The sequence below is a fragment of the Spermophilus citellus genome (genome assembly GCF_964194105.1).
Source record: "Spermophilus citellus genome assembly, chromosome: 12".
NCBI classification, from domain to species: Eukaryota; Metazoa; Chordata; class Mammalia; order Rodentia; family Sciuridae; genus Spermophilus; species Spermophilus citellus.
Window position 1 is genome coordinate 44,640,734 of NC_138198.1, and position 144,179 is coordinate 44,784,912.

Below are 144,179 nucleotides of genomic sequence, written 5' to 3' on the forward strand. Positions count from 1 at the left end.
TTCCCTGTTCCCTGGATTTAGACTGACTCAGAGGGCAAGGGCCAAATATTGGTTCTTGGTTCTTTTAATTAAACTTTAATTTTTATGTCTTGATCTTAAATATCTAGCAAGTCAGTCTCACCAGTCTTAAATTAAGAATACTGGGCTTTAAATTTAATGTCTATAACCTTATAGTCATTTACCCCTTTTTATTAATTGGGGTCTGCACTATCTTATCTGTCCTGTAGGTGATAGCTTATTATCTTAAATTAACTAAGGTTGTGTGTTCTTGAAACAATACCTCTGCAAAACATTAACAGGCAACATTTATACAGTTTATAAGGAAAATACAAAATAAAATAAACAAGAGTAAAAACATATTTAGTTTGTGTAAAACCTATCTTGAATTTTGGCTGAATTATATATTATATTCACTGTTTGAGATTCTACTAATTTTAACAACAAAAATCAATTCTTTGAACACAACTTTAAATGAACTGAAGTCTGGCCTGATTTGGAATCATTCTGACAGGTGTTGCTACCTGCAACAAGAGTACATGGGAGACAGGCAGGACCAGCCTGTCATCTCCGAGGGGCTGAGTGAGAGGGTAAGGGTCATGGCCCAGTCCCCAACCCAAGATTGGAAATAAACCACATTGAGCCGGGAGTTGTGTCAGCCATGAAGCTGCAGCAGATCTCAGCTTTATTGTGTCAGGGACAAGGTTATATAGTGATAGAAGGAGGGAGAAAGGAGAGAAAGTATCGAGAACTAAGAGGGGGCAATTACGTCACTATCACTAAGAGCCTAGGCAGATTTCAGGTTAAACCATTAGGCGGGGCTAAGGTCAAAAGCCCATGCATGCCAATCCAGCCAGCTCACGTATATGGAAATCCTCTGGAAGAACCCATGAGGCCACCTCAGCCAACACCCAATGATGGCCATGGTCCCAAAAGAGGTAAAATGTTCCAACAGTAAGGTGGGAGGCAGAGCCTTATCTCAGGTAAGGCAGAGCTCCTACAGATCTTAGGTGAAGTGTTATATCTGAAGTCGATCTTTTTTCTTAAATATCATTTTACAAAGTTTGTATATATTGTTGCTTGAGTTTACATGAATATCACATTTAAAACATGAATTAAAGAAAGGCTGAAAGCTTTTAATCTTTTGTGGAAAAGTAGCAAAATACTTTCATGTTTCACAGTATGAAACTTTATATAATTTAGGCTCTCATTAACTTAAAAAATATTTAAATCATACTCCAGTGTAAAAAGTAACATAAAACTTTATATCTTATTGATAACAAGTTCAGTTATAGAACATTAAATGATATAAAAAAATCTCCAATAAAATTTGTCATCCTTATAAGCCCAAAATTACCATACAACTTTAGTTTGGAGAACCCCAGCTTGATATAATGTTTTTTTTAAAGCGTCTACCTTAAAGACTTGTATACCTAGAAGATATGAACATATTTAATATACAAAAAAAGAGTAATAGCACCATAATTACATTGATGTTTTATATTAATTAAATTTCACTCTTAAGAAAATAGCATATTATAATATTTCAAAATAACTGTTGTTGTTTAACCATAGTTACATAATACTTAATTTCTTTAAAATTACTTGCTCAAAAAAAACCAAGAATTAATAAACATAATGTTATGGGTAAATTAATGTTTTAAGAAATCCTTGTCTTTTTAACGTATAGATTAAACTTTGGTTTATATCAGTGTATTAATATTTGACCTTAAGAAAAAACTTCAATTAGCCTTGACTGATCTTTTTACATATTCAGGTGGGGGTGGGTGTATATGTGTGTTTGTGTGTGTGTGTGTATTTGTGTGTGTGTATGTGTATATTCTTAAATTATATATATATATATATATATATATATATAATTATATATATATATATTCTTAAATTATATATATATATATAATTTTTAATTCCTCTTTCCAATCTGTTACCCCCTTTTTTGTTTACAATTTGAAACAATTCTTGTATGTTTCTAAATTTAGACAAGACAAATTATTTAATTTTACTAAAAAAATACTTTATGTTACTTACATTACTCTTATTTGGAATAGCTGAAACTTTTGGGCCTTTGTATATAGCAATCTTTAATAAACCTTTGTACATAGAATCACATCTGTTTACCATTTTATGAGAACACAATGTTTAAGTATATAGAATTATACCTGTTTGGACTTTAAATTTTTAGTAAAACATTTTTTTTTTTTAGTAAAGACAAAATAACTTTAACTCCTTTCCCCTTTTTTATTTACCAATTTATGAAAACATCAATAATGTTACCCAGTGGAATCCAAAGAGTTAAGAGTACTTGATGATATATTTAACAGTTGGCATTTTAACCTTGTAAATTAATCAGATGTTTAACAAACATATTTAGGAGTAATTTCATATCAAATCAACTTTACTTATTTTTATCAAGATATTAGACAAGTATATTAAACAGTACTAACCATTTCTTCCTTGTTGAAGAAAAGTTCTAGAACCATGGGATATTAGATATTTTGTAAATATTAACATTTTATTAGTTCTTTGACCACCTAGAGAGACTTTTGAGTTAAGTTCAATTTTAAATACAACTTTACTTTTATCTGTTTACACAATATAAATTGAACCATTTTAAATGATACAAATTAAAGGTATTTGGATCCATTTTTTTAATGTTGTAAATGTTCCTTATATATCTGCCAATTTTTGTATCATGTACATGATATATGGACATACACACATATAGACATTCAACATATAACACAAGTATGCACACATAACACAATAGTAAAGGCCTGGTAGCTTTCTGCAGGTGAAATCTCCATTGCAATGTTTAAAAAGTTCGCAATTGAATAAAAAATAGGACTGATATGTCAAGAGCTTTGTAATGTTCTGAACAACCAATAATAATAAAAAAAATAGGACTGATCATAAAAACATTAACCTAGGTCTGTAGGATTAAAATCATGAGCTCAAAAATACAGAATCTGAGAAAAAGCAAGAGGCCTAGAAAAAATAACCAGCCAGTAATTAGAAAAGTACCATAAAATTTACTTTTTGGTTTAGTCTAATGTAAATTCAGGTAAAAGACACTTTCACTTTTTTTGTGAGGGGGGTGCTCAGATTAGTCTCTTACTGAGCTTTCAGGCTTCTTCCATTTGCATTTCAATGAAAGTCCTGGCTGAGGTCTAGGGAAACTGTTATTCTGAGCAGAAACCTCATGCCTAAGGTGTTTTTAACCATTTTTTTTTCTAGTTGGTAATTGGACAGGTTTGGGTGTCTAAAATTATGATACTTTACTTTCTATTACTTTTGAGAACAAAGCTCTGATATTAAGCTCCTTACTGAGATAAGCCATTTGCTGTTGACTAGGTTCACTTCCTTGTGTGACCATTTCTAGGTTTACTCTTCTTCTCTCAGGGACAAATAGGTTAAATCTTGCTCCAAACTCTGTTCATAACTCAGTGAGAGTACACACCTTTTGGTAATAGGCTGTACAAGTATTCTTATTTTGTCCTTGTATAAAAGGGAAATTGATTCTGGCTCTTTATAGAGAAACAGGAGAAGCATATGTGGGGCATTGAAGGCTAAAGTTTAGCTAAGTAATAGCATAACATCTTCCCAGGTGAGGTCAAACATTTGGCATAAGTTCTGAAATATCTAAATATAAAAATACATTGAGTATATCTGAGTACAAAAATAGTAATGGGAGATTTTAAACTGGCCTGTGAAGGCTATCTATGTGAACAGAGGAAACCTGGATGTTTCCTTACTAATTATTCCATGTCATTCTTTTAGTCCCACAATCTGAATTTCTAGTGTTTCTGATAATTATTTTATCTATGACCCATTCAGACAAGACTGTTCCCAAGAAACAATCTATAAGATCAACACATTACTGCTCATGTGTTAAAGGGCCACAAACAAAGACACAATGAAGAACAAAGAGGATCTGTAAACTATGACCAACAGACAGGAACCTTTAAAACAGACAGACCAAATTAGGAAAAAAACCTCACCAATTTTCAACTCCCATTTAATTATGACTCCTACATCACAAGTGGACCAGACTCCCACAAAGGGAAAACAGAAGTGTAAAATCAAGGGTCTTGGTGTGGTGACTTTACTGCATTCAGTTTCTTTCTTTCTTTTTTTTTTTTTTTTTAGGTAGACAAAGATAGAGCAATCCTTACAGTGCAGGGAAGAAAGGCAGATGTTCCCCAAAGCAAAAGGGGAACTTACTTGTTAATTACCCATTTTGTTGGCTTCAGCAGATGCTGGGAGTCCCTCAGTCTCTCCCTTTAATTACAGGAACAGTTCCTCTGGTTCCATCTGACTCTAGGCATACCCACCTGCCTCCTAACTTTCTAGTAGTTAGCTATCAAAAAGTTCATCTTACATCCTCAGCATGGAAGTACAGTTGCTTGGAGTGCTAGGCTAACCCAAGAAAGCAGACCAGGGGCTGCTCTGGAGTCCCACCTGGGATGTCAAAATTTGTAACCAGAAGCTCAGTCCCTGTCCCCAAAGCCAATTATTATTCCATTTTAATAATGAGTACATGATTTTGAGAAAATGGAAAAAGAAGGTTTATTGCTTTGTTAACAAAGGAGCAACACAGGAGACTCCTGTCCCAAAGGCTGTGACTTTCTAATCAGGAGGGAGAAGAGGTTTTAAAGGAATTTTTCAAGAGTTATATTTCTGTAGGGGTTTCCAGGGTACAGCAGTTCTCTCCAGCAATATTATGAACTGAAGGCACATCACATGGGCTTGAAATGTCTCAAGTTATGCACCTCCTGGGACAGCACTCCAGCCTCACAATCCCAGAGCAAAGGTCCAGCTTCAAAATGTTTGTCAGTCTGGATCTCACTGGGGCCCATAAATGTTGAACCCTAATGCAAATAAAAGACCACCAATTCCAATTTTAAATCAAATTAAAGCAAGCTTGTATTTTTGTACACAGAGAGGTGATCATCAGCTTCCTCTACTAACTCAGGCTAGAGACCAGCTCCCAGCTCTCCAGGAACAAGGTTTTATAGGACAAAAAGTTGCAAAGAGGTGTGTATTGTGAACTTACAGCTAACAGGATTTTGACAAGCATAATACAAATGCAGATAGTAGGTTAATTACTTACATGGAATGATATTGCAAGGTAGGGAGTAAATTCAGATCCCAACATCAGAATTTCTGAGGCAAAAAACTGCTGAGGTTTCAGAGAGGGTTGTTATCTGGTAAGGAGGAACCAGGCATTGGTGAGTTCAGAGCATAGGCAGGAATTCCAAACAAGTTTTAAAATCACAGTAGTTTGTACTAAAAGAGAAATTAAATTGTTGTGACTTGGTGATGAGATGGCTCCCAATCTTAAAATAAAATTAGGCTGGGTTCATCATTGTACACAAAGGAATGCCAAGGAATGGTGGCACCACCAGAGGTTGGAAAGGGAATAGAAAAAAAAAATTCCCTAAAGATTTCACAGGGAGAATGGCCCTGTCAAAATCTGGATTTTAAGGCATCTAACCTTCAGATGTATGAGACAATAAACTACTGTTGTTCTTTTTTTTTTTTTTTTTGAAGGGGGTGCGGGGAGAAATTATTTTTATTTATATATGACAGTGGAATGCATTATAATTTTTATTACACATATAGAGCACAATTTTCCATATCTCTGGTTGTATACAAAGTATATTTACACCAATTCATGTCTTCATACATGTACTTTGGATAATAATGATCATCACATTCCACCATAATTTCTAACCCCAGGTCCCTTCCCTTCCCCTCTAACCCCTCTGCCCTATCTAGAGTTGGTCTATATCTCCCATGCTCTTTCTCCCTATCCCACTATGAATCAGCCTCCTTATATAAAAAAAAATCTTTCATTTGGTTATTTGGGATTGGCTAACTTGACTTAGCATTATCTTCTGTAACTCCATCCAATTACCTGCAAATGCTATGATTTTATTTCTTTTCTTGCTAAGTAATATTCCATTATGTATATATGCCACATTTTTTATCCATTCCTCTATTGAATGGCAACTAGTTTGGTTCCATAGTTTAGCTATTGTGAGTTGTGCTGCTATAAACACTGATGTGACTGTGTCCCTGTAGTATGATGATTTTAAGTCTTTTGGGTATAGACCAAGTAGAGGGATAGGTGGGTCAAATGGTGGTTCCATTCCCAATTTTTCAAGAAATCTCCATACTGCTTTCCATATTGGCTGCATCAGTTTGCAGCCCCACCAGCAGTGTATAAGTGTACCTTTATCCCCAGATCCTCACCAACATTTATTGTTGTTTGTCTTCATAATAGCTGCCATTCTGACTAGAGTGAGATAAAATCTTAGAAGGTTTAGATTTACATTTCTCTAATTATTAGCAATGATGTATATTTTTTCATATATTGGCTGATTGATTGTATATCATCTAAGAAGTGTCTGTTCAGGACTTTGTCCCATTTATTGATTTTTTTTTTTATGTTTACTTCTTGTCTTCTTCATATACCCTATAGACTTGTGTTCTATCTGATGTGTGAGGGGTAAAATTTTGCTCCTAAGATGTAGGCCCTCTATTCACCTCACAGATTGTTTCTTTTGCTGAGAAGAAACCTTTTAGTTTGAGTTCATCCTATTTATTACTTCTTGATTTTAATTCTTGCGCCAAAGATGTCTTATTAAGAAATTTGGAGCCTAATCCCACATGAGGAAGATTAGGGCCTACTTTTTTTCCATTAGACACAGAGTCTCTGGTTTTATTTCTAAGTCCTTGATGCATTTGAGTTGAGTTTTGTGCATGGTGAGAGATAGGGGTTTAATTTCATCTTGCTGCATAAGGATTTCCATTTTCCCATCACCATTTGTTGAAGAGGCTATATTTTCTTCAGTGCATATTTTTGACAATCATTGTCTAATATAAGATAATTGTAATTTTGTGGGTTAGTCTTTGTGTCTTCTGTTTTATACCATTGGTCTACTGGCCTGTTTTGGTGCCAATACCATGCTGTTTTTGTTACTATTGCTCTGTAGTATAGTTAATGGTCTGGTATAGGGATGCCACCTGCTTCACTCTTTCTGCTAAGTATTGCTTTAGCTATTTTGTGTCTCTTATTTATCCAGATAAATTTCAAGACTACTTTTTCTATTTCTATGAGAAATATCATTGGAATTTTGATTGAAATTGCATTAAATCTGTATAGTGCTTTTGGAAGTATGGTCATTTTGATAACATTAATTATGCCTATCCAAAAGCAAGGTAGTTCTTTCCATGTTCTAAGGTCTTCTTTGACTTTTTTCTTTAGGGTTCTTGAATTTTCATTATATAGATTTTTCACCTCTTTCATTAAGTTGATTTCCAAGTTTTATTTTTTTAGTCTATTTTCAGTGGGATAGTTTTCCTCATTTCCTTCTCAGAGGATTTGTCATTGATATACAAAAATGCCTTTGATTTATGGGTGTTGATTTTATATCCTGCTACTTTGCTGAATTTATTTACTAGTTCCAGAAGTTTTCCATAGAAATTTTATGGTCTTCTAGGTATAGAATCATATCATCAGCAAATAGTGCCAATTTAAGTTCTTCTTTTTCTATACATATCCCTTTAATTTCTTGGGTCTAATTGCTCTGGCCAGTGTTTCAAGAACTATTTTAAATAGAAGTGGTTAAAGAGGGCAACTCTATCTTGTTCTAATTTTTAGAGGGAATGCCTTCATTTTTTCCCCATTTAGAATGTGGGTGTTGGCCTGGGGCTTAGCATAAATAGCCTTTATCATGTTGAGATATGTTCCTGTTATCCTTAGTTTTTATAGTGTTTTGAACATAAATGGGTTCTGTATTTTGTCAAATGCTTTTTCTGTGTCTAAGTGATCATATGATTCTTATCTTTAAGTCTATTGATGTAATGAATTACACTTATTGATTTTCATGTGTTGAAGCAACCTTGCATCCCTGAATGATTCCCACTTGATCATGTTGCACAATCTTTTTGATGTGCTTTTGCATTCAATTTGCCAGCATATTATTGAGAATTTTTGTATCCATGTTCATTGGCGTGAAATTTTCTTTTTTTTTTTTTCATGTGTCTTTGCCTGATTTTAGAATCAGGGTGATATTGGCCTCATAGAATGAGTTTGGTGGGCTGGGGATGTGGCTCAAGCCGTAGCGCGCTCGCCTGGCATGCATGCGGCCCGGGTTCGATCCTCAGCACCACATACCAACAAAGATGTTGTGTCCGCCGAGAACTAAAAAATAAATATTAAAAATTCTCTTCTCTCTCTCTCTCCTCTCTCACTCTCTCTTTAAAAAAAAAAATAGAATGAGTTTGGAAGTGTTGCCTCTTTTTCTATTTCCTGAAATAAATTGAAAATTACTTGTATTAGTTCTTCCTTAAAGGTCTTGTAGAACTTGGCTGCATATCTACATGGTCCTGAAATTTTCTTGGTTGGTAGACTTTTTTTTTTTTTTTTTTTTTTTTTTTTAAAGAGAGAGAGAGAGAGAGAGAGAGAGAGAGAGAGAGAGAATTTTTAATATTTATTTTTTAGTTCTCGGCGGACACAACATCTTTGTTGGTATGTGGTGCTGAGGATCAAACCCGGGCCGCACGCATGCGAGGCGAGCGCGCTACCGCTTGAGCCACATCCCCAGCCCAACTTTTGATAATGTCTTCTATTTTGTCCTTGAAATTGATCTGTTTAATGCTAAGAGCCATAGCCAAGTAGTATGATGCATTGCATTTTTGGTTGAAAGGTGATGCCAGCAAGCAGTTTTTTCCCGGGAGCGTAAGGGGCATTGGCGGCAGTTTCAAAAATAATGTTTGTTCCTGCTTGAGTGGCTCATGATTTTGTGCCCAGCCAGACTGCATCATACTACTTGGCTATGGCTCTTAGCAGTTTAAATTATTTATATATCCTGATTCAATTTGGACAAATTATATGACTATGGAAATTTGTTGATGCCTTCAATGTTTTCTATTTTTATTGGATTAAAGTTCTCAAAATAATTTATAATTATCTTCTGTTTTTCTGTAGTGTCTGTTGTGATATTTTCTTTTTCATCATGTATGTTAGTGATTTGAATTTTCTCTCTCCTTTTCATTAGCATGGCTAGAAAGCCTGCACTACAGAATATCCTCAGCAAAATATTCCAAGAAGAAGAAATTAAAAAATGAGGAAAATCATCAAAGACCCAACTTTTTGTTCTGTCAATTTTTGTAATTGTTTCTTTGGTTCAATTTTATTGATTTCAGCTGTGACTCTAATTATTTCCTGTCTTCTACTGCTTTTGGTCTTGATTTGTTCTTCTTTTTCTAGGGCTTTGAGATGTAATGTTAAGTCATAGTTTTTAATTTTTTCTTCTTTTAAGGAATAAACTTAGTGCAATAAACTTTCTTCTTAGAACTGCTTTCATAGTGTCCAAGAGATTTTGATATGTTGTATGTGTGTTTCCATTCACCTCTAAAACTTTTAATAACCTTCTTGATGTCTTCTGCAACCCATTGTTCATTCGATAGCATATTATTTAGTCTCAGGAGTTAGAATGAATTTTATTTCTTATTTTATTATTGATTTCTAATTTCATTCCATTATTATCTGATAGAATGCAGGTAGTATCTCTATATTTTATATTTGCTAAGGGTTGCTTTGTGGCATAGTATATGTTCTATTTTAAAGATGAATCCATGTGCTGCTGAGAAGAAAGTATATTCTCTCTTTGAAGGATGAATATATATATATATATATATATATATATATATATATATATATATATATATAAGTTAATGCTAAATTATTGATTTTATTATTGAATTTTATAGTTTCTTTGATCAGATTTTTTTGGAAGACCTATCTAGTGATGAAAGAGGTGTGTTAAAGTCACTCAAAATTATTGTGACTCTTGAATTGAGAAGAGTTTGTTTGATGAACATAGATGCTCCATTGTTTGGGGCATATATATTTATGATTGTTAAGTCTTGTTGATGTATGGTTCTCTTGAGCAGAGAGACTTTGGTTGACTTTAGTTTGAAATCTGCTTTTTTTATATGAGGATGGAAACTTCTGCTTGTTTCTGTAGTTCATGTGAGTGGTATGATTTTTCCCAACCTTTCACCATCAGTCTGTGGATGTCTTTTCCTATGAGATGATTCTCTTGGAGGTAGCATATTTCTTTTTGTTGTTGTTGTTGTTGTTTTGTTTGTTTGTTTTTTAATTCACTCTGATAGTCTATGTCTTTTGATTGGTTAGTTTAGGCCATTAACATTCAGTGTTATTATTGAGGCATAATTTGTGTTCTCAGCCACTTTTGTTTATTTTTAGTATTTAATGTGACTTGGTTTCTCCTTTGATTAGATTTTCCTTTAGTGTAATACCTCTCTCTGCTGATTTTCCTCATTTTTTAATATTTTCTTCTTGGAATATTTTGCTGAGGATGTTCTGTAGTGCAGGCTTTCTAGTTGTAAATTATTTTAACTTTTGTTTATCATGAAAGGTTTTTATTTCATCATCAAATCTAAAGCTTAATTTTGTTGGATATAAAAGTCTTGGTTGGCATCCATTTTTTTCAGAGCTCGGTATATGTTGTTGTACAATCTCCTGGCTTTGAAGGTCTGGGTTAAAAAATCTGCTGAGATATGAATTGGTCTCCCCCTATATGTGATCTTATTCCTCTCAAAGCTTTTAAGATTCTATCCTTATTCTATATGCTAGGCATTTTCATTATAATGTGATTTGGTGTTTACATTTGGTGTCCTGTAAGCCTCTTGTATTTGGTTTTCCAATTCGTTCTTCATGCTTGGGAAATTTGCTGATATTATCTCATTGAAGAGATTGTGAATTCCTTTGTTTTGAAACTCTATGCCTTATTCTATCCCAATAACTCTTAGATTTGGTCTTTTGATGCTGTCCCATAATTCTTGGATGTTTTGTTCATTATTTCTTACTATGTTCACTGTGTGACAAATTTATTTTCCAGATTGTATACTTTGTCTTCATTATCTGATGTTCTTTTTTCCAAGTGATCTTGTGTGTTGGTTATGCTTTTTATTGAGGTTTTTATTTGATATATTATATATGCTTCATTTCAAGGATTTCTGGATGTTTGTGTGTGTGTGTGTGTGTGTGTGTGTGTGTGTGTGTTTTAAAGTGTCTATCACTCTCTTGTAATCTTTTGCTACCAATATTTACTCTCTTATCTTTTTGTTGGAGTGATCAATTTTTGTCTGTGTTTGTTCATTTAGGACATTTTAAAATTCACAGATCATTGTAATCTTGAACCTTATGAACTTTTTCTCTGACATTTCATCTACTTCACTCTCCAGGGGTTCTGTTATTATAGTATCCTTGTTTGTTTGGGGCACTTTCCTCCCTTGTTTTTTCATACTGTCTATGTGTCTTCCTTTCTTGTGATGTATAATATCTGAGATATTATAGTTTCTTCCCTATATTCTTGTAGTACCTGTGCAGACTGTCTGTACCTCACTTTGATGTTGGGCTATTAGATTCTGCCGTGTCCCTCAGTGAATGCTACTGCACCTAAGGTTGGCGGTGGCAATAGCAGAGGTAAATCAAGATAATAGTTAAAGTACCCCATGATGGAAGCAATGTCTTACAGAGATGGGGCTGCAAGAGTGGGCTTCACACTCCCTTTGGGATGCCTCCTCTGAGATGCAGCTACTTATAGGCCCTGTCTGTTGTCAAAAAGTTAGGGGCTACTGTATGGGGAAGGCCATGATGATGACTGCTGTGTCCCAATATGAAAGTGGGTTAGATATAGGATCCCAGGTGGTGGGGGGTGAACTCAAACCTCCCCTGGACCTGGGTACTGTGCAAGTTGGAGTGGACAGATCTGGGCTGGGCCTGAATCCTGCATTAGTCTGCTGGTTGGAAGAGGCAGTCCTGTTCTGGAAGCTGGGATCTGGTGGGAGCCTGTCAGTGACTACTTTGTGAGCCTGGGCCCTGCACAGGCCAATGTGGGTGTATCTGGGCCACTGGGCTTGACCTCCTGTGGTAGTCTACTGGTTGGAAGGGGTGGTCCTGCATCAGAGGCTAGGATCTGGTGAGTGTCTGACCCACCAGTAGAGACATGAACCTGGTGGAGGGGTGGACCCGGGTCTACTGTGAGCCTGGGTCCCACTAGGGCTAGTATGGACAGTCTGGGCTGGGTCTCCCTACCATTGTCTTAAGTTACCTGCTCTGTGGCAGTGGGTTGTGGCTCCCATAGGAGATTAATGCAGTGATTTCTCATTCTTTCTAAAGCTGCATAGTATTCCATTAGGTAAAATTACCATTGGTTATTTTATCAGCTTCCTATGAAATGACAATTTCACATCTGTTAAGGAAGTAGTATGGGATGAAATTGTAGAAGTTGGAACTTGATCTGAGTTACATGTATTTCTTAGCTTCTCAAGTGTTGTTCAGTTGTTCTTATAGTGGTTGTAGCATTTTTCATTCCTATGATACTGTTTTGCTTATTGTTCATTTATTGAGCACCTATGCTATGTGCTAGCCTCTGTTGTTGACACAAAAAAAGCTGTGAACACCATAGACAAAAGTATTTTTTTTCATGTAGCATATGTTTGGATAAGGATAGATAAAGAATAAAAGACTTTATATTATATATTGAAATTTGATAATTAACATGGAAAAGTAAATAAGGATATTAGCACTAAAAATGTTGGGAGGGGCTGATTTTGAATTTTATTATTTTATTATTTTTTAATTTTTATTGTTGGTTGTTCAAAACATTACATAGTTCTTGGGCAGGACTGGCACTCCAAGCAACCTCACTTCAATCATGAGGATGTAAGGCAAACTTGTTGAGAGCTAATTGCTGGACAATCAGGAGATGTGTGAGTTTGCCTCAGGTCAAACAAGAAGAGTTATTCCTGTGAGTAAAAGGAGGAACTGAATGACCATCCCAGCAGCTTCTGAAATTTTTTTTACTTCAGGGAACTCCTGCCTTCTCTCCCTGAACATTACAGGTTTCTCCATCTTGGTCCACTTTGAGGAAAAGGAAACTAAACTCAGTAAAGTCACAAAAACATGGCCATCTGGTAATTTCCCCTTGTGTGCACACTGGAGATCCTTGATTCTACACATCTTGTTTCCCTTTGGGGAAACACATGGATGTTTCCCCTCTTTGTGGAGACATCTGTGGTGCCACTTGAGTAGAAGTTATGGTTAAATAATAGTTGTGCATTTGGGGAAATATTCCCCACCTGGTCTGTCTTAATGTTCCTGTCTGTTGGCCATGGTGTTGAGGATCCTCTATGGTAGCTTGTCTCTGTGTTTTTCTTTGTTTGTTTGTTTCTGTTACTGGCCCTTTAAGACATGGACAATACTATATTGATCCTATAAATATTCTTTTGGGAAGGAAGAATTTGGGTGGATGGGCCACCTCAAAGGTATAAGCCTACCTAAGAAAAAATGTTTGATTGCAATATTCTGGCCTTTGAATGATTTTCTAAATTATTGTACAATCTTGCAGTTGAAGTTGCTTTGTCAGAAATAAAAATAAGTGAATGAAAGAAATTCTGTATGTATAGCATTTATGAAGTTGCATAATAGGAAATCTGAACAGCCAAAAACAAAATTGAGAATGCAAAAAGGCACTGCCTCTGGCATTCAAGAACAGCAAAACACCAGAAGAATGATTCAAAAATGTAAACCCTTTGAATCCAGTGCTGGAAGGCCCAAAACTGCATCTCAGCCTAGTCCCAGACAGTTACAAAATTATCCTGCTGTGGTTAAGGGAGACCCATCCTGGACTGAGGAAAACGAACCCCAGAAAAGTAGCCTGAATGTAGAGAAATGGGCATAAAAGACCTGGTCTTGACTCTGCCTTCCAAACCCTTTTTCCAGGAAAATGAGAAGAGAATTTGAGAACAAGGTTCATTGAACCATTTCTGCTGGTGGGTGACAATTCTGTGGGCTGCAGGTCTCATGGATTTCTTTCTGGTTTTTTGTCTCAAGGATTCAAATAATAAAATCCATCAATTTATTTGAATGAAAAGAGAAAAGATAAAATTCCTGTGATGTGAGAAGGAAACTGGCTTTTCAACTAGACTATATTAGTTCAGGGACTTACAGCTTCTGGATAAAGGCATTGATCAGAGTCCATGATAAACAGACATTAAAAAGTGTTGGGGCTAACTGTTGGAATGTATATTCTAATTGGCTGATCACTTGTAGTCCTTGAGTCTGATTTTTTTGTAACCTCCACTTCCTTTTTTCTGTCTGACAATTAACCTCCTATTCAAGGGATAAAAATTGCCAGTCACAAAAGACATGGTAATAGGTTCCAGCACTATTAGATTAAAACCTGGGGATAAAAATGATCTTCCCTTTTAAGATATGACAGGATGCAACATTTGGCCAGGGGACACTTCTGGGTGCAGCCCTGCCTGATGTACACAGGGCTAAAATACAGGGGCCTTCTAGAGTTCCTATGTATGCAGGCATCTATGTCATGGCCTGCTGATTTCTGAAGATAGAGGTCCCTAACAGTCCTTATATAATCAGTGTGACCTTCATTGGACAGAGTGCTCTGGATATTAAAAAAAAAAGTCTCTTAATTCAATTAAGATTAAGGAACTGTTTAAAGTTGATGGTATTGTGACAAGGGAAATAGGTCAGTTTCATACTATCCTGTGCTCCAACCTCTTAAATCTAAACTGAGAGAAAAAAGATTAAGACACAGTTGTTTTGTATGTTCCAGACTGTCCAATTTGTTGTGTAAACTAAATGTACAAATACATTTCACCTAAAATGCAACAAATTTACCTGCAAGTGTCTTTTTAGAAAATGAAACAGAGCCTGCTCTGCTGGTGTTCTACAAAAAGTGAATAGGAACTTTTAGGCCAAAGGTACCCTAAAAAAAAGGTAATCAGTATAATCTTAGCCAAGATTTTGTTTAAAGAGAAAATAATTTACACCAGGGGGAGAAATAACCCTTTTAAAGAGAGGCATTAATAAGGATCCATTCTCTTCTGGACAAATGTTTAAAATATGAACTGAGTCAGATTTGCCAAATACCCTACAATATGCCTATTTCACTTGTTAAAAACATCTCACACAGAGCTGAGTGCAGTGGTCATGCATTTAATCCCATAACCTAGGAAGGTTGAAGCAGAAGGATTACAATTTCAAAGCCAGCATCAGCAACTTATCAAGATCCTATTTCAAAATTTAAAAAAAATAAAAAGGGATGGGGATATGGTTCAGTGCTTAAGAGCCCCCTGGATTTAATCTGTGGTACCAAACAAACAAAATAACTAACACAAAACAAAACAAAAGCTCACACTAATGAGTACCAATTTGTATAAGACTTGAGAGCTATAAAATGTTTAAAGTGTATGCTGTTGCTTCTAAAATTTTTCTTTGGGAGGAAAAAAAATGACAAAATGTTGATCAGGCTTAGTGTTCATGAATAACCTATGTAACTAAAATATGTAATCATATGAAACTATGTTTTTTCTGAGCCTGTTTAAATGTTTTGTAAAAGTTTGCAAAATAAACATTTGTGTAGGTACAGGCAAGGTAACCAGTAAGTCCTCTCTTTCATACATTGCATCTAGAATAAAAAGGCCACACTGCCATTTGAAAAACTAAATTATATCTGTCTGCTTTGACTAAGTCTATTTATAATTATGAACACTGTTTCCTAAATATATAAGATATTTAAGGATATTCTTTGGTTTTTGCTAGTACTGCTAGACTATACACATCTGTATTTATCATTATCATACACTTCAGATTCTGAATTTTACTTTAAAAGTTAAACTTAATTAATATAAAGACATCTGTGCAATTGACATGCTAACAATTACTGTCTTATTTTTATATTAGATATATTCATGTTCTTCTAGTCTACAAGTTTTTAAAATGTCAAGCTTAGGAGAGTACTTTACCAAGCTGGTATTCTCAAAACCAAAGTTGTCTGTAGTGATAATCTCTTTTAGACTTATATAAAAATTGCACATTTAATTGGAAATTTATATATGCCAATGAATGTGCTTTTATTGGATAAAGGTTGCCTGTTTACAATAAGACATTTATATAAATTTATGCTACTTTATACACTGGGATAAGAAGTTAAATATATTTTTTAAAGATAATAAGAAAATCCTGGTGTGTTTAAACGTTGATGATGTGTTCCCAAGCAGATTCAAACTTAATTCACAAAGGAGTATTATTGAGTAGACTTTTTCCTGCAGCAAAGTCTTTTTGCCACATTTTTCACACACACAAAAAAAAGAGATTTTGGAGCTCTCTTTGCTTTTGTTTGAGTGATTTTCAGAAATAATGTTGTATTGTGTTAATTCTCAAGAGCCCCATTTTACCTGAGATAAGACACTGTCTCCCACCTTACTTCAAAACAGGCTTGACTTAAACTCATTTAAAGTTCAAAGGACAGATTTTTGTTGTAAATATTACTGTGATCTCAAAGTAAACAGGAGACATCATACATAACTAATTAAAGGTTTAAAATTGTAAAATGTATGTTTCTTGTTTCATAGCTATTTTTCAAACTGAATATAACTTTGATCTTGTTAATTTTATTTTGTATTTTCCTTGTATACTTTATAACTGTTGCCTGTTGGTGTTTTGCAGAGATATACCTTCTAATAGAATGGCCTGAGTTAACTTGAGATAATAAGACAACAACTATAGGACAGAAAGGATAAAAGGCTTACTTCCAGGAATAATACTGACCACAATTAAATGGAAGGGGTAACTATAAATCATATACATGGAAATTAAAATGCACTACTCCTACTTCAAGACTGGTCAAACTGGACCACAGAATTTTTAAAATCAAGAACTTGGAGTCTAAGTTTAAGGAAGTAAAATGGCAAAGAAAAAAATTACTTTGCCTTGCCATGCAGAATTCAGGATCCAGGGAACAATGGTAACCCTCTAAAAGAACCCTAAAGAACATGAAGAAAATCAGTGCACATTCTGCAAAATGGAGGATAATTGGAAAGATATGTCCCTTATGCTTCTAAGAGAAGCCAATTGTGGTCAGCAAAACCCTGACCTATGCTGGCAGATGGCACAACTTGTGAAAGAAGACAAAAGGAGCCAAGAGGCTTCACATGCATTCCCAAGAGTGACCCTGAAAGATATAAGCTGACTTTTAACAATACTTATAAACAAAGACAATTTTGACAAACTTCATTTTAAACACCTGCAAGAGGGTATAACAAAAGCATAATCATACCCAAACATTTAAAAAGAAAGACAAATTATTATTATTATTATTATTATTATTATTATTATTATTATTTGACATCAGAATGCATTACAATTCTTATTACATATATAGAGAACAATTTTTCATATCTCTGGTTGTATACATATTATACTCACACCAATTCGTGTCTTCACACCTGTACTTTGAATAATAATGATCATCACATTCTACCATCATTAATTACCTCATACCCCCCTCCCTTTCCCTTCAATCTCTCTGCCCTATCTAGAGTTTGTTTATTCCTCCCATGCTCCCTCTCCCTATCCCACTATGAATCAGCCTGCTCATAACAGAGAAAACATTCAGCTTTTGTTTTGGGATGAATTGGATAAATTCACTTAGCATTATCTTTTCTAACTCCACCCATTTACCTTCAAATGCCATGATTTTATTCTCTTTTATTGCTGAGTAATATTCCATTGTATATATATGCCACATTTTTTATCCATTCATTTATTTAAGAGCATCTAGTTTGGTTCCATGGGTTATCTATTGTTAATTGTGCTGTTATAAACATTGATGTGGCTGTGTGTCTATGTAGTATGCTGTTTTTAAGACCAATGGGTATAGACCTAGGAGAGGGATAGCTGGGTCATATGGTGGTTCCATTTCCAATTTTCCAAGAAATCTCCATACTGCTTTCCATATTGGCTGTACAAATTTGCAGTCCCATCAGCAATGTGTGAGTGAATCTTATTTCCCACATCCTTGGCTAGTGATGATGAAACCCACCTCTGATCATACACAAAATACAACTCAAAATGGATGAAGGACATAAGAATACAACCAGAGACCCTGCATTTAATAGAAGAAAAAGTAGGCCCTAATTGCCATCATGTGGGATTAGGCCCCAACTTCCTTAATGACTCCTCTGGCACAAGAATTAAAATCAATAATCAATAAATGGATGGGCTCAAAATAAAAAGTTTTTCTCAGCAAAATAAACAATCTGTGAGGTGAATAGATAGCCTACAGCTTGCAAGCAAATCTTTACTCTTCACAGATCAGTTATATAAAGAACTTAAAAAGCTAAACACCAAAAAAAAAAAAAAATAACCCAATCAATAAATGGACCAAGGACCTGAAGGAACACTTCTGAGAAGATGATGTACAATCAATCAACAAATACATGAGAAAGACAATAGTTTTTGATGTAACTTAAGATAAACATTTGCATCAGCCCTACCAAGAGTAAGTAAAGCTGGAAGATATTAGGAAATTATTCTTATGTCGTAGTGCCTAACAATAACTATCACAAAGACTTCACATTCTTCCTAGGGACTCACTAGTTACAGTGTGCAATATGGCCAAATACCTACAATTGGAAATCAGCTCTGAAAGAAAATGAGTGCCAACCAAGAATCCTGTATCCAGCAAAATTAAGCTTTAGATGAAGATGAAATAAAAACCTTCCACAATAAACAAATTTAAAAGAATTTATAGTTAGAAAGCCAGCACTGCAAAACATCCTTGTCAAAATATTCCATAAAGAGGAATTTTTAAAAAAAGAATAAAAATCAGCAGAAGAAAGTAGCACCCTGAAGGAAAAACTAATAAAAGAAGAAAATCAAGTCAAGTTAAATAACAAAAATAAACAAATATGGCTGGGAATACATACCATGTCTCAATAGTAACCCTGAATGTTAATGGTTTAAACTCACCAATCAAAAGACATAAGTTAGAAGATTGGATTTAAAAAAAATACCCAACAATATATTGCCTCCAGGAGACTCATTTGATAAAAAAAGACATACACAGACTGAAGGTGAAATGTTAAGAAAAATCATACCACTCATATGGACTGCAGAAGCAAGCAGGGGTTTTCATCTTCATATCTAATAAAGTAGACTTCAATCCAAAGTTAATTAAAAGGGATAAATGCCACAGTCCAGCTGCAGCAAACTAACGGGGGGGGGGTGGCGAACAACTTGTGTACATTGATGCAGCAGGAGTGGGAACCGTTTATTGTAGGACAGGAGGGATTAATTAACATAAACTAGATACAGAAGTCAACCAATAAGGAATCTCCACACTTAATGGCTCACTGGCGATACTTCACAAACCACTCCCTCTGGCAACATGCCAGGCGCCATCCTGACTTGTTTACAGACCCTAACAGATAAAGATGTACATTACATACTGCTCAAAGGAAGCATATACCAACAAGACATAATAATCATAAATAATATATATGCCTCAAACAATAGTGCAGCCATGTTCATCAAACAAATTCTTCTCAAGTTCAAGAGTCCAACTGACTACAACACAATAATCTTGGATGACTTTAACACCTCTCTTTCACCACTGGATAGATATTTCAAACAAAGATTTAATAAAGAAACTGTATATTTCAATAATATAATCAATAACTTAGATATAACTGACATATATAGAATATTTCAACCTGCATCAAGTGGATATACTTTCTTCTCAGCAGCACGTGGATTCTTTTCTAAAATAGACCATATAATATGCCACAAAGCAACTCTTAGCAAATACAAAAAAGTAGAGATACTATCATGCATTTTATCAGATCATAATAGAATGAAATTGGAATACAATGACAAAATTAAAAAATGAAAATTTCTCCATCACCTGGAGACTGAACAATATGCTACTGCATGAATAACTGGTTCCAGAAGACATCAAGGAGGAGATTAAAAACTTCTTAGAGGTAAATGAGGACATAGACACTACATTTCAAAATCTCTGGGACACTATGAAAGTAGTACAAAGAGGAAAATTTATTGCATGAAGTTCATTCCTTAAGAGCAGAAAAAGTCAACAAATAAATGACCTCACATTACTTCTCAAAGCCCTAGAAAAAGAAGAACAAATCAGCAGCAAAAGTAATAAAAGGCAAGAAACAATTAAAATTAGAGCTACAATCAAAAAGAAAAAAAGAAACAATTGAAAAAATTGACAAAACAAAAAGTTGATTCTTTGAAAAAATAAAATTGACAGACCCTTAGCTATGCTAACAAAGAGAAAGAAAACTCAAATTACAATCACACATGATGAAAAAGGTTAATATCACAACAGACACTTTAGAAATATAAAAGATAATTAGAAATTATTCTGAAAACTTATACTCCAATAAAAAGAAGACACTGAAGGCATTGACAAATTTCTTAAGTCATACGATTTTCCCAGATTGAATCATGAAGATATACACAATTTAAAGAGACCAATATCAAGTGATAAAATAGAAGATATCATCAGAAGCTTACCAACCAAGAAAAGCCCAGAACCAAATGGATACAAAGCTGAGATCTGTAAGACTTTTAAAGAAGAATTAATACCAATACTCTTTAATTTATTTCAGGAAATAGAAAAAGAGGCAACAATTCCAAACTCATTCTATGAAGCCAATATCATCCTGATCCCCAAATGAGGCAAAGACACATTAAAGACAGAAAACTTTAGACCAATATATCTAATTAGCATAGTTGTAAAAATTCTCAATACAATTCTGACAAATCAAATACTACCAAAAGCACTACACAGATTTAATGCAATTCCAATCAAAATCCTAATGACATTCCTCATAGAAATAGAAAAAAGCAATTATGAAAACTATCTGGAAAAATAAGAGACCCAGAATAGCTAAAGAAATCCTTAGCAGGAAGAGTGAAGCAGGTGGCATAGCTATACCAGACCTTAAACTATACTACAGAGTAAAATAACAAAAACAGCATGGTATTGGCTCCAAAATACACTGGTAGACCAATGGTACAGAATAGAGGACACAGAGACTAACCCACAAAATTGCAATTATCTTATAATAGACAAAGTCTCCAAAAACATGCATTGGAGAAAAGATAGCCTCTTTTGCTGGGAAAACTGGAAATCCATATGCAACAAGATGAAATTAAATCCCTATTTCTCACCATTTACAAAACTCAACTCAAAGTGGATTAAGGACCTAGGAATTAAACCAGAGACTCTGTGTCTAATAGAATAAAAATTAGGCCCTAATCTTCATCATGTGGGATTCAGCCCTAACTTTTTTATAAGACTCCTATAGCACAAGAATTAAAATCAAGAATCAATAAATGAAATGTATTCAAACTAAAAAGTTTATTCTCAGCAAAAGAAACACTCTGTGAGGTGAACAGAGAGCGTACATCCTGGGAGAAAATTTTTACTCCTCACACATCAGATAGAGCACTAATATCTAGGGTATGTAAAGAACTCAAAAAGCTAAGCACCAGAAAAAACAAATAACCCAATCAACAAATGGGCCAAGGACCTGAACAGATACTTATTGGGAATAGAATATACAATAAATCAACAAATATATGAAAAAATGCATTTTTTTCATCATCTCTAGCAATTATAGAAATGCAAATCAAAACTATTCTTAAGATATCATCAAACTCCAGTCAGAATGGCAGCTATTATGCATACAAACAATAAGTGTTGGCAAGGATGCGTGGGAAAAGGCACATTCATACATTTCTGGTGGGACTGCAAATTGGTGCAGCCAATATGGAAAGCAGTATGAAGATTCCTTGGAACCACCATTTGACCCAGCTTTTCCGCCCCTCAGTCTATACCCAAAGGACTTACTACAGCATACTCCAGCATACTACATACTGTATACTATATACACCATACTATGTACTATATACAGCATACTAGCATACTGTAGTATACTTCAGGGACACAGCCACATCAGTGTTTATAGCAGCACAATTCACAATAGTGGAGACAATCTAGATGTCCTTCAGTGACTGAATGGATAACAAAATGTGGCATATATATATATATATATATATATATATATATATATATATATATATATACAATGGAATTTACTCAGCAATAAAAGAGAATAAAATCAAAGCATTTGCAGGTAAATGGATGGCATTGGAGAAGATAATGAATGCTAAGTGAATTAGCCAATCCCCAAAAACAAATATCAAGTGTTTTCTCTGATATAAGGAGGTTAACTCATAGTGGGGTAGGGAAGGGAAGCATGGAAGGAATAGATGAATTCTAGATAAGGAATAGGAGTGGAAGGGAAAGGAAGGGGGCAGGGGACTAGCAAGGATGGTGGAATGTCATAGACATCATTATCCAAAGTACATATATGAAGACACGAATTGGTGTCAACATACTTTCTGTACAACCAGAGATATGAAAAATTGTGCTGTATCTGTGTAGTAAGAATTGTAATGCATTCCTCTTAATATGTTTTTTTAAAAATCAATAAAAATATTAATACCAAAGTAGAATTTATGATGTAAATGATATTAAAATCATTAATTTTAATTAAAAATCATGAGAGTTACAGTCTACAATGAAGATACAAAGCTTGAACTCTATATTTCCAATCAAAATAGTAAGAAATGCAAAAATGAACAAATAGTAGTGGAGGACTTCTAAAATTAAACAAGTCTTGTAAAACTTTTAAAAAGGAAAAGGCTTAAAAATGATACTGAATATTTAAGTCAGTGATTATCAATCAGGGACAGTTATACTTGCCTGACAATGTTTGAAAATAGGGTATTCAGAGTATCGAGGTATTCGGGTGGCCAAAATGTCGGATAGTCATAATGTCTGTTTAGTGTCTAAGGATAATTTCTGGCATTTAAAAGTAAGAGTCATGAATACCAAGTATATTAGAATACAAGGGAAAGTGCCTCAAAAAAGGAATTATCCCAAGCACAATGTAAAGAATACCTAGTTGAGCTATATTCATTTATCTGAATAATTAATAAATTTAAATTTGGTTTAATAGATAAAAATGCTGATACCTAAAGATAACAATGTACTTTTAAATTATACTAACGATCATAATATACTCTTGATAATTCATAAAAAATTATCATCTATTAAAGCAGTTGTTTTCTAACTATGGTTTCTTGTGATTTATGGAATAAAGAATAAATTTCTAAGAGGTGGGCAATTCTAAATAACTGCAAAACATGACATTCAACTGCTGATATTTATTTGCCTGGAGTGATAACCACATAAGAGATTTTCTTTTCTTCATTCTAAAAAAGCCCTAGCTAGAAACTTACCATAAGGCCCCCCTTAGGATAGCAAACCAAAAAGTGATAAACAACCTGTTTACCAATTAAACATACATAATAAATAACACCGAATCTCATTAAAAGACAATTCAAACAGAATTTTATTTTGTGATATTTTTTATTAGAATGTTCTTGTTTTTTGAACCAGGCATGTACTGATTATAATTGCATTTAAAACTCAAAACAGGTCATTTGTTTATCTTAATACCTTGTCCTACAGGATATTTTTAAAATTTAAATTTGTAGACTATTTTTGTGTTTAAAATTTATATACATACATGTATGTACCTATATAAGGTTCTGCTATTTGTCGTAATAAAGATTTCTGGGAATAATGGCATATTGCATTAAAATGTTCTAGAAGATAGACTGTGGAACCAACCCAGGTGCCCTTCAATAGATGAATGGATAAAAAAATGTGGCATTTATACACCATGGAGTATTACGCAGCACTAAAAAATGACAAAATCATGGAATTTGCAGGGAAATGGATGGCACTAGAGCAGATTATGCTAAGTGAAGCTAGCCAATCCCTAAAAAACAAATGCCAAACATCTTCTTTGATATAGTGAGAGCAACTAAGAACAGAGCAGGGAGGGAGGAAGAGCAGGAGTAAAAGATTAACATTAAACAGAGACATGAGGTGGGAGGGAAAGGGAGAGAAAAGGGAAATTGCATGGAAATGGAAGGGTCTCCTTCCATTGTTATACAAAATTACATATAAGAGGTTGTGAGGGGAATGGGAAAAAAACAAGGAGAGAAATGAATTACAGTAGATGTGGTAGAGAGAGAAGATGGGAGGGGAGGGGAGGGGGGATAGTAGAGGATAGGAAAGGTAGCACAATACAACAGTTACTAGTATGGCATTATGTAAAAATGTGGATGTGTGACCGATGTGATTCTGCAATCTTTATTTGGGGTAAAAATGGGAGTTCATTGCTGAGGGCCATTGCCAAGTAGAAATGACGCATCGAAATTTCCTTCCCATGTTAAATGGATTTCGCTGTTGACATTGCATGTAAGGTGACCTTGCTCAAGGAAGGTGGATCCGGGTTTAGAGCTGATCAGGTTTGAGGAAGTATCCCGGTCCTTGGGTTTAGGGCGTTCCCAGTTTAAGACAATAGGGGTTTTAGGGAAGTTGGAGGTTGAAGATTATTGCTGCCGGGATTAGGGTGTTCCTGCTGCTTGTTCCCATTGAGTTCTCATGAGATTCAAAGGAGATTGGAAAAAAGCCTCGTGGAGTAGGTGAATTGGGCGGAGGAGAACGGGATTTCCCCAGAACGTGTGTGTAGAGGCCGGTGTGAGTTCGGGAATAAAGAATTGCTGTTTGAATCTACAAGGTGTGTGGTGGCTCATGATTCTGTGCCCAGCCAAGACATTGGCAGTTCATAACCCACTTGAATCTAATGTATGAAATATGATATGTCAAGAGCTTTGTAATGTTTTGAACAACCAATAAAAAAAATTAAAAAAAGAAAAAAAATGTTCTAGAAAAAGTAGAATAAAAATAAAAAATTAACAGAAAGCAGTAATTAATTTAAAATTTTAAAAAGTTAAAATAATGAGGTAAGGCAGAGGATAATGCAAATTTGGTAATCCAGGGATATTGCTTGCCAAAATAAAGAGGAAAACTTTCCAAGAATAAGGAGAACAGGTTCTCCTCAGCAATGGAAGTGGCCTCATATTGGTAGCAGGATGTGAAGCAGGCAGTTCTAGATCTCTGAAACTAGGATGTGGCCCCAGAAAGCCACACTCCTCAGGGTGCTTTTGTCCCAAACTTTGTTCCATGGAACAATTCTCTTCTAACCATATTTAGGACGAGATTAATTAATCACAGCTGGGAATCCAGATGCTGAAAAGGAGACTTGCTCTGTATGAATGTTTATGAGAAGCAGAGTAAACAAAAGTAAAGTCCCCCCCCCACAGAAATGGGGTACACCAATCCTATAAGGATGCCGGTTTCAGGAATTCTGAAGTGACTCCTGGCAGAATAGTGAGGAAGTAATTCCTGGGCAGAGGACAGCTGTTTCTCTCAGGAGATGGCCTTGCCTTGGCTCCAAATTGTATGTGGGCTATGAAGTGCTCATACATGTAAACCTGCAGCCAGTCTGATATCCCAGAAATCCACATTTGTGAGACTTCTTCAGACACATTCTTGAGGCTTGTAAATTACCTTCCCACTGCCAGTTTTATGAGGGAGTCTAGTATTTATATCTGGGTATTCAAGGACTAAATGAAGAATCTTTCCCCACCCCAACCATTAGGAAAAGCTGGAAAAGCTGAAGTAAAGTTTTTTGTTTGTTTGTTTTGTTTTGTTTTGTTTTTTTACCTCAGAAGTAAGTGTCAAACGGGATCCAAATAAGCCAACTACAGGTAACCTGAGGAAATTTCTAGAATGAAGAGGGATAAAGAAATTCCTGGAAAGAGAAGAAATATTTCTCCAGGGGAATGTCATGGTTAGGCCATAGGTTTATTTTGGGATGTGAAGTTTGCATTCAGTGAGCACTGACCCCAAGACTGGAACCAAACAGACACACATTTCTGAGGGTTCTTATGTCTTAAATCTGAACATTAGAATTACCATTTTCTGGCAAGACTTAGGAGGAGATTGGTTCCATGTGGGAACCAGGGCCCACATTCAAAAGCCTTGATCTGTAGTAACTCCAGATCAGCTTTCTAAAGCTGAGGTAACGTTTTCAATTAAATTAGGTGAAGTGTGGTGCAAAGTTGCACTTTACAGGGAACTGAAGGAGATTTATGGTAGGAAGAAAGTCCTGAAAGAAGTATATATTTTCCTGATAAGTGTGGCTTGGTCACAAGTTAAGATTGGAATGTGAGGTGGACATGAGTGGATTTCTATAGTCAGGATGGGGCCCCAGAAAGCCTCTTTATTTTTCTGGTCCAATATTAGCACATTGAAGCAATCTCGCCTGGCCAGACTTTAGTGATGGGGTCACAGATGGGGAGCCAGGCTGGAATCACAAATTTGCCCTGCATTAATCACCAATAGAAGGATGGTAAGATGAAATAAAGAGTTTCCCACAGAAATAGAGTGCAGCAAGGATTTAAGGACGCTGGTTTTAGGTATTCTGAGACTATTCCTGGCAGATCATGGAGAAGGAAATCCTGGGGTGTCGGGGTTTTTAGCCGTTCATTTCCTTTTGACCTGGGAGAGAGATTGGCAAGAATACGCCCCGACCAGGATGAGCCAAGAAAGGCAAAGGTCGACTGGCCGCCGGCACCCAGCCCTCCCTCACTGGAGGACAATCAGACACACCAGGGAGACCAGTCAAAGCAGGGTCTCAGTTTATTGAGAAAACACACACAGCTAATATAATGTACAGGAGCCAATCAGGATAAAGGTCAGCAAGGTGGGGAGAGTTCATGCGCACACCCATCCTACAGGCCATAATGGGTGACAGAGCTGTCCACGAGGGCGGAAGGGTTCTGAGCCTATCCTAGAGGTCGTCTGATTTTTTGTCACCACCCACAGCACTGCCTCCTGGCTGATTGCCAGGCACCATCTTAGCCACACATGGCCCCAGAACCAGGAAGCCGGTAGGTTTCCTCTTTTCTGATGCAACATGCCCCACATGTTACATCATGCCCTATACGGGGGGGGGGGGGGTCGTCCTGTTTCTCCAAAGCAATGTCCTTGACAGGCAGATGGTTGGTTGTATGGGAAGTGTGCATAAATGGAAACTGGCATTCAGTCTAGAGTCCCATTAAGTCACATTCCTGAGGATTCTCCCAGCCCAATATTGGCACATTGGACTATTAATAAATAGTCTTCTGAACAAACATAAGAGGAATTTGATTGTTCACAGCTAGAGAATCAGATTTTGAGTGAAGAGACTTGTTTTAAGCAAATTACTATGAGAAACAACATAAGCTGAAGTATATTTTTTCCATAGGAATTGGTCACAACTAGAATGTAATGATGCCAGTGTCAGGAAGTCTTAGACTATTGCTGACAGAACAAGGAGAGAGAAATTCATAGGAGGAGCAGAATGGCTTCCCTGAAGTGGTAGAATTGGCTACTTGGCCCTAGGTTGTTGGCTGACTATGTTGTATCCTTGTGTGAAAACCTGCATGCAGTCTGTTGTCCCAGAGGCACATTTATTAGGGTCCTTCTGGCCCTAACTTGAGACATTAAATTAACCTCCTATGACCAGTCTGGGTGAGATCAACAATTACTAGCTGGCAACACAGGGGTTAGATGAAGAGCTTTGTGCCTCTTGGTCACTAGTCTGAAGACAGCATAACAAAAGGGATAAGGCCTAGACTAACCCCTGGATGCAGAATTTCCAAGGTGACAATGAGTCAACCTTGGTCCCATCCTCTGCAAAAGACCTGAGTTGAGATACAATCCAAAGTGTAGATTTGGCCAGCACCCTTATTAGCTTTGCTGGTCTCTGTCTTAGCCAAGGACACCAGAAGGAGCAGGAAGTGCCTAAATATGCCCTTGGATGCTGAATAGTTGCTATGAATTGGAGCAGCTATGGTCCAGACCCTCATCTGTGGGTGCTCTGTCTCCAAGATAAGGTCATGCAATATCATAGGCACCATACACATCACGGACTAGGAGGCCTAAAAATTTCCACTGCTCTGCCTTCCCTTCCCTTCACCCTGTACTTGAGAAGAGAGTTCAGATCCTAGAATTCTGACAAGGCCCTGGTTCCTATCCCATTCCTGGGAGTTGCCTTCTTAGTTCCCCAATGAAAATTTCCTCTAAGCAGTGTGGCAATGTGCATGAATACTCCATGTCCTGAATATATCATGAGGTGCTTAGGACTTCTTGACTGCCCTTAGGCTGTGCCATGCTGGCAACTTGCTTTTACCTGTCAGCTGGTAGACCTACATCTCAGGCCAGGGGAGGTATTATTTCCCCATATGCCTCTTCCATTCTAATCTCTTGGAGCTCTCTCTAGCTGGATGCATTGTGCATTTACCAAAGTGAAGCTAATACAGATATAATAAAGTGCTTCTACCCACCAATCAGATATTTCATTCTAATTCTCAGGATCCACTCTTGATAATACCCATAGCTTCCTCAATGTGCTTCCGTGGAAAATATGGATCTTTTCTTTAAAGTTTCAAACTCATCTAGACTCAGCAGCACATACATTTAATTCCAGTGACAACTGACTTATGTAGGAAGATACCAAATTTGAGGCAAGTCTCAGCAACTTAGTGAGACTGTCTCAAAACTAAAAATGATTAAGACCTGGGGATATAACTCTATTGTAGAGTAACCCTGGGATCCATCTCCAGAACCACAAGATGAATAAATAAACTAATTAATTTAAAATTTAAAAGGTGAAAATATTTGGAAACATAAGACAAGTTTAAGTGTTCTATTAATTGATGAGACTACAAAACCCTGAAGCTACCTACTATTGATTCCTTTTCTACTCTTCCCCAGAGTGTTTAATGGAGACTATGGGAACAAATATATGGAGACCTACAAGCCATTTTTGAATTACACATATGTGGCCTTAATGAGCACTGGCCCTCGTGCTTTGAAATAAATAATGTAAAACTGATGCTGCTATAGGCAACAATTCCCCAAACCGTACCTATAAATTTAATAAGAACCTGCCTTTGGATCCTCCCTGCCTCTTATAATTTAATGCTTCTCCTACAAACTGTTTTCAAACTGGATATATTCAGTCAAAATGTGTGGCAAACCTACTAAAGTCAACATGAAGAATGTGAAACTGTTGCTAAGACAGGAAAAAAATCCCAATGACATCTCTGAATGAAGACAGTACCTGACTTTGGGATCTCCCAGAAAGAACCTTTGGATCCTTTCACTGCTGCCCTTATAACCTGTTCTAAACTGCAAGATATTTTGCCATGTGGAGCAGTCAACCTTCAAAGTAGGCATGAACAATATGAACCTAGTGCTACAGGGGAACAAATTCCATTGAATATTCTGTGATTACATTGTGAAACTGTTTTGGGGACAGCCCAGCCAATATTCTTTTCCTGATGCTCATGAAAGCAGGTTTCCAATTGCACACATCTAGTCTTAAATAGCTCTGCTCTTCATGGGCACATGAAGGAATGTGAGCAAAGTGTTGTAATAGAGGTCAATTCCCAATTTTTTTTCATGAAATGAATGAGAACATGCCTTTGGAAAATTACTGCTACTCGTGTTTACTGAAACTACAAGCCATTTTCAAACTGAAAAATATGTCCAATAGGAGAACAGGCTCTAATGGGAAGTAGCAAAAAACATAAAACTGGTAGAGCCACAGGTACAATTCATAAAGCCCTATTTGTGCATTAACTGCGAATCTGCCTCTGAAGTTCCCAGTCACTTGCATTTCACTACTACTCCAACTAGTCTTTGTTTTTTTGTTCTTTGTTGTTTGTTTGTGTGTGTGTGTTTTTTTTTTGTTTTGTTTTATTCCAGGAATTAAACCAAAGGCACTTAACCACTAAAGTCACATTCTCAGCCCTTTTTATATTTTTATTTTGAGACAGGGTCTTGCTAAGTTACTGAGGTTGTCCTTAAACTTGTGATCCTCCTGCCTCAGCCTCCCAAGCTTCTGGGATTATAGTCATGGACCACCACGCTCACACAGCAAGTCATTTTCAAACTGCACATACTCATTTATAATGAGCATTAGACCTGAATGGCCCACATGAAGAATATAAACCTGATTCTAAGAATGGGGGTGATAACCAATACACTCTATGTGAATTAAGTATAAACTTTCCTTTGGAATCTCCCTGCCACCTGTGTTCCCCTGCTATTCTTACAAACCACTTTCAAACTGCACATAGTCAGGGATAATGAGCACTGATTTAATGGGTCTGAATGAAGAATGTGAACCTGTTTCTGCAAGTAGGGACAATCTCTAATGCTCTCTCCAAAATAAGTGAGAACCAGTCTTTGGATCTTCCCTGCAAGTTGAATTTCACTGCTGCTTTTATAAGACATTGTATAGTTTTTTCTTTTCATATTTAAAAAGTTTCATTTATTCATATTTATTTCATATTGAAAGAAATGATTCCAAAACTAGATCCTTTTAGACCAAAAAGTAATTTGCCAATCAAAAAAAAAAGTATTTAAGTCTTCTCCACTATTCAGATTTTAAATTTGCAAATAAGTTATTGGCAACCTGTAAATGTTTACAGTTTATTTCTTCACTTTGTCTCTGGCACCCCAGAAGCCATTAGTATGTCAACTAGATGAGTTAGATTTTTTCTCAGATGCAACTCTAACTTGAGTTTAGAACTGTCCCTATGGGAGTGAGTGCTGCACACATAGAACAAGAATCAATCTATAAATGCAGAGGGCAGAAAAAAACATCTCAGAGTGCTGACATCACTTACCCAGGTTCATGGACTTAAACCCAAGTCTGCATTTCTCAGGTTGGTCTAATATTTGTTCAACCATTTATTTCACTTATTCAAGTAATATTTATTAAGATCTGCTTTGCAATATTTATGGTGTTCTTCCTGAGTTCCAAGCAAGGGCAGAAGAAAAAGGGTTAAAGCCAAGATTCCACCCTATGCCCTGAAGGCAGAGTCTCCAAGATGAACAATCATTGGCCTCATCCTCCAGAGAAGACCTGGATTGATGCACATGCCAAATGTGGGACCTGCCAACACCTTTAGTATTTCTGCACTTCTTTACCATAGCCAAGGCCACCACAAGGGAGAATGTCTAAGAATGAACTTGGGTGCTGAGTTTTGCTGTGAACTACAGTGTCTCTCCAGCTAACCCCCACATTTGAGGGCTCTGCCTCCCATGTAATTTCAAGCTGACTTCACAGAAGCCATAATACAGCTGGGACTAGAGAACCTGAAAATTCTTACAGCTCTGATTTATCTTTCCCTCACTCCTGTATTTCAGTAGCCAGGCAGGCTTCTGTGTTTCTGTGACAAGATCCTGGATCCTCCACAGGCATTTGGACACACTACCTTAAGTTCTTGGTGAATACTTCCACGGGATCACAAATTCTGTGCATGCTTAAGTGACCCTGAGTGCTTAAGTGACCCTGAATATACTTTTGAAGGTCCTGGTGATTTCCTGACTGCCCCTAGTCTGTGCCTTCATGGAATCTCCCTTTCCAGGATGGTATCTTTGGCAGGCTATTCCTATATCTTGGGCCAATGGAGAGTTTATTCCTTCATCTCTCTCTCCTTTTCTAATCTCTTTTAAAATCTCCTTGGTTGAATTATGCATGTTAAAAAGTGAATCTAGTGGAGAAAAATTACAGCATGTCTCTCCACCAATTAGATATTACATTCTTTTTGAATTATTTTTATTGGTTCTTTTTATTTATACATGAGAGTAGAATCAAGCATAACTTATTCTGATTAGGATCCATTCTTATGGATGTACATGGTGGTGGAATTCACTTAGGTATTTTATTATAGGAAAATTATGTTAGATTTTTTCTTTTGTCTTTACTCTTCCTATTCCCCTTCCCCTCTCTTCATTCCCTTTTGTCTAATCTGAACTTCTTTTCTCTACCCACTCCCACTTTATTATGCTTTAATTTTCACATACCAGAGAAAACATTCAACCTTTGTTTTGTGGGGATTGGCTTCTTTAATTTAGCATAATAGATACATCCAGTGTTCTGCATGGACTAGCAGTATATTATAATCTGGGGACTCATAAGAGATGCTGAGTGTCAGGCCCAATCCTCAGACCTACTGAATCAGGATCAGCTTTTTCTCATGATGTCCTTATATGCACATTAAACTCCAAAGAATGCTGGTGTAGAATATTAGTTTTGTAGACAGACTGCCTGGGTTTCATTCTCAGTTCTTTTCCTTACTAACTGTGTGACACTGGGCAGGGAAATAAACCTCTCAGTGCTTGTTTTCTCATCTGTTAAATGAAAATAATAATATTAATTAGGACATATGGATGTTTTATGAATCAAGTGAGTAAATGCCCTAATGGGGCCAGTATGTTGCCAAGTACCTGGTAAGCACTTAGTGAATGCTTTTTATATGTATTTATTTTTTCTCTACTACTCTGAGAAGCTACAAGTAATGTTCAAATATAGCATTTTGACATTAACATTATTATGCAGTAATTTTTTTTTGAGAGAGAGAGAGAGAGGAGAGAGAGAGAGAATTTTTAATATTTATTTTTTAGTTCTCGGCGGACACAACATCTTTTTTTTTTTTTTTTTAAAGCATATATATACTTAATTTATTTAATGCAAGTAATTGTGGTATAAACCTGAATTGTTAACACAGGAGATCATTAAGCTACTGCTGCTAATTATAGAAAAACATGATTAGTAATGAAATAAATAAGGAAGAAAATGATTATGAACATTTTTTACTTTTGTACTTTGTTTTGGTGTCTTCCATATTTTGCTGCATCTTGTCAAAACAAACATTTCAATGATAGCTGTCCAACTCTTTTAAAACTAAAATTCTTTTGTCAGCAAATCCTTATTTTTATTATTGTTAATATTGCAAGTGATAAACTAATATTTGAAACTTTATTTTTACTCTGGTTACTTTATCTTAGCTACCAGTGCCCTTTAGCATTCAAACCATAACAACTGACAGAGAAAACTAGTTTTGTTTTTATAATTAATGTTATTTGTAAGTACTTCTAACACTGAAATTATTTAAATTCTCATGGACATTTCATTATTAATGTTCATGAATGGGAAAGTTTAAATCTATAGAAAACACAATAAAATTTCTAATTTCCAAAAGTTCTGGGAATGCAGTATATTTTTTTTTTAATTTTTTATTGATTATTTAAAGCATTACATAGCTCATGATATATCATCTTTCATACATTAGACTCAAATTGTGTTTTGAACTCCCATTTTCACCCCAAATATAGATTGCAGAATCACATCTGTTACATATTCACATTTTTACATAATGCCATATTAGTGTCTGTTGTATTCTGCTACCTTTCCTAACCCCTACTATCCCTTCTCCCCTCCCCTCCCCTCCCATCTTCCCTCTCTATCTCCCCTGCTGTTGTTCAATTCTCTCCCTTTTTTTTCCCTCCCCCTTGCCCCTCATAGCCTCTTATAATTTTATGTATCCTTGAAGGTCTCCTACCATTTCCATATGCTTTCCCTTCTCTCTCCGTTTCTCTCCCCCCATTCGTCTTTGTTTACTGTAGTCTTTTCCACATGCTCTTCCTTCCTGTTCTGTTCTTAGTTGTTCTCTTTATATCAAAGCAGACATTTGGCATTTGTTTTTTAGGGCTTGGCTAGCTTCACTTAGCATAATCTGCTCTAATGCCATCCATTTCCCTGCAAATTCTATGATTTTGTCATTTCTTAGTGCTGCATAATATTCCATTGTGTATAGATGCCACATTTTCTTTATCCATTCATCTATTGAAGGGCATCTAGGTTGGTTCCACAGTCTAGCTATTGTGAATTGTGCCGCTATAATCATTGATGCAGCCGTATCCCTATAGTGCGCTCTTTTAAGGTCCTCAGGGAATAGTCCGAGAAGTGCAATAGCTGGGTCAAATGGTGGTTCCATTCCCAGCTTTCCCAGGAATCTCCATACTGCTTTCCAAATTGGCCTCACCATTTTGCAGCCCCACCAGCAGTGTACAAGTGTACCTTTTTCCCCACATCCCCGCCAACACTTGTTGTTGTTTGACTTCATAATGGCTGCCAATCTTACTGGAGTGAGATGGTATCTTAGGGTGGTTTTGATTTGCATTTCTCTGATTGCTAGAGATGGTGAGCATTTTTTCATGAACTTGTTGATTGATTGTATGTCCTCCTCTGAGAAGTGTCTGTTGAGGTCCTTGGCCCATTTGTTAATTGGGTTATTTGTTATCTTATTATTTAATTTTTTGAGTTCTTTGTACATTCTGGATATTAGGGCTCTATCAGAGGTGTGGGGGGTAAAGATTTGTTCCCAGGATGTAGGCTCTCTATTTACCTCTTTTATTGTTTCTCTTGCTGAGAAAAAACTTTTTAGTTTAAGTAAGTCCCATTTGTTTATTCTGGTTGTTAACTCTTGGGCTATGGGTGTCCTATTAAGGAATTTGGAGCCCGACCCCACAATTTGTAGATCGTAGCCAACTTTTTCTTCTATCAGACGCAGTGTCTCTGATTTGATATCTAGCTCCCTGATCCATTTTGAGTTAATTTTTGTGGATGGCGAGAGAAAGGGATTCAATTTCATTTTGTTGCATATGGATTTCCAATTTTCCCAGCACCATTTGTTGAAGATGCTATCCTTCCTCCATTGCATGCTTTTAGCCCCTTTATCAAATATAAGATAGTTGTAACTTTGTGGATTAGTCTCTGTGTCTTCTATTCTGTACCATTGGTCCACCCGCCTGTTTTGGTACCAGTACCATGCTGTTTTTGTTACTATTGCTTTGTAGTACAGTTTGAACTCTGGTATCGCTATACCTCCAGATTCACACTTCCTGCTTAGAATTGCTTTTGCTATTCTGGGTCTTTTGTTTTTCCATATGAATTTCATAATTGCTTTGTCTATTTCTACAAGAAATGCCATTGGTATTTTGATTGGCATCGCATTAAACCTATAGAGAACTTTGGGTAATATCGCCATTTTGATGATGTTAGTTCTGCCTATCCATGAACACGGTACATTTTTCCATCTTCTGAGATCTTCTTCTATCTCTCTCTTTAGGGTTCTGTAGTTTTCATTGTATAAATCTTTCACCTCTTTTGTTAGGTTGATACCCAAGTATCTTATTTTCTTTGAGGATATTGTGAATGGAGTGGTTTTCCTTATTTCCATTTCAGAAGTTTTGTTGCTGATATATAGGAATGCCTTTGATTTATGCGTGTTGATTTTATAACCTGCCACTTTGCTGAATTCATTTATTAACTCTAGCAGCTTCTTTGTAGACTCTTTTGGGTCTGTTAAGTATATTATCATGTCATCCGCAAATAGCGATAGTTTAATTTCTTCTTTTCCTATTTTTATGCCTTTAATTTCTTTTGTCTGTCTAATTGCTCTGGCTAGTACTTCGAGAACTAAATTGAATAGAAGTGGTGATAGAGGGCATCCCTGTCTTGTTCCAGATTTTAGAGGGAATGCCTTCAATTTTTCTCCATTCAGAATGATGCTAGCCTGAGGCTTAGCATAGATAGCTTTTACAATGTTGAGGTAAGTTCCTGTTATCCCTAGTTTTTCTAGTGTTTTGAACATAAAGGGATGCTGTACTTTGTCAAATGCTTTTTCTGCATCCATCGAGATGATCATGTGGTTCTTGTCTTTAAGTCTATTGATGTGGTGGATAGCATTTATTGATTTCCGTATATTGAACCATCCTTGCATCCCAGGAATGGATCCTACTTGATCATGGTGCACAAGTTTTCTGATATGTTTTTGTATTCGATTCGCCAGAATTTTATTGAGAATTTTTGCATCCAAGTTCATTAGAGATATTGGTCTGTAGTTTTCTTTCTTTGAAGTATCTTTGTCTGGTTTTGGGATCAAAGTGATGTTGGCCTCATAGAATGAATTTGGAAGAGATCCTTCTTTTTCTATTTCTTGAAATAGCTTGAAAAGTATTGGTATTAATTCTTCTTTGAAGGTTTTGTAGAACTCCGCTGTGTACCCATCTGGTCCAGGGCTTTTCTTAGTTGGTAGTCTTTTGATGGCTTCTTCTACTTCTTCTTTTGTTATTGGTCTGTTTAAATTGTGTGTGTCTTCCTGTCTCAATCTGGGCAATTCATATGCCTTAAGAAATTTATCGATATCTTCGTTATCTTCTATTTTATTAGAATATAGGGTTTCAAAATACTTTCTAATTATCTTCTGTATTTCTGTAGTGTCTGTTGTGATATTGCCTTTTTCATCCCGTATGTTAGTAATTTGAGCTCTCTCTCTTCTTCTTTTCGTTAGCGTGGCTAAGGGCTTGTCTATCTTATTTATTTTTTCAAAGAAACAACTTTTAGTTTTATCTATTTTTTCAATGGTTTCTTTTGTTTCAATTTCATTGATTTCTGCTCTAATTTTAATTATTTCTTGTCTTCTACTACATTTGCTGTTGTTTTGCTCTTCCTTTTCTAGATTTTTGAGGTGTTGTGTGAGTTCATTTATTTGTTGTTTTTTTCTTTTTTTGAGGTAAGAACTCCAAGAAATGAATTTCCCTCTTAAAACTGCTTTCATTGTGTCCCATAAATTCCGGTATGTTGTGTCTGTGTTATCATTTGACTCTAAGAATTTTTTCATCTCCTCCTTTATGTCTTCTATAACCCATTGATCATTCAATAACATATTGTTCATTTTCCATGTGATGTAGGATTTTTCCTTCCTTCTCTTATCATTGATTTCCAATTTCATTCCATTATGGTCAGATATGGTGCATGGTATTATCTCCACGCCTTTATATTTACTAAGAGTTGTCTTATGGCATAATATATGGTCTATCTTTGAGTAGGATCCATGTGCTGCTGAGAAGAACGTGTATCCACTTGATGATGGTTGATATATTCTATATATGTCGGTTAAGTCTAGATTATTGATTGTGCTGTTGAGTTTTATAGTTTCTTTATTCAGTTTTTGTCTAGAGGATCTGTCTAATGGCGAGAGCGGTGTGTTGAAGTCACCCATAATTATTGTGTTGTGGTCTATTTGACTCTTGAACTTGAGGAGAGTTTGTTTTATGAACGTTGCAGCTCCATTGTTGGGTGCATACAAATTGATGATTGTTATGTCTTGTTGGTGGATGGTTCCTTTTAACAGTATATAGTGACCTTCTTTGTCCTTCTTGATTAACTTAGGTTTGAAGTTGATTTTATTCGATATGAGTATGGCCACTCCTGCTTGCTTCCGAGGGCCATGTGAGTGGTATGATTTTTCCCAACCTTTTACCTTCAGCCTGTGTATGTCTTTTCCTATCATATGAGTCTCTTGAAGGCAGCATATTGTTGGATTTGTTTTTTTGATCCAGTTTACTAGCCTATGTCTCTTGATTGGTGAGTTTAGGCCATTAACATTTAAGGTTACAATTGAGATATGATTTGTATTTCCAGTCATGCTTCTTTATTTATTTATTTTAGTTTGGTTAGTTTTGCTTTTTGGTTATTTTCCTCCCCCTTTACTGAGATACTTCGTGCTGTTAGTTTTGGGCACTATTTTTCACATCCTCTTCTTGTAGTGTTTTGTTCAAAATGCTTTGCAGAGCTGGTTTTCTTGCTGCAAATTCTTTTAGCTTTTGTTTATCGTGGAAGATTTTAATTTCATTGTCAAATTTGAAGCTCAATTTTGCTGGATATAGTATTCTTGGTTGGAATCCATTATTTTTCAGCGTTTGAAATACGTTATTCCAGGATCTTCTCGCTTTCAAAGTTTGTGATGAGAAATCTGTCGTTAACCTTATTGGTTTACCCCTGAAAGTAATCTGCCTCTTTTCTCTCGTAGCTTTTAATATTCTCTCCTTGTTCTGTACGTTGGCTATCTTCATAATTATATGTCTTGGGGTTGGTCTATTATGGTTTTGAATGTTTGGGGTCCTGTAGGCTTCCAGGATTTGGCAATCCATTCCATCTTTCATCTCTGGGAAGTTTTCTAGAATTATTTCATTTAATATGCTGTCCATTCCTTTGGTTTGAATCTCTGTGCCTTCTTCTATCCCTATGACTCTCAGATTTGGTTTTTTTATGACATCCCATATCTCTTGAATAGATTGCTCGTGGGAATTAAGCATCTTTTCTGTGTTGACTATATTCTTTTCAAGTTGATAAACCTTGTCTTCATTATCTGATGTTCTGACTTCTACTTGATCAAGTCTATTTGTAATATTCTCGTTTGAGTTTTTAATTTGGTTTATAGATTCCTGGAATTCTAGGATTATTGTTTGATTTTTTTTTAATATCTCTATCTCCTGGTAGAGCTCGTTCTTTGCCATTTGAATTTGTTTGTTTAATTCATTTTCAAAATATATTTTTATTTCTTGGACTTGCTGTCTCATGTCTTCTCTAATATTCCTTTCCATTCGAGTTAGGTATGCCTTGAGTTCTTTCCCTATACCTGTTTCTGAAGTTTCTATGTCCTCCTGTAGAATTGAGTAGTCTTGCATTGTTTGTAATCCTTTTTTCCCTTGTTTTCTCATGTTGTCCACGTTACTTTCCAGCTCTTTTTGATTGTCGTGTTTCTGCTCTCCTCTATAGATTTGTTTTGTTTCTGTATTACTCTGATGTCTCTCCTTTGTGTTGTTGAAGTATGACTGCTAACGTGGATTCCGCTGGGAAGGAATTCCGACGTTCGAGCTCCAGTGACGACACTACTCTGCTATGACGGGCCCCAGTCTCCTTGCTGGGGTGCCCTAATGGGGGGGTGTGACTGGACTGTCTCTGTGTGGTTTCAGCTCCCGGTCGTGGCAGGCGGGTAGACTCCAGCCGCCCAGTATCACAGGCCGCAGGCAGGTGATCCGTCACCAACGGGAGGGCGTTCTCCTACCGCCAAGTTACGCGGGCAGTGGGTGAACTGTCGCCGGTGGGCCTGCAGTTTACAGCTGCCCAGTCGCGAGGGCCTTGCCTCTAGGCTCCTGGTTTCTCCTGCTAGCCTTGGTTTCTCCTGCTAGACCAGATTTCCCCTCAGTGATGATTCTCGGCAGTTCAAACTGTACTCTGTGCCTGTTTTGTTGTTGCAATCTGTCGGACAGTGGCGGTGGATACTTCAGCTGTCCAAGATGGTGGCCGCTGGTTACCTTAGTGGAGTGTCCCTTGTGGGGGGTGGGGCTGTACCGCTTCCGTCCCCGCCAACAATCCCGAACTCAGCCCGGGGGTCAGTGCGGGCTTGGGCTTAGCTGGTGGGATACCACCGTGTCGCAGCCACTTAATTCCCTGCTGACTATTTAACCCCTTCTCTGGGGCGCCACGCCTTCTGTAGCCTCGGGGCAGGCCGCGCGAATCAGACAGCCTGGATCTCCGGGGTCACACCGTTGGCTTTTGGGATCCCCAGCACTCTATGGTTTTGATTTTTTCTGCTTGCCCCTCCCCAGCGCTGGCTAGACAGGTTTTGTTTTGGCCGCTGATGGGAGGGGGGGGGTTGAGGGTCAGGTGCCTCTAGCTCTCCTTTAGTCTTTATGCAGGCTCACTCTGATAGTCCTTCCCCCTGAAAGTCTAGGAGAGATTTTAAGCGAAATCCCCCTATGTATGGGGGCTGAGCTGGGTGACACACACCTGTTTGTTGTTGCAATCTGTCGGCGAGTGGCGGTGGTTACTTCCGCTGTCCAAGATGGTGGCCGCTGGTTACCTTAGTGGAGTGTCCCTTGTGGGGGGTGGGGCTGTACCGCTTCCGTCCCCGCCAACAATCCCGAACTCAGCCCGGGGGTCAGTGCGGGCTTGGGCTTAGCTGGTGGGATACCACCGTGTCGCAGCCACTTAATTCCCTGCTGACTATTTAACCCCTTCTCTGGGGCGCCACGCCTTCTGTAGCCTCGGGGCAGGCCGCGCGAATCAGACAGCCTGGATCTCCGGGGTCACACCGTTGGCTTTTGGGATCCCCAGCACTCTATGGTTTTGATTTTTTCTGCTTGCCCCTCCCCAGCGCTGGCTAGACAGGTTTTGTTTTGGCCGCTGATGGGAGGGGGGGGGTTGAGGGTCAGGTGGACACAACATCTTTGTTGGTATGTGGTGCTGAGGATCGAACCCAGGCCGCACGCATGCCAGGCGAGCGCGCCACCGCTTGAGCCACATCCCCAGCCCAGTAATTTTTATTCTGTATATTAAATATTTAATCTTTACATTCATATATATATTTTGAAAATAGCAAATAAGCTGGCTGACTACCATGGTATCTGTAATCTCAGCTACTTGGGAAGCTGAGAGAAGAGGATCACAAGTTTGAGGTCAGCCTGAGCAATGCAGTTAGAGGGGTTAATGTGCAAATGATATAACATCAACACCTCAGTAGCAAGAAAAAAAAATTCCAATTTAAAAATGGCTAAAGTCCTGAATAGACAATTCTCCAAATAACACATAGAAATGGTAGTCAGTATTTGAAAAAAAAGAACAACTTTTTTGTGAAGTCTCAACCTCACAAATCATTAGGGAAATATAAATTGAAACTACAGTGAGATATCACCATACACCAACTAGAATGGCTATTATTAAAAGAAAAAAATATTATAAATGTTGACAAGAATGTGAAAAAAGAAAGCTTGTGAACTGTTAATGGTAATAAAAATTGGTTCAGGCTTTTTGAATATGTTATTAAGACTCCTCAAACTATAGAATTAATATGTGTTCCAGGAAACCAAGTGTGTATGTATATCCCAAGGAAAGAAAATCACTATCTCTGAGAGCTTTCTGCATTCTCATGATAGTTTGCTGCCTTATTCTTAGAGCCAAATCTCAAACCCACTTGTGTCAATCAACAGATAAATGAAGAAAATTGTGAGACTAACACAAATGCTTGCACTGGAATATAATTCATCTTTAAATAAGAAGGAAATCTTATCATTCATTTTAATTAATGAATGCTACAGATGTCTGTTTTAAGTGAAATAAGACAAGCACAGAAAGAACTGTTAAAAAGTTTCAGCTTTTATGTGGATCTAGAAATTTGAATCATATATAGTTGAATCACATATAGTTGCAGAGAATAGAATGGTGATTTCCAGCAGTTGATATAAATGGGGAGATATTAGTTCAAGGTTACTAAGTTTCAATTATCTGGTATGCATAAATTTTGAATATATAATATACAGTATGGTGTCTGGAATTAAAACTGCATTGTACACTTGAAATTTGCCAATAGAATAGATCAAAATGTTTTCACCACAAACACACATGCAGATTTATTTACTAAGTGAGGTGATGGATGTTAGCATTATTGTAGTTCACAGTATATCTATATTAAAAATGTCACATTAGGGCTGGGGATGTGGCTCAAGCGGTAGCGCGCTCGCCTGGCATGCGTGCGGCCCGGGTTCGATCCTCAGCACCACATACCAACAAAGATGTTGTGTCCGCCGAGAACTAAAAAAATAAATATTAAAAATTCTCTCTCTCTCTCTCTCTCTCTCTCTCTCTCTCTCTCTCTCCCCTCTCTCACTCTCTCTTTAAAAAAAAAAAATGTCACATTATACACCTCAAAATACACAATTTTAGTCAATTATACCCCAATTAGGCTGGACAGCAAGACTAAGAGGTTGTTTTTTGAAAAGATAAACAAATTTAACACATGCTTACCTAATCTAGTTTAAAAATGAGAGGAATACTCAAGTAAATTGAAAAACCAGATATTCTAACTGAAGGCACACAAATTAAAAAAAAAGATCCTAAATATAAATAAAATGATCACTGATGTGAATAATTACCTACTACCAAGTTGAATAGCCTAGAATAAATGGATAAATTCCTCAAAACATTCAATCTGTCAAGACTGAATCATCAAGAAATACAATCTGAACATACACCAGTAATGAAAAAGTGATTAAAAACTGTCTAAGAAAGAAAACTCAGGAGATGGCTGCAGTAGTGAACTCAACCAAGTATTTAATAATTAACATCAGTACTTCTTAAGCTCTTCCAAAATGTTAAGAGAAGGGAACACTTCCAAATTCATTTTACAAACTCAGTATTGCCCTCATATGAAAGCCACACAAAGACACTGAAGGAACAGAAAATTATAGTCTACTATGTTGATGAACACAGTTGCAAGATTCTCAACAAAATACAAGAAAAGTGAATTCATTATATAAAAATTATCATATATCATGAACATGTGGGATTTATTCCTTAGATACAAATGAAAAGTAATTAATGTGACACAACTTGTTAACAGAAAAAAAGGCCACATGATTATAGATGAAGAAAATCACTGGACAAAATTCAGGAAACTTCTATTTTAGAATTTCTCAACAAACTAGGTACAGAACAAAATTAAGTGAACATAAAAGATATATATAAAAATCCTACAAGTAATCTGAAACTCAGTGGTGGAAAACTGACAGCTTCTCCTCCAAGATAAGAACTATAAGCAGGATGCTTTCACCACAATATCACAAGTCCTAGACAGAGTAATTAGGCAAGGATAAAAATCTTCCAAAGGAAGAAATAAAACTATCTCTAATTGCCTAGGACTTTCTTACTTAACAATATTAAATCCAAGTTTGATATCAGAAGGAGTCAAATTCAACTCAGATGTTAAAAATTGTCTTAGGAAATCTGTTTTTCATCTTTAAGTTTCATAAATCCATTAAGCAATATGCAAAATACTTGGAAAAGGAGGTGAAGAAAATTTTCACCATTAATGGAGTTTCCATTATATTTATCATGATTATGGCTTGTATAGAACATTTAGGTTATTTTAGGATTTACTACTTAAGAAGATGAAATTTTGTTCCAAAATCATCTATGTAGGATACAATAGATATGTTTCATGGCCATTTCAATGATTCTGACAAGTTCTAAGCTCTATGTGAGGGCTGATAAGTAATTTTTACTTTTTAGAGAAGTTTTTAAAACTATAAAAAAGTTGAAAATATTGTATTGAAAGTTCCCATACACTCTGTACCTAATTTTCCTTATTATGTTCATTTTAAATCAATAGGGTACAATTTTTACTATTAATGAACCAATATTGATATATTATTATTATTATCCAACATCTATAGTTAATTCAGCTTTTCTTAGTTTCTTAATTTTTTAATATTTTCTTAGTTGTCAATGGAGCTTTATTTTATTTATTGATACGTGGTGCTGAGAATCGAACCCAGAGCCTCACACATGCTAGGCAAATGCTCTGCCACTGAGCCACAATTCCAGCCCCTCTTAATTTTTATCTAATGTTCTCTTACCATTCCGGGACCCCATCTGTTTAGTTATCATATTTTCACAGGTACCTCTTGACTAGGACAGTTTCTTAATTTTTCCTTGTTTTCATAACCTTGTTAGTTTTGGAAAGTACTGTTCATGTATTTTGTATAATGCTCTTTGATTGGCAACTGTCAGATGTTTTTCTCATGATAGTGCATGGATCACAGATTTTAGGAAGAAAGACCATAAGTTAAAATGCCATTCTCATCATGTCATGTCAAGGTATATACTATTGATATTACTAATCACTTGATTTTAACTGATTGAAATTAACCTAGTTGATGTAGTGTTTGCTGCATTTCTCCACTGTGCAGTAACTCTAACCAACACCCTTTTGTCTTTCCATGCTGTACTCTTGGGAAGAAAATCACTATGCACAGCTCACATTTATGGAGTGGGGAAGTACATTCCATCTCCTTGAAGATGGAATAATGTCTCTGGGATTCTGCATGGAGGAATTTGGAATTCTTTCCTCTTCCCCAGTATTTATTTCTTTGAGTGTTTATTTATATCAGTATAGATTCATGGATATTTGTTTTATATTTTTAAATATTATTTTGTTTTTAGATACTTTTTTTCTGACAACCTAGGCCATAAAGAGCTTATTCAGTTGTTTTCTGTGTCCCATTGATATATTGTTTGTTGGTTGGCTTGTTTATTGTCTTGATGATAAGTTTATTTGTTTTTTGTTTGTTTGTTGTTTGTTTTCTTTTTTAAGCATTGTCTTAATTTCTAATTCTGCAAGATACCCCAAGCCCATCTTGTGTATGTGTCTGTGGTAGAGTAAGCATGAGTTCATCCTATTATCTACTCTATTTCTACAAGGATCATCCTAGTATCATTTTATTCATACATTCCTATTCCAAATGTGAGGAACTGGCTCCCTCTTCATCTACCATCTGTACACTTTCTCAATTCCAGTACACAGTCATTGTGGCATTAGAATTATTACCTTATATCTCCATTTGGATGCAATTTCACTAGCTACATTGTAGATTCATTTCACCTTAATTATATTTTACAGATTTTTGCTCATTTACAAAATTATATATCAATTTCCCATCCACTCTCTTCAGTGACATTGCTTCATTTATTTCTAATATGGTTAAGTACTTTTGTCACATTCAAAAATGCCCTTTATGTTTACTCCCAAATTCTTAATATTTTTTTGAAAATTTGCACACATAAGGTTTATTCTTCTATCATAAACTTCAGCAGATTTGGACAAACAGTGGTTTCATGTGTCCTTTGATTTTTCATAGAGAATAGTGTCATGCCTTAAATAGTGCCCAGAACTTCAACTATTCAACCCTCTCTCTCTTCTTCTGAAGTCCTGGGAATTGCACATATATATATTTTCTTCTTTTTTAGAATGTTATATAAATGAATCATGAAGTTTATAATTTATCAAAGGGCACTTTTTTTAAACTTAGAAATATGCACTTATGATTAACTTATGTATTTTCATGACTTTACAGTTCATCTCTTTTTATCATCTAATAGTGTTGCATTATATGTATGTATCACAGTTTGTTGATTCATTTACCTATTTTAGAGCAATTTAGTTGCTTCCAGTATTTGAATAAAGCAACTCTAAATATTTGGGAGCAGGTTTTTGTGTAAGCACAAGTTTTAAATCAATTATATAAATGTCTTGATTTAGCAAAAGTGCTTGATATAGCAAAAATACATTTAGTTTTATAAGAATCTGCCACAGTATCTTTCATAGTGGCTGTCTTTGTTGATTTGGACTGCTATAACAAATACCTTAGACTGGGTAACTTAGAGTCCATAAAAAAAAAATATTTCTGACACTCCAGGATGCTGATAATTCCAAGATTAAGAAGTCAGGGGCTGGGGATGTGGCTTAAGCAGTAACACACTCTCCTGGCATGCTCGGGGCACTGGGTTCAATTCTCAGAACTACATAAAAATAAAATAAAGATGTTGTGTCCACCGAAAACTGAAGAATAAATATTTTAAAATTCTCTCTCTCTCTCTCTCTCTCTCTCTCTCTCTCTCTCTCTCTTCTCTCTCACTCTCTCTTTAAAAAAAAGAAGAAGTCAGAAGTTTTGGTGTCTGGTGGGGACACTTCCTCATGGATCATGCCTTCTGAATGTCTTCTCAAGATTGAAGGGGCAAAAAGGTTTCCTCAAGCCCTTTGTAGAAGCACTCATCCCAATCACCCTCCCAAAAAATACACTACCATCACCTTAGGAGTCACATTTCAGCATAAGAATTTTGAATGGACAAAAATATCCAGACCATAGAATTTGCATCCCACTAGCAATGAGTTTCTGTTGCTCTGTAACTTTATCAGCATGTTGTCTGATGCTCCCTAATAATAAATCATGTTGCACATATTTTCGAATGCTTATTTACTATCTGCATAATATTTTTGTTGTATTATCAAGTTATTTTGTTTTAAAATTAAGGTTTTATAAATCTTTGAGTTTTACTTGTTCTTTTTTATATTTTAAAAATAATTTTATTATTAAATAATATTTTTGAATTATTTTTCCATATAAAACATGCCTTTGGTTTTTATTTAAAATCTCATTTCTAACTAGGTATAGTGGAACCTGCCTGAGGTCTCAACAACGTGGGAGGCTGAGGAATTGGATTATAAGTTTGCAAGACCCTTAAAAACCTAGGGAGGCTCCATGTAACTTAGTAAGACCCTGTCACAAAAAGTAGAAAGGGGTTTGGGATGTGGCCCAGTGGTTAAGCACCCCAGGTTCAATTCCTGGTACCAAAAAAAAAATGCACTGAAAGAAAATGTCTAACTTTGAATTTTTATAGAGACATATGATCGAATTTGAATCAATATTTGTAAAATATGTAAATTCTTGGTCTTGATTATTAGTTTTTGCATGTTTATGAGCAGTTGTTCTTGCATCATTTATTAAAAGGACTATCATTTTCTTTACTTACCTGCCTTTAATCCTCTATTAAACATAAGTTGACTATTAGTGTGTATCTATATCTGGACTCACTGGCCTGTTCCATTGATCTTTACAAATGCTATACGTTCTTTGTTAGTATAATATTATAAAGTTTTAAGCTTTGGAAGTGCAAGTCTTTCTTCCTCTGCAATACCACATTGGCTATTCTAGTTATTTTTCCCCATAATCTTTACAATCAGTTTGTCCATATCTACAAAAGAGAATGCTGGGTTTTTCTTGGGAAGGATGGATATCTTAATAATAGGTCTTTGAATCTGTGAACAAAGAAAACATCTCCATTTATTTAGATGTTTGATTGCTTTCATCATGCTATCATTATCCACATGTAGATCCTCCACATATTCCATATAAATGCATATCAACTTTTTTAAAGGAGAGAGAGAGAGAGAGAGAGAGAGAGAGAGAGAAACTTTTTCGTAGATAGACACAACACAATGTCCTTATTTTTATGTGGTGCTGAGAATGGAACCCAGGTCCTGCCTGTGCTAGGGGAGAGCTCTACCTCTGAACCACAATCCCAGCCCCATTATCTACTTTTTTATTTTTAAAAATATTTTTAATTGTATATGAACACAATATCTTTATTTTATTTATTTATTTTTATATTGTGCTGAGGATTGAACCCAGTGCCTCACACATAGCAGGCAAGCTCTCTACTGCTGAGCCACAGTCCCAGCTGCAAGATTCAGATCTATATATTTAATATTCAATGATATTGTAAATATTCTATATGTAAATGATATAAATATTTACATAATATTTGTTTCCATTTTCAAAATGCAGTTCTTCATACTGGCATATAGGAAAGCAATGGAATTTTGCATGTTATAATTGCTATCCTGGAAAATTTCTATATTCTGTCTTCTTTGTGACTCCAAATCATCTGAATAATGTTTATCCTGAAATGTTTATCTGTCATTTTTTTCTGCTATAGGTGTTAATTCTTTTTGTTTTGATTTCATTGATTGTCTTGAATTGTTTGTGGTATTTTCTTTCCTGTCTTTTCATGTAGCTCGAATCTCTTTCCACCTCTGTGAGACTGGTGTGTGTGTGTGTGTGTGTGTGTGTGTGTGTGTTTACCTTATAAATTTTTAATGCTCTTGTGTAGTTCCAAGATCCTTCCTTTGTGGGGAAGAACAAAGTTTACAGTTCCCAATATCAATAATACATCACCTATGAGCAAATTTTTATTATTAAGACATTTATAGTCAGTATCTATGTCTAGAAATGTTGGATTCAATTATTATTTAAAATAAAGTAAGTAGTTTCATAAAAGGTATAGAGTTTCTGGTGGCATATAGAGAATGGGGGTCGGACATAGGATGTTATGTTAAGGGGGAAAGATGTAAGGGTATGGGGTTAATATATCTTAGCAACTTTGGAGGAGAACTCTAATGAAGAGGGTTAGTAGCAGGAGAATAGACAGGAGGTAATTTAGGGTAGACGAGTACATGGGAGGACAATAGGATGCATAAAAACAAACACATATATGTATTTAGAAAATTACATAAAGTAAAAATAGTAAAAATTAGGAAGTTGAAAGAGGAAGAGAGGGAGGTAAAAAATAAAAAGGAAAGAAAAGAGAAAAAAGAGAGAGAATGAAACGGAAAAAAAGAAGGGGGCTTATACAATTCCTCTATATTATATTATTCTGGTGACTCAGTTTTTAAAATTCTATTTCACGCAAAGTTATTGGTTTCACATATATTGGGGTTGTGAGGACCAGGGAGGAAGGGTAGAAGAGAAAGAAAGAGGATAAAATGGATAAGAAGAGGACCCAAAACAAAACAAAACAAAACAAACAACAACAACAAAAAAAACCTCTTAGAATTCTATTTTCTTCTCTTCCAGTAGATGGAGTTGTCTGTTCCAGTTTGAGTCTCTGCCCTCAGGGTGATGGAGTTAACCAGTGTGAAAAGGCTTGAGCTCTCCCTCTCCTGCCTGGAGCCTCCCTAATCTTGGTCTCTCTGAGTTGTTACTGTTTTTTACCTCCTCCCCTCTCTTGCTTATCAGGTCTCAATTGCAGGATCTCTTGCACTCAGCCTTGAGTTCACTCCAGGTAGGCAGCTCCCTGGTCGCACTGCCACTGTGCTCCTTCTTGTTCAACTGAGAGCTGTTTTTGTCTAGGATAGTCACTGCACCCAATTATCACAGCTGAGGGCAGAGGGAGTTGGAAACCAATCATGTATCTGTACTGATTACCACGCCCACCAAAAGATGGTGGGACAGGCTTTCCAAGATGGAGTCCATCCGTTTCCCACTGATAGACCCAACCTGATCTTTTATTAAAATTGGGAGCCATCTTGCCACAAAGCCATGAAAAACTAATTTCTGCTTTACTATAAATTACTGCAAATTCTGAACCTGCTTGGAATGCCTGCCCGTGCCTTGAACTCACCCATGCTTGGCTCTCTGACCAGATAGCAGCCCTCTCTGAAACTTTAGTGACACCTCATAAATATTGGCCTTCCCTGCCAGACAACGACCCTCTCTGAGGCTCTAATGGTCTTCATAAATTCTGATGTTGGGGCCAGAAAAAAAAATGTAAACTACCATTAGTGTGATGCTTGTCAGAGTTCTGTTATCTGTAACCCCCCTTTTGTGTAACTTTCTGGGCTATAAAGCTGGGCTGTAGGAAAGGTGGGGCTGCTGTTTTGTTCCCGCCGTTTTGGGAGGAAAAGGCAGCCCGGCCGGTCGAAATAATAAGCTTGCTTTAATTTGATTTTAATTGGAGTCAGTGGTCTTTTCTTGTGTCCTGGTCTAACACCACATCCGGGTGTCTGCTGTGGTGGGGGGAACTGGAATGTCCCTGTGCTGTGGCCAGAACTCTGTCTGGCTACCTGCACAAACGCGGATTGCTGCCTGGCATTCTGCAACTCTCCAGAGGTGCTAAACTGGTGCCTCTGTACTGCCACCAAAGAGTCTTAGCAGCGCTTAAACTGGGGGCTCTGGGACCGATGTCCGGAGTCCCAATGACAGACAGCTACTCTGCATTCTGCGCATTCTGTACGGGGTTTGCCTCTCTGATGGACTCTGCAAAAATCCCTTGTATGGGATCCTGTCACATGCTCCAAGATGCTATATTTTATCAAGGTGAGTCCCTGTGGAGAAGCCATCTGAATGCTTTCTCGGATTCATGCAGAGAGCAGCCAGAAATGGTATCTCCTCTACTCTGTCATCTTGGATCCCATCAGGAGAGAAGATCTTACTGGAATTTTTTATTTAATTTTTTATTAATATATGACAGCATTATGCATTACAATTCATTTTACACATATAGAGCACAAACTTTTTTATATCTCTGGTTGTACTCAAAGTATATTCAATTTGGGTCTTCATTCATGGACTTTAACTAATGATGTCCATCTAATTCCACTATCATTTCTTTTTTTTTATTGGTTGTTCAAAACATTACAAAGCTCATGATATATCATCTTTCATACATTTGACTCAATTGGGTTATGAACTCCCATTTTTACCCCAAATACAAATTGCAGAATCACATGGGTTACACACTCACATTTTTACATAATGGCATATTAGTGACTGTTGTATTCTGCTACCTTTCCTATCCCCTACTATCCCCCCTCCCCTCCCCTCCCATCATCCCTCTCTACCTCATCTGCTGTTGTTCAATTCTCTCCCTTGTTTCCACCCCCCTTTCCCCTCACATCCTCTTCTATGTAATTTTGTGTAACATTGAGGGTCTCCTACCATTTCCATATGCTTTCCCTTCCCTCTCCCCTTCTCTCCCCCCACTCGTCTTGTTTAATGTTAATCATTTCCTCATGCTCTTACTCCCTGTTCTGTTCTTAGTTGCTCTCTTTATATCAAAGAAGACATTTGGCATATGTTTTTTAAGGATTGGCTAGCTTCACTTACCATAATCTCCTCTAATGCCATCCATTTCCCTGCAAATTCTGATTTTGTCATTTTTTATTGCTGCGTAGTACTCCATTGTGTATAGATGCCACATTTTCTTTATCCATTCATCTATTGAAGGGCATCTAGGTTGGTTCCACAGTCTAGCTACTGTGAATTGTGCCGCTATGATCATTGATGTGGCAGTATCCCTATAGTACGCTCTTTTAAGATCCTCAGGGAATAGTCCGAGGAGGGTGATAGCTGGGTCAAATGGTGGCTCCATTCCCAGCTTTCCAAGAAATCTCCATACTGCTTTCCAAATTGGCTGCACCAATTTGCAGTCCCACCAACAATGAACAAGTGTACCCTTTTCCCCGCATCTTCTCCAGCACTTGTTGTTGTTGGACTTCATAATGGCTGCCAATCTTACTGGAGTGAGATGGTATCTTAGGGAGGTTTTGATTTGCATATCTCTGACTGCTAGAGATGGTGAGCATTTTTTCATGTACTTGTTGATTGATTGTATGTCCTCCTCTGTGAAGTGTCTGTTCAGGTCCTTGGCCCATTTGTTGATTGGGTTATTTGTTTTCTTATTGTTTAATTTTTTGAGTTCTTTGTATATTCTGGATATTAGGGCTCTATCTGAAGTTTGAGGGGTAAAAATTTGTTCCCAGGATGTAGACTCTCTATTTACCTCTCTTATTGTTTCTCTTGGTGAGAAAAAACTTTTTAGTTTAAGTAAGTCCCATTTATTTATTCTTGTTATTAACTCTTGGGCTATGGGCGTCCTATTAAGGAATTTGGAGCCCTACCCACAATATGTAGATCGGAGCCAACTTTTTCTTCTATCAGATGCAGTGTCTCTGATTTGATATCTAGCTCCTTGATCCATTTTGAGTTAACTTTTGTGCATGGAGAGAGAAAGGGATTCAGTTTCATTTTGTTGCATATGGATTTCCAATTTTCCCAGCACCATTTGTTGAAGATGCTATTCTTCCTCCATTGCATGCTTTTAGCCCCTTTATCAAATATAAGAAAGTTGTAATTTTGTGGATTGGTTTCTGTGTCCTCTCTTCTGTACCATTGGTCCACCTGCCTGTTTTGGTACCAATACTACGCTGTTTTTGTTACTATTGCTTTGTAGTACAGTTTGAACTCTGGTATCGCTATACCTCCAGATTCACACTTGCTGCTTAGAATTGCTTTTGCTATTCTGGGTCTTTTGTTTTTCCATATGAATTTCATGATTGCTTTTATCTATTTCTACAAGAAATGCCGTTGGGATTTTAATTGGCATCGCATTAAACCTGTAGAGAACTTTTGGTAATATCACCATTTTGATGATGTTAGTTCTGCCTATCTATGAACAGGGTACATTTTTCCATCTTCTAAGATCTTCTTCTATCTCTCTCTTTAGGGTTCTGTAGTTTTCATTGTATAAATCTTTCACCTCTTTTGTTAGGTTGATTCCCAAGTATCTTATTTTCTTTGAGGATATTGTGAATGGAGTGGTTTTCCTAATTTCCATTTCAGAAGTTTTGTTGCTGATATACAGGAATGCCTTTGATTTATGCGTGTTGATTTCATATCCTGCCACTTTGCTGAATTCATTCATTAACTCTAGCAGTTTCTTTGTAGACCCTTTTGGATCTGTTAAATATATTATCATGTCATCCGCAAATAGCGATAATTTAAGTTCTTCTTTTCCTATTTTTATGCCTTTAATATCTTTTGTCTGTCCAATTGCTCTGGCTAGTATTTCAAGGACTAAATTGAATAGAAGTGGTGCTAGAGGGCATCCCTGTCTTGTTCCAGATTTTAGAGGGAATGCCTTCAGTTTTTCTCCATTTAGGATGATGCCAGCCTGAGGTTTAGCATATATAGCTTTTACCATGTTGAGGTAAGTTCCTGTTATCCCTAGATTTCTAGTGTTTTGAACATAAAGTGATGCTGTACTTTGTCAAATGCTTTTCCTGCATCTATCGAGATGATCATATGGTTCTTGTCTTTAAGTCTATTGATGTGGTGAATAGTATTTATTGATTTCCATATATTGAACCAACTTTGCATCTCAGGGATGAATCCTACTTGATCATGGTGCACAAGTGTTCTGATATGTTTTTGTATTCGATTTGCCAGAATTTTATTGAGAATTTTTGCATCCAAGTTCAATAGAGATATTGGTCTGTAGTTTTCTTTCTTTGTCTGGTTTTGGGATCAGAGTGATGTTGGCCTCATAGAATGAATTTGGAAGAGCGCCTTCTTTTTCTCTTTCTTGAAATAGCTTGAAAAGTATTGGTATTAATTCTTCTTTGAAGGTTTTGTAAAACTCCGCTGTATACCCATCCGGTCCAGGGATTTTCTTGGTTGGTAGTCTTTTGATGGCTTCTTCTATTTCTTCCTTTGTTATTGGTCTGTTTAAATTGTGTGTGTCTTCCTGTCTCAATCTGGGCAATTCATATGCCTTAAGAAATTTATCGATATCTTCACTATCTTCTATTTTATTGGAATATAGGGTTTCAAAATACTTTCTAATTATCTTCTGTATTTCTGTAGTGTCTGTTGTGATATTGCCTTTTTCATCCCGTATGTTAGTAATTTGAGTTCTCTCTCTTCTTCTCTTCGTTAGCATGGCTAAGGGCCTGCGTTCTTATTTATTTTTTCAAAGAACCAACTTTAAGTTTTTTCAATTTTTTCAATGGTTTTTTTTTGTTTCAGTTTCATTGATTTCTGCTCTAATTTTAATTATTTCTTGGCTTCTACTACATTTTCTGTTGTTTTGCTCTTCCCTCTCTAGGTTTTTGAGGTGTAGTGTGAGTTCATTTATTTGTTGGTTTTTTTCTTTTTTTGAGGAAAGAACTCCAAAAAATGAATTTCCCTCTTAAAACTGCTTTCATTGTGTCCCATAGATTCCGGTATGTTGTGTCTGTATTGTCATTTGTCACTATGAATTTTTTTTATCTCCTCCTTTATGTCTTCTGTAACCCATTGATCATTCAGTAACATATTGTTCATTTTCCATGTGATGTAGGATTTTTCCTTCCTTCTTTTATATTTGATTTCCAATTTCATTCCATTATGATCAGATACGGTGCATGGTATTATCTCCACGCCTTTATATTTACTAAGAGTTGACTTATGGCATAATATATGGTCTATCTTTGAGTAGGATCCATGTGCTGCTGAGAAGAACGTGTATCCACTTGATGATGGTTGATATATTCTATATACGTCGGTTAAGTCTAGGTTATTGATTGTGCTATTGACTTCAATAGTTTCTTTATTCAGCTTTTGTCTAGTGGTTCTTTCTAATGGTGAGAGCGGTGTGTTGAAGTCACCCATAATTATTGGGTTGTGGTCTATTTGACTCTTGAACTTGAGGAGAGTTTGTTTTATGAACGTTGCAGCTCCATTGTTGGGTGCATACAAATTGATCATTGTTATGTCTTGTTGGTGGGTGGTTCCTTTTAACAGTATATAGTGTCCTTCTTCATCCCTTTTGATTAACTTAGGTCTGAAGTTGATTTTATTCGATATGAGTATGGCCACTCCTGCTTGCTTCCGAGGGCCATGTGAGTGGTATGATTTTTCCCAACCTTTGACCTTCAGCCTATGTATGTCTTTTCCTATCATATGAGTCTCCTGAAGGCAGCATATTGTTGGATTTGTTTTTTTGATCCAGGTTACTAGCCTATGTTTCTTGATTGGTGAGTTTAGGCCATTAACATTTAAGGTTACAATTGAAATATGATTTGTACTTCCAGTCATGTTTATTTATTTATTTATTTTAGTTTGGCTAGTTTTTACTTTTTGGTTATTTTCCTCCCCCTTTACTGAGATACATCCTGCTGTTAGTTTTGGGCACTATTTTTCAATTCCTCTTCTTGTAGTATTTTGCTCAAAATGCTTTGCAGTGCTGGTTTTCTGGCTGCGAATTCTTTTAGCTTTTGTTTATCGTGAAAGATTTTAATTTCATTGTCAAATCTGAGACTTAATTTTGCTGGATACAGTATTCTTAGTTGGAATCCATTATTTTTCAGCGTTTGAAATACATTGTTCCAGGATCTTCTTGCTTTCAAAGTCTGTGATTAAAAATCAGTCGTTAACCTAATTGGTTTACCCCTGAATGTAATCTGCCTCCTTTCTCTCGTAGCTTTTAATATTCTCTCCTTGTTCTGTATGTTGGCTATCTTCATAATTATATGTCTTGGAGTTGGTCTATTACAGTTTTGAATGTTTGGGGTCCTGTAGGCTTCCAGGATTTGGCAATCCATTCCATCTTTCATCTCTGGGAAGTTTTCTAGAATTATTTCATTTAATAGGTTGTCCATTCCTTTGGTTTGATTCTCTATGCCCTCTTCTATCCCAATGACTCTCAAATTTCTTTTATTTTATGACATCCCATATCTCTTGAATAGATTGCTCATGGGATTTAAGCATCTTTTCTATGTTGACTATATTCTTTTCAAGTTGATAAACTTTGTCTTCATTATCTGATGTTCTGACTTCTACTTGATCTAGTCTATTTGTAATATTCTCATTTGAGTTTTTAATTTGGTTTATAGTTTCCTGCATTTCTAGGATTACTGTTTGATTTTTTTTAACATCTCTATCTCCTGGTAAAGCTCATTCTTTGCCATTTGAATTTGTTTGTTTAATTCATTTTCAAAATATACTTTTATTGCTTGGACTTGCTGTCTCATGTCTTCTCTAATATTCCTTTCCATCTGAGTTAGGTATGCCTTGAGTTCTTTCCCTATCCCTGTTTCTGATGCTTCTAGGTCCTCCTGGAGATTTAAGTTGTCCTGCATTGTTTGTACTCCTTTTTTCCCTTGTTTTTTCATGATGTTCACGCTACTTTCCAGCTCTATTTGATTGCTGTGTTTCTGTTCTCTTCTATAAATTTGTTTTGGTTTTTTATATCTCTGTTGTCTCTCCTTTGTGTTGGTAGACTATGCTTGCTAAAGTGGATTCCGCTGGGAAGGCATTCCTATGGCCGAGCACCAGTGACGTCACCTCTCTGCTATGGTGGGCCCCAGGCTCCTTACTGGGGTGTCCGAATGGAGGGGTGGGACTGGACTGTCTCTGGTTGGTTTCCGCTCCCATACGCTGGTGGTCGGGTGGTCTCCAGCCGATCGGTTCCTGGCTGGCAGGCGGTCTCCAGCCGCCCAGTCGCGCGGACAGTGGGTAGGCTGTTGCTGGCGGGCGGGTGATCTCTAGCTTCCCAGTCGCAGGATCGGTGGCTAGTGGGGGCAGGTGGTTTCCAGCCTCCCAGTCACACAGGCAATCCACCATCATTTCTAACCCCATGTCTCCTCTCACCCCTCTGTCCTATCTAGAGTACATCTATTCCTCCCATGCTCCCCCTACCTACCCCACTATGAATCAGCCTCCTTATATCAGAGAAAACATTCAGCATTTGTTTTTGAGGGATTGGCTAACTTCATTTAGCATTATTTTCTCTAACTCTATCCATTTACCTGCAAAGAATAGCACTGCCTACTGTCAACATTGTGACTCTTTCAGATTGTCAGAGTGAAAGAAAGCCAGTGTCAAATCATTAAACAAATGAGTCAATTATTTTATTGCTAAGATAAAATAGAGAAAGAAAATGTGATATTTTGAGTCTAGACCACAATTGCTTTCCTCATGCTCTTCCTTCACATTTTGACACTTGACTATAGACTTGACAAAGATTCAAGCAAATTTCAAAGTTAATTAGTTGGGGAAGTTAGCAGAATTATGTCTAGCCATTGCTCAGCAAGTACAAAGAGAGCCATTTCTGATCATCTCCCAATATCCCATAGAACTTTCATGGGTTTATGGGTCTCCACTGCTTGTTAGTGGAAAGATGTTCACACTGCTTTCTTTGTCAAACAGGCTTGCTTGGTTTTTTGAGGCACAGGATTGACTCATAGGTCAATAGGTCAATAGGTCCACCTAATCACTCTCTACCATACATACTACTTTTACTTCACAACACTATGAAGTCTCTGAAATAATCAGATGCTATCAATATTTAACTATAAATTATATATGTAGTACAATGTGATAATAGATATTATGACATTTAGTTTGCATTATTTGAAATGCTTCTAGCTGTCTTCTTACCTTTGTGAGAATTACCTGTGTAAATCTTACCTCAGGTAGAACCTTTATAAAAACACTTTGATGCATATTCTTCTGAAAATTTGTGCTTTGTATTTAGGTACTAGTAGATTGAAAGGGTACAGTGAATTTATTGATGTTCTATATAGTTTCTGTCTCTTCCCACTAAAATGTCATTCCTAGTGTGTTGTGTTTATGATTGGATCACCCATGTTTATCAACGGACTTGCATGTCTTAAGTGACTAAAAATGATATTTCAAAAGGCATTGATGATTGTATGAGACTGGCAATAACTGAAGTCACATTCACATTGTTTACATCATCATGGTTATCATGGTCATCACTATGAAGTATTTTTTGTGTTTCCAGGTGTGAAGTGACCACTTGACTCAATGGCAGTTTCCACTCATCTGTGGCACTGTGTAGGTGAAACGAGAGTTCAGTCAAGAATAAGACCTAATTAAAGATCATTTTCAATTTTGTTCTTGAAGTACATTCTATTGTATTCTCTCATAAACAAATTTATAATGAGACTCTCTTTGAGTATAGAACCTCAAAACCCATTTTTAATATACTCTGAGCTCCTACGCAGCAATAAACTATCAATGTAGACTTTTGCACTCTAAGACTTAACATCCCAACCACAGAAACAATTATTTAAATGAAGGGGTGTCCTTTATCAAACTAGGATGAGATGCTATCAATATTTAACTATAAATGATATATGTAGGACAATGTGATAATAGATATTATGACATTCGGTTTGCATTATTTGAAATGCTTCTAGCTGTCTTCTTACCTTTGTGAGAATTACCTGTGTAAATTTTACCTCAGGTAGAACCTTTTTAAAAACACTTTCATGCATATTCTTCTGAAAATTTGTGCTTCATGTTTAGGTACTAGTAGATTGAAAGGACACAATGAAGAAAAATGCTAGATCTGTTCTTTTCCTTAATTTGAATGAAGAAAATACATAATATCATAGAATTAGAGTCTTTGGCGGTTTTAGGTGAGAGTTTATATAATGTTAGGAGGATGAACATTAGAAAGAAGCTTGCTATTGAATCATTTTTCTTATGGATTTCCTGGGACTTTGTGCTCTAACCTGCTATCTCAAACTGACAGTGCTAAACTATACTTTACTTCATTTTTTAAAATAATAATTCTTATGGGAGGAAATAACTATATTTTATCAAAATTCACTATGCTGTCAAAATAAAATAAGCTGTCAGCAAATATCATTGACAAGAACAATGAGCCCATTTATAACAAGCTGTTGGTGAACTTGCTGTGTTGACATTACTATGATCCCACTGGACTTCTGATATCTGGGAACAGCAGAAAAATCAGAGGAATCCAAATGCAGTTTGGAATCCTTTTAACATTGTTCACAAGACTTGTTGTTTTATCACAATACTTAGAAGAAATTTTCAGAATCATTAAAATTTAGTGAAGGCCGAATATCATCATGTAATGAGATGTCTTATATTGGCCTATGTTAACCTTTGTTTATTCACACAAAAGTGGCCATTTACTGGGGGCAACATTTATACATTCAAGCTTCACAAAGAGGCTCATTAAATCTCTCTACCCTCTTTATGTGGAATCTGTAAATGACACAAGCCAGCAGTAGCTTAGGGACAGCCCATGACCCTCATGTTACATATGCAAAAGCTTGAATTCACCCAATGTCTAATATTAATTTGGTTCAGAGAACTGAGCCCTCACCTGGGGATCAGAGCTATAATGGCAATACCAATGCTGTAGTCTTTCTCCTAGACATTTTTCCAAAGCATAATTACACTCAAATTTCATACATAGAGGTTCCCATTGCTTGGGCATATTAGGCTATCCTGTATAAGTGTAAGAACAATGGAGTATGGAATCCCACACAAACCCAAATACTTACATGAGCATAAATTTCACCATGGCCTGATTTGGACCTCATCCAACCCCACATCTTTAAGGAGTAGCATCTTGGACTTTGAAGAAACAGATTGTGCAGCCTATTTGTTGTATCTCTGTATTCTGTACAGTAGAATGTTTAGCCACAGAACCTCAAGCATAACATTGAGACTCAAAGTTATAAGTTGAGAGTTAATAGCATGCAGTTATTTTAGATCCTCTTGCTTTAAAAATATTCAAGACCTTTTCAAATTGCATAGGACATTGACTTTCTGGGCCTTAATAAAGAAGAGGTATAACCATAGAAAATAATAAATGTTTTGCAGGCTTGGTACTTGAAAAAAAATGAACAACCTTTCTTATTGTCTGAGAAATACAAGTATTTTGATATTTTAGATTGTTTTATACCTCAGTTTGCCTAGAACACCATCACCTGTGTCCAACTTCTGTAGAAGTAAATTGTAGTTGTGAAGCAGATTTTCCAGAAGAGGGAGCCAAACACTCAAAAGATACAAAAAGAGCTTTTAAATAATGAAACTTAGTGAAAAGAACAGGAATGTCCCTGGTGAAGCTTGGAGCTCTCCTGGGATGTGCTCCTCCCTTGTTAGCAGGCAAAGCACCATATCTGTCTCTCTGGGAGGTTTCCTTGTGGTGTAAGCAGATACAGTCCTCAGACAATGCTGGCTAGTGTGCTGATCTCCAAAGAAAGAATGCAGAGCTCTTGAAAGGAGACCTACCAGCAACCAAATAAGTACAAATGCAGGTGAATCTTTAAAATCCCACTAGATGCACTCTTACACCACCTCTGTGTAGGCTTTCTATAAGGGACATTGCATTATTCACTAGACCTATTACAACTTTAGAGAAATTTTACATTAATTTCTAGTTGAATTTGGAAACAGCAACTAATAAAATTTGAATAACGCATTTATTCCTCCCCTTGTATTCTATAGCAAGAGATATGTGCCCACATAAAGGTGTACTGACATAAATCACAATTTAAAAACTTGGATTATAAAAAAGTGATACAGCAGCCTGCCCCGAGGCTACAGAAGGCGTGGCGCCCCAGAGAAGGGGTTAACTAGTCAGCAGGGAATTAAGTGGCTGCGACACGGTGGTATCCCACCAGCCAAGCCCAAGCCCGCACTGACCCCCGGGCTGATTTCGGGATTGCTGACGGGGACGGAAGCGGTACAGCCCCTCCCACCACAAGGGACACTCCACTAAGGTAACCAGCGGCCACCATCTTGGAGAGCTGAAGTAACCACCGCCACTCTCCGACAGATTGCAACAACAAACAGGTGTGTGTCACCCAGCTCAGCCCCCATACATAGGGGGATTTCGCTTAAAATCTCTCCTAGACTTTCAGGGGGAGGGACTATCAGAGTGAGCCTGCATAAAGACTAAAGGAGAGCTAGAGGCACCTAACCCTCAACCCCCCCTCCCATCAGTGGCCAAAACAAAACCTGTCTAGCCAGCGCTGGGGAGGGGCAAGCAGAAAAAATCAAAACCATAGAGTGCCGGGGATCCCAAAAACCAACGGAGTGACCCCGGAGATCCAGGCTGTCTGATAGCGCGGCCTGCCCTGAGGCTACAGAAGGCGTGGCGCCCCAGAGAAGGGGTTAACTAGTCAACAGGGAATTAAGTGGCTGCGACACGGTGGTATCCCACCAGCCAAGCCCAAGCCCGCACTGACCCCCGGGCTGAGTTCGGGATTGCTGACGGGGATGGAAGCGGTACAGCCCCACCCCCCACAAGGGACACTCCATTAAGGTAACCAGCGGCCACCATCTTGGAGAGCTAAAGTATCCACCGCCACTCTCCGACAGATTGCAACAACAAAACAGGCACAGAGTACAGTTTGAACTGCCGAGAATCATCACTGAGGGGAAATCTGGTCTAGCAGGAGAAACCAAGGCTAGCAGGAGAAACCAGGAGCCTAGAGGCAAGGCCCTCGCGACTGGGCAGCTGTAAACTGCAGGCCCACCGGCGACAGTTCACCCACTGCCCGCGTAACTGGGCGGTAGGAGAACGCCCTCCCGTTGGTGACGGATCACCTGCCCGCGACTTGTGATACTGGGCGGCTGGAGTCTACCCGCCTGCCACGACCGGGAGCTGAAACCACACAGAGAGAGTCCAGTCACACCCCCCCCCATTAGGGCACCCCGGCAAGGAGACTGGGGCCTGTCATAGCAGAGTAGTGTCGTCACTGGAGCTCGAACGTCGGAATTCCTTCCCAGCGGAATCCACGTTAGCAGTCATACTTCAACAACACAAAGGAGAGACATCAGAGTAATACAGAAACAAAACAAATCTATAGAGGAGAGCAGAAACACGACAATCAAAAAGAGCTGGAAAGTAACGTGGACAACATGAGAAAACAAGGGAAAAAAGGATTACAAACAATGCAAGACTACTCAATTCTACAGGAGGACATAGAAACTTCAGAAACAGGTATAGGGAAAGAACTCAAGGCATACCTAACTCGAATGGAAAGGAATATTAGAGAAGACATGAGACAGCAAGTCCAAGAAATAAAAATATATTTTGAAAATGAATTAAACAAACAAATTCAAATGGCAAAGAACGAGCTCTACCAGGAGATAGAGATCTTAAAAAAAATCAAACAATAATCCTAGAATTACAGGAAACGATAAACCAAATTAAAAACTCAAACGAGAATATTACAAATAGACTTGATCAAGTAGAAGTCAGAACATCAGATAATGAAGACAAGGTTTATCAACTTGAAAAGAATATAGTCAATACAGAAAAGATGCTTAAATCCCACGAGCAATCTATTCAAGAGATATGGGATGTCATAAAAAAACCAAATCTGAGAGTCATAGGGATAGAAGAAGGCACAGAGATTCAAACCAAAGGAATGGACAGCATATTAAATGAAATAATTATAGAAAACTTCCCAGAGATGAAAGATGGAATGGATTGCCAAATCCTGGAAGCCTACAGGACCCCAAACATTCAAAACCATAATAGACCAACCCCAAGACATATAATTATGAAGATAGCCAACGTACAGAACAAGGAGAGAATATTAAAAGCTACGAGAGAAAAGAGGCAGATTACTTTCAGGGGTAAACCAATTAGGTTAACGACAGATTTCTCATCACAAACTTTGAAAGCGAGAAGATCCTGGAATAATGTATTTCAAACGCTGAAAAATAATGGATTCCAACCAAGAATACTATATCCAGCAAAATTGAGCTTCAAATTTGACAATGAAATTAAAATCTTTCACGATAAACAAAAGCTAAAAGAATTTGCAGCAAGAAAACCAGCTCTGCAAAGCATTTTGAACAAAACACTACAAGAAGAGGATGTGAAAAATAGTGCCCAAAACTAACAGCACGAAGTATCTCAGTAAAGGGGGAGGAAAATAACCAAAAAGCAAAACTAACCAAACTAAAATAAATAAATAAAGAAGCATGACTGGAAATACAAATCATATCTCAATTGTAACCTTAAATGTTAATGGCCTAAACTCACCAATCAAGAGACATAGGCTAGTAACCTGGATCAAAAAAACAAATCCAACAATATGCTGCCTTCAGGAGACTCATATGATAGGAAAAGACATACACAGGCTGAAGGTAAAAGGTTGGGAAAAATCATACCACTCACATGGCCCTCGGAAGCAAGCAGGAGTGGCCATACTCATATCGAATAAAATCAACTTCAAACCTAAGTTAATCAAGAAGGATAAAGAAGGTCACTATATACTGTTAAAAGGAACCATCCACCAACAAGACATAACAATGATCAATTTGTATGCACCCAACAATGGAGCTGCAACGTTCATAAAACAAACTCTCCTCAAGTTCAAGAGTCAAATAGACCACAACACAATAATTATGGGTGACTTCAACACACCGCTCTCGCCATTAGACAGATCCTCTAGACAAAAACTGAATAAAGAAACTATAAAACTCAACAGCACAATCAATAACCTAGACTTAACCAACATATATAGAATATATCAACCATCATCAAGTGGATACACGTTCTTCTCAGCAGCACATGGATCCTACTCAAAGATAGACCATATATTATGCCATAAGACAACTCTTAGTAAATATAAAGGCGTGGAGATAATACCATGCACCATATCTGACCATAATGGAATGAAATTGGAAATCAATGATAAAAGAAGGAAGGAAAAATCCTACATCACATGGAAAATGAACAATATGTTATTGAATGATCAATGGGTTATAGAAGACATAAACGAGGAGATGAAAAAATTCTTAGAGTCAAATGATAACACAGACACAACATACCGGAATTTATGGGACACAATGAAAGCAGTTTTAAGAGGGAAATTCATTTCTTGGAGTTCTTACCTCAAAAAAAGAAAAAACAACAAATAAATGAACTCACACAACACCTCAAAAATCTAGAAAAGGAAGAGCAAAACAACAGCAAATGTAGTAGAAGACAAGAAATAATTAAAATTAGAGCAGAATTCAATGAAATTGAAACAAAAGAAACCGTTGAAAAAATAGATAAAACTAAAAGTTGGTTCTTTGAAAAAATAAATAAGATAGACAAGCCCTTAGCCATGCTAATGAAAAGAAGAAGAGAGAGAACTCAAATTACTAACATACGGGATGAAAAAGGCAATATCACAACAGACACTACAGAAATACAGAAGATAATTAGAAAGTATTTTGAAACCCTATATTCCAATAAAATAGAAGATAACGAAGATATCGATAAATTTCTTAAGGCATATGAATTGCCCAGATTGAGACAGGAAGACACACACAATTTAAACAGACCAATAACAAGAGAAGAAATAGAAGAAGCCATCAAAAGACTACCAACTAAGAAAAGCCCTGGACCAGATGGGTATACAGCGGAGTTCTACAAAACCTTCAAAGAAGAATTAATACCAATACTTTTCAAGCTATTTCAAGAAATAGAAAAAGAAGGAGCTCTTCCAAATTCATTCTATGAGGCCAACATCACTTTGATCCCAAAACCAGACAAAGATACTTCAAAGAAAGAAAACTACAGACCAATATCTCTAATGAACTTGGATGCAAAAATTCTCAATAAAATTCTGGCGAATCGAATACAAAAACATATCAGAAAACTTGTGCACCATGATCAAGTAGGATTCATTCCTGGGATGCAAGGATGGTTCAATATACGGAAATCAATAAATGCTATTCACCACATCAATAGACTTAAAGACAAGAACCACATGATCATCTCGATGGATGCAGAAAAAGCATTTGACAAAGTACAGCATCCCTTTATGTTCAAAACACTAGAAAAACTAGGGATAACAGGAACTTACCTCAACATTGTAAAAGCTATTTATGCTAAGCCTCAGGCTAGCATCATTGTGAATGGAGAAAAATTGAAGGCATTCCCTCTAAAATCTGGAACAAGACAGGGATGCCCTCTATCACCACTTCTATTCAATTTAGTTCTCGAAGTACTAGCCAGAGCAATTAGACAGACAAAAGAAATTAAAGGCATAAAAATAGGAAAAGAAGAAATTAAACTATCGCTATTTGCGGATGACATGATAATATACTTAACAGACCCAAAAGAGTCTACAAAGAAGCTGCTAGAGTTAATAAATGAATTCAGCAAAGTGGCAGGTTATAAAATCAACACGCATAAATCAAAGGCATTCCTATATATCAGCAACAAAACTTCTGAAATGGAAATAAGGGAAACCACTCCATTCACAATATCCTCAAAGAAAATAAGATACTTGGGAATCAACCTAACAAAAGAGGTGAAAGATTTATACAATGAAAACTACAGAACCCTAAAGAGAGAGATAGAAGAAGATCTCAGAAGATGGAAAAATGTACCCTGTTCATGGATAGGCAGAACTAACATCATCAAAATGGCGATATTACCCAAAGTTCTCTATAGGTTTAATGCGATGCCAATCAAAATACCAACGGCATTTCTTGTAGAAATAGACAAAGCAATCATGAAATTCATATGGAAAAACAAAAGACCCAGAATAGCAAAAGCAGTTCTAAGCAGGAAGTGTGAATCTGGAGGTATAGCGATACCAGAGTTCAAACTGTACTACAAAGCAATAGTAACAAAAACAGCATGATACTGGTACCAAAACAGGTGGGTGGACCAATGGTACAGAATAGAAGACACAGAGACTAATCCACAAAGTTACAACTATCTTATATTTGATAAAGGGGCTAAAAGCATGCAATGGAGGAAGGATAGCATCTTCAACAAATGGTGCTGGGAAAATTGGAGATCCATATGCAACAAAATGAAATTGAATCCCTTTCTCTCGCCATCCACAAAAATTAACTCAAAATGGATCAGGGAGCTAGATATCAAATCAGAGACACTGCGTCTGATAGAAGAAAAAGTTGGCTACGATCTACAAATTGTGGGGTCGGGCTCCAAATTCCTTAATAGGACACCCATAGCCCAAGAGTTAACAACAAGAATAAACAAATGGGACTTACTTAAACTAAAAAGTTTTTTTTCAGCAAGAGAAACAATAAAAGAGGTAAATAGAGAGCCTACATCCTGGGAACAAATCTTTACCCCCCACACCTCCGATGGAGCCCTAATATCCAGAATGTACAAAGAACTCAAAAAATTAAACAATAAGATAACAAATAACCCAATTAACAAATGGGCCAAGGACCTGAACAGACACTTCTCAGAGGAGGACATACCATCAATCAACAAGTTCATGAAAAAATGCTCACCATCTCTAGCAATCAGAGAAATGCAAATCAAAACCACCCTAAGATACCATCTCACTCCAGTTAGATTGGCAGCCATTATGAAGTCAAACAACAACAAGTGTTGGCGGGGATGTGGGGAAAAAGGTACACTTGTACACTGCTGGTGGGGCTGCAAAATGGTGAGGCCAATTTGGAAAGCAGTATGGAGATTCCTGGGAAAGCTGGGAATGGAACCACCATTTGACCCAGCTATTGCACTTCTTGGACTATTCCCTGAGGACCTTAAAAGAGCGCACTATAGGGATACGGCTGCATCAATGATTATAGCGGCACAATTCACAATAGCTAGACTGTGGAACCAACCTAGATGCCCTTCAATAGATGAATGGATAAAAAAAAATGTGGCATCTATACACAATGGAGTATTATGCAGCACTAAGAAATGACAAAATCATAGAATTTGCAGGGAAATGGATGGCATTAGAGCAGATTATGCTAAGTGAAGCTAGCCAAGCCCTAAAAAACAAATGCCAAATGTCTTCTTTGATATAAAGAGAACAACTAAGAACAGAACAGGAAGGAAGAGCATGTGGAAAAGACTACAGTAAACAAAGACGAATGGGGGGAGAGAAACGGAGAGAGAAGGGAAAGCATATGGAAATGGTAGGAGACCTTCAAGGATACATAAAATTATAAGAGGCTATGAGGGGCAAGGGGGAGGGAAAAAAAGGGAGAGAATTGAACAACAGCAGGGGAGGTAGAGAGGAAAGATGGGAGGGGAGGGGAGGGGAGGGGGGATAGTAGGGCATAGGAAAGGTAGCAGAATACAACAGACACTAATATGGCATTATGTAAAAATGTGAATATGTAACAGATGTGATTCTGCAATCTATATTTGGGGTGAAAATGGGAGTTCAAAACACAATTTGAGTCTAATGTATGAAAGATGATATATCATGAGCTATGTAATGCTTTAAATAATTAATAAAAAATTAAAAAAAAATAAAAAATAAAAAAGTGATACACCAAAATATAAATTAGTTATGTGATTATTTTTCCAATGGGGGAAAAATAATCACATAACTAATTTATATTTTGGTGTATCACTTTTTTTAATCCAAGTTTTAACACATTTATTCATTATAAATTTATCAACTTTCTACCATTTATAGGCAGAGTGTACACTTACATGAAAATTCAAGAGCAATAAATATAGTATAATATTAAACATTCTCAATTGGCCTATGGAGATATACTCTGTGATCATCGTTACTCTGATTTCTAAATACTCACATGTATAGAACACACCTCAATCAGATCACTTATGTCATTTAGCTACATACATTTGGTACTAAATACCTCATGCTTGTTCTATATATTCATTTTAAAAATAGTGGCTAGCAGGTATACTGTGGTATGACTATACCACATTTACTTAATCAATCCACTCTTAATGCAAAGACATCATCACAGGCTGGAGGAAACACAGGCCAGCAAAAGAATGGACAATTTCCATGTGTGTGCAATAAAAGAATTTTTATCTACATTACCTTCAGGTCAAATTCAGCATAAACAGCACTTTGGGGATTGTGGTAGTCATATTTCTGCCAGTATAACAAATACCTGAGATAATCAACTATAAAGAGAAAGAGTTTATGTACACTCAATGTTTGGGAGGTGCCAGTCCATAATCAGGTGGACCCTGTGGTTTAGGCCTTGGGTGGAAGTGCAGCTCATTATGACTCGAGTGCATGGTGGAGCAAAGCTTCTCACCTCATCATTGGACAGAGAAAGAGAAAGTGATCCCACAATCACCTTCTAAGGCACAATGCCAGTAACCCAAAAACCTCCCATGAGGCCCCACCTCTTGAAATTTCTACCACCTCCCAATAACATCAAATTAGACACCAAGCTTTTAATACATGAGCCTTTGGGAAGCAGTCAAGATCCAAACCATAACAGGAATGATGCAATGAATTAAAAAGACAGGCAGCCATGGGGAGGCCTAGGGAAAGCAGCAGGGTAGAGCCAACATAGACTGTGCTGGAGACAGTAAAAGGAGGGAGGAGAAGGAGAACAAAGAATCTCAAGAGCTGAGCAAACACCCATGAAGGTTTCAGTCACTTCATTGCTCAGGTAAAAATTCTGCTTTGAAAGCTTAGCCATTGTAAAATTGTATACACACCTTAAGGTTTTTGTGACCACCCCTTTGAAAACCCCAGATAATTATTCTGTAAGATGGAAATTAGTTCCTAGAGTTCTCTCTATCTTGTTAAAGAAAAAAAGAAAAGAAAAGTAAAAAAGGCAGAAAGGAAGGAAAGAAAAGAAAGAATAGAGGATATTTATTTTAACAGATCACTAAATTTATTTTATTGACTTGTTTTAGATGAGAGACAGCTAGAATACATTTTAATTAGAAAAGAAATCTCATAAATAAGAATTACCCATAGTTATTTAGTGTGTTCTGTGTAGCAGACATTAACCTGTATTCTTTAATCTTCATAAAAAGTCTAAGGAAAGAATTATTATTAACCTGTTTACTCAGCTCTTAAACCTTTATCCTGAGAAATGTGTGCCATACCCCAAGGGACCCTACAGCCCCCTTGCAGTGCTGCCTGCAACTCTGCATTTTCAATTTTTAAGAAAGCTGTGGTGAGACATTGCCAACATTTTGAAGAATCAAATTGCATATTTTGTTGGTTTCTATTGATACCACAATAAAGTGCCCTGATACTCTAGAGAATAAGCCTGTCAATAACATATTCCTATTCCACACAAATCCACAGTTCTTGGCATGGTACATGTGCATTGGCCAAATTGAAACCCAACTTGTGTCAGCAGTTTACATTCTCCATATTTAATAGTAAAGATAAGGGATTATTGCCAAAGACACATAAATCTCCATTCTTTTCTTCTTTCTGTGCTATAGAATGTCTTTACATTTGCACATCTCTGAGTGTTTCCTGTATGGTTACTAACATTGCTACTCTATATCAAGCAACCAAAAATCTGGGATCCCTACATTAAAGTATGTTTGTTGTATTCATTTAATTCTGGGATTCGTCAAGTTAACAAGCAATTTAGTACTCCTGGTATCTCCTTTCCAAGAGGCAAGGGGTCACTTAGGCATCTGAATTATTCCTATGAACATAGTATCTTACTTTCTGACTACAATGTTAAAGTGTCAGCCATTGAAAACTATCAATGTTAGGACTGGGAGTGTAGCTCAGTGTTAGAGTGTTTGCCTAGCATTAGTGGGATCCCTTGTGTTTGAACACCAGCCATGAAAAAAAAAATCTACCACTCCACCACTTCAGACTGGGCTTGAGCACAAATGCATTGCTCTTGTGCCCTATACCCCAAGCCACACAGGCTCTCTCTAAATGGAAAACATTCAAAGCATGTTGTGTTTATTCCATGCTTATCATCCTTTTTTGCGATGTATTTGTGTTCTGATGTATGTTTTACAATTTGATGGTGTAGAAGAATGGATAGACCTTTAGTGACTTGTACCTGGAAGATATAGGTAACAAATTTTGTACAAATGCCTGTAAGAGATTGGGGTTGGAGGCATGGCATGATTCCAGGGAATCTTAAGAGTTTGAATTACTCATTGCCCATGGGAACCATTCTTTAACATCAGCACTGAGTTGTAGTAAGCTCAACTCACTCAAGGAGACATTCCTGTGTGCTGAAAGTGGTTTGCTGTGTATATTTTGTTCCTTACCAGGCATAGACTCAGATATAGGGACATATATATATGGTGGTAGCAAATGGCCATTTTCTGTGTTCTTTGGGTCTAGAAAATCACCTGTCTTGTTACTGTAATGAGGGAATGAACAGGCCACCTCCTCAGTGAGGGGCAGCAGCTGTGCTGGGTTGAATGCAATTCACAGAAAAAGGCAGCATCAGAACAGATCTTTCTTCTTCCTGGTAGCACTTCTATGAGCTGGAGGATGAGTGAACGGCCACCCATCTTCATGGTTAAGTGTATTCTTCTTAGCATCACAGTAGCAAGGATTTATTTCTTATGGTTTGCTTCAGAAAATTGTACTGGTAATCCTGATATTAGTTCTTAGAGATTTTAAAATAATTCTCCGATCATTATAGCAGTAACAGCAGTTGTCTGATGCACTGTTGTTAGCTTCTCTGCTGCATGCTTGCAATTCTCAGACAATGATATAGATTTAATTTGGGGGCTGTTTTAGATTTGTCTATGCTCTGAGGTTGGTGTTGACATATGTACTGACAGATAAATGTGGGTGGTGCTGCAAAGATGCAGATTATCATGGACACTGTTTGGTGGAACCCTGCTGGGTCACAGTGGAGCTGGCAAGGGGAGTGGGGGTTGAGGGGAGTCATCCAAGGAGCTCCAGAGTGACATAGGCATGGTTTTCTGATCAATAATTGTAGAACTCTCAGTAAGTTAGTATTTTTTTCTGGCATCTCTGCCAAAAGTTAAGTTTCATAATTTTGTATTTTTTCCTGTATATTTTTAATAAACTTGCTCAGGACTAGCTGTTCCCTAAATACATCCCTAACTTTAAGCAGTTTGAATTTAGGTAGAAGTTGTTGACTCCTTGTCTTGCTAAGTTTAAGTTGAGAATCTGTGTAAATGCTAACTTCTGGCTTTCTCTTGTCTTCTTTTTTTTTTTTTTTTTTGGTACCAGGGATTGAACTCAGGGGCACTCTACCGCTGAGCCACATCCTCAGCCCTATTTTTTGTAGTTTATTTAGAGTCAGAGTCTCACTGTGTTGCTTAGTGCCTCACACTTCTGAGGCTGGATTTGTACTTGCAATCCCCCTTCCTCAGCCTTCCTAGCTGCTGGGATTATAGGCGTGCACCTCCGTGCCTGGCTTCTCTTGTCTTTCTTAACCTGTGGGAGTTGGTTTTCATAGGCAAAGTGTTTTTCTTTGCTATATTTTATGATTGCATGAGGGTTGTTTTGTTTTGTCTTGTTCTGTTAGTAAATTTCAGATATTTTTCCTAATGTTTATTTAATAACCAAATACATAATGTTTTGTGTGGTAAATAAATTTTGTTCCAAATTGAAGTTACATGAAATGGTCAATACATTTTTATTTACAAAGTAGGATTTAGTAAACCTCTATTAGGGAAACATAGCATGAGTCTTCTGTTCTTTAAATTGCCTGCAGCTCCCGTGACCGGCCTCAAATCTTGTCCTTTGAACAGAATAGTAATTCCTTTTTTGGAGCTCTCTCCCTCTTGTACATCTGACATACTCCTGCTCATCCTTCTCTGCTCAGCACAAACACTGCCTTCTCTGGGAAGCCTTCACAGCCTGAACTCATAAGCCCAAGGTCCTTCCAGCCCTACTTTCCCCCACACTCCCCACACATGTTGGGCTGCCCTGATCACTTTGACTCAGGCTTGGTCATATGTCTCTCCGAGGGAACGCAGCTTCTGAGGTCAAGGATTCTATTCTTCTCTTCTGCAGGGTCCAGGATTTTGTGCATAATAGAGAACAATTGAATATACACATGCTTTTTAATGAGTGGGCTGAGTAGAATCAAGTTATTTTCTTGAGATTTTTTGATGGCCAGAGAAATCTTTCTCCTTGGCTATTCACACCTGCTTTCTGCAATCACCAGGATGTGATGTTTGATGTTCCACATTCTTCTCAACCTAGCCCTCAAAACTCTCCCTCATCTTATTTACCATGTCATTTCTCATATACCTTGAATGCCAATGTGCCATTTTTCTCACTGTTGAATGAGAAAAATCACATTTTTATTTTCCTCCAGATCTTTATATATCCTTTTTACCATCATGGGTAGTCAATCCTCTTCCATCATGCCTAACTATTTTTTTAAAATTTTTATTTATTTATTTTTTACATGAGCTTTATTATCATTATTATTATAATTTGTATTATAATTCTTAATACACCTTTATACCACAATTTATCATATCTCGGTATATAAGATATGTTGACAGCAAATTCACATCTTCATACATGTATTTTGTATAATGTTGAGAGTCTCCTTCCACCATCCATCAATTCCCTTTCTCCCTCCCTTCCCTCCCACCCAACTTCCCTATCTAGTGATAATCTTCCTCCCATGCACTTCTTCCCTACCCCATTTGGAGTCACCCCACTTATATCAGAGAAGACATTCGGCACTTTTTTTTGGGGGGGGCGGGGATTAGCTAACTTCATTTACATAATCTACTCTAATGCCATCAATTTCCCTACAAATGCCATGATCTTATTATTTTTTAGTGCTGAGTAATATTCTATTGTGTATAAATCTCACATTTTTTTTATCCATTCATCCACTGAAGGGCGTCTAGGTTGGCTCCACAGTTTAGCTATTGTGAATTGTGCTGCTATAAACATTGATGTGGTGGTGTACCTATAGTATGCTGTTTTTAGGTGCTTTGGGTATAGTCCGAGAAGGGGAGTAACTGGGTCATATGGTGGTTCCATTCCCATCTTTCCAAGGAATCTCCATACTGCTTTCCCAATTGGCTGCACCAATTTGTAGTCCCACCAGCAATGTACAAGTGTACCCTTTTCCCCACATCCTCACCAGCACTTATTGTTGTTTGACTTCATAATGGCTGCCATTCTTACTGGAGTGAGATGGTATCTTAGAGTAGTTTTAATTTGCATTTCTCTGATTGCTAGAGAGGATGAGCATTTTTTTGTATATTTGTTGATTGATTGTATATCCTCTTCGAGAAGTGTCTGTTGAGGTCCTTGGTCCATTTATTAATTGGATTATTTGTGGGGTTTTTTGTTTGTTTTGTTTTTGTTTTGGTGCTTATCTTGTTGAGCTCTTTATATACCCTAGAGATTAGAGCTCTATCTCATGTGTGAGGGGTAAAAATTTGTTCTCAGGTTGTAGGCTCCCTATTCACCTCACATATTATTTCTTTTGCTGAAAAAAAAAACTTTTTAGTTTGAATCCATCCCATTTGTTGACTCTTGGTTTTAATTCTTGTGATATAGTCGTCTTATTAAGGAAGTTGGGGCCTAGCCCAATGTGATGGAGATATTAGGGCCTACTTTTTCTTCTATTAGATGCAGTGTCTCTGGTTTAATTCCTATATCCTTGATCCATTTGGGGTTAACTTTTGTGCATGGTGAGAGATAGGGATTCAATTTCATTTTGTTGCATATGGATTTCCAGTTTTCTCAGCACCATTTGTTGAAGATGCTATCCTTTCTCCAGTGCATGCTTTTGGTACCTTTGTCTAATATATGGTAGTTATAATTTTGTGGGTTAGTCTCTTTGTCCTCTATTCTGTACCATTGGTCTACCAGCCTGTTTTGGTGCCAGTACCATACTACTATTGCTCTGTAGTATAGTTTAATGTCTGGTATAATGATACCACCTGTTTCACTCTTCCTGCTTAGAATTGCTTTAGCTATTCTGGGTCTCCTATTTTTCCAGATGAATTTCATGATTGCTTTTTCTATTGCTATGAGGAATGCCATTGGGATTTTGATTGGAATTGCATTGAACACGTATAGTACTTTTGATAATATGGTCATTTTAATAATATTAATTCTGCCTATCTATGAGCAACATAGATCTTTTTATCTTCTAAGGTCTTCTTCTATTTCTCTCTTTAGGATTCTATAGTTTTTATTGTATAGATCTTTCACCTCTTTTGTTAAGTTGATTCCCAAGTATTTTTTTTTTTGAGGATATTATAAATGGCCTAGTTTTCCTCATTTCCTCTTCAGAGGATTTTTCACTGGTATATAGAAATGCCTTTGATTTATGGGTGCTGATTTTATATCCTGCCATTTTGCTGAATTCATTTACTAGTTCTAGAAGTTTCTTGGGGTCTTCTAGGTATAGAATCATATAATCAGCAAACAGTGCTAGTTTAAGTTCTTCTTTTCCTATAGTTATTCCTTTAATTTCTTTCATCTGTCTAATTGCTCTGGCTAGTGTTTCAAGAACTATGTTGAATACAAGTGGTGAGAGAGGGCATCCCTGTCTTGTTCCAGATTTTAGAAGGAATGACTTCAGTTTTACTCTGTTTAGAATGATGCTGGCCTGAGCCTTAGTGTAGAGAGCTTTTACATGTTTAGGTAAGTTCCTATTATCCCTAGTTTTTCTAGTGTTTTGAACATAAAGGGGTGCTGTATTTTGTCAAATGCTTTTTCTATGTCTATTGAGATAATCATATAGTTCTTATTTTAAGTCTATTGATGTGATGAATTACATTTATTGATTTCCGTATGTTGAACCAACCTTACATCCCTGGGATGAATCCCACTTGATCATGGTGCACAATCATTTTGATATATTTTTGTTTCTAATTTGTCAGAATTTTATTGAGGATTTTTGCATCTATATTCATTTGAGATATTGGTCTGAAGTTTTCTTTCTTTGAGGTATCCTTATCTATTTTTGGAATCAGGATGATATTGGCCTTGAAGAATGAATTTGGGAGTACTTCCTCTTTTTCCTATTTCCTGAAATAGATTGAAGAGTATTGGTATTAGTTCTTCTTTAAAGGTCTTGTAAAACTCAGCTGTATATCCATGAAGCCCTTGGCTTTTCTTGGTTGGTAATCTTTTGATGGCTTCTTCTATTTCCCCACTTGCTATTGGTCTGTTTAATTTGTGTATAGCTTCCTGACTCAATCTGGGCAGATCATATGACTTAAGAAATTTATTGATGCCTTCACTATCTTCTATTTTATTAGAGTATAAGTTTTCAAAATAATTTCTAATTTTCTTCTGTATTTCTGTAGTGTCTGTTATGATATTGCCTTTTTCATCCCATGTGCTAGTAATTTGGGTTCTCTCTCCTCTTCATTAGCATGGCTAAGGGTCTGTCAATCTTATTTATTTTTTCAAAGAATCAACTTTTAGTTTTGTCAATTTTTTTTCAATTTCATTGGTTTCAGCTCTGATTTTAATTATTTATTGCCTTCTACTGCTTTTGGTGCTCATTTGTTTTTCTTTTTCTAGGGCTTTAAGGTGTAGTGTGAGGTCATTTATTTGTTGGCTTTTTCTTCTTTTAAGGAGTGAACTCCATGCAATGAATTTTCCTCTTAGTACTGCTTTCATAGTATCCCAGAGATTTTGATATATTGTGTCTGTGTTTTCATTTACCTCTAAAAATTTGTAATTTTCCTCCTTGATGTCTTCTGTAACCCATTGTTCATTCAGTAGCATATTGTTCATTCTCCATTTAATGTAGGAATTTTTCTTCCTTATTTTATTGTTGATTTCCAATTTCATTCCATTATGATATGATAAAATGCATGGTGGTATCTCTACTCCTTTCTATTTGCTAAGAGTTGCCCTGTGGCATGTATATGGTCTATTTTTGAGAAGGATCCATGTTCTGCTGAGAAAAAAAGTGTATCTGCTTGATGTTGCTTGATATATTCTATATATGTCAATTAAGTCTAAGTTATTAATCGTGTTATTGATCCCTATTGTTTCTTTATTCAACTTTTGTTCAGAAGATCTGTCCAGTGCTGAGAGAGGTGTGTTAAAATCACCCATTATTATTGTATTGTGGTCTATTTGACTCTTGAATTTGAGAAGAGTTTGTTTGATGAACATAGCTACACCATTGTTTTGGGCATATATATTAATGATTGTTATGCCTTGTTAGTAAATGGTTCCTTGAGTGTATGTAGTGTCCTTCTTTATCCTTTTTCATTAACTTAGGCTTGAAGTATATTTTATTTGATATGAGTATGGACACCCCTGCTTGCTTCTGAGGTCCATATGAGTGGTATGATTTTTCCCAACCTTTCACCATCAGTCTGTGTATGTCTTTTCCTATCAGATGAGTCTCCTGTAGGCAGCATATTGTTGGATCTTTTTTTAATCCAGTCTAATAGCCTACATCTTTTGATTGGTGAGTTTAAGCCATTTTCTTTTAGGGTTACTATTGAGATATGATTTGTATTTCCAGCCATGTTTGTTTATTTTTGTTATTTAACTTGATTTGTTTTTCCTCTTTGATTAGTTTTTCCTTTACTACACTACCTCCCACTGTTGATTTTCATTGTTATTTTTCATTTCCTCTTCCTGTAATGTTTTGCCAAGGATGTTTTGAAGTGCCAGTTTTCTAGTGGTAAATTCTTTTAACTTTTATTTATTGTGGAAGGTTTTTATTTCGTCTTCAAACCTGAAGCTGAATTTTGCTTGATACAAGATTCTTGGTTGGAACCCATTATCTTCCAGCATTTGAAATATGTTGTTCCAGGATCTTCCAGCTTTCAGAGTCTGTGTTGAAAGATAAGCTGTTAACCTAATTGTTTTACCCCTAAATGTAATCTGCTTCCTTTCTCTTGTGGCTTTTAAAATTCTCTCCTTGTTCTGTATGTTGGGCATTTTCATTATAATGTGTCTTGGTGTGGATCTCTTGTGATTTTGTACATTCAGCATCCTGTAGGCCTCTAGGATTTGGATTTCTGTTTCATTCTTCATGTCTGGAAAGTTTTCTAAAATTATTTCATTAAACAGATTGCTCATTCCTTTGGTTTGAACCTCTCACCTTCCTCTATCCCAATAACTCTTAAATTTGGTAAGTATGCTATCCCAAATTTCTTGGATGTTTGGCTCATGGTTTCTTATCAGTCTCTCTGTGCTGTCTACACTCTTTTTGAGATGATATACTTTGTCTTTATTGTCTGATGTTCTGCCTTCTAAGTGTTCTACTCCGATGGTGATACTCTCATTTGAGTTTTTTATTTGGTTTATTATTTCCTTCATTTCCAGGATTTCTCTAACTCCCTGTAGAGTTGATCTTTTGCTTATTGGATTTGTTTATTTAATTCATTGTCAAAGTGATCTTTCATTGTCTGCATTTGCTGTATAAAGTCTTCCTTGAGATTCCAGATCATCTAAACCATGTATATCCTGAAATCTTTATCTGACATTCTTTCTTCTGTGGCTATTACCTCATCTAGTGTTGAATTGTACTGCATTGTTTGTGGTCATTTCTTTCCTTGTCTTTTTATTTTGCTCACATTTCTTTCTCACTCTGTGTGACTATACATTATCTATACATTATCTATGAGCTATTTTTTGTTATTAATATATTCATAGTTACTCTCTATGTCTAGAGATGTTGGATTCAATTATAATTTAAAATATATTCATTAGTTTTATTATGTCGTGTTGGTGAATGGTTCCTTGAGCAGTATGTAGTGTAGAGAACTGAAGGCCAGGTGGAGGACTTTATGTTACGGGGGAAAGATGTGAGGGTATGGGGTTAAGATATATTAGCTACTTTGGAGGTGAACTTTAATGAAGGGGGTTATTAGGAGGTATTTTATGGTAGTTAAGTACGTGGGAGGACAATAAGAAGCATAGAAACAAACACCTATTTACATTTAGTAAATTACACATAGTAGAAATAGTAACACTTGGGAGGTTGAGAGAGGAAGATAAGGAGGAAGAAAAGTAAAAAGAAAAGGAGAAGAAAAGGGGGGAAAGAGATAGAGAGGAATAAAAAAAGAGAGAGGGAAAGAGAGAAGTAAAAGATAAAAAGAAAAGAAAGGAAAAAGGGGAAACATGCAGTCTTAGAATTCTGTTTTCTTCTCTTCCAATAGGTGGTGTTGTGCATTCCAGGTTGAGTCTCTGCCCTAAGGGTGGTGGAAGCAATCTGTGTGAGGCAGCTTTCCCTCACCTGCTGGGTGCCTCTCCAACAATCCTGTCTCTTTGGGTTGCTCCTGGTCTCTATCCCCCTCACCTCTCCTATCCACCAGGCCTCAATTGATGGATCTCTTGTCCACAGCCCTGTGTTCACTCTGAGTGGGCAGCATCCTTGCCATCACATGCTCCTGATCAACAGAGTGCTATCTCTGTGTTGGGTAGTCACCAAGTCATCACAGCTGTGGAGAGGGGGAGTTGGAAACCGGCAACCTGTTCTGTCATATTCTCTCTGATAGCCACGCCCACTGAGAGCTGGCAAGAAAGGTTTTGGGTTATCACATCTGGGGGAGGGGGAGTTGGAGATCAAGCAACTTCTCAGTTGCACTGGGCTCTGATATTCACACCCACCAAACGCTGAGGAGAATGATTTTGAGTTATCACAGCTGGGTAGAGGCAGGGCTGGTAATCACACACCTGTTCAGATGCTCATTGCACTATCTACTACACCTGCCAAAAGTTGATGAGGTAGATTTTCCAATATCGTGACTTCCCATTTCCACACCAGGGTATCCAGCGAGGTGGAGGGACCTGGGCTGTTCCTATGTTATGTCCAGAATTTGGTCCTCTCTCTAGTTCCCTGTGGTGACATGGGTCGCAGTCTGGCCCCTCCAGCCCTGAAGGATCAGTAACCCTGCGTCTCTGCGCTGCCAGAACTCCGTGGGGCTCAAGCTTCACCCTTATGCCATGGGTTCCAGTGCTGCACCACTCGCCAAACTAATTTTTAAGAAATTTTAGTTTGGAATGATTTTAGACTTCCAGAAAAAAAATAAATAGATGCTTTATAATGCACTGGCACCCTCATCATTTGTTTCCTCTACATACATTCCTTATATGACCACAGAATGTTTTTATCAAAACCAAGAAATAAACAAGGGTATACTACTTTAAATAAATGACAAAGTTTTTGTTTTGTTTTGTTTTAACTCCACAGTTGTTCTACTTGTGTGTTTTCTTCTATTTGTAAATGCAAACTACAATGCAAAATTGCATTTGGTAGTCATTCTTCTGTGTCCTTTACTTCCTCTGGTCTGTGACAGTTTCTGAGACACTCTTGCTTTTGATGACCTTGAGGCATAAGTAGCAGGCATTACTAAAGACATTTTCACAATTTTTATTTTTTTTATTTTCCCAGAATTAGAATATAGTTTAGAATATAACAAATAATTTTTAGACAATATTCATGATAGAATGACTTTAGGTAATTATATAAAACTTGCCTGGTTGATTATATTCATTTGATATAGAAGCCTTTATGTTCAACATAATTTATACACATGTGTTCATCACTATATCTTGGAGAATACTTTTGTGCTAAAATATTGTTAGAGGTTGAACCGGGCAAAATAAAATGGAATTATCATAAACAACTGGGACAGAGCCCTGGATTGAAGGTAAACATAAACTAAAAATCCTGTCTTAGAAAGTAAAGAGTGTAAAACCACAGGATACTCATTCTCTACCAGCTTTTAAGTACTACACATCTGTTGGATGAAAAATACAGTTAACATAGTTCATCAGAGAGTTCTGAAATTAGACGTAGGGCTGCTTCCTTACTCTATGAAATTAAATTTTCATGAAGAAGAATATATGTTGACTTTTCTTAAGCATCACAAATAAAGTTAGGGGTTGAGAATGTAACTCAGAGGTAGAGTGCTTGCCTAGCATACATGAGATCCTGAATTTATTAAATTAGAAAAGAGAGAGAAAAGAAAAATAAAAGGGATGGGGATGTGGCTCAAGTGGTAGTGCACTCGCCTAGCATGTGCAGGGCACTGGGTTCCATCCTCAGCACCACATAAAAATAAAAAATAAAGATATTGTGTCCACCGAAAACTAAAAAATAAAAATATTAAAAAATTTCTCTTTCTCTCTCTAAAAAAAAAGAAAAGAACAAGAAAAATAAGTGAGAGCATAAAATTGTTTTTCTCAATAGAAAGAGACTTGCTGATGCTCAGAGCTCTACTCAAAGTAACATTCACAGTTTTACTTATTAACAAGGCAAACATAAAATACTTCTGGGACGTACAGCTATGTTAATGAATGTTCTAAACATGTAGGTAGCTTACATGGCTCTATATATCATTTATAAAATAGTTCCCATCTTAGTTATGTTTATTGCAAAAAAAATTTGAAAATAAAGCCTCACTATTAAGTAATTGGAGAAACAAATACAATCTCTTATATTTTTGTATTGCATAGATTTTACCATACAATCACATAGATATATGAATAAAGCAATCTGTATCACCTATTTTATTTTTCAAGATATTTTAAATGCTTCACATAAATGTAAATTCTGTGATGAATCAGCATGTTTCAATGCTCTCTGTGAGAAAATTCAATATGAGTTAACTTTTCCAAATGCATAGTACTTTCTCTTTTAGAAAAACATCCTGAAGAAACAATCATATATGTATGTAAATATTAGTTATTATTTATAAAAACGAAACATGGCAATCAATTCCAGTGTCCAATAATTGAAGACTGATTTATGGATTGAACAGGTAATCAAGTGACTGTTCTGATCCCTGAGAGACAGAGCCCAGTGCAGGTTGAAGACTATTGTGAATGAGTTGATAAAAGATGGAAATGCAGCAAAACAATTTGGTCAAAAGAAGCTTCACTGATTAAATGGTTAATGTAAAACATAACCCAATACCATGGACTTTGAAGTACATGCTTTTGAGAGTTAATGGTAAAGTCAAGGTCACCAGAGGGAGGAGAGGCCTCCAGTGGAGAAATTTATGGGGCTGAGGCAAGAAAAATGCACAAAATTGATACTGCACAATGTGTAACTCCATATGAAAAATGAGAAATGAAGCATGTGGGCATTAATAGGAGTTATTTTCTCTATTAAGGGTGCTATGTGAGACTGTTTTAATAGGCATTGACTCTGTTTGATGAGCAACATCTCTTAAAATCACTATGTAGTCCCCAGGGCCATAATACAGGTTGCTGATGCTGTCACCATTACCAACCACCAGAGACAGAGGATTCTGTGTGGTGGTCCAGCTGGACAAGAAAGATCATCTTGTTATGCTAAAAGAGAACTGCTCTCATGGGGCCACTTCTGGTCTCCTGTGGCTGTCTTTGAGCACATGGATAATGGAAACTGCAGATTTGAGGGAGTTGACACCCATTGGGGAAAGGAAATGTTAACAAGTCAGTAGATGAACTCTCCTCCCCAATACTATCCTGAGAAAACTTAGTTCAACTTGCATCCCTTAAATACCCTTTGTGGTTGGAACATCAGCCACACTGCTTCCCTGTGTTAGTCTGATGAGTAACACACTCCTTCCCATTTGCTCTCTCTTTCCCTGTTCTCTTCCTCCCCCTTCCCCCCCTGCCTTGCTTCCCTAGAATTGTACACTCTGGAAAAATGTTAGCATATAAACTTCTGATTCACCAGGAAAATGTAGCTAGCACAGTATTTTAAGACATTCTTCAGAGATTAAAATAATATAAGTACATAGTGTTGCATAAAAATCTGAAGTAAATCATATCATAGAATTACAAAAACTGAGACAATCACCAGCATGGGAGATATAGTTCCAAATGCTAGATTATTATGAAGGGAACTACTAGAGTTAATTAGAAGGAAAATAATGAGTGCTGAAGTAGAAATATTTTTAGACTAAATGGCAAGATATGTATTTTTTTTTCCTTAGGAGACAGTAGTACTTCAGAGAAGCAGTGACTTGGATAGCTTATTGGGAAGTATAGAACTTTCTCTGAATATTTTGAAAGAAATCTCAGAGAAACATCAGAAAGGATAATCTCAAAGAAGGAAATGGGCACAGAGTTTCATAAGGCTCCTGTCTCTCCTCTAGTCCCTGTTATTTTGTGTCTGTGGATTTTGATAAAATGCAAGAACTTGCCTGTCTTCACACAGAACAGAAAAGGAGATGTTCCAAGTCTCTTGTGAACATCAAATTTCATGAAGAAAGCAGGAAAGACACTTATTAGAAAAAATAAAATTGAGAATGAGAAAAGGAAAAATCATAGGTGACAGATGTACCAAGAGAAAAATAGAATGGCCTAATCTTAGGATAAATGAACAAAAAATAGAAATAAAACAGCTGCAAAGACAAAAAATAAAACTAAGTTCACAATGAGCAAATCAAGGAAGGAAATATCCTAGACACAATGGCAGTTATTATTGCCCTTGAAGCACTAGTTCTGAACTGTCCTAGAGAAGATATGAAAGTGTCCTTGTGAATACAGTGAATGGAGCTTTGTTTTCAATTATTTGACATTCACTATTCCTGAAGAAAAAGCCCACCTTTATGGGCCTCATTTTATTCAGTATGTAAAAGTCTATGTGCATATCCTCAACCCTTAAACCATTGGTAAATAAAAGGTTATGCTTGATTTTTGACTATCCATCCAAGAATATTGAATCCCTCTCATAAAACTAAATAGAGACTCTATTTTCTAAGACTCTTATAAATAAGAAATATATCTATTATGTGTTTATAAATAATTTGTGCTTATCCATACAAGTAAATTTAGATGAGCAACTTAAAAAAAACAGAAGATTGTTTTGGACACACACACACAAAAATAGTTCTACATATGTTGAAGAAACAAAGAAACAATGGCTGCCCCCTTGTATTATGTCCCTGTCTTCCACTTTGTGAGATCTCTACCAATCCTTACTTTGCCCTGTGTACTCAGCACTTTATCTTCTCTCCCATCCACACTCATAGCCATCTGCCCTTCATGCTTATTTTATATGAGGTTGCTTTGAAACCATAACAGGATGCATAGCACCTTCTTTCTCACTTTCTGAAGACTGCTCTTGACAAGAAAAACTTAGACTTATTTCCACTTTTTAAAGTATACTTCCCTGACTTGGCCTGCTGAAACCAATTTCTTGAATGTTTAATTCTTTGTGTTTAACATTGAATCGTTTCAATGGATTATTTTATACATACTTCTCTTGTATGCCTGAGAACTTCTTGACACATTCCATACTGCCATTTTGTGTATAAGTGCAGTGTGAGCTGAAGAAATAACTCAGAGTTTAGTTCATTTTAGAGCTGTAGATCTTGATACTTTTCAGGTAAAAGATCTTTCTAAGAATCATGAAAATTATGTAATTCATCATGGATATATGAACCTCAGTCCTCCACATATACTCACTTATCTGTTCAAAACAGTTCTAAAGATTTTCAAACCCTTTGAACCTAATCCACAAGGTTGGATTGAAGTCCCTGAGAGATTGGCACATGTCTTGATGACACAGAGCCCAGAACAAAAAGAGTTTCATGTGACACACTTGATTTTTCTCTTGTGCTCCCTGAGATTATACTCTCTTTGGAAACATTGGAACATGTACAGCAATATCAGAGTATATCACAGCTTATAACAGAAGTGCTAAGATGAAACAATATTTGAAGCCATTTGTTTGCTAAGTCTATCATTTACAGTAATCGAACTGCCATTCCATCACAAATTTAGATTTATAATGCCTAAAACACAAAATTAACAAAGGTCAAAATTGGCTGCCTTAAGGAATAATTATATTCCCTGGGGTGACTGAATGAATCTACAGCATTAATGCAGTAATTCTGTGGGAAACCGTGGAAAAAAGATATAAACTAGTCAGAACCTTCATGTACACAATCTTGAGTAAGCAGAAGAATTTGTAAAGGCAATAGTATTTAACTTGCTAAACATGTCTACTTTATAATTCCTTATATACATTATCAAAATCCTCATTGATTTTATTTGTACCAGTCAGCTTCTATTATGATTTAGATCTAGAGTATCCTCCAAAGGTGTGTTGAATATCACACACCTTTTTGTGTTTTGTGATCCCTAAAGCAATCACATTCAGATGTGGGCTTTTGGAAAGTGATTGGATCCTGAAGGCTCCAACCTCATCAATTAATGGAGTCATTGATGGCATCATATTTTATGGAATTATTGGGAGGTTTTTGAAACTGTAGGTGGTGGGACATAGTTGAAAGACTTGACACTGGAAGTGTGCCCTGGCATATTTCTTCTCCTTAGTGTGTGCATCTCTCTCTCTCTCTCTCCTTCTTCTTCTCCTTCCTCCTCTTCCTCCTCCTCCTCCACTTTCTCCTCCTCCTCTTCCTCTTCCTCTTCTTCTTCTACTTCTACTTCTTCTTCCTCCTTCCTTCTTCCCTTTTCCTTCTTTTTTCTTCTTCTTCTCTCCTTGGGGGCTGCCATGAGCTACTTCCTCTGCCATGCGCTTCTGCCGTGCAGTACTACCTCAGATCAGGCCCAAAATTAATGAATGCAGCAACTATGGACTTAAAAAATATGAAACTGTGAGCCCAAATAAATCTTCCCTCTTCTAAATTGATTTTCTCAGTTATTTGTCATGGTAATGGAAAGCTAACTAGTATTTCTTCTATTTTATGCAGGTATAATTCAAGTATATGATATAGTTCTTCCCCAAGTCTAGAATGTTTAATAGAAATTAGACAGGCATAAAGTCAGAACAGGAAAACCCACTAATTTTCCACACACTTGAGCAAGACATACCAGTCTGTAAGGAACAAGTAACCACCTGCCTCACCACTCCATTTCCTAATTTGTTAAACCACCATCCTATCTAGAGTACTAAAATCATTCATTTTATTTTAATAATAATGCCATTAAAATGTATTTTAACATATTTTTAATTAAAAAGTGATAGATGCTGATTTTTTTATTTTTAAATTTGTTCTAATTTGTTATACATGACAGTAGAATGCATTTTGGCACATTGTAAACAAATGGAGCCCAATTTTTCGTTCCTCTGGCTACACATGGTGCAGAGTCACACTGGTAGTGTAATCATACTTATATATGGGGTAATAATGTCCTTCTCATTCCACCATCCTTCCCATCCTCACGTCTCCTTCCTTCCCCTCATTCCCCTTGGCCGAGTCCAAAGTTTTTTTCATTCTACCCTACCCACCCCATTTTGGATCAGCATCCACTGAATATTATTATTATTATTTGGGGGTTTGACTTATCTCACTTAGCATAATATTCTACAGCTTCATCCATTTACCTGCAAATGCCATAATTTTATTCTTCTTTAAGACTAACTAATAGTCCATTGTGTACATATTCTGCATTTTCTTTATCCATTCATCTGTTGAAGGGCATCTAGATTTGTTCCCCATAGTTTAGCTATTGTGAATTGAGCTTCTATGAACATCGATGTGTGTGAGATAAAAAAAATTCATAGAGACAAATGACAATACAGACACAACATACCGGAATCTATGGGACACAATGAAAGCAGTTTTAAGAGGGAAATTCATTTTTTGGAGTTCTTTACTCAAAAAAAAAAAAAAACCAACAAATAAATGAACTCACACTACACCTCAAAAACCTAGAGAGGGAAGAGCAAAACAACAGAAAATGTAGTAGAAGCCAAGAAATAATTAAAATTAGAGCAGAAATCAATGAAACTGAAACAAAAAAAAACCATTGAAAAAATTGAAAAAACTAAAAGTTGGTTCTTTGAAAAAATAAATAAGATCGACAGGCCCTTAGCCATGCTAACGAAGAGAAGAAGAGAGAGAACTCAAATTACTAACATACGGGATGAAAAAGGCAATATCACAACAGACACTACAGAAATACAGAAGATAATTAGAAAGTATTTTGAAACCCTATATTCCAATAAAATAGAAGATAGTGAAGATATCGATAAATTTCTTAAGGCATATGATTTGCCCAGATTGAGACAGGAAGACACACACAATTTAAACAGACCAATAACAAAGGAAGAAATAGAAGAAGCCATCAAAAGACTACCAACCAAGAAAATCCCTGGACCGGATGGGTATACAGCGGAGTTTTACAAAACCTTCAAAGAAGAATTAATACCAATACTTTTCAAGCTATTTCAAGAAAGAGAAAAAGAAGGCGCTCTTCCAAATTCATTCTATGAGGCCAACATCACTCTGATCCCAAAACCAGACAAAGAAAGAAAACTACAGACCAATATCTCTATTGGACTTAGATGCAAAAATTCTCAATAAAATTCTGGCAAATCGAATACAAAAACATATCAGAACACTTGTGCACCATGATCAAGTAGGATTCATCCCTGGGCTGCAAGGCTGGTTCAATATACGGAAATCAATAAATACCATTCACCACATCAATAGACTTAAAGACAAGAACCATATGATCATCTCGATAGATGCAGAAAAAGCATTTGACAAAGTACAGCATCCCTTTATGTTCAAAACACTAAAAAAACTAGGGATAACAGGAAATTACCTCAACATTGTAAAACCTATATATGCTAAACCTCAGGCTAGCATCATCCTAAACGGAGAAAAACTGACGGCATTCCCTCTAAAATCTGGAACAAGACAGGGATGCCCTCTATCACCACTTCTATTCAATTTAGTTCTCGAAGTACTAGCCAGAGCAATTAGACAGACAAAAGAAATTAAAGGCATAAAAATAGGAAAAGAAGAACTTAAATTATCGCTATTTGCGGATGACATGATAATATACTTAACAGACCCAAAAGGGTCTACAAAGAAGCTGCTAGAGTTAATAAATGAATTCAGCAAAGTGGCAGGATATAAAATCAACACATATAAATCAAAGGCATTCCTGTATATCAGCAACAAAAGCTCTGAAATGGAAATAAGGAAAACCACTCCATTCACAATATCCTCAAAGAAAATAAGATACTTGGGAATCAACCTAACAAAAGAGGTGAAAGATTTATACAATGAAAACTACAGAACCCTAAAGAGAGAGATAGAAGAAGATCTTAGAAGATGGAAAAATGTACCCTGCTCATGGATAGGCAAAACTAACATCATCAAAATGGCGATATTACCCAAAGTTCTCTACAGGTTTAATGCGATGCCAATCAAAATCCCAACGGCATTTCTTGTAGAAATAGATAAAGCAATCATGAAATTCATATGGAAAAACAAAAGACCCAGAATAGCAAAAGCAATTCTAAGCAGGAAGTGTGAATCTGGAGGTATAGCGATAGCAGAGTTCAAACTGTACTACAAAGCAATAGTAACAAAAACAGCGTAGTATTGGTACCAAAACAGGCAGGTGGACCAATGGTACAGAAGAGAGGACACAGAAACCAATCCACAAAATTACAACTTTCTTATATTTGATAAAGGGGCTAAAATCATGCAATGGAGGAAGAATAGCATCTTCAACAAATGGTGCTGGGAAAACTGGAAATCCATATGCAACAAAATGAAACTGAATCCCTTTCTCTCTCCATGCACAAAAGTTAACTCAAAATGGATCAAGGAGCTAGATATCAAATCAGAGACACTGCATCTGATAGAAGAAAAAGTTGGCTCCGATCTACAGATTGTGGGGTCGGGCTCCAAATTCCTTAATAAGACACCCATAGCCCAAGAGTTAATAACAAGAATAAACAAATGGGACTTACTTAAACTAAAAAGTTTTTTTTTTTTTTCTCAGCAAGAGAAACAATAAAAGAGGTAAATAGAGAGCCTACATCCTGGGAACAAATTTTTACCCCCCACACCTCAGATAGAGCCCTAATATCCAGAATGTACAAAGAACTCAAAAAATTAGACAATAAGATAACAAATAACCCAATCAACAAATGGGCCAAGGACCTGAACAGACACTTCTCAGAGGAGGACATACCATCAATCAACAAGTACATGAAAAAATGCTCACCATCTCTAGCAATCAGAGAAATGCAAATCAAAACCACCCTAAGATACCATCTCACTCCAGTAAGATTGGCAGCCATTATGAAGTCAAACAACAATAAGTGTTGGCGAGGATGTGGGGAAGAGGGTACACTTGTACACTGCTGGTGGGACTGCAAAATGGTGAGGCCAATTTGGAAAGCAGTATGGAGATTCCTGGGAAAGCTGGGAATGGATCCACCATTTGACCCAGCTATCGCCCTTCTCGGACTATTCCCTGAGGACCTTAAAAGAGCGCAGTATAGGGATACGTCCACATCAATGATTATAGCGGCACAATTCACAATAGCTAGACTGTGGAACCAACCTAGATGCCATTCAATAGATGAATGGATAAAAAAAGGTGGCATCTATACACAATGGAGTATTATTCAGCACTAAGAAATGACAAAATCATAGAATTTGCAGGGAAATGGATGGCATTAGAGCAGATTATGCTAAGTGAAGCTAGCCAAGCCCTAAAAAACAAATGCCAAATGTCTCTTTGATATAAAGAGAGCAACTAAGAACAGAACAGTAAGGAAGAGCATGAGGAAAAGACTAACAGTAAACAAAGACGAATGGGGGGAGAGAAAGGGAGAGAGAAGGGAAAGCATATGGAAACGGTAGGAGACCTTCAATGATACACAAAATTATAAGAGGTTATGAGGGGCAAGGGGGAGGGAAAAAAGGGGAGAGAATTGAACAACAGCAGAGGAGGTAGAGAGGGAAGATGGGAGGGGAGGGGAGGGAAGGGGGGATAGTAGGGGATAGGAAAGGTAGCAGAATACAACAGTCACTATTATGCCATTATGTAAAAATGTGAGTATGTAACAGATGTGATTCTGCAATCTGTATTTGGGGTAAAAATGGGAGTTCAAAACCCAATTGAGTCAAATGTATGAAAGATGATATATCATGAGCTCTGTAATGTTTTGAACAATCAATAAAAAAATGAAACTAATATAGAGGTGGCATAGGAGTATCAAGCAGTGAATGGTCACTTAAAGGAATAGCATGAGACAGGACACTATGGCCTATGAGATTTGGGGATGTGGGTATGGCAGCTTCCTTTTATGAAATTTGAAAACTTTTTTTTCTGTACACAAAAAGAGAAAAGAAGTAGAGACATATATTTTAAGAGAAAACTGTATATCTATTAAATAACTACGAATAGGTTCTCACCTACTAGCTTACAGAGAAAAACTGAGTAAGATTATAATCCATAATCAAATTTATCTGCCTTTGACAGAATATTCTTAGAGAATATTTCAAGTTTGCTGTATTTCTGGCATTAATGGAAAGGGAAGGGCAGGTGAATCATGAAGCAGGGGCTAATTAAATATATCATGACTGCCATGTTTAGTGAAATAGAGCTTAATTCTTTCAGAAACACTTTGTTCATTAATTTGATCTAAATCTTTATTTTGTCTGATTCTGTTCTGGCCATTTTTAAACCTACTATATCATTTTCTCTGCAAAATCTGTATATGAAAATCCTGAAATAAGAGAGATGCTCATGATATTGGAGTCTTCTATGTACTCTTGGGGTAAAGATTTTTAAGTTTTACCATCTGTACTCTGTCAATTTTGCAAAAATGGCCAAGCATAAAGAAGATAAGCTTTGAGATGCTCAGACATAATGCATTAGTCTTCTTGGACTGCCATGACAAAATAATATAAACTGTTTGACTGAAACAACAGGCATTTATTTCTCACAGTTCTGAGGGCTGCAAGTCCAAGATCAAGGTATCAGAAGACTGGGTTTCTTGTAAGAGCTCTCATTGTTGCTTGCAGACCAGCACTCATTGTGTCTTCACATGGCAAAGAGCCAGAGAGTGACCTCTGGTTTCTCTTCCTTTAAAAAACAAAAAATAAGGACACTGATATCACCTTGGCAGCCCAATCTTCAAGACCTTATCTAAATCCAATTTCCTCCCAAAGTCCCCATTCACAAATACTATACCTGTAGGTGTAGGGCTCCAACAAATGAATCTAAGGAAAAATGAGCACTCAGTATACATTTACTATGTGATCTGAAGGTATTAGTGGAGCTCTTCACCCAGTCTCCTAGCATGTGTATTCCTACATGCTAGGAAAAGGGTTATCCACTATAACCTAAGAATCTCTGGTCAACAGTACTCTCAGAAGGTGCAGCCACAAGGACCACACAGTAATATATATTTATTTTCTTTCTCCCTCCCTCCCTCCCTCTTTTTCTATATCAGCTGTTTTGGAGACAGAATTCACATACAATTAACCTTTTGGATATATACAATTTAATGGAAGAATCTCAGTAGGTTTTGTGCAAGAACTATCTTGGAATAAAACAAAAATATGATAGAGAATCCTTGGTTATCAATTAGTGGCGGTGCCTCAACTCACTAAAAAAATAAAGTATGCTTAGGCTATGGATCTATGACTTTGAACATCTTGTTTATTTTTTGAGAAATGCTTCATGGACAATTCTAAATAAATGTTATTTTTTCTTCATTTATACACAGGTATCAATCATTTGTATAGTTGGTTGGATTCTTGTATTCAATTCAATTCAAATTGAGTTTATTTGCACTATAACAAAGTGGGCAATAATTTCACTGGACACTCGAATTTAACTGTAACAAGTAAAATGAATTTTATGAAGAGGATAATGAAGATGGAATGAAGGAAGGGAAAGGAGAAAAGGAAAGGGGGATAAGTCAATACTGTCCTAGCCTCTAATAGGAAAGCTCTGTGCTTAGTTTGGAGTTTATTTGTAAAATGGCATCTAGCTTCCATTGTATGTCTTGTTTAGGAACTATGTGTGGAGATGGTGATGGTCTTATTCCTGTACTTTGTGTGCTTTCAATACACATACAGGCAGCTTCAGTGATGAGGAATAATAAATCAGATGCTGAGCTCATGGCAGGAGTTACAAATTATTCAGGACTCTCACACAGGAGCTTTGACTAAGAGTATCCAGGTGCTTCTCTGATCAATCACCAGTTAGAATAACTGCCTCAGCCTGCTAAGAAAAATCAGACAAGGTAAGGCTATCTCATAATCTTGCCAGAATAACCTTGTGGTAGATGAAATCTGCAAAGAAACCTATTCATGAAACTCATGAGTGATGGGATGCTTTTCAGGCCACTTCTTCTAGTGCAAATTTTGAGCATATCAACTGAATCTTTCCTCATTCAAATAGAAGTAATTGGCATAAAAGGATCTATGAAGACTTTTATTTGTCAGGTTTTTATGTTTTTGTGGTAAGAACATTTAACATGAGACCTATCTTCCTAACAATTTTTAATACACAATATACTATCATTAACTATTGGCATAATGTCATATAGCACATCTCTTGATCTTCACTGAAAATTCATGCCTTTTAAACAGAATCTCCCATTTTCCCCATTCTTCTCCCCCAACTTCTGGCAACCACCAGTGTACTCTACATTTCTGGGTTTAACCACTTTTGAAAACTCTATAAATGGAATCTTACAGCACATGTCCTTCTGGGTCCAGCGTATTTCACATACATAATGTTCTCCTGGTTACCTGCGTTACCACATATGGTAGGATTTCCTTCCTTCTTTAGACTGAATAATATTCCATTGTATACAAGTGCCACATTTTCTTTATCCATTAATCTGTTGATGATCAGATCAATAATCAAAAAGCTCCTAACAAATAAAAGCCCAGGAACAGTTTTCTTCACAGGCACATTCTACCAAATATTTAAACCAACCAATACCAATAATTCTTAACTATTCCAAACAATTGAAAAAGGATGAATATTTCCAAAGTTATTTTATGAGGCTAGCATTACCCTGATATTGAAGACTCACAAAGATAATACAAGATAAGAAATGTAAAGAGTCCCCTGCTAAGTATAGATGAAAACAATGCTCAAGAAAATACTAGCAAACTTAACTCAATAACCACATAAAAAGGATTATGCAACCAGAACCAAGTGGAATTTATTCTTGGGATACAAAGATGATTCTTCATGTGGAAAATTTAATGAACATACCACATTAACAGAATGGAGAGGAAAAAAATGTGATCCTCTTAATCAATAGCTAGCAGAAACAGTTAGAAAGCTTATTTTGGAGATGAACTTGTTGGTTGTTCAATATTAAGTGATTGTCACTGTACTCAAAATATTGTTAGTCAGAATATTAAAACCTTAATTAAGGGCTGGGGGTGTACCTCTGTGGCATAGGTCTTGCCTAGTATGTGCAAGGCCTTAGGTTCTATCTATCCCTAGTCCTGCACTGTGTGTGTGTGTGTGTGTGTGTGTGTGTGTGTGTGAGAGAGAGAGAGAGAGAGAGAGAGAGAGAGAGAGAGACTTTCTTTTTCTATTCTTTTATTAAGTAATCTAAAACTGAACACTGTACTGTAAACATAAGTGTTCCCAATTTTTACAGTGATCACTTTGACTATGTAGGACTTCTTTTTAATTCCTTTGAACTTAGTGTCAAACAAGAAGAGCCCGACATTAATCAGATGTTCTCAAATGGTGATCCTAAGAAAGGGGAGTACATCTGTGAAAAGGGAGCATTTTTATCATTGTCATTATCATTAATCCTTATTGTTGTCTAATCTCATAATCCATGTGTAAGTAGTATTACACCTACATAGTAAAGTAATCTGAGTGAACTTTCTAAAATACATACTATATAAACCTGTTTATTGGTAAGACTAATATATTTAAAATTTGATGACTTCCAAATGAAGTTAGAAAGAATTGAACTATGAACCTTAGGAAAACAAAGGAAGAGATCTTTCAGATATTGTGAAAATTAGGTATTTGGAGTTCTGAGTGTCTGAGCATTAAGATGTCATTATATTTGTAGATGATTGAAACAAATCTCTCAATTTCTTAAATTCACATCTCACTGCAATGTGGCTTTATGGACTCTTACTAAAAGTTAGAAATGTTTTCCCCATTTACTTCTCTGGACTGGCAATGACCAAAAGGATGTTTGCAACAACTGATCCCAGGCCTCAAGTGGTCTTATGGTTTCTTCTTCCCACCTTTTGAAATGTGTTCCTTCTGATTGAGGAAGCTTGGACAAGCCTCTTGAGGTGAAAGGTTACATAGAATTGAGATGAGATCTTCCAATTGAGGACATCCTGGAAGAGCCAGTTTCCAGGAGAACAGCCACATGAAAAAATCTCAAATAAGATATGCAAAGAACTTTTCAGCTGCAACTGCCTCAAAGAGCATTATGAACAAATATAACTGCTGTTTTTAGCCACTAAGATTGGGGGAAAGGTGTTTTCCATCTTTATATATTTTCTTTTTTTTAAATTTGCTCTTTTTATTTATTTTTTATTTTTTTTATTGTTGGTCGTTTAAAACATTACATAGTTCTTAATATATCATATTTCACAGTTTGATTCAAGTGGGTTATGAACTCCCATTTTTACCCCGTATAAACAGATTGCTGTATCACATCACTTACACTTCCATTGATTTACATATTGCCATTCTAGTGTCTGATGTATTCTGCTGTCTATCCTATTCTCTACTATCCCCCCTCCCCTCCCTTCCCCTCCCCTTCCCATTTCTCTCTCTACCCCCTCTACTGTAAATCATTTCTTCCACTTGTATTATTCTTCTCTTACCCCTCATTTCCTCTTATATGTAATTTTGTAAAACCCTGAGGATCACCTTTCATTTCCATGTGATTTCCCTTCTCTCTCCCTTTCCCTCCCACCTCTCATCCCTGTTTAATGTTTTTTTTTAATTATTTTATTGTTGGTTGTTCAAAACATTACATAGTTCTTATTATACCATATTTCACAGATTGATTCAAGTGGGTTATGAACTCCCATTTTTACCCCGTATACAGATTGCTGTGTCACATGAGTTACATTTCCATTGATTTACAAATTGCCTTTCTAGTGATTGATGTATTCTGCTGTCTATCCCATTCTCCAATGTCCCCTCACCCCTCCCCTCCCCTCCCCTCCCCTACTCTCTCTCCATCCCCTCTACTATAAATCGTTTCTTCCACTTATATAATTTTTCTCCTACTCCTCCTTTCCTCTTATATGTAATTGTGTATAACCCTGAGGCTCACCTTCCAGTTCCATGCAATTTCCCTTAACTCTCACTTTCCCTCCCGCCTATCATCCCTGTTTAATGTTATTCTTCTTCTCCAGCTCTTCGTCTCTACCCTGTCCTTGGTTACTCCCCTTATATCAAAGAAGACATTTGACATTTGTTTTTTAAGGATTGGCTAGCTTCACTTAGCATAATCTGTTCTAATGCCATCCATTTCCCTCCAAATTCTATGATTTTGTCATTTCTTATTGCAGAGTAATACTCCATTGTGTATAAATGCCACATATTTTTAATCCATTCATCTATTGAAGGGCTTCTAGGTTGGTTCCACAATCTTGCTATCGTGAATTGTGCTGCTATGAACATCGATATAGCAGTGTCCCTGTAGCATGCTCTTGTTAGGTCTTTAGGGAATAGACCGAGGAGGGGAATAGCTGGGTCAAATGGTGGTTCCATTCCCAACTTTCCAAGAAATCTCCATACTGCTTTCCAAATTGGCTGCACCAATTTGCAGTCCCACCAACAATGAACAAGTGTACCCATTTCCCCACATCCTCGCCAGCACTTGTTGTTGTTGGATTTCTTAATGGCTGCCAATCTTACTGGAGTGAGATGGTATCTTAGGGTAGTTTTGATTTGCATTTCTCTGACTGCTAGAGATGGTGAGCATTTTTTCATGTACTTGTTGATTGATTGTATGTCCTCCTCTGAGAAGTGTCTGTTCAGGTCCTTGGCCCAATTGTTGATTGGGTTATTTGTTATCTTATTATCAAATTTTTTGAGTTCTTTGTATACTCTGGATATTAGGGCTCTATCTGAAGTGTGTGGGGTAAAGATTTGTTCCCAGGATGTAGGCCCCCTGTTTATCTCTCTTATTGTTTCTTTTGTTGAGAGAAAACTTCTTAGTTTGAGTAAGTCCCATTTGTTGATTCTGGTTGTTAACTCTTGCGCTATGGGTGTCCTATTGAGGAATTTGGGGCCTGACCCCACAGTATGTAGATCATAGCCGACTTTTTCTTCTATCAGACGCCATGTCTCTGATTTAATATCGAGCTCCTTGATCCATTTTGAGTTAACTTTTGTGCATGGCGAGAGAAAGGGATTCAGTTTCATTTTGATGCAAATGGATTTCCAGTTTTCCCAGCACCATTTGTTGAAGATGCTATCCTTCCTCCATTGCATGCTTTTAGCCCCTTTATCAAATATAAGATAGTTGTAGTTTTGCGGATTGATTACTGTGTCTTCTATTCTGTACCATTGGTCCACTCGCCTGTTTTGGTACCAGTACCATGCTGTTTTTGTTACTATTGCTCTGTAGTATAGTTTGAAGTCTGGTATCGCTATACCGCCTGATTCACACTTCCTGCTTAGCATTGTTTTTGCTATTCTGGGTCTTTTATTATTCCATATGAATTTCCTGATTGTTTTATCTATTTCTACAAGAAATGCTGTTGGGATTTTGATTGGGATAGCATTGAACTTATAGAGAACTTTTGGTAATATCGCCATTTTGATGATGTTAGTTCTGCCTATCCATGAGCAGGGTATATTTTTCCATCTTCTGAGCTCTTCTTCTATGTCTCTTTTTAGGGTTCTGTAGTTTTCATTGTATAGGTCTTTCACCTCTTTTGTTAGATTGATTTCCAGGTATTTTATTTTTTTGGGGGATATTGTGAATAGAGTAGTTGTCCTCATTTCTGTTTCAGAGGATTTGTCGCTGATATACAGGAATGCATTTGATTTATGCGTGTTGATTTTATATCCCGCCACTTTGCTGAATTCATTTATTAACTCTAATAGTTTCTTTGTAGACCCTTTTGGGTCTGTTAGGTATAGAATCATATCGTCTGCAAATAGTGATAATTTAAGTTCTTCTTTTCCTATTTTTATGCCTTTAATTACTTTCATCTGTCTAATTGCTCTGGCCAGTGTTTCGAGGACTATGTTGAACAGAAGTGGTGAGAGAGGGCATCCCTGCCTTGTACCAGATCTTAGAGGGAATGCCTTCAATTTTTCTCCATTCAGGATGATGCTGGCCTGTGGCTTATCATAGATTGCTTTAACAATATTGAGGAATGATCCTGTTATCCCTAATTTTTCTAGAGTTTTGAACATAAAGGGATGCTGTACTTTGTCGAATGACTTTTCTGCATCTATCGAGATGATCATATGGTTCTTATTTTTAAGTCTATTGATGTGGTGAATAACATTTATTGATTTCCGTATATTGAACCAGCCTTGCATCCCAGGGATGAATCCTACTTGATCATGGTGTATAATTTTTTTGATATGTTTTTGAATCCGATTCGCCAGAATTTTATTGAGGATTTTTGCATCTAGGTTCATTAGAGATATTGGTCTGTAGTTTTCTTTCTTTGAAGTGTCTTTGTCTGGTTTAGGAATCAGGGTGATGTTGGCCTCGTAGAATGTATTTGGAAGTTCTCCCTCTTTTTCTATTTCCTGAAATAACTTGAAAAGTATTGGTGTTAGTTCCTCTTTAAAGGTTTTGTAAAATTCTGCTGTATACCCATCCAGTCCTGGGCTTTTCTTAGTTGGTAGTCTTTTGATGGTTTCTTCTATTTCCTCTATTGTTATTGGTCTGTTTAGGTTGTCTATATCTTCCTGACTCAATCTGGGCAGATCATATGACTTAAGAAATTTATCAATGCCTTCACTATCTTCTATTTTATTGGAGTATAAGGATTCAAAGTAATTTCTGATTATCTTCTGTATTTCTGAAGTGTCTGTTGTGATATTGCCTTTTTCATCCCGTATGCTAGTAATTTGGGTTCTCTCTCTTCTTCTCTTCGTTAGCATGGCTAAGGGTCTGTCAATTTTATTTATTTTTTCAAAGAACCAACTTTTGGTTTTGTCAATTTTTTCAATTGTTTCTTTTGTTTCAATTTCATTAATTTCAGCTCTGATTTTAATTATTTCTTGCCTTCTACTTCTTTTGCTGTTGTTTTGCTCTTCTTTTTCTAGGATTTTGAGATGAAGTATGAGATCATTTATTTGTTGGTTTTTTCTTTTTTTAAGGAATGAACTCCAAGCAATGAATTTTTCTCTTAAAACTGCTTTCAATGTGTCCCATAGATTCCGATATGTTGTGTCAGTGTTTTCATTTATCTCTAAGAATTTTTTAATTTCCTCCTTGATGTCTTCTATGACCCATTGGTCATTCAGTAACCTATTGTTCATTCTCCACGTGGTGCATGATTTTTCCTTCCTTCTTTTATCGTTGATTTTCAGTTTCATTCCATTGTGATCAGATAGGATGCGTGGTATTATTTCTACTCCTTTATATTGTCTAAGAGTTGCCCTGTGACATAATATATGATCTATTTTTGTGAAGGATCCATGTGCTGCTGAGAAAAATGTGTAACTACTTGATGTTGGGTGGTATATTCTATATATGTCAATTAAGTCTAGGTTGTTAATTGTGTTGTTGAGTTCTATAGTTTCCTTATTTAACTTTTGTTTGGAAGATCTGTCCAGTGGTGAGAGAGGTGTGTTGAAGTCTCCCATGATTATTGTATGGTGGTCTATTAGACTCTTGTACTTGAGAAGAGTTTGCTTGACGAACGTAGGTGCACCATTGTTTGGGGCATATATATTTATGATTGTTATGTCTTGTTGGTGTATGGTTCCCTTGAGCAGTATGCAGTGTCCCTCTTTGTCCTTTTTTATTAACTTTGGCTTGAAATCTATTTTGTTTGATATGAGTATGGACACTCCTGCTTGTTTCCGCAGTCCATATGAGTGGAATGATTTTTCCCAGCCTTTCACCTTCAGTCTATGTATATCTTTTCCTATCAAATGCGTCTCCTGTAGGCAACATATTGTTGGATCTTGTTTTGTGATCCATTCGACTAGCCTGTGTTTCTTAGTTGGTGAGTTTAAGCCATTTACATTTAGGGTTATTATTGAGATTAGCTTTGTTCCTCCAGTCATATTTGTTTATTTATGTTACTAAACCTGATTAGTTTTCCTCTTTGGTTACTTTCCCCCCTTTACTGTCCTACCTCCCACTGATGGTTTTCAATGTTATTTTCAGTTTCCTCTTCCTGTAATGTTTTGCCAAGGATTTTTTGAAGAGATGGTTTTCTAGCTGCGAATTCTTTTAACTTTTGTTTATCGTGGAAGGTTTTAATTTCATCTTCCATCCTGAAGCTTAATTTCACCGGATACACGATTCTTGGTTGGAGCCCATTTTCTTTCAGTGTTTGAAATATGTTATTCCAGGATCTTCTAGCTTTCAGAGTCTGTGTTGAGAGATCAGCTGTTATCCTGATTGGTTTGCCCCTAAATGTAATCTGCTTTCTTTCTCTTGTAGCTTTTAAAATTCTCTTCTTATTCTGTATGTTGGGCATCTTCATTATAATGTGTCTAGGTGTGGATCTCATGATTTTGCACTTTTGGCGTCCTGTAGGCTTCTAGGATATGGGATTCTGTTTCATTCTTCAAGTCTGGGAAGTTTTCTCGTATTATTTCATTGAATAGATTGTTCATTCCTTTGGTTTGGAGCTCTGTGCCTTCCTGTATCCCAATGACTCTTAAGTTTGGTCTTTTAATGTTATCCCATATTTCTTGGATGTTCTGCTCATGGTTTCTTAGCAGTCTTGCTGAGCTGTCTATGTTCTTTTCAAGTTGAAATACTTTGTCTTCATTGTCTGATGTTCTATCTTCTAAGTGATCTCCTCTGCTGGTAGTATTCTCAATTGAGTTTTTAAGTTGGTTTATTGCTTCCTGCATTTCTAGGATTTCTATTTGTTTGTTCTTTATTACTTCTAACTCCCTGTGAAATTGATCTTTTACTTCCTGGATTTGTTTCTGTAGTTCCTTGTCAATGTGATCTTTCATTGTCTGATTTTGCTGTCTCATGTCTTCCTTGAGAGTCCAGATCATCTGAAGCATGTATATCCTGAACTCTTTATCTGACATTCCATCTGTTGCAGCTATTACCTCTTCTAGGGTTGAGTTGACCTGCATTGCTTGTGGTCCTTTCTTTCCTTGTCTTTTCATGTTGCTTGCGTTTCTTTCTGCTTCGTGAAACTGTTGTGTTTTTGAAATTTTTCCCCCTGTTTATTTTTGTTGCTCTTGTATATTTGGGATATCTCTCTTGTTGGGCGGGTAGTGGCTGTGATCCTCCTCTAATCAGGGTGATCTATATACTACGCTGGTTGGTCGTAGGTCTGCCCGCCCTGCGGGCACGGGTGGCTGCTCTACTCTGCCCCCACTCCAATTGCGGTGACGTTCCTACCACGTCCTCGGATCGTTGGTCCTGATCCGGACGTGGGCAGCAGCTCTTCTCCACCCCTACTCCAATTGATGTGACGTGTCTACCACGCTGGCCTCCAAGCCTGTTCCGCCGGTGGGTCTCAGATCTGCCCACCCTGCGGGCCTGGGCTGCAGTTCTGCTCAACCCCCACTCCCAGTGGGGGTACCTAACTGCCTCTCCAATGGGTCTCTGGGCTCCTTCCGGATGCTGGCGGCGGCTCTGTTCAACCCCCACTCCAACCAGTGTGACGTGACTGCCTCGATGCTACTCGTCCACTACACTGGCCGGCTGCCGAGCCTGTCCTGCCAGTGGGACGCAGGACTGCCTACCTTGCAGGGTCAGACGGCAGCTCTTCACGGCCTCTACTCCAAGTGGGTTGACTTGGCTACCCTGCCGTCGGGTCGCTGGTCCTGTTCCAGGCGTGGGCGGCTACTCTCCTCGGCCCCAGCTGCAGTTGGGGTGTCGCGATACCACACCGGCGGGACCCTTAGCCTGCTCTGGGCACAGGAGGCAGCTCCACTCTGCCCTCCAGGCCCCCGCAGCACCCAGCAGGACCCGGACCAAGAAGCAGTCCCTGTCGGATCCCCAACCCTGAGCCAGAGCCGCTTCGGGAGCCAGGAGCCGGTCTCTCCTATCCCCGCCACTTTCTGCTAGGAGCAGGCTCCTCAGGGCAACCGCCGCGGGTTCCCCAATCCCAGGCCAGAGCCGCCCCGGGAGCCCAAGCCTGGCCGCACCAGACTCTCCCTGCTAGGTGCCCAAGACTGGCCGCACCAAACTCTCCCTGCTCGGTGTACGCTCCCCTGGGAGCAGAGTCTAAGACGCACTTCCCGCGGGCTCTCCAGCTCCGGGTCAAAACTGTTCCAGGAGACAGAGTCCCGCTGCCCCTCGTCGCAAGTTTCACTTGTGGCTGGCCTCAGCTCGCGGTCCCCGCAGGCTCCGCGGCCCTGGGCTCAAGCAGCCACGAGGGCCAGAACCCAGCCTCTCCGATCCCTGCCACACTCTGCTCAGAGCAGGCTCCACAGAGGTACCCCAGCCTCAGGCCCAGGCGGCCCCCACCCGGGCCTGGCAGCTCCAACCTCTCCCAGCTCAGTGTACGCTCAGACAGGGGCAGGGTCAAAGACACAGTCGCCGCGGGTTCCGTAGCCCCTGGCCAAGAAGGATCTCCCGCCCTGGGCCAAAGCAACCCGGGGAACTAGAATCTGGCCGCTCAAAGCCCGGCGCCCGCCTTGCCAGGGGTGAGGCCTGAAGAGTATTCTCCTCAGAGTTTCCAATCCCGAGCCTGAGCGATCTGTCTGCGCAACGCAGGCAAATACCAGCCTGGAATCACCTGTTCTGTAGTTGAATGAGCTGAGATCAGTAGAAAACAGGGATGATTGCATCAACTCTCCATGATGGCGGCTGCAGTTCTCCTGCGTGTTCCGACCGGTGTCGGGAAACGAACTGGACCGATTCTCTCCTGTATTTCAAAGCTGGAATTCAGCACTCAGCGCGGCTAGTGTGCCACTGGCAGGAGCCTGCAGAATCCACTTCGCTGTAATCCCTCTCTGGTAACTCGCGGCTAATTAACTCGGGCGCGTCCCAGACTCCATCCACGGGGCGGTCCGCCGACCAAGTACTGCTTCGCTCCGTGCGGAGATATCGCCCGCTACCAAGCCCCTGCAGCCGAATCCCGCGCGCTGGAATTTTGACCTCTAGATTCTGGAGCACTTCAATTTCACTGGGGATTCCCACCAAGGTAGCCTTCAGCCATTTCACCTCGTGTTTCTCCCACACAGTGGCGCAGCGTACTGGTGTGCTGTACTCCCTTGGCCGCCATCTTCCGGTTCCCTGTTTAATGTTAATCTTCTTCTCAAGCTCTTCGTCCCTACCCTGTCCTTGGTTACTCCCCTTATATCAAAGCAGTCATTTGGCATTTATTTTTTAAGGATTCGCTAGCTTCACTTAGCATAATCTGCTCTAATGCCATCCATTTCCCTCCAAATTCTATGATTTTGTCATTTTTTAATGCAGAGTAATACTCCATTGTGTATAAATGCCACATTTTTTTTTATCCATTCATCTATTGAAGGGCATCTAGGTTGGTTCCACAATCTTGCTATCGTGAATTGTGCTGCTATGAACATCGATGTAACAGTGTCCCTGTAGCATGCTCTTATTAGGTCTTTAGGGAATAGACCGAGAAGGGGATAGCTGGGTCAAATGGTGGCTCCATTCCCAGCTTTCCAAGAAATCTCCATACTGCTTTCCAAATTGGCTGCACCAATTTGCAGTCCCACCAACAATGAACAAGTGTACCCTTTTCCCCGCATCTTCTCCAGCACTTGTTGTTGTTGGACTTCATAATGGCTGCCAATCTTACTGGAGTGAGATGGTATCTTAGGGAGGTTTTGATTTGCATTTCTCTGACTGCTAGAGATGGTGAGCATTTTTTCATGTACTTATTAATTGATTGTATGTCCTCCTCTGAGAAGTGTCTGTTCAGGTCCTTGGCCCATTTGCTGATTGGGTTATTTGTTATCTTATTGTCTAATTTTTTGAGTTCTTTGTATACTCTGGATATTAGGGCTCTATCTGAAGTGTGTGGAGTAAAGATTTGTTCCCAGGATGTAGTCTCCCTGTTTACCTCTCTTACTGTTTCTTTTGCTGAGAAAAAACTTTTTAGTTTGAGTAAGTCTCATTTGTTGATTCTATTTGTTAACTCTTGCGCTATGGGTGTCCTATAGAGGAATTTGGAGCCCGACCCCACAGTATGTAGATCATAGTCAACTTTTTCTTCTATCAGACGCCGTGTATCTGATTTAATATCAAGCTCCTTGATCCATTTTGAGTTAACTTTTGTGCATGGCGAGAGAAAGGGATTCAGTTTCATTTTGATGCAAATGGATTTCCAGTTTTCCCAACACCATTTGTTGAAGATGCTATCCTTCCTCCATTGCATGCTTTTAGCCCCTTTATCAAATATAAGATAGTTGTAGTTTTGTGGATGGGTTACTGTGTCCTCTATTCTGTACCATGGGTCCACCCGCCTGTTTTGGTACCAGTACCATGCTGTTTTTGTTACTATTGCTCTGTAGTATAGTTTGAAGTCTGGTATCGCTATACCGCCTGATTCACACTTCCTGCTTAGCATTGTTTTTGCTATTCTGGGTCTTTTATTATTCCATATGAATTTCATGTTTGTTTTATCTATTTCTACAAGAAATGCTGTTGGGATTTTGATTGGCATTGCATTGAACTTACAGAGAACTTTTGGTAATATCGCCATTTTGATAATGTTAGTTCTGCCTATCCATGAACAGGGTATGTTTTTCCATCTTCTAAGATCTTCATCAACTTCTCTCTTTAGGGTTCTGTAGTTTTCATTATATAAATCTTTCACCTCTTTTGTTAGGTTAATTCCCAAGTATTTTATTATTTTTGAGGATATCGTGAATGGAGTGTTTTTCCTCATTTCCGTTTCAGAAGTTTTGTTGCTGATATACAGAAATGCCTTTGATTTATGCGTGTTGATTTTATATCCTGCCACTTTGCTGAATCCATTTATTAGTTCTAGTAGTTTCTTTGTAGACCCTTTTGGGTCTTCTAGGTATAGAATCATGTCATCTGCAAATAGTGATAATTTAAGCTCTTCTTTTCCAATTTTTATGCCTTTAATTTCTTTCGTCTGTCTAATTGCTATGGCCAGTGTTTCAAGAACTATATTGAATAGAAGTGGAGATAGAGGGCATCCCTGTCTTGTTCCGGATTTTAGAGGGAATGCCTGCAACTTTTGTCCATTCAGAATGATGCTAGCCTGAGGCTTAGCATAGATAGCTTTTACAATGTCAAGGTAAGTTCCTGTTATCCCTAATTTTTCTAATGTTTTGAACATAAAGGGATGCTGTACTTTGTCAACTGCTTTCTCTGCATCTATCGAGATGATCATATGGTTCTTATCTTTAAGTCTATTGATGTGGTGAATAACATTTATTGATTTCTGTATGTTGAACCATCCTTGCATCCAAGGGATGAATCCTACTTGATCATGGTGCACAATTTTTTTGATGTGTTTTTGTATTCGATTCACCAGAATTTTATTGAGGACTTTTGCCTCTAGGTTCATTAGAGATATTGGTCTGTAGTTTTCTTTCTTTGAGGTGTCTTTGTCTGGTTTCGGAATCAGGGTGATGTTGGCCTCATAGAATGAATTTGGAAGAGCTCCCTCTTTTTCTATTTCCTGAAATAACTTGAAAAGTATTGGTTTTAATTCTTCTTTAAAGGTTTTGTAAAACTCCGCTGTATACCCATCCGGTCCTGGGCTTTTCTTGGTTGGTAGTCTTTTGATGGCTTCTTCAATTTCATCCATTGATATTGGTCTGTTCAAATTGTGTGTATCTTCCTGACTCAGTCTGGGTAAATCATATGACTTAAGAAATTTATCGATGTCTTCACTATCTTCTATTTTGTTGGAATACAGGTTTTCAAAATAATTTCTAATTGTCTTCTGTATTTCTGTAGCATCTGTTGTGATATTGCCTTTTTCATCCCGTATGTTAGTAATTTGAGTTCTCTCCCTTCTTCTCTTCGTTAGCATGGCTAAAGGTCTGTCGATCTTATTTATTTTTTCGAAGAACCAACTTTTAGTTTTGTTAATTTTTTCAATAGTTTCTTTTGTTTCAATTTCATTGATTTCCGCTCTGATTTTAAGTATTTCTTGCCTTCTGCTACATTTGCTGTTGTTTTGCTCTTCCTTTTCTAGGGCTTTGAGATGAAGTGTGAGCTCATTTATTTGTTGGTTTTTTTCTTTTTTTTGAGGAATGACCACCAGGCGATGAATTTTCCTCTTAAAACTGCTTTCATTGTGTCCCATAGATTCCGATATGTTGTGTCTGTATTTTCATTTATCTCTAAAAATTTTTTGATTTCCTCCTTTATGTCTTCTGTAACCCATTGATCATTCAGTAACATATTGTTCATTTTCCATGTGATGTAGGATTTTTCCTTCCTTCTTTTATCATTGATTTCCAGTTTCATTCCATTATGATCAGATAAAATGCGTGGCATTATCTCCACCCCTTTATTTTTGCTGAGGGTTGCCCTATGGCATAATATATGGTCTATTTTTGAGAAGGATCCATGTGCTGCTGAGAAAAAAGTATATCCATTTGATGATGGTTGATATATTCTATATATGTCAGTTAAGTCTAGGTTATTGATTGTGATATTGAGTTCTATAGTTTCTTTATTCAATTTTTGTTTGGAGGATCTGTCCAATGGTGAAAGAGGTGTGTTGAAGTCACCTATAATTATTGTGTTGTGGTCTATTTGATTCTTGAACTTGAGGAGAATTTGTTTTATGAATGTCGCAGCACCATTGTTTGGTGCATAAATATTGATAATTGTTATGTCTTGTTGGTGAATGGTTCCTTTTAACAGTATATAATGTCCTTCCTTATCCCTTTTGATTAACTTAGTCTTGAAGTCGATTTTATTCGATATGAGGATGGCCACTCCTGCTTGCTTACGTGAACTGTGTGCGTGGTATATTTTTTCCCATCCTTTCACCTTCAGCCTTTGTATGTCTTTTCCAATCAGATGTGTCTCCTGGAGGCAGCATATTGTTGGATTTGTTTTTTTAATCCATGATACCAGCCTATGTCACTTCATTGGAGAGTTTAGGCCATTAACATTCAGAGTTACCATTGATATATGGTTTGAACTTCCATCCATGTTTGATTGTTTATACTTTTTTTTAAAAAAATATTTAGTTTGTTTCTCTGTGATTATCTTTCCCCTCACCCTCTGTCTTTACTGAGGCACTTCCCACTGATGGTTTTGGTTATTGTTTTTCATTTCTTCCTCGTGTAGTGTTTTGCTCAAAATGCTTTGCAATGCAGGTTTTCTGACTGCAAATTCTTTTAACTTTTGTTTATCATGAAAGATTTTTATTTCGTTGTCATACCTGAAGCTTAATTTTGCTGGATACAGAATTCTTGGTTGGCATCCATTGTCTTTCAGTGTTTGAAATACGTTGTTCCAGGATCTTCTCGCTTTCAGTGTCTGTGATGAAAAATCCGTATTGCTTTACCCCTAAATGTAATCTGTCTCCTTTCTCTTGTAGCTTTTAATATTTTCTCTTTGTTCTGTATATTGGATATCTTCATAACAATGTGTCTTGGCGTTGGTCTACTGTGATTTTGTGTGCTCGGTGTCCTGTATGCATCTTCAATCTGTATATCTGTTTCCTTTTTTTTCTGGAAAGTTTTCTGTAATTATTTCATTCAGCAGGTTTCTCATTCCCTTGGTTTGAATCTCTGTACCTTCTTCTATCCCGATGACTTGTAAGTTTGGTTTCTTCATGTTATCCCATAACTCTTGGATGTTTTTCTCGTGATTTTTTACCAGCCTTTCTGAGTTGGCTAGACTGTTTTCAAGATGGTATATTTTGTCTTCATTATCTGACGTTCTGGTTTCTACTTGTTCCACTCTGTTAGTGATACTCTCAATTGAGTTTTTAATTTGGTTTATCGTTTCCTTCATTTCTAGAATTATTGTTTGATTATTTTTTATAATCTCTATCTCCTGATAAAGATGCTTAACTTCTTCTTTTAGCTGTTTATGTAATTCATTCTCAATGTGTTCTTTCGCTGCTTGAATTTGCTGTCTTGTATCCTCTTTAAGGTTCCATTCCATCTGTCTAAGGTGTTCCTTGAGGTCTTTATATGACCATTTTTCTGATGTCTCTAGGTCCTCCTGAATATTTAGGCTGTCCTGCATTGTTTGTACTACTTTTCTTCCTTGTTTCTTGAAGCTGCTCATGTTGCTTCTTGTTCTGTTTGACTGCTGAGTTACTGTTTATTCCTATAAATTTATTTGATGCTAGGGAGGAAAGGTATTAGAAGGGAAGGGAAGAAGTCACTAATGAGAATGTGAGTAGGCAGGTAGAATTCAAGGAAGGGGGGATAAGAAAAATGAAAAGACAAAAGAAGAAAGAAATAGGAACTAAAAAATAACAAAAATTTTAAAAAATAATAATAATAATTAAAAAAATTAAAATTAAGATTGGAAGAGAAAGAAGAAGGAAAAAAAAAACAAGATAGAAAAATGAAGTTGAAAGAAAAAATCCCAATTAAAAAAAAAAAACCTAATAAATGCCATCTTAGAGTTTGATTAACTTCTCTTCCACTAGGTGGTGCTGTGCCCACCAGGTCAAGTCTTTCCCGTCAGTACGCGGGAACCAATCACTGTGCAGCAGCACCTCCCAGACTGGGCGAGTCTCCAATCCTGAGTGCCTAGGGCCTCCTCTTGTGTCCAATCACTTCCAGTTTTCCTCTAGCCAGGCCCCTCTCACCACAATACTGGCTACAGGCCAGGTCAGCTGCTCCCGGGAGCCCTGTTTTCATGAACGACTGGGCTCACTCCTCCAGATTGCCATTCCCTCAGACCCTAATTTTGTAGAGCTTGGTGCTGAGAATCCTCAGCGAATTTTACTTGCCCTCCGGTAGCCACGCCCCCGTAGCTGGTGCAAGAGACCTCAGCAGTCAGCCCTGGCAGGAGCGGCAGTCCCGCACCACCTCTGACTCCCTTGGGCTGGCTGTAGCACTCACGGGAGAGCTGGGAGGGGCCCTAAGGGTTTCCCCGATGCGTGGAGAGGGAAAGCCAGGGGTCCACACACCTGTAGCAGCAGGCTTCAATGAAGTTATCTCCTCCGCCGCAGCCCTGCGACACCAGCCCTCCGCCACAGTGTTGTCCCCCGCAGACGGTGACAGTTCGCCTCCCCCTGCCGGGCGACCAACGCCACGGGCGGGTCCCCACTGTCTCTCTCAAGCCCCGCCTGGACCCTGCGGCCACTACCCACGAAGGCCCGGCAGGCATCCACCTCCGTAGGATGAGAAGGGCTGACCAGCCGCCTCAGCCGGATGGCTTAATGCTGAGTCGCAGCTGTCTGTCTCAGCTTTTCAGACGCGGCGGTGTGGGGCGCGGAACACGGAGAGGCTTACTCACTTCCCGCCGCCATCTTCCTCTTCTCGCTATTTCGGGATGATGGCGGGGTGCTGGCTCGCTCTCTCCGGTGTGCCTCAGCCTCGGGCTCCCACGCCTCTCTCCGCTGCGGTCTCCACAGCCAGCGTTGCCCTGGTCGCTCTCTCCACCCCTGGCGTTCCCGGCTTGTAGCCGCACCGCGGCCCGGTCCTTGTCTTTTTGGCTCGCGGCTTCAGCGGCGCCTGGGGCCGGGGAGGCGACGGCCCGTCTCCGGCAAGTACCGCAGTCCCCGGGCCCCGAGTCCCGGCGGCCATGAACCGACACTTCTAATAGACCTACCAGATCCCGGCAGGACCCCTCTTCATGGAATTTTGCTAGAAGTTCCTCAGTGTGTAGACTGCCGCTGTTCCAAAGGGTCTTTTTGATCTCGTTAATGTGGAGACATTAGAATCGCTGTTTCTTCGTCGGCGGCCATGTTCCCTCCCCGGTTTTTTCTTTTTTTAAGGAATGAACTCCAAGCAATGAATTTTCCTCTTAGAACTGCTTTCAATGTGTCCCATAAATTCTGATATGTTGTGTCTGTGTTTTCATTTAACTCTAAGAAGTTTTTAATTTCCTCCTTGATGTCTTCTAAAACCCATTGATCATTCAGTAACCTATTGTTCATTCTCCAAGTTATGCATGATTTTTCCTTCCTTCTTTTATCGTTGATTTTCAGTTTCATTCCATTATGATCAGATAGGATGCATGGTATTATCTCTACTCCTTTATATTGTCTAAGAGTTGCCCTGTGACATAATATATGATCTATTTTTGAGAAGGATCCATGTGCTGCTGAGAAAAAAGTGTAACTGCTTGATGTTGGGTGGTATATTCTATATATGTCAATTAAGTCTAGGTTGTTAATTGTGTTATTGAGTTCTATAGTTTCCTTATTTAACTTTTGTTTGGAAGATCTGTCCAGTGGTGAGAGAGGTGTGTTGAAGTCTCCCATGATTATTGTATGGTGGTCTATTAGATTCTTGAACTTGAGAAGAGTTTGCTTGACGAACGTAGGTGCACCATTGTTTGGGGCATATATATTTATGATTGTTATGTCTTGTTGGTGTATGGTTCCCTTGAGCATTATGCAGTGTCCCTCTTTATCCCTTTTGATTAACTTTGGCTTGAAATCTATTTTATTAGATATGAGTATGGACACTCCTGCTTGTTTCCGCAGTCCATATGAGTGGTATGATTTTTCCCAACCTTTCACCTTCAGTCTATGTATATCTTTTCCTATCAAATGCATCTCCTGTAGGCAGCATATTGTTGGGTCTTGTTTTGTGATCCATTCAACTAGCCTGTGTCTCTTAATTGGTGAGTTTAAGCCATTAACATTTAGGGTTATTATTGAGATATGGTTTGTTCTTCCAGCCATATTTGTTTATTAATGTTACTAAACCTGATTTGTTTTCCTCTTTGATTACTTTCCCCCCTTTACTGTCCTACCTCCCACTGTTGGTTTTCATTGTTATTTTCCATTTCCTCTTCCTGTAATGTTTTGCCAAGGATTTTTTGAAGAGATGGTTTTCTAGCTGCGAATTCTTTTAACTTTTGTTTATCGTGGAAGGTTTTAATTTCATCTTCCATCCTGAAGCTTAATTTCGCCGGATACACGATTCTTGGTTGGAGCCCATTTTCTTTCAGTGTTTGAAATATGTTATTCCAGGATCTTCTAGCTTTCAGAGTCTGTGTTGAGAGATCAGCTGTTATCCTGATTGGTTTACCCCTAAATGTAATCTGCTTACTTTCTCTTGTAGCTTTTAAAATTCTCTCCTTATTCTGTATGTTGGGCATCTTCATTATAATGTGTCTAGGTGTGGATCTCTTATGATTTTGCACATTCGGCGTCCTGTAGGCTTCTAGGATTTGGGATTCTGTCTCATTCTTCAAGTCTGGGAAGTTTTCTCATATTATTTCATTGAATAGATTGTTTATTCCTTTGGTTTGGAGCTCTGTGCCTTCCTGTATCCCAATGACTCTTAAGTTTGGTCTTTTAATGTTATCCCATATTTCTTGGATGTTCTGCTCATGGTTTCTTAGCAGTCTTGCTGAGCTGTCTATGTTCTTTTCAAGTTGAAATACTTTGTCTTCATTGTCTGATGTTCTATCTTCTAAGTGATCTCCTCTGCTGGTAGTATTCTCAATTGAGTTTTTAAGTTGGTTTATTGCTTCCTGCATTTCTAGGATTTCTATTTGTTTGTTTTTTATTACCTCTATCTCCCTGCGTAATTGATCTTTTACTTCCTGGATTTGTTTATGTAGTTCCTTGTCAAAGTGATCTTTCATTGTCTGATTTTGCTGTCTCATGTCTTCCTTGAGACTCCAGATCATCTGAAGCATGTATATCCTGAACTCTTTTTCTGACATTCCATCTATTGCAGCTATTACCTCTTCTAAAGTTGAGTTGACCTGCATTGCTTGTGGTCCTTTCTTTCCTTGTCTTTTCATACTGCTCGCGTTTCTTTCTGCTTGGTGAAACTGTTGTGTTTTTGAAATTTTCCCCCTATTTATTTATATTGCTCTTGTATAGTTGGAAAATCTTGTTGCAGGGTGGGTAGTGGCTGTGCTCCTCCTCTAATTAGGGTGATCTGTCTACCACTCTGGTCGGTCGCAGGTCTGCCCACCCTGCGGGCGCGGGTGGCAGCTCTGCTCTGCCCGCACTCCAATTGTGGTGACGTAACTACCACGCCCTCGGGTCGTTGGTCCTGATCCGGATGTGTGCGGTGGCTCTGCTCAGCCCCTGCTCCAATTGGTGTGACGTGTCTACCACGCTGGCAGGCCTCTAGGCCTGTTCTGTCGGTGGGTCACAGGTCTGCCTACCTTGCGGGCTCGGGCGGCAGTTCTGCTCAGCCCCCACTCCCAATGGGGGTACCTGACTGCCTCTCCAACGGGTCACTGGGCCTTTTCCAGACACTGGCGTCGGCTCTGCTCCACCCCTACTCCAACCAGTGTGACGTGACTGCCTCGGTGCTACGTGTCCACCACACTGGCAGGCTACCGGGCCTGTCCTGCCAGTGGATCGCAGGTCTGCCTACCTTGCAGGCTCAGATGGCGGCTCTGCACAGCCCCTACTCCAAATGGGGTGACTTGGCTACCACGCCATCAGGTCGCTGGTCCTGTTCTAGGCGTGGGCGGCTACTCTCTTCAGCCCCAGCTGCAGTTGGGGTGTCGTGATACCACGCCGGCGGGTCACTTGGCCTGCTCTGGGTGCAGGCGGCAGCTCCACTCTGCCCCCATGGCCCCCACAGCACCCAGCAGGACCCGGACCGAGAAGCAGTCACCGCAGGTTCCCCAACCCTGGGCCAAAGCAGCTTCAGGAGCCAGAACCCGGCCTCTCCGATCCCGGCTCATGCTCTGCTAGGAGCAGGCTCCAAGGAGCGACCCCCGCGGGTTCCCCTGCCCCAGGCCAAAGCAACTCCGGGAGCCAGGGCCCGGCTGCTCCAAGCTCTCCAAGCTCGGTGCACACTCCGCTGGGAGCAGGCTCAAAGACGCAGTCCCCGCGGCCTCCCCAGCCCCAGGCCAAAACTGTTCTGGGAGTCAGAACCCAGCCGCCCCAAGCTCAGCGCATGCTCCACTTGGAGCTGGCCTCAACATGCATTCTCTGCAGGTTCCCCATCCCTGGGCCAAAGCAGCCCCTGGAACCAGAATCCAGCTGCTCAGAGCCCAGCGCACGCCTTTCCAGGAGCAAACCCCTAGGAGTATTCTCCACTGGTTCTCCAGCCCCGAGCCTGAGCGATCTGTCTGAGAGACGCAGGCAAATACCAGCCTGAAATCACCTGTTCCGTAGCTGAATGAGCTGAGATCAGTAGAAAACAGGGATGATTACATCAGCTCTCCTCCGTGGTCCGACTGGTGTCAAGAACCGAACTGGACCGCTTCTCTCCTCTGTCTCAAAGCCGGAACTCAGCACTAAGCATGGCCATTGCATCACTGGCAGGAGCCCCCAGAATCCGCATCGCTCCACCCCCGCTCCGGCACCTCGCTGCTTCCCAGCGCGCTGCAGACTCCAGCTGCGGGGCGCGACCCTCCGTGCGGAGAAATCGCCCGCGTCCGAGCCCCCGCAGCCAAACCTCGCGCGATGGAAATCCGTCCACTAGATTCTGGAGCACCTCAATTTCACTGGAAATTCCTAACAAGATAGCCTTCAGCTGTTTCACCTCGTCTTTCTCCCGCACAGTGACGTGGCGCACTGGGGTGATGCACTCCCTTCGCCGCCATCTTCCTCCTCCTAATTTGCTCTTTTTAAATATACATGACAGTAGAGTGTATTTTGACATATTATAAATACATGGAGAATAACTTTTCCTAATTAGGATCCCATTCTTGTGGTTCTACATGATGTGGATTTTCATTTGTTGTTAATTTGTCAGAATGTTCTCTCTGATATGGGTGGTATTTTGTTCCACAGTGATAAATAATGCAATTATGCTAAATGTCATGGTATAGTGTTAAGTGTAATAACAAAGACTTTGATTTAGTAATAATGATAATTTTCCCTTCAAATTTGTGTTTAACTGGTTTTGTATTTTTGATTAGCATTATCAATTTACAGTTGTTCTTAAAGGCATTATATCTGTTAGCCAATTCTGCTATTTTGGCTTCCATGAGCTTCCTGACTCTATGTCCAATAATATCTCTCATTCTAAATCTGGCCTTCTATCTATGCAGAGAGTGAAAGCCTCAAGGGTCTATTATTTATTGGTCTTTAAATCTCCAGTTCCCAGCATAGTGACTTCCACATGTAGTACTTGGTAGGTGATTATTGATTGACTGGGTTCATCTCTGATGTGCTTCTTCCAAATTCCACAGTCATCACTGACAGGTAACTCATTCTCTTAACTTCTAGATCCAGAAAATTGCCTTATCCATGACAGATAATCAATCCCTGCTTAGGGATTGATGGATGCCTTTTTCTTATTTCTCTAATCTCTGTCAATGAAAAATAGAAAAAAGTTATATGTAAAAATAAATTATTTTATTTTCATAGGAGCTGGAAAAGTCAAGAGTACATTTATCATTTTCAATAGATTCTTGGCTCATACTTCAGCATGTTAAAAGGAAAGTTGTGAACAACCAATAAAAAAAAAATTAAAAAAAAAAAAGGAAAAGTACCTGCCAGGCACTGGGAGCATTTTGCAGTGAGAAGAGAGGCATCATTTTCAGGGACACATCAGGTAATTAAACTATTAAAACTTTTAATTTCTACTGATATTTTTAAGTGGTGTATGCATTACAAGTTCTGAAATAAGCAAAAGTTTCCTCCCTTCATTAAACAGACTGGCTGGCAGCTTGTTCCTGATATATATCAATCTCCTCCATCCCTTACTAGAATAGGTGATTAAGAAGAGAACCTGGGTGGGTATAGTAGCATGGACTGGAAGAACTCTAGAGAAGATAAAGCAACATGGCTTCATAGAGTAAAAATTAGCACAACAAGCAGTAGAAAAGGACCATCAGAGCTCTAGAATTCTGCACACCATCCCATTGTGCTTAGCAAATTCCCACAGCTTCATTAGATTCCCTACAATACTCTTTAAACTGATAAAAGAACACTCTGTTTTGGAGAAAAAGGACATTGCCTGATGCATGACATATTGTCAATTGAACCTTTGGGGTAGATTTAAAGGTGTCAGTGTTGGAGATTTTGTGAGCATCTAGAAGGAGATGTGCTCTCTAGGGGATTACATGTCCTGGTGGACCCATGAAGATCTGGAACTCATACACAGGAATCAGGCCAGTGACAGAGAGACCTGGAGACAGGCCAGTCCTAATAATTGAAAAGTTCCTTTTCCGGGCTCATTCTGACCCTGAGCATAAATGAAATACAATAAACTCTCATGTAGATCATGAGATCCAGATGTCTGAAATAGGAATTAAAGTTTGCTGAATGTCTTTATTTCAATATGGGCTGAGGGACTAAGTATTATATTCAAAGACATTTTGGAAGTCCAATTTGATCTGAAAGGAGAATGAAATTCCAAATTCACAGATATTTGTTTTGGGCTGATATTATAAATAATCTTATGAACATTAAACTTATTTCTAGAATTTAAATAAAATCTGCCAGTATTTACATTTGATGGATAACACTACAACATCCTGCAATGTCTGGTAAATATCTCCCCATTACTGATCTTTTATAATGCAGTTAAAAAGTCTGTCTTGAACCTGGAGCGGGGGCCTACTGGGAGCCATCACTCATTTAGCAAAGAGAACCCTTGCTTTATTTTCAACCAGGATGGAATTCCCATTTTTTCAGGATAATTAGATCTCTGCTTTCCTTTAATCCAGACTCTTTTAAACCAGATGAGCTTTCCTAGGGCACAGCGGAATAGCTTCTCCAGAGGTCCCTACATGTCTGTCCCAGCTGTGAGCAGAGATACAAACCATCATAACAACAATAATGATGACCAGCTCTCAACCCTTTCTCCAAAGTCAGCTCTCCCAAACCATTTCTGTGTGGTTGTTAAAGACTGAGAAGACAACAGGTAATGCTGAAGTTAGGATGTTGGAAAGTTGGCTCCATTGTGAAGCATAATCCTACAACCTGGTATGGTGATGTTTCTGATTTTTATTTCCAGACTAGTTGCACAGTGATTTTTTAGTCCTGAAGAGTATCCCATTTTCCAGTCTAATCAGTAGCATAGGCTGCTGTTTTCTCTTTTTTTCTGTTTCAGAGTTGATATTCTATTCAAGAGAAGGCATGTATATAAGTTTTTGCAGTTTCTGTGGGTTACCCCATTATTTTGTTACATGTGATCATCTTCTCATCACTGAATGAATCAGGCTTGAAAAAATAGTATTTATGAGACAGTGTTCATTTTCAAAAGTCACAAGGACCTATTTGCATCTCAGAGGCAACACTGCATGGTTCATTATCGTCTTGCTGCACTCTTCTCATCTTTCTAGATGAGGAATTTTTAAGTAAACGTAGTTTGCAGAGGTATCTGTTTTCAAGCATAGACATAGTTTGCAGCTCTCCTCCTCATGATTCATTCAAGAAGCAAGCAAATGACTAACATTCTTTTTACTTCCTTTGAACAAAACAAATGGCTGGGTTGCATACATATAGATCTTTTTTTTTTAATTCTGAAATACCAAATATTGAACAGAGGTATGGTGGACAAACACTCTAACACTTAGCTGTATCCACAGCCTAATTGCACATGTATCTATGTTTAGGTACACTCCTGAGGAGACAGTCAGATATGCAGAAAAGGGCTAATGCATAGCTTTCCTTTGTTTTTCAGCATATGGAAATTTTATAAAGAATACATGAAAATGTTTAAAACTTGATTATTAATTATTTAATCATTCTTTCTAGATCTTTGTTATTATTTCCTTGTAAATTTTGTTGGGCAGTTATTGAGTTCCTTATTTTTTTCTAAATTTTTAGTTAGACTGAATGACAATGAGGGCTTTTGAGAATACATACATACACAAATACTTTTATCCCCGTAAACATGTCAGGTATTCCCCAATTTATTGGTCCTCTTATACTGGTAGAATTTAAGAATCTTCAAATGAAAACCAAAATTAGTTGTGTCTTTTGCACATTTATTCAGCATTCTGCTCTGAGATCTGTAGATAAATGCAGAATGAAAGAGGACAGTGGGTACATGTCTAGGAACACAAACAACTTAGGAATCACTCAACCTTAGAAAAACAAGCTTTTATTTCTGGTCACTCAGTGGTGGGATGTGCTGGCCAGCCTGCTGTTCCTTTGTAGCTCTTTTCATATTCTGTTTTCTCCACTGAGTAGAGGTGAATCACAGCAAGTCAGGACGGTCCTTGAGTAATTGAGGATCTGAGATAGCCCTATTTCCTTACACACTTTTTTTCTCTTAAAGAGAAACTTATTGAAAATTAAAAGAAATATATTTTCTCAGCTCTTGAGCTTGTTCTATGCGTGGTATCTTTTCATTTCCAAGGATGAATTTATACAAAGTAGTTTAAATATCATTATTCTTAAGATAACACATATTTTTTCTGTCTTCTTACACTTGGAGTGACATTAACAACAGTGGAATGCTAGAATTTATGGATTAATTTTTATTTCTACTAATAGCCCAGTCATTGGTATCAGCCTATAAATTGCTGGTTACTTTCAGCATAAAAGTTTTTCTACATTCAAGTCAAGATGACACATCACACGAGGAGAGGAAAAGAGAAAATTGGGGCAGAGAGAAAATAGAAAAACAGCTTGGGATGAAATGAAATTGCTTTACAAATGAGAATATTATGGTTCACAATTTGTTTTCTCTGTTTATAACACATTTTCAAGGACATTTCCTTTGCTTAAAATTTAGTTGTTCAAATGAATATTTAAATATTTTACTTGGTTTTGAAATCTCAGTTATTAGAATGATTTCATATTTATAGAAGTCCAAATTTTAAATGATTTTGGGACATGGATTGGATCTGGAATATTCCCCAAAGCTCACGTGCTAGATAGCACAGCAATGTCTACATGTTGGGATCCAGATTCGTGGATTAAGCTATTGGATGGATTAATCATTCAAATGGACTACTGGGTATTAACTAATCAGGTGGAGCATAGCTGAAAGAAGTAGGTCATCAAGAGCTTGACCTTGGGAACTTTATCTGTTCCAGGTCCCTTCCTCACTTTCTGCTTCCCAGCTGCCTTGACCTGAGTAGCTTTCCTCCATCATGCCCTTCTTCCATAATGTTCTGCCTTACCCCAGGTCCAGAAGAAAGGAGTCAGCCAACCATGAACTGAGACCTCAGAAACTGAGCCAAAATATTTCTTTACTCCTCTAAGTTATTCTTGTAAGACACTCTGGTCTTAGTGGCACAAAGCTGACTAACACAATTGGATATGTGTGTGGACGGGTAATGTATGTATGGCTCATCTGTGTATGTTTGTGTGTAGATATGTGTTTATCTGCTTCAACACAAATGTGCATGAGCAGGTGTTTATGTACAAATGTGTATAAATGTTATGACTAGTGAATATTAGGGGTATAATTGGGTACATAAGTGTGCATGTGTCCATATGTGTAGGTGTAGAGGCATATGTGGTTTATGTTTACATGTATATTTATATATGTGTGTGTGTATGTATATGAGAGAGGTGTGTATTATGTGGATATGGTAGTGTGTTGTGATTCTTTTTGTTTTGCAGCATAAACAACCTAAACTCTCAAACTTGAGAAATGTTATGGCTATCACAGGATCCAAGAGTTTATGTTTGTTACATTTTAGACCATTACCATCTCAATTTATAATATTGCAAAATAAAACATAAAATTACAAAATAAATTATCTGGCTTTTACATTTAACTAACAGTATTCTGTTTGTTAAATACAGACATCATTTTTCTTATGTTTTCATCAGACAAATGGCTTCAGAAAAGTAAATTTTCATTCTAAAGACTACACTAATTTGAACATCATTAGTTATTGGGTTTGGGAAATATAATTTTTAATACCTATGAGCTTCATTACTACTCTGACATGTTTTCTTTTGTTGTTTGTAGTATTAGTGGTAGTCATGATGTTAAGTGATACAATGACTGGAGAATTTTTTTTTAATTATCTAAAAACAGAATTAAGGAAAAATTATCTGGGCATACTCTGGTGAACTAAGAAAATGTCTTTAGCCATATGATGTCTTCTCTTTAGTGTAAAAGGAAAAAAATAGATTTTTAACTCAATGACTAGTTATTTTGAATGGGTAAAGAACTCAAAAAGCTAAGCACCAAAAAAACAAATAACCTAATCAACAAATGGGCCAGTGACCTGATCAGACATTTCTCTGAAGAGGATATACAATCAATCATCAAATATATGAAAAAATGCTCATCATCTCTAGCAATTAGAGAAATGCAAATCAAAACTACTCTAAGATTTCATCTCACTCCAGTCAGAATGGAAGCTATTATGAAGACAAACAACAATAAGTGTTGGCGAGGATGTTGCTGGTGGGACTGCAAATTGGTGCAGCCAATATGGAAAGCAGTATGGAGATTCCTTGGAAATCTGGGAATGAAACCACCATTTCACCCAGCTATCCCTCTCCTCAGTTTATACCCAAAGGACTTAAAAATCAGCATATTACATGGACACAGCCACATCAATGTTCATAGCAGCACAATTCACGATAGTTAAACTGTGGAGCCAACCTAGATTCCCTTCAGTGGGTGAATGGATTAAAAAAGTTGCATATATACATAATGGAATTTTACTCATCAATAAAAGAAAATAAAATCATGGCATTTTCAGGTAAATGGATGGCATTGGAGAAGGAAATGCTAAGTGAAGTTAGCCAATCCCAAAAAATAAATTCCAAATATTTTTTCTCAGGTAAGGAAGCTGTCATATTGGGGTAGGAAGGGGGAGCATGGGGGGAATACACAAACTCTAGATAGGGCAGAGGGGTGGGAGGGAAAGGGAGGCAGGGGGTTAACAATCATTGTGGTATATGATATTCATCATTGTCCAAAGTACATGTATGAAGACACAAATTTGTGTGAACATACTTTATATGCAACCAGAGATATGAAAAAATGTGTAATATATATATATATATATATATATATATATATATATATATATATGTGTGTGTGTGTGTGTGTGTGTAATATATATATATATATAATATATGTATAATACATATATGTGTAATAAGAATTGTAATGCATTCCACTGTCATTTATTTTTTTTAAAAATCAATAAAAATGTTTATCTAAAATAGAAGCAAAAATTAAGTACAAAGGTATAAATTTTAAGAAGATAAATGCAAGATGTATATGCTGAAAACTACAAAACAAGGTGAAAGAAGAGATTTAAGTAAAAGAGTAACAAAATACCCTTAAATACAAAAATCTCAGTATTGTTAAAAGTACCAGGTATTCTAATTGAGATTTATACCTTCATTGCAATTCCAATGAAAATCCCAGAAGGCTTAAAAATATTGTGGCAAGTTTATTCTAAAACTTTGATGGAAAGGTAGAAGAACCAGAGTAGCCAAACACACTTATGAAACACAATGAAGTTAGAGGACATAAACTGCCCAATTACAAGGCTTACTATTAAGGAATAGTATTGAAGAAATAGTGGTTTTGGTAAAGGTCCAACACATGGATCAATGGAATGAATAGAGAGCCCCAAAATAGATGCACACAAATATGTTCAACTGACTTTTGACAAACGTACAAAGGCAATTCAAGGATGATGTAGTAATAATTGGCTGTTCCACAGCAGGGAAATGAACCCTGATATGTATTTCATACCTTTTACAAAAATTGAACCCAAATAGACTATAAACTTAAAAGTAGAATATAAAACTATAAATGACTATAACAAAGCCTAGGAGAAAAAATGAGTATGGCTTTGGATTTAATGGTGAATTTTTAGGAAAAATAATTGCCACAAGCACAATCTGCAAAAGAAATATACTGAAAAAGTAGATTTTATCAAATTTAAAAATATTCACTCTGTAAAATCACTGTTACAAGAGACAAAAATTAGGACAAACTAGGAGATAATATTAGCAAACTATGTATCATATAAAAGTTTGTATCCAATGACAAAATATTAGCAAACTATGTATCATATAAAAGTTTGTATCCAAGTATATAAACAACATTTAAAATTGAAACTTATAAAGCAAACAATCCAATTTAATGGGCAAAAGATTTGAGCATGAGTATCACAAAAGAAGATATAGAAACATCAAGTAAACATAAAAACATTGCCATTATTATTATTATTATTATTATTATTATTATTATTATTATTAAGGAAATGAAAGTTAGAATCTCAGTAGAACATTAGTATACCCCTATTAAAATGAAAATATCCAGTGCTGGTGAGGATTAGATCAGCAAGCATTCTCTTTTTTATATTTATTTTTTAGTTTGGGTGGACACAATATCTTTATTTGTTTACATGGTGCTGAGGATCGAACCCAGTGTCTCACGCATGCTAGGTGAGTGCTCTACCTCTGAGCCACAACTTCAGCCCCAAGTATTCTCTTTTAGATGACTTGAAAGAAGCACCAATTGCCAAAGCTGACACAATCTGAGAGGCAAAATATATGATAATCTATCACAACCTAACATAAAATATAAATATGAGTTTATACTATATATAAACTTATGTATAAGTTGTTAAATAAATGAGAAGAAGTAAATCTTTCCCAATGAAGAATTTCAAATAACCTATAGGAAAAGTGAAATAAATAAAAAATTACCTTTATAATACAATAGTAATAGTTGCTTCTTGGGGACATCCACTGATGGATCTTTATTAATGAGTGAAACTTGAAGAAAAAATAGAATATTTGCAAAACTTCAAAGTATTTTTGACCAGTTACTGCAGTGATATTAATGTAGATCCACAAATTCTACTTCCAGAAGGTGGGGTTTAATTGACCTCCCCTTAAATGCCAGCATGGCTTCATGATTCAGATTTAATATATATAACATGGAAGGGAAAAGTAATACTTTATAGTAGTTAAACCTAGCAGACATGACTTTGACCAAGTAGTTGTGGTTAACTTCTTCAGTGATACCTCATCCCCATCTCTTATGATAAAAATATCTCCTTACCTCTATATTCTTCTTTCCCCAAATCCTACACACAGCACTCTAAAAACATGAAGAACAAGAGAAAGTGACCTAACATTTTGGAAGTACTGAAAGAAAAGAACCATCAGAAATGAAAAGGAAAGAAAGTCATCTACAGATGAAAAGAAATTTGTGTAATAATTTGGTTTTAGTAAACTAATTCTTAAAAATGTGCTAAATAAGTAAATTCTCTAAAAAGAAATTCATAATAGAAGACAGCTTTGAACTTCAGAAGGAAAAGAATGCCAGGTAAAAAAAGGTGGGGTACATATCGTAGATCGTGCTTCTCATATGTTTTTAAAATCCTATTTGATATGGTGAGAAATGGAGCATGGCCTTGTCTCCCCATCCCCACCCCACCCTCTGGGGACCTCCTGCCCTAGGTCGGCAGGTGAGCCAGGGGCCCACGGACTGGCCATAGCCTCTGCCCTGTAGACCCCCTGGAGCTCTCTCTGCAACTGCCTACTGGCTGACCCAGACTGTGAAAAACCAGTGAGCCTATCCCCCTTGGTGGATGACCTGATGGCCCCAGCCACTGTTGGACCTTGGGAGGTGTGGGGTGTCCTGGCCCAATCCTCTCTGACCCAGACAAAGCCGCTGCTGAACATGTGGCACCTTCTGGTGGCAGTGGTCATTTCCTGGTCTGGGGAGAATGGTGGCCAACCAAACACCTAGGAGGTCAGCAGGGACTTTGAGGGCCCAAGAGCTATGGCATGCATTGGACAGTGAAGCTGTGCAGACTACAGCACCCCAACACCCATGACAGCTCTGTGCTAGCTCCTCTACAAGGCAAACAAGGGCCTTAAATGCCCTGGAAGGTGAGTAGAATCCCAGACTACAATGGGTGGAACAGTTAGTGACCTGGGATGATTGTGCTCCTAATACCAAAGAGAGAAAAGGTGCTCCTAATACCACAGAGTAACATACTGTATTTGACCAATTGGAAGTGCCCACCACCCTTTGTGAACATTTACTAGCAGTTTGTAGAAGGCCTATGTATATACTATGAAAAAAACTGCTCTCAATTTTCCACACCCCACAACACACAACCTTTTAAAACTTGTGCTACACTGGACATTCTAAGTGTAAAGAGGTTGCCCAACATAAGATAGTTAGAAAATAACCTTTTGTAAATGCCCATTTGTCTAAAAAATCAAGATGTCTTCTGGAAGTGAGTTTGAAATAGATTTGTTAGACCACCTCTAGTAGTGACACTTGTCCACATTTCTTCAGTGGGTTAGAGGACATGCAGAAGACTTTGACTGTGAGAAGGAGGTCCTGTGCCAGACTGGTGTTATATACAAGACATTTTTATTCCTCCTGACTGTATATTTAGTTGAAAATGCAAAGTAATTTTTTTAAAATATCTAGACTTTCTTGTTCTAAAGTGCCTGAAATGTTAAAAGTAGAAGTGGTAAAAATAGAACACATTTTATAAATTTCTTTTTGTTAAAATTCTTATGAAATGTTTGCAGGGAGGAGGACAATATCCATACCCCCTGTTTACTTGTACAGAGTTGGGTGCTGGTCCTTGGGAGCACCATGCCAGTGTGCTTAAGATGAGGCAAGAGTTGTAACTTATGTCTATGCGTAGTGTTTAACTTTGCTCTGTTTATAGTGTATATAAAGGACAAACAAGTCCTAGTCTATATGTAGTCTTTCTAGGTGTTAAAGAGGTTGCTAGTGTATGACAAAAGTAGAATTAGTAAAAAAAATTTGTATGGTTTTTTTTGGTTAAAATTCCTAGGAAGGATTGTCTTCTGAAAATTTGAGCATTATAGCCCACTAAGTGGGTGAAGGACCAGAATGCTCATATTTTGAAGACATTTTCAAATTAGAACTATTGTTAACAGTGTGTAGTTTATTCAAGACTATCATGTACATAGTGGACAAATTGAGTCCTTAACTTGAGACTTCTAGTCTATCTAGATGTTTAGAAGTGCCAGATGTATGTTAAATGTTGAGGCAAAGATGTGTGCATCAGACTTAATAAGTTTACTCTTAGGAAATTAACCTTCCTTACTTGAAAACTTTGCTTTATCTCTAGTGTGTGTTGGAGCTAAATGGCTTTCCCCAGGCCTGCGGTCTGATAACCACAGCAGGGTGACCCAGGCATGGGTCCAGGATGAACCAGTAAATAGCTCAGCCCATATGGTCTCCTCATGCTAGCCTGTTAGCTAGCACTGGGAGGACAGTGGCTTCCTGTCAATGGCACTCTTTATGGCACCCAATTCTACTCTTTCTCCTTTCTTGGCCCCAAACTTCAATTATTTTCCACATTCTACTTTAGATCTATCATGCTCAACTATCAGATGGTTAGTGTACACACAGTCCCTTCTAGAGGAGAAGACAGATGAGGAACAGGGGCCATGCAGCACTCAGCAGCACTCTGTGGCCCCCACTTATATGCAGAGCTGCAAGTTCTATCCTGGCTGCTGCTCTAGAAAATTATGGAAGCAGAAGTGAAGTTTAGTGATACTGCCATGCCATTAAGGTGGAGCTAAGGGGGGTTGGCAGGTCCCATCTAAATTCCAAGCTTTATCGGGGAGAGAAGGGGCTCCCCCATCAAACATACTCTATTTCCCACTAGAAAATCTAAGAAGCAAGATTTTTCTAACTTTGAGACCAACACACTAATTCTGCCCCAACATTTCCATGCCTACTTTGTTATATGTAAAGCTACTGGACTCTCTGGTTCCTTTATATACCCATTCCCCAATCCAGGGAGAGGGAAAGACTGATAAAGTCAGACTGTGGAGTGGGGGCTTCACAGGGTTACCTCATCCTGAGAAGGCTCAGGCATTCTATTGTTTGTTTTTGTAATGACTGAATGAGGAATCCTTCAGGTACAATGAGAGAATTTGAGATTAGGGTAGGTCCTCTAAATGTCCTGTTCCTTCTAGAAGCTACTATGAGGAAGAGCAGACACTGACCCCTTTCCCTGCCTCACAGTATGGCACAGACAAAAATCAATATATCTGATGAGAAAAAAATGTTTATTAAGAAGGAATAGAATCAATAGAAATCTCAAAAGGAAGAAGCCATTAGTCATTAGAGAATGGGTTCACATGATGACAGTTTTTCTCATAATGTGCTCAATATTTTTCTGAAAGGTTTTCCACCAGGAAAATCATGGGAAATAGGACTTGGTTGACCACGAAGGACACCATTTTGAAAAACACATGTTGGGTAGTGGTGAAGATAGCTTGAAGTGCTTACCCCAGTTGGCCTATGCTGGAAGGTAGTGATTGGGGGGTTTATGATTCCTAGGCTTCCAGGTCCAATTACTGTCTCTGATCTACTTGTTCTTGGGGCTGTGACCTTTGGGACTGGCTTGGGCAGAGGCAATATCTCTAATCATTTGCCTTTGCTCTGGGTAGGAAGAACCCTGGTTGACAGGATTGCCCACCCACCAGGGTATGGGGTTCTCTTTATGACCATTTAAGTCTGTTGGATCACTTCTATGTTGAAGTCCCAGCTTGTCCATCAGGATCTGTCCAACAACAGTCATGAGGGCCTGGTGTTCAACCACCCCAGTGTCCTTGGATATTTGTCTTGTGACTGATCTCTGGGTCTAGGTAGTAGCTTTTAGGACCTTGACTTTATTCAAGAACTCTTCCTCTCTTTTTCTTTTTTATAAATGTTAAAAGACTGCAGAAAGTCCATTTTTTCCTTGAAATAGCTTCCTGGAGTATACTGTCTGTTCTCTGGAAGGCAAGGGAAGACTTGCTTGAAATAGTTTCTAATTCCTTGACCTTGGCTGAAAGGCTTAACCCACATTCTTGGGAACTTTCTTCCTTCTCTCCTGATCTGGGCCTCCCAAAGCTCTCTCTCTTAACATTTAGATAAAGCATTTCATTCTCATCCTTTCCTGGAACCTCAACATTTGTGACTTTGGATTCCTCCTGACCCTGGCTGCTCCCTCCCTTCATTACATCATCATATAGATCTTGGGAAATTGACTTATTAATTCCTTGACAAGCTCTAAGAGCTGGACAGGGATGCCTGAGAAGGTGAGATATCTATGGTGGAGAGCTCATCAGTGTGGCAGTCTTGCAGGACTCCAGTGACCTGGTCTTGCGGTTGCTTCTTTGACTCAAACTCCACTTTGAGCTGAACAGCACGACCTACATTTATTTGCTCTCAGGTTTGGGTCTCCTGGATCCTGTGAAATAGAAATTCTAGAAGGGGAGGTGCTTTTCCTGTTTTCCAGAGACCCTAAGTTCTTCAGATTCACATTGATGGTTTGGGAGTTTGCCATCACAGAGGCTCCCACTGTCACTTCCCATTCAAAGAATTTCTCCTTATCCACATCTCTCTCCTTGGTCTTTTCAGCTGTTGAAGTTTGGGTCCCTACTTTAATTTCTAGCATTGTCACACCTTGACATGGGTCTCCTGAGGCCACATCTTTACTCTCTTTCTGTGTCTCATACCTGGACATATCCAGGCTTGGACTGGGCTCCAGGCTAGCTTTTTCAATCCCTCTAATATCTCTACTCAGCTGTTTCATGCTCAGAAGATCATAGGTATGGGGCTGAGAAGGCATGCAGCTCTCTGATGTCCTATGATTGCCATTCAGTGGGGTTCCTTTCCAGGTCCTGTGCTCCTCTGAAAGTGAGGGAGAAGGAAAGAGACTGCAAAGTGGGAAAGGAAATATTTCTTTATACCCTCTTTCCCAGACCTTTCTGAGGAAGTTCTTCTAGGAGACTGGCAACCTTGGCAATGGAAATTGCCCTGTAGTCACAGGAGCCTGAAAAGGGAGAAACAGGCTGTGGAAGGGGTAAGGTTTGAGCCCCACCTAAGTTGCAATTAATGGGGTAAAGAGCCTGGTGGTATGGACTCCACTTGTGCCTCACCTGAGACCTCATAGTATCTGTTTCTATCTTCAGGTGAGTTCCTGGGTCAAGGAAGGAAAGCTCCTGGAAGTTGTTCACATAGGATTGCTGATTCTTGGATGAGGCCAGATGGATGGGTTTTGTGTGCACATTGAACTTTTGGAAAAGCATAGTTGGCAGTAAGCTAGGATCCATGCACACATATAAGGATCATACCCTCCTTGATCTGCACTAACTTTCTGCCCAGATGTCTTGCAGGATTTTTTCCAGAATTTTCTTGTCTGGGCCTATAGATAAGTTACTTTCTGAAACACCCTTCCTGGTCCTCCTCAAGTAACTTTCTGAATCCTCCCTATTGTCATTTTGAACCTTCCCTGAAGTCCTTCCTGAGGTCCAGGATAGATCTACTGGTTGCCTCTGCAGTTCTGGCTCTAGACCCTTACTTGGGAAATCTAGTTTTAATGTTATGGAGCCCAGTGTACAGAGTATTTCAGTGTGCTTGGACTCCATCTTCAGCATACCTTTACCAACAAGTGCTGACTGAGTGGGCCGGGAGGGCCCAGACTTATCATTTTTTTGACACTGACTCTTTTCTGGAAAATTATCCTGAGGCTGCTTCTGTTCCTGAGATGCTAGAAATCTATAGGGAGGGCCTAGCTGTTGTTTATCACTGATTAAACTCCTTTGAATATGTTGCTGGAGTCTCTTCTGTAGCTCCTGGCTATTAGAATCCCCAGCAACAATGGGGGCAGAGTTGGAAATTTTGGAGGCCCAGATTCCCTGGGGAAGGTTGATAATGGGCTGGTTAATGACTTCCTGAGTCTTTTGGATCTCAGAGAATAAGACCTTCTTCAATTTCAGTGGGTTTTGCAAGAAACATTCCAAATATTGATCTTCAGTTGGGATGAAAGACTGTGCCTCCTTTTTAGATTTAGTGCAAGTTGTTCTGCCAGTCTTAATCTGGATGAAGAAAAAGGTGGTAGCTTTGGCAAAGAGTATGAAGTGCTAGCCAGGGTCTGACCCTGAGCTACAAATGGGGACAAATTTTGTGCCAAAAGTTGGTATTGGGCCTCCTCCTGGGCCAAGCTGTAGAAGTTCTTCATCCTGATATTGAACCAAGAGAGATTCTGAGACTTTGTTAAATACTACAACTTTACATCATGAAGTAGAAGACCCCTTAGATACTCAAGCAGTAGCCACCAGGGACTCACTATGCAGAGAGGGCAGGCCCCAGAACAGCTGGCTGTATTTTTGCTCTAAAGGTCCCCCCAAGGCCTTGTGGTAATAGAAATCCTGAGAATCACAAAGCTGCTCTAATTTCCTTTTTGTGTTCCAGAAGGTTTGTGCAGTGGTGTCTCTCTTGCCACCCAGTGACTTCAACATGTTTCCCAGAGAATGCCCCGTGTAATCTGGACTCATTTGCTTGACAGAAGACCCACTTGTAGCATTTTTCTTCTACATTTTTAGTTCTACTCTTTTGGTGATTAGCATCTCTAGTAGCACCTGTATATCAGAGTTGGTGAAAGAGAGGCCTCCAGACTCTATCTACCCAGAGTGTGGGGTCTGATGGATGGTGAAAAAGATGTTCTTACTTGAATTTTCCATGTACCCAGGTAGAGAAAAATAAGAGTTTGGCAGTTGCCCACCATTAGGAGAGGAATGAAATTGAATAACTTCTGCAGTCTAGGCCTGAGATGGCTGTGATCAGAGATGCCCAGTATGAGTGATTTGGAAGGGGGCTCTGTGTGACAATGTCCACTGAGATTCTATTCAAGTCAGACTTGTCTTCATGTTTTTCTGATAAGGATGAGGCCAGAGGCAGAGTGTGTTTGTTCAGAGGAGCTAGAGAAGCTAATGAGGACAAGGTGGTAGGAGAAGGATCTTCCAAATATTGACAAGGTACCTCGTGGGTTCCAGCAGGCCCTTGTTTGAATGCCTCACCTGAGGCATCTTCATGGAACAGTTGAGGAGAACTGTCCTTGTCCCAGAGATTTCCCAGAAGGTTGCACGAGACAAAAGGCACAAGCTGTAGCCAGGAGAAGGAAAGACCAAGAGTCTGGGCAGGGGTGAGCACCTGTGGCCTCTGGACCCTCCACTGCCCTACACACTGGCTTTACCAAGCTCTTGTTATTCACCAGGGATTTAGTCACATTCTACTCTAACCTGGAGTCTTCCTACCAGGTCAACCTGGAGTCTCGGGGGATCACATTACAGATTCTGATGGAAGAACACAGAGAACTGGAAAATTCCTCACCTTTGCAGAAGTAAAATCAGATTCTGAATCTCCTTCAGATTCTTCAGGTGATTGCCAGAAGCTGGGAATGGAAAATAAATTGTGGTAGAGAAAGTAGGATCTCAGATTTTATAGGATGTTAAGTGGAATGTCCCTTTGGGGGAGATCATGGGAGATTAGACTGAAGGCCAAGCATCAGTGTCCAATTCCAAATGACCAGTGAGAGTGATATAAAGACTCTGGGAGGAGCCACATGTTATCATATATAGGGTGTTTTTACCTCCACCAACCTCCATCATCCTCACCTTATAGTGTTTACCTTATAGGGGAGAAAAGATGGGTTACCTCAAAGAGAAATTAGCCTTAACAAAATGAAACAGCTTGTCCACAGTGGACCTGAAAGTCCCACCTCTATATCTAGGCATTATTGCTCCACTGCTGCTCACACCACCCTACTGATCATCACTCACTCCTGGCCCACCACACCTTTATTCTAGGCACAGAATATGAACAATGTCTCTGAATTCCTTTGATGAATTCTATTCCAGCATCCTCCCTCTCAGGTCTCTGCAGCTGACATCCTCTGGGAGTGTGAATCTGGTCCCTTGGAGAAAGAGGACAACAAGCCACCTCTGGGGTAGAAGGGCATGGCCTTACCTTTCTGAGTGCCACTCTTCTTCCTGCTCTTGCACAGAACCTTCTTTACCTTATCATTCTAACAGACAAGAACAAAAAATAGGCTGGGGCCCAGTTCTCTATTCTCCTATTCTAGTTACAGACATTCCATGTTTCGCAACAGCATGCCTTTCTACAGTTAGCTAGTGGAAACTCTTTATTCAGATAACATTTAAGTGGCAAAATGCTTCATTTTTCTTCTTTGTAAAACACAAAAGGAGATTTTCTAAATAAACTACACCATGGATATCCTCAGTCACTGATCCTCTACTCAAGAACAGACTCATTTCCACAGGCTCTTCTCAGTTACCAGGTCAGGTTCTGCTTCCTAAGGCTAGAGGTACTCCAGCCTGTGATGGAGGCCCTCAGAGCTCAGCACAGCCCTCACATCAGCCCAACACAGAGGAAAGGCTTGTTCCAGAGATACCCACCAGGAGAAGGTGACTGATGGAGCAGTGCTCAAGACCTATTCTTCTCCAGAGTTTCCCAACAATCTCAGGAGTCCAGACCGCATCCATGTGGTGAGCTGCAGGTCACCACATAGATGGTCTGAGAGCGTCAGATAGGAGAAACCCTAGTGAGAAACCTTCAGATAGGAGAAACTCTCTCCCTGCCATGCCCTACCTGTCCCAGAATGATTTTCTATTCTGTCCTGGGATTCTCTTTGTTGAAGCGTATCTACTTATTTTGGAAAAGTAGAAAGAAGAGTAGACAAAAGACAATCTTTTTCTGTCTGTTTGTTTATTGGGTGTGTCCTGAGAGTTTCTTACCTACCTTAGTTTTCCCTTTTTCCTTGGTGGTGGGAAGGATGGATTACCCTGGAGGTGGGGCAATAAAGGGAGAAACAGCCCCAGTCCACACACAAAGGCAAGGATCATATCCATTTGCCCAGCTGGTGAAGCTGGGGTTCAGCCACCCAGCATTAATGGTATTTAGAGGAAAGAGAGGATTCTCCATCATCTAACTAGCACTGTCTCATTCAGACAAATGAGTCCTTAGAGTTCTCTTCAGGAATGGGGCATAGGGCCCAGGCCTGTGTCACAGAGCTATTCCCTCTCATCACAAAGGTATCCTACAATAGGGATAGGCAAGAAGAAGAGGCAAACCACACCTTTGCCCTGCCCTCCAGCCAGCATCTCCTCCACCCTCCTGGGCCTTCTAGATGCTTCCTTTCAACTCCATCTGCTCACCCTGTCAGAGAAGACCTTAATCTATTTAGTATTCTTTTCCCTCTGGAATCCAGATATCACCTGCTTCCTTGTAGATTTCTGCTTGAGTTTCATCAATTTCATAGTTGTTATCTCTGGAATTTTTATTTCTTAGGGATCGTTATGCTCAGGATCTCTTCTCTTTGAATTCCAAATCTTCTATACATTATGTTCTTGCCTTGCATCAACTCAGCATAGAGGGGATGTGGCTCAAGCGGTAGCGCACTTGCCTGGCATGCGTGCAGCCCGGGTTCGATCCTCAGCACCACATACAAACAAAAGATGTTGTGTCCACCAAGAACTAAAAAAAATAAATATTAAAAAGTATTCTCTCTCTCTCTCTTTAAAAAAAACAGCATAGAAATGAAATGTTTCTTATGCTTATTTAGTTGTCAATTTTAAGCAAAATGTCAATTTTAGATAAAAAGCTTTTCAAAATTATTTTAATATCTTCATCTATTTCAACAAAAAAAACCCAAATTGATACAATATTATTACAAACTTACAAGACTAAGTATAAAAATTTAAATAAACCCTCAAATGATATTTTGTATGTTTCTAGAATTTTGGCTTGTAAAATCAGTGAAAATTAAACCTCAAGAGAAATTTTGGGAACATGCACACACACGCACACACACACACACACACAGAGAGAGAGAGAGAGAGAGAGAAATAGAGAAACACCCAAATATACCCACCCACCCCTCCACACACCCTTTTACAAATCAATTCAGTGTTTTCAAATCCGAGAATGTTTTGTGGCATGTTTGAAATAAATCACTTGGTCAATCTTGGAGCAAGACACAGAACCTATATTCACCAGCAGGTTGGAAGGGCAGTAGGCAAGTCATCTTCTTGTAGAGGACTTTGTAGCAACCTTCAAACCCTTGTAAAAGGTAGGGTGTGGTCTTATAGCAAAACTCTGCAGGCCACCAGTGAGAAAAAACCATATCAATGTAAAGAGTGTGTCAGAATGACCCAGACTAGTCAGGGTACAGTGGAGGGAAAATGACATATAAAAAGAGAACAATTACATTGTATAAGAGTAACAAATATTTTCCTAAGCTGTGTGTTTCTAAGCAGGGTGTACTAAGCAATATCAGGATGGCAGAGGTGGAGTTTTCTCAACAGAGAAGCATTTCTTATATGAAATGGAGTCTTAGGGTAAAATGAAGTTTGTCTGGTCAAAGCATACATATCCTGGCCCATTCTAAAGCCTTCCTCTAGAATTTCTTGTAGGGTGGTGCTTCTGGCAGAAGATATTTTCAAGCTGTCTTTGTCTGGGAGTATCTTTACTTTTGTTCATTATTCAATGACAGATTTTTTGGACATGGACTCTTTGGATGATCTGTACCCCATTTTTCATTGGAATATGCTACACCACTACCTCCTTCAATTGTGTCTGATTGAAAATAAACTGATAAACTCACTGAGCTCCCCTTTTGCATGAGGAGAAGTTTTTCTCTGCTACTTTTAAGATTCTCTCTTTGCCTTTTTACAGTTTGACTGTGATATGTCTAGAAATGGATATGTTTGTTTTTAGCTTACAAAGGGGAAACATTGAATCCAGAAGTCTATGTTTCATATCAAATTTGGTAAGTTTCTAGCACTTGTTTCTACAAGTATTTTTTCTTCCTCTTCTACTCCATTCTGAGTCTCTCCTTCCACATGTGTTGAAGCCTTGCTGATATGGATGTTCAGGTCCTGTAGCACCACTTGCAGGAAGGATCTATGCTCTGTGCTGCTGTGTTGCCTCTGCTTCTTTACTATACATCAATTGGCTGTACTGATGCAGGTCTGTTTCTGGGCTCTTCATTCCATTCCACTGATCTATTTGTCTATTCTTTCTCCAATATCCTACCATCCTAAAACTGTTGCTTCACAGTAGGTCTAGAAGTGAGGTGTTGTCAGCCCTCCAGCTTTGTTCATCCCCAGCATTGTTTTACCCATTCTGATTTTTTGTCTCTCCTTATAAACATTAAAATCAGCATTCAGTCTCCATGAATTAACTTCTTGAAAGTTTGTTTGGATCACAATGAATATATAGAGCAAGTTAATCAACAGAGGATAAAGCATGGAGTGAGCACAGGCTGTAAGGCAAAAAAAAAAAGCATGATTGATAGGGTGAGTGTAAAACAAGAAGAGTCATGGTCTTCATGTGTGTAATAGTTCCTGTTTATGATCATGACTGACTACTTGTATCTTTTTTAACAATTTGACTACAACAGTGACAATATACAGAGCACCTCTATCCTCTCCGTGCTTTTTTGAATCTTATTACTGTGAAGCAATATGTGTGCAACAGAGATCAATTTTAAGAAGTTGTTTATGGATATAATATTCACTGTACAGTTAGTCTTCCATTTTCATAATAGAAAGTGATGAGATATTAGAATATATAAAATAAATTGGGGAGAAGTAAGTAGATGCTGTCTCATTTTGTTTTTCATTTGCTTAGTTACCCATATTTCAACCCAAATTATTATTTTTTCAATTCATTAAACTACATCAGATGATTAAATCTTTCAGAAATCTCTCCTGAAATCTTCTGAATTCATGTGTTTTTGAGTGGCTTATCTGAGATTGCCCTTCTCCATCAGCTTGGGGACATTCTTTTCATGTCTCTTGTGTTAAAGTCCCATTTTCATAGATCTTGGATACTAATTTATTTGATAGAGCCCCCACTCTGTTATCTAATAAAGTGTTCAGGGGAGGTAAACTGAAAATCATTTTCAGCTTTTATTTTGCTTGGGCATTGATTTCCAGGTTATGAATTAATTCATGGCCAAAGTTTTGAAGGCACTTTCAGTATAAATGTACTGTCTTCTATTGCTGTTCCTAAGCATGTCAATGCATTGCTGTGTCTTTACACCTTTAATGGACCCTTAGTTGGCACTGTGTATAGCAAGGATAGAACCTAGAGAACAGCTTAATTCGGATCTCTGAGTAAGAACCAGAGAAGGAGATGTGAAAGGAAAGGCCAAGAATGTAACCAGAGAACTAGAAGGGTACGGGATATAGTAGAAAATGTCCAGAATGAGGGCAAGATCAGAGGGTTACATGTAGCAGAGACAACCAGGTAGGTTAAAATTTTATAGAAATTCATTTTGATTAATAATAGCTCCTTCTCAATTGTGCCCTTCATCATGTTTTAATAATATTGATATTTATTAAAGAATGTACTGTGTTAGTTCTTTGACCAATTACTAATTATTAAGACCTGAATACTCATGTCTACTTTAAAGAGCAGTAGCCAGACCACATATAACAATGAACTCTGGGGGCTGGGGATGTGGCTCAAGCGGTGGCGCGCTCGCCTGGCATGCGTGCGGCCCGGGTTCGATCCTCAGCACCACATACAAACAAAGATGTTGTGTCCACCGAAAACTAAAAAATAAATATTAAAAAATTCTCTCTCTCTCTCTCTCTCTCTCTCTCTCTCTCCTCTCTCACTCTCTCTTTAAAAAAAAAAAAAAAAAAAAAAAAAAAAAAAAAAAAAACAATGAACTCTGAACTACAACGTCTGCAACAAACAGTCCAGAAAGGTCAGGACTTGGTCAATAAACACCAGCCTCCCTGTTTTTTCCCAAGACTTCTAACTCAGAACCAGAAGAAGAGGGGAAATGTGCTTTCCCAGTAAACTCCATGGGATGTCTTACTTCTGGTTGCTAGTTTTCTTCAGGTAGTATAACAAGCCCCAACTAGAGCACACCTGAAGATTTCCTGGTATGTTTTGGATGATTTTGTCCCCACCAAAAGTTATGTTGAAACTTAGCCCCAATGTAATGATGTTGGTAATCGAACCTAGTGGGAGGTGTTTTGATCATAATAAGGGCTCCATCATTGTGAATGGACCAATGCCACTGTTAAAGGGCTGTGTTTAGGGCTCTTTCTCTTTCCTCTGCTCTTCTGACACATGAGGAGCACATTCCTTTCAGATGCAGCTTTCAAGACACCATCTTAGAAACAGAAACTGGACCCTCTACCTGTCACTGAACATGCTACTACCTGAACTGGGACTTTGCAGGCTACAGAACTGAGGGAGAATGAATTTCTCTTTTTTTATAAACTACTCAATCTTGGGATATTCCCTTATAGAAGCACAGAATGGGCTAAGACACCTCCCTCTCACTATAATGTGTCCCCAATTCCTTTGAGTCTCTGCCAAACTCAAGTGACAGGGCCTGGCTCCCTTGCTATAGTAAGCTGTGTGAATAACCTATGTTTGTTTATATTTGAGTGAACATTTCTCACTCTCTTCTTCCTGCATTTCCCACAAAATGTAATCTTCCTTACCCTCAGAAGACAGAATTCTATCCTTTCAGATAAGCTACCAGCTTATCTGAGAGAGAATCTCAATGAACCCAGAGCTGCAGGAGCAAGTACCAGGAAAAGGAAGGAAAGGACTTGGTGAATAAAATGAATTAATGTTCACAGTGAATAGAAACCTGGGGGAATCAGCCAAATTCTTGAAGGATATGGGAAGAGGAAGAGTTTTGTTGACAACTGGGCCAAGATAGCTATATCATTTGAGATATATGGATAGGAGGATAAAAAGTAGAATTCAAAGAACGATTCTATTTTGAGGGATCATGTTCCCTAAAGAGATATAAAAGTAATAATGTTTTAAACTATATATTTGTGTACCTGGGCTATTGTTCTGTGAATAAATTGTATCCTAGCTTGCTACTTTCTTAATGTTTGTCTGAACAAGTTGCTTAGTTTCTCTGGGCCTTCATTTTCTCAAAAATAGTGTAGGAATGATATGAATTCCTGACAGAATTTGTGGCATGAAGATGAATAGAAAAGAAGGTTGTAGAATTCAAAGCCCAAGAGGTGCTAAGGCCACTGCTGAGTTATAAGATCAAACTGCACTGGAAACTACATGGGGAATGGAGAGGCCACAAGCCTACTGTAGACAGAAACTTGAAGACATAGAGGAAGTAGAAAGCCCCAGCATATGGGGAGAAGGTCAACCAGCTTGGTGGTTATAAGAATGAAAAGCAGAAGTGAAATAAAAATGTGAGTCTTGGCTCTTTTGGCAAAGCTAATTCATATAGAGAGTCCATGAGATCAGACTGGCAAGGAGAGGATTGTGTCAAATTTGTCTTATGAAATATTACCATGTATTGCACTGGACACATAGTAGGAGGTTAATATGTTTCATAAATATGATTGCTTAATTATAAAACTATCCCCTAAATAAATTAATAGCACATCTCAACATTACTTTCTGATTTTTTGAAAGACATGTAAAATCTTCTAGAAAAAAAAATTGAGCACAGTTAGTCAATTCTTTCACATCTACTTTAAGTACTTCTGTCCACATTGTTCCTAACTTGGCTAAATAATTTAATTATTTTTTAAAGACTACAATCCAGCTGTCCTATAAGTTACTGTGCATCATTAATGTACCTAACAGGCATGCCCAAATCAACTGATAAATAATATACTTTTATTAATGTTGTCAAAGACAAAAAAAAAATGAATAAGTAAGGAGATTGATTTTATTCAAATAACTGCACTAAGAAAAGCATCCAAAAAATAGTACCTCAACAGGGTGATTTTGCCTTTGACTCTCATAGAGAGGATTACACAGGTTACAGATGATGTGATATGCAGTTGGGGAATTGTTTAAATTATTAGAAATAAAATGTGTCTGGCTGTTTTCTCAAGGACCAGCTGTTCTAATCTCAGCTAATCATACCTTACATGAGGAACAGGAAGTTAAGAGGTCAATGTCTTATCCCAAAAGCAAGTTTAGGCAAAAAGAGAAAGATTGTGGGTTTTTTTCTAGTCACAGATAAATAATGGAAACATTTGAAGGTCTCAGTTAATTCCTAAGAAAGCAAGGGTAAGAGTATTATCTGTGTCATGTGAAGGATATGACTTTGTGGTAAGCAATTTTTGGTAACATAAAAGGATGGAAGAATTTCAGAAAACAAGGATGGGGGAATTTTCCAGTTTCTGAGAGCCCAGGGTATAGTCAGAATTCACTTATCAGCCCTCATTTACATTCAAGATGCATAAATATTATTAATCCCTTAACTACTCAGATTCAGTCATAAACCTTAGTGAAGTTCACCCACTTAGAAAGGTCTAAGAAATCATGTCATAAAGACTCCTTTTTGTCATTGTTCCTGAAAAATTATTTGAATTATTTGATCATTGGTGATAGTGATTATTTGTTTTTTATTTTGTTTTGTTTTGGTTTTATTAGTTCTGTTTAGTTATATATAAACATAAGCATTCATTTAAACATAATTATAAAATCATGGAATATAATTTGCTCTAATTAATTCCTTGTATTTTCCCTTTTCCTTCCCTCCCCTTTCCCTCATGCTTTCCCAGCACTTTGCTGATATTTATGTTATTTATCTGTGTTTTTTTTAACTGGTTCCATGTGAATTTGCATAATGGTGTTATTCACTGCGGTATATTCATATATGTACATAGGAAAGCTGGGTCAGAATCATTCCACTTGCTTCCTTCTTATTCACTTATCTTCCCTTATCTTCCTCCCTCCTTTTCAATTCCCTTTATCTACTCCACTGTTCTTTCTTCTATTTTAATTGAATCCCCCTCCCTTTTTTAATTTTTCTTTCCTCCCCTTATTTTGGACTAGTGTATGCATATCAGAGAAAACATTAATACTCAATCTTTGGCTTTCTTACTCTAGTTTATTTCACTTGGCATGATAGTCTCTACTTCCATACACTCATTGGCCAATGCCATAATGTAATTCGTTTTTTATGGTGGAGTGATACTCTTCTGTGTATATATACCATATTGTCTTTACCCATTCATGTTTTGACAGGCACCTAGATTGGTTCCATAGTTTGGCTCTTGTGAATTATACTTATATCAACATGGATGTAGCTGCATCCCTATGGTATGATGACTATAGATCTTTTAGATATATAATGAGGAGTGGGGTGGCTGAGTCATATGGTGGTTCCATTCCTAGATCCATATGCGTTACCAAACCGATTGTACTAATTTGCAGTCCCACCAACAATATATGAGTGTACCTTTTCCCCCACATCCTTGCTAACACGTTTTATTATTTGTGTTCTTGGTAATTGCCATTCTGATTAGAGTGAGATGAAATATCAATATAGTTTTGATTTCCATTTCCCTAATTGCTAGAGATATTGAACACTTTTTTCAATTGCTTCATAGTCCTTGAGATCAGGCATCTTAAACGAGGGATAGCAGAAATGAAAAGAATTAATTTTTTTTAAATTTTTATTTATTTTTTTACATGAGCTCTATTGTTACTATTATTATTATTATTATTTGCATTATAATTCTTAATATACCTTTATACCATAATTTATCATATCTCTATATAAGATATGTTGACACCAAGTTCACGTTTTCATACATGTATTTTGTATAATGATGAGGGTCTCCTTCCACCATCCATGCTATTCCCCTTCTCCCTCCCTTTCCCTCCCACCCCTCTTCCCTATCTATAGGTAATCTTCCTTTCATGCTCTCCCTCCCTACCCCATTTTGAGCCACCCCCTTATATCAGAGAAAACATTCGGCATTTGTTTTTTGGGGATTGGCTAACTTCACTTAGCATAATCTGCTCTAATGCCATCCATTTCCCTGCAGATGCCATGATCTTATTCATTTTTAGTGCTGAGCAATAATGAAAAGAATTATTAATATGAGGTGTTACATTAAAGAGATTGTAACCATCTTACTATAAAGTAAAAGAAAATATTAGGTGAAAAGTCCATGTAAAACTAAAATCACCTTAATAATTAAATTTTAATATCCTATTTTATATACCTATTAGTTAACTCACATTAGCCTAAAACAAAGCTAGCTTTCTTTCTTTCTTTCTCTTTCTTTTGTTCTGTTTTCTTTCTTTCTTTCTTTCTTTCTTTCTTTCTTTCTTTCTTTCTTTCTTCTTTCTTTCTTTCTTTCTTTCTTTTCAACTACATGACAGCAGTGGAAAGTATTACACTTCTTTTTCACATATAGGGCACAATTTTTCTTATCTCTGTATATAAAGTATATTCACACTAATTTATGCCTTTATATGTGTACTTTAGTTTTTTGCATTACAATTTTTAACACACATATATACCACAATTTTTGTATCTCTGTTTGTATATAAAGTATGTTGACACCCAATTCAAGTCTTCATACATGTACTTTGTATAATGAGGTCTATCACATTCCACCATTCTTGCTAATCCCCTGCAGCCGCCCTTTCCTTCCCACCCCTCTTCCCTATCTAAAGTTCATCTATCCCTCCCATGCTCTCCCTCCATACCCCAAAATGAGTCAACCTCCTTATATCAGAGAAAATATTTGGCATTTGTTTTTTTGGGATTGGCTAAATTCAATTAGCATTTTCTTCTCCAACACCATCCATTTATCTGCAAATGCCATGATTTTGTTCTTTTTTAATGCTGAGTAAAATTCCATTGTGTATATATGCCACATTTTTTTAACCACTCATCCATTGAAGGACATCTAGGTTGGCTCCAGAATTTAAATATTGTGAATTATGCTGCTATGAACATTGATATGGCTGTGTTCCTGTAGTATGCTGATTTTAAGTCTTTTGGGTACAGTCCAAGAAGAGGAATAGCTGGGCCAAATGGTGGTTCCATTCCCAGATATCCAAGGAATCTCCATACTACTTTCCATATTGGCTGCACCAATTTGCAGTCCCACCAGCAATGTGTGAGTGTACTTTTTTCCCCACATCCTCACCAACATTTATTATTGTTTGTATTCTTGATAACTGCCATTCTGACTGGAGTGAGATGATATCTTAGAGTAGTTTTGATTTGCATTTCTGTAATTGCTAGAGATGATGAGCATTTCTTTCATATATTTGTTGATTGATTGTATATACTTTTCTGAGAAGTATCTGTTAAGGTCCTGAGCCCATTTGTTAATTGGGTTATTTGTTTTTTCAGTGTTTAGCTTTTTGAGTTCTTTATATACCCTAGAGATTGGTGCTCTATCTGATGTGTGAGGGGTAAAAATTTACTCCCAGGATGTAGGTTCTCTGTTCACCCCACAGATGGTTTCTTTTGCTGAGAAGAAACTTTTTAGTTTGAATCCTCCCATTTATTGATTCTTGGTTTTAATAGGAGTCTTATTAAGGAAGTTAGGGCCTAATCCCATATGATGAAGATTAGGGCCTACTTTTTCTTCTATTAGATGCAGAGTCTGTGGTTTAATTCCTAGATCCTTGATCCATTTTGAGTTGAATTTTGTGCATGGTGAGAGATAGGGGTTTAATTTCATTTTGTAGCATATGGATTTTCAGTTTTCCCAGCACCATTTGTTGAAGATGCTATCCTTTCTCCATTGCATGCTTTTAGCACCTTTGTCTAATATAAGATAGTTGTAATTTTGTGGGTTGGTCTCTGTGTCCTCTATTCTGTAACATTGGTCTACCAGCCAGTTTTGGTGCTAGTACCAGGCAGTTTTTGTTACTATTACTCTGTAGTATAGTTTAAGGTCTGGTATAGCAATACCACCTGCTTCACTCTTCCTGCTTAGGACTGCTTTAGCTATTCTGGATCTCTTATTTTTCCAGATGAATTTCATGATTGCTTTTTCTATTTCTATGAGGAATGCCATTGAGATTTTGATCAGAATTGCATTAAATCTGTATAGTGCTTTTGTTAGTATGGTCATTTTGATGATATTAATTCTGCCTATCCAAGATCAAGGTAGATCCTTCCATCTTCTAAGGTCTTCTTTGATTTCTTTCTTCAGGGTTCTGTAGTTTTCATTGTATAGATCTTTCTCCACTTTTGTTAAGTTGATCCCCAAGTGTTTTGTTTGTTTTGAGGATATTATGAATGGGGTAATTTTTCTTATTTTCTTCTCAGAGGATTTGTCACTGATATACAGAATTGCCTTTGACTTATGGGTGTTGATTTTAAAATATATATGGTTAAAATATATATTTAACCATACATCCTGTTACTTTGCTGAATTCACTTACTAGTTCTAGAAGTTTGCTGGTGGAGTTTTTTGGGTCTTCTTAGTATAGAATCATATCATCAGCAAATAGTTCTAATTTAAGTTCTTCTGTTCTTATATATATCCCTCTAATTCCTTTTATCTATCTAAGTGCTCTGGCCAGTGTTTCAAGAACTATGTTGAATACAAGTGGTGAAAGAGGGCATCCCTGTTTTATTTCAGATTTTAGAGGGAATGCCTTCAGTTTTTCTTCATTTAGAATTATGTTGGCCTGAGGCTTAGCATAGACAGCCTTTATGATGTTGAGATATGTTCCTGTTATCCCTAGTTTTTCTAGTGTTTGAACATAAAGGGGTGCTGTATTTTGTCAAATGCTTTTTCTATGTCTATCAAGATGATCATATGATTCTTATCTTTAAATCTATTGATATGATGAATTACATTTATTGATTTCCATATCCTTGCATCCTTGGGGTGAATTCCACTTGATCATGGTGCACAATCCTTTTGCTATGTTTTTGTATTCGATTTGACAGAATTTTATTGAGAATTTTTGCATCTATGTTCATTAGAGATATTAAAGTTTTCTTTCTTTGAATTGTCTTTGTGTGGTTTTGAGATCAGGGTGATATTGGCATCATAGAATGAATTTGGAAGTGTTTCTTCTTTTTCTATTTCCTGAAATAAATTGAAGGGCATTGGTATTAGTTCTTCTTTAAAGGTCTTGTAGAACTCAGCTGTGTATCCATCTGGTCCTGGGATTTTCTTGGTTGATAATCTTTTGATGGCTTCTTCTATTTCCTCACTTGATATTGGTCTGTTTAAGTTGTGTATATCTTCTTGAATCAACCTAGGCAGATCATGTGACTTAAGAATTTTGTTAATGCCTTCGATGTCTTCTATTTTATTGGAGTATAATGTTTCAAAATAATTTCTAATTATCCTCTGTATTTCTGTAGTGTCTGTTGTGATATTGCCTTTTTCATTACGTATGCTGGTAATTTCAGCTCTCTCTCTCTCCTTCTCTTCATTAGCGTGTTTAATGGTCTGTCAATTTTATTTATTTTTTCAAAGAACCAACTTTTAGTGTTGTCAATTTTTTCAATTGTTTCTTTTGTTTTTATTTCATTGATTTCCACTGTAATTTTAATTATTTCTTGCTTTCTACTGCTTTTGCTGCTGATTTGTTTTTCTTTTTTGAGGGCTTTGAGATGTAGTATGAGGTGATTTATTTGTTGACTTTTTCTTCTTTTAAGGAATATACTCCATGCAATAAATTTTCCTCTTTGTACTGCTCTCATAGTGTCCCAGAGATTTTTATATACTGTGTCTGTGTTCTCACTTATCTCTAAGAACTTTTTTAATATCCTCCTTGATGCCTTTTGTGACCCATTGTTCATTCAGTAGCATATTGCTCCATCTACATATGATGCAGAAATTTTTATTTTTTATTTTGTCATTGATTTCCATTTTATTACGATCTGATAAAATACATGGTAGTATCTCTACTTTTTTAATATTTGCTAAGAGTTGCTTTGTTGCATAGTATATGGTCTATTTTGGAGAAGGACCCATGTGCTGCCAAGAAGAAAGTGTATCTGCTTGATGCCAGTTGAAATATTCTATATATGTCAGTTAAGTCTAAGTTATTAATTGTGTTATTATTTAAAATATAACCAGTAGTTTTATAAAAGGTGTACAGTATCTTGTGGCGTAGGATGGTATGCTAAGGGGAAAAGATGTGAGGGTATGGGGTTAATATAACTTAAGAAATTTGATGGAGAACTCCATTAAAGAGGGTTAGTAGCAGGGGAATAGACAGGAGGTAATTTAGAGTAGACAAGTTTGTGGGAGGGCATAAAAACAAACCCATATATGTATTTAGAAAATTATAGGATGTTAAAATAGTAAAATTCGGAGGATGAAAGAAGAAGAAAGAGAATAAGAAAAAAGGTAAAGAAAGAAAGAGAAAAAAGAGGTAGAAGAAAAAAGAGGGGGCTCATGCCATTCCTCTATATTATATTATTCAGGTGACTCAGTGTTTAAAGTTTTGTTTCATGTAAAGTTCTTGGTTTCACATATGTTGGGGTTGTGAGGACCAGAGGATAGAAGGGTAGAGGAAAAAGAAAAAGGATAAGAAGAAAAAAAAGAAAAAGAAAAGAAATACTCCTAGAATTCCATTTCCTTCCTGCTTCTCTTCTCTTCCAGTAGGTGGAGTTGTCTATTTTAAGCTGGAGTCTCTGTCCTGGGGTGGTGTAGGTAACCAGGGTGAGAAGACTTGAGCCCCTGGTATTGTCTCTGTCTCCTGCCGAGCTTTCCTGATCCTGGATTCTCTGTTTTGCTCCAGTTTTAAACCCCTTCCCTCTCTTGCTTATCAGGTCTCAATTGTGGGAACTCTCGCCCTCAGGCTTTCACTAGGTGGGTGGTGCCCTGGATGCACTGAGCTCCCATTCAACTGAGAATGGTTTTAGTGCTGGGTAGTCACTGTGCTGAATTATCGAAGCTGGGGGAGAGGGGGAGGAAGTTGGAAACCGGGTATCTCTGTTCTAATGGAGATCTGCACTGATAGCCTTGCCCACCAAAAACTGGCAAGAAAGGTTTTCCATGATAGAGTCAATCTGCTTCAAGCACCAGGGTGTCTGTTGAGGTGAGGGGAGCTGGGATGGCCTCCTGTACTGTGGCTAGATTGCAGCCATGTGACTGCGTGGGAGTAGAGCTCAGCTGATTAGGTGATTCTGCTACTCCACTTGAGAGCCATGTCTGTGCTAGAACTGTGGGCTTTGGGTCCAGAGTCCAGAGTCTTACTGGAACACAAGGCTCTGATTTCTGCACAGGTGGTCACAACTCTGGTGGTTTCTGTGAAAATCTGCTGTATAGGATCCTTTTGCACACTCTGAGATGTTGTATTCCATCTAGGTGAGACCTTGTGGAGACGCTGCCTGACTGCTGTCTTGGTTTCATTCCACAGAGCAGCCAGAAACAGTACACCAAAGTACACAAAAAACAGTACACCTCCATTCTGCCATCTTGGATCCCCTAAAACAAAGATTTCAGTTACCTAAAGAGCTTGGAAACAAACTTCATACCACACATAATAATTACTATTGAAATAAATTGTTCAGAATAATGATTCAATTTGGTTAAGTACAAATGTCCTTTTAAAAAAATCTAATAGACACAATGTTAGTCAGAAAACCTTTGTGAATTTCGGGGAAACATAATCAAGTCAAAAAAATAATAAATGCCTCTATTGTATTTGACAGAAGGGATAGCTTCTGTCAGTTTGATATCATTGGCTTTATTAAAACTCAGAAGGCATAGCTGTTTTAATAAATCCAATGATATCAAACTAGTCTTATTTGCTCAGCATCACTGAGAACCAAACATTCTAGAGCTATTTGAGTTATTAAGAACAACTGGATCAGAGATAATAATCTCATTGAAAGTGTCTAAATAACTAATGTTTTCCATGCAGAAAAAATACTCTACACAGTAAACCAATTTAAAATTCCTGAGACTAGGAAAACAAAAGAGAATCACAGAATTTATGTGTAAATAGAAAACAAAAGATCACAGAATACTAACATATGCTTATATGTTGTCTATTTATCTACATAATGTAAATCTGAATTTGGAAAATATTTTGATTTGGTTAATTTCTTTAAGGTTACTTTCTTAAGGCATATTTGAAAATCAATGCCAAAGGTGGTAGAGAAATTGATTTCTCAAGAAGATATACATGAGCACATTTGTCAGTCAAGGAGTTTCTTTTAGTTTAGGGAGGTCTGGCTTGTAGTATGAATTTGGATTTTGAGAACAGTTAATGCTTTGGTATAAAGTAAGATTAATGAACTTGTATTCCATTTTGATCAGTGTTCCTGCAGCTATCATTAAGTGCCCTTTATTTCCATTAAAGGAGATTCAGGTTTCTTGACAGGCGAAAGAAAATTCAGATGGCCAATGATAGTCTCTTAATGCAAAGTGTACATGGGTGGAGTCAAGGACCTAGAAGGGAAACCCCTTAGGAAAGCAAAGAATACTAATGTTCCAAATGGAAAGCCTTGTCCTTCCCAGATGGTTTACTGGAGTGATGGAACTAAGCAGAAACCCATGATGGGTAGTAAGAGATCCTAATGAGAAAAAAAAGGGGCTTAGATAATGGCACATGACATGATCAATTATCCAACCTATCACAGATGCGTGCCACATTTGTGTTTGCTCATGTCAAGAGCTCTTTCCACCTCCTTGGGCTGCATAGCTTCTGTTGGAAAAAAAGTTCTTGTCAAGATTAATCTTTCTATTCTTCCATTCAGATGTACAGCAAAATATTTTCTCTAATGTTCATAAGATTAGTTGTCAAATATGCTTTGACCAGAGCAATAACTACTCTCAAAATCAAAGCTCATATGAGAAACAAGACTTCCCAAAGCTAAATGAAATTCCTTGGTTGACAAATATGCTAATGTAGAGTATCTTGAGAAACCTATTCCTCAATTATGAACATACTATAACCTTGCTCAACTTTTTAATGTTTCTTTTCAACTTACTTCTGTCCTTCATGAGTTATTTGGCTTCCTTTTCTATTGTAAATTAGAAAAGCTGAACATTAAAAAAAGGAAAGATAAATGATTATATGTTTGATAGAACTTGGTCTCTTTTACCTGAATCCAATTATGATGTTTTCTGATGTAATTTGATATGATTATATTATATGATTCCTATTAATAGGAATAAAAGCCAATAAGGCAAACAAATATGAAACATTTATGCATCATATAATAATTTACCTTTTGGAAAACTCTAGAACCTCAAAAGAGAGATGATTTTCATAATTGTATATCAGCATCACTGAGAACCAAACATTCTAGAGCTATTTGAGTTATTAAGAACAACTGGGTCAGAGAAAACAATCTCATTAAAAGTGTCTAAATAACTAATGTTTTCCATGCAGAAAAAATACTCTACACAGTAAACCAATTTAAAATGCCTGAGACTAGGAAAACAAAAGAGAATCACAGAATTTATGTGTAAATAGAAAACAAAAGATCACAGAATCCTAACATTTGCTTATATGTTGGCTTAATTTGTAAAATTTTTTAAAGACTGTAAAGTGTTTTAATTTGTCTACAAACAGTCTATTAAAGCAATACCTTGATTCAGAGAATTTCTTATTTCCTTTTATATCATTAGTAAAAGCAGTAATCAATTCTTACAATCACAATTAATAAATCAGCTTATCAATTAGCTCAGACATAGTAATATTTCATTATTATTCAGACATTAAAAACTATAAGCATTTTGATACAGAAAGTATAATTGATTTCTATTTCCAAGTGAAGCAGCTAAGAAGGTATATGTTTTGCTCTCTGTCTTCTAAATAACCTATTGTGAGGACATAGGAAAGTGACAGCTTTCAGGTGCTGCACCTGCAGGACCCTCTGAGAGTTCACAATGAAGCCACTCTCTTCTCAGCCTGCACCCAGCCTGTGACTAGGCCTCACATGGATGAAATAGGAGTTCCCTCTCTGTTCAGGATGAGCTTCAGCCAATCTGACAGGCCATCAGCCTGACCCAGACTTTCTGAGGCAGTGAAGTCTGAAACTCTTCTTCCACAATTCTTTCTTTTTGCCTTTCTCCATTCTTAGGTATCAGACCTACATTGCTGTCCAAATGCCTTCCCTGCCTACTCCTGTTTCATCTCTTCATCATCCTTCACAAATTACTTACGTGTCAGATTCCATCTTGGCATCTGCCTCCCAGGGAACTCAAAGTGACCCACTAAAGGAAAACAAGAAAGTTTCACTTTTCACTCCTTCAGCCTCCATTAATCAATAGTAAGTGGATCATTTTTCAGGAATGGATGGTGACATTCAATTCACCTTAACATTTAAGGCAGGAAAGCAAAGATTATTTTTCACTCCAGAAAACAAATGGCCCATGGGACTACATATGGTAAATCTTGGAGAATAAAAGAAGGAATCTCCAAAGGGCTAGAAATACTTCATCTAGATTTAACATAGCACATTTTCTTACAGTGTCTTACAAGACCACACAGATTTTAAACTCAATAGATCCAATTTTTCTTAAATTCCAAAATCTAGAAATATTTTAATTATTCTTTATATGCTTAAAATATTTGCACAACATATGTCATGTTCATTCTTCTCAAGGATTTCTTGTTTGTTTTTATAACTAATTTTGTTATAACAGTGTTTTAGTGCATTTTGTTTGCTACCTCAAAATGAGACGAAGTACTGCTTCCTCTATTTAACTTTTTCAGTCCAGCAAAAACAATTTCTGCCTTCTCTAACTCACCAGTAAAGATACTTAGTTCTAGCATTATAAGAATGTTTTGCCTCTTTATGGAGCCAAAAACCACTTCCTCTGCCTTTAGGAACATCCACAGCTACCTCTTGACTTACCCTGTTTTGTTACCCAAGTTTCAAGGCAAATAACCTCAGAGGGAAGTTCTTTCCTCCAAACTATCCTTTCTACTTGTTATCTCCTTAGACTGTTTATTTTCAAGGTTTCTACTAAACATAAAAAAATATTTTTTGCTTACTATCCTGGTAATTAAGGGAATACAAATTAAAATACAATGGGATACCATTTCCCAACCACAAAACAGAAAACATTTAAAGAGTGATCAATAATAAGTTATGATATGTAACTTCTGAACTGCCCATAATGGTATTAATTGCAATAACCATGATGGAAAACAATTTTCTTATAACCTACTTTATTTAAAGATGCACAAACTTTTGACATAACAGTTTCACTGTATCTACTCTAGGGAAATTCTAGGCCCTGAATCCAGGAAATCTACAAAAGAATAGTTATAGCTATTTTTATTGTAATATCAAAAACAGGAAACAACCTAAATCCTTTCAAAAAGAAAGGATAAATTTTCTAAATTATTATTTATAATAGGAAAAAATAAAGCAATGAAATTGACTACAGTGAAACTCATTATAATAATGGATATTACAAACCTAATACTGGATAGAAAAAGAAAATTGCAGGATAATATACATGGTATAATTCCATTTTCTTGAAGTTCAAAACTATACATATAAAAACAATATTTTATTTTGCATTATATTTCTATTGATAAAACTATGTGAAAATAATAAGATGGGATAGGAGAGAGCTGACAGAAGCCTTCTAAGTTATGGCTCAGTTTTCTTTCTTAGGCAGAGTAATTGTACATTTGTTATTTGTCTCCACATATTCTGCATAACTAGCCTTATTTTTGCTAGTTTTAAAAGATGAAGCAAAATAATAATGTCAACAAACAGTTGTAAAAAGAAAAAGAAATATAGCAAAACAATGAGCTTCCTCTGCTCTAATGT